General features: G+C 33.3%; 2 protein-coding genes across 2 annotated transcripts; one reads left to right on the plus strand and one right to left on the minus strand.

Moving 5' to 3' along the window:
* Positions 1–5,461: 5,461 nt before the first annotated feature.
* On the minus strand, positions 5,462–81,296 carry LOC145255697 (phosphatidylinositol N-acetylglucosaminyltransferase subunit A-like). Its single transcript, XM_080114273.1, has 12 exons — positions 81,064–81,296; positions 69,783–69,939; positions 68,006–68,128; positions 65,687–65,862; positions 56,759–56,874; positions 55,589–55,696; positions 52,878–52,984; positions 31,524–31,606; positions 25,843–25,928; positions 22,654–22,837; positions 17,168–17,267; positions 5,462–6,802 (listed from the first exon to the last, which is right to left on the minus strand). Exons 1-12 carry the CDS (start codon positions 81,102–81,104, stop codon positions 6,701–6,703), a joined length of 1,383 nt encoding a protein of 460 aa, XP_079970399.1. The 5' UTR covers positions 81,105–81,296; the 3' UTR covers positions 5,462–6,700.
* A 5,463-nt stretch (positions 81,297–86,759) lies between these two features.
* Positions 86,760–115,728, plus strand: LOC145255698 (ankyrin repeat domain-containing protein 49-like). The gene is made up of 5 exons (XM_080114274.1): positions 86,760–86,994; positions 100,870–101,017; positions 103,445–103,547; positions 105,206–105,366; positions 113,696–115,728. Exons 2-5 carry the CDS (start codon positions 100,949–100,951, stop codon positions 114,032–114,034), a joined length of 672 nt encoding a protein of 223 aa, XP_079970400.1. The 5' UTR covers positions 86,760–86,994; positions 100,870–100,948; the 3' UTR covers positions 114,035–115,728.
* The last annotated feature ends 28,451 nt before the right edge of the window (positions 115,729–144,179 follow it).

Genomic DNA, 144,179 nt, shown 5'->3' on the forward strand with positions numbered 1-144,179 from the left:
ATGGTGAAGAAAAAAGTGATTACACATGAATCCATTTATGCTTAAGAAGAATATGGCCGAACTACTGGGTGCCATAATATATAACATGCAAGCAGGAAAAAAAAAAGACTGCTTGGTGAATCGAAAAGTTATCCAACAAAATCAGAAAAAATAACTCAGTCGTGCTTGAATAATGACTTGCTGCCAAAATATACAAATATATAACACACACACATATAAAGTAACAATGTATATGTAGTATTCATTACATGCAGAAGGGATTTTCTTGACGTATTAACCATGGCTCCAATATGTTTAGCATAGCAAACAGAAATTTTGACATTTGATAAGCTTGAGTAAAGAAAAGTTCTGTGATTGTAAAGAGTAATGCTTAAGTAACCTTAGCATAAACAATTTGAGAATTGAGGTCTTAGAAATTTTTGTTTTTTTCTTGTTTACATTGTAAAAATGTACTGATGATCATTTTGTTTGGGGTCGTATGTTTATGGCAATCTCTGTCTACATAGTTACTCAGTGATTAATCAAATACTACTTTCATTTAGATTGTTCATGCACTACTATTCATACCTTAGTATTTTCACAACGTTTCAGCCGATGTAACCTCCAACCTTCTTCAGGTGCATCTTTTCAAACTTGAGAATATTTTGTATTATTCAGACTACTTTTCTCATCTTAACGGTTATTTTTACAACGTTTTGGTCGATGTAACCTCAGACCTTTTTCAGGTCTATCTTGTCAGACTCAGGAATCTTTTTGTCAACCTCGGGAATGTGAACAGAATTTCAAATGAAGCCCTTTATTTAATTCACATGGGTAACTTGCTCTCGTTCCATCAACCATGAGCAGGTAGAAAATCTCAAGTAATTCACAATTGTATTTTTAGTATCGTCCACAAACTTTCAACCTCTAGCAGTGTCACTTATGAAGATCATTCTAAAAAGAAGGCCTAACATTTTTTTAATAAAAAAACTAAAATGTTGAAGAGCTACAAAGATGGAAGTGCTACCCTCAGTCATAAAAGTCTGTAGAAGGCTTTGTCACTCACATCTCTGTTGTCACTATTAAATCGACAAACCCATTTCCTATCTGTGCTGATATCAACTATATCAGCTTCGTAAATGTTCAACAAGCACTGGTGAATGTTCATCGGATCCATTTTTTCTGCATGGAAGAATTCAATGAGACATTTCTGCACATCTATAACAGAACTTGCTTTCTTCAATATCTGCAACAGAGAGATGAAACTTTCACATCATGAATGATTAAATTCAGTCATCATAGCGATACAATTTGCAATCCTCTCTGTTCCATTCAGACGGAATAAAAAATAGGAGGTCTTACTTTTTGAACCTCCCTCATGCAAATGAATTTTACAAAATACTTTATCCATTACGCCATGGGTTCTTACAAACAATTCTAAAGTTCAACAAGGTAAACTTGAAGGTCAAAGGTTATATCAACTGAATCATAGTGAAAGTAACATTGAAGATGAGAATAGTAGTTTGAATAATCTGAATAATATGAATCATCAATCCTTATCTCAAAAGTTCGGATTTATGTATGTAGAATTCAAGAACCTATACAGAATTTCAAACTTTATTTAATCCAAGATTGTTCTTATTCTTGGTTGAAGAAGTGTTAATTATCATATTATTCTTAGGTTTTACCACTTGTAGTAAGGATTCAACCTTTCTGGATCAGCTGTTGTTTTTGGTGGGTGATATGTACAGATTTTCAATCCTTTCGTAATATTCATCATTCAACTATCAATCTAACCATCTTAACCCTTATCTTGAAGTGCACTTTCAGTCTTGATAAGTGGTAACTCATTATTAGGGCTATGACAACAGCATATTCTTTTCATTGTTTTGACTCTCGAGTATATATGAGACACAGTTAGACACAATCAATCAACCAAGAACCACATCACTCTACATAAAAACATATAAGATATCAATGGATATATATATCTGAGAATGAAAACAAGGAAAAGAATATGCTGTTGTCATAACCCTACTCATTAGTTAAAAAAAAAAAAAGTTACCTGTGAAATCAGTTGATGTGGTTCCCAATTGCGAAGCTGGTGGAGCATACTATCATCCATATTGAATTCTAAAAAAAAACCAAAAAAAAAAAAAACCTATGCCATACATTTTTGATCATATTTGTCTCTCTATCTCTTTTGTAGCACACTACCAAATTGTCCATGTAAAGTTGTCTGCTTCTGATTTTCTTTTATAGCAGCCGTTGTAATAGTTGTTCACAATCTCTTAATAACAACAGCACATATTTGTTTTAGGTTTAATACTGTTAATGAGATGAAGAGATTGACAGTTGAAAACAGCAATCCTTACTCCTTTGCCAGAAATATTTCTCATAAATAAATTATCAGCTGATATTTCAAGTGGGTGACATGCAGAAATTTTCAATCATATTCATCATAACTAAACTAGTAAAAAAATAAAACAAACAATTAAACAAAAAGAGTTACTTGTGAAATCAGTTGATGCGTTTGTCAGGTGGCTTGAGAAGTTATCGGTGATTTCCATACTGAATTCTAAATAAAACTCTATGTTAGACACTTGCTTAGTAGATCTACTTCTTGTAAGAATTATATTTTAGTAATAGATTACAGCAATAAATTTTTTGCCATAGGTTCTGCAGTCTCCTCATCTGTATTTGACATCCAGAAAAGGATATTGCTAAGGATAAGATTGCCAGTGATGTTCTTTTGTGGATGCAAAAACAGAGATGTGGTTCAGTGGGATGACCGCACAGAACATTTTCTGGGGGTAGTACGCCATGAGAGAGCAACTCTGTGGACATTTTCTTCCAATCTCGGCAAAGAGAGAAATTTGCTGGTCATTACTAGAAGGATAAGGATGAAATCGTCAGCGATATTCTTTTGTGAATGCCAAAATAGCAATGTGGTTTAGTGGGGAGACCGCACAGAACGTACCTTAAGCAGATAACAGTAGAATAACAATGCACCTATGAAGACGTACATGGTGTGAGTGAAATAGTGTGAGAATCAGGAAGAACCGTGACACGACCGTGGTCGTAATGACACTGACATACAGGTTATCGCCAGATCACTGAAGTTAAGCAACATTGAGCCTGGTCAGTACCAGATGGGTGACCATTTGCTGTATCTAGAAGGATGTTGACACCTCCCTGAAAGAGCTGCAAAAACCTAACATGGTCATCTTCTCTGACGGGGAATATACATGTGACTGGAGACCGCTTGCGAATTTCATACTCCCATGAAGCTTCCTCTTTTGGAGGAAGCTGGTTCCACCTACCTAGGGTTAGTACTGCTTTGGCATTGTATGGTACTTTCTGATCACCCTGTACATGTTTTAACATATGGAAGACGAGGGTTGTGAGTGACACATTAAAACAAAATTAGTTTTAAGCAACATTTTTGTTTCACATGGAAGATTAGCTAAAATTAATCTACAAAAATTAAAATAGAATTAGATACTTTTTTCGATGTTGGTGTGGTTTATCATCATCAATTATCAGTGAAAACTGAAAGCAGTTATTTTAAATCTCTTTAAAAATCTCTTAAAAATCCAAGGTATGTCTTTTATGACTTTGGGGTGCGTGTGTATACTGTCCAGAATCGACAGGTGTTATTTTGGTACAATTACCGCTAATGATAATCTGGTATGCGAAATGTGTTGGTTGTATAGAGAAAATAAATTCCAAATAGAAATTAAAAATTATATACAACAGTTTAGTATAAATTTTGTAACGAGTTCAAAAAAAAAAATGATGTAAGAGGAACAAGAAGTCAGAAATAAGATGTGAGAAATAAGAAAGCCTAAGTTAGTATCTTGATCTTGGGTATTGAACTGCAAGTAGGACAGGCATGTTTTGGAGATTTGTTCCCTCCACTTGATGGGGTTATGAACTGAAGAAGATGTAATACTGAACATTAGACTAATTCTAATATATAAAAGACATTTCATATGTGTATATGTGTGCGTACAAGTTTGTTCCTTATGGACTACGAAATGGTTGGGCCGATTTTTGTTTAAATTTCACACGAATATACTTTATGTGTTTGGAATGCCTTCAATAAGTAAATTGATAATCATAAAAAAATCCAATTAAAGAAGGAACAATCTGATTGTGATTTTGATCAAAGTTAAAACCCTTATACAACCTAACATCACAAGTGCATTTGAGAAGTTTTATCACCGCACAGGCAGAAGGACCCAACGTATAATATAATATCAACAGTAGGTTCTTGAATAAGACAGGAACGCGTCTGAAATAGAGCATAATTGAACCATGATACGTGACTTTTGCATTTTAAACTTTAGTTTAAGTCATTATATAAATTTTTTTTTTATAAAATCAACAGTAGGTTCTCTACAGCGCAATGTAGACTACAATGTATTGCGGACTAAGTAACTGTGGGGAGGCATTTGATACTTTCTTCTGGTGCACCGTGGTGAGACTCGACTAGAGCAGGCAATCAATCAATTTTATTGAAAAATGGGCAACTATAAATGTACGGAAGCTATCCCAGTCAGCCATAGAGTATCTTGGGGAGGCCTCATGTTTTGACAAGCTTCTGGACTTGACCTTTACTCCTGATCTGAAATGGAACACATACATCCAATCCGTTGCCAAGGCTGCTGGAAAAATGGTGGGATCCTTCTACCGATCCAATAAATATTTCACTTCTGATGCAATTCTCTATCTATATAAGAGCCAGGTACATCCAAGGAGTACTGTTACCACATCTGGGTAACAGCTGCTAGAAAGGATTTATCCTGCCTTGATAGAGTTCAAAACAGACTTTGTAGCCTCGTAGAAGATGTCTTTTTCTCTTCCCTGCAACCTCTTTCACACAGAAGAGATGTTGCGAGTTTGTCTCTGCTTTATCGTTATTTTCATGGCAAGTGCTTGACTGAGCTCCAATCTATGGTCCCCCTCGCCAAACTTTCACAAGAAATACCTGTCTAGCTGAAAACACTATTAATACTCTTTATCTGTGCCTAAACCTAGACGTAGATTCCATGAACAAAGCTTTTTTTCTTAGAACTGCACGCCTGTGAAACTGTCTTCCATTTTTTAGCTTTCCAGCTGACTACAATGTGGTTGTCTTCAAGTCCAACGTAAACAAGTTCTTGATGAGCCGTTCCACTAAAGTTAACAAATTTACCGAATTTCCATTACTAACGATTAATATATTGTCCAATTGACTACTGTACACTCTTTAATCCGTGGCCTCTTGGCCTTGATGAGCGGTGATGCCTATGTAAAAAAAAAAACCCAAAAAAACTTCAATTTTTGAGTAGGTAAATATTTTAATAATGAATATACAAGTACTTTTTTAATAATTAAAAATAAAATATTAATAATTACTTAAGTTATACACAATATTTGCGAGTAATCAAAACTGGGCCGTGGAGTCATTAGCTCCAAAGTTAAAGTGAGACTGGTGAAATTTTTAAATAGCTTTTTTATTTTAAAAAGAAACCTGTTTGTAAGTCCCTGGGAATTTTATGTTAAAAAAAAATTAAATTAATAAAATATGTAGAATTTCATTAAAAAAAAAGGAGCAGATGATGAAAAATGTCAAAAGCAAAAAATATGTATTGTTATTAGTCGTGGTCATTTTTTGTGCTTTTTTTTTTTTAAATTATGAATTACTTTTTGGTAAATGTGTTGTAAAAAGTGGGGACTAAATACACATCAAATGAATTTTCTTTTGCTTGATAAAAGTTACTTTTCTATCGACCTGCATATTTTTTCATTTTTGTAACTTTTGTAGATGTTTTTTTTTATTTCAGAATTTGTTTCATAGCCTTAAAGTCTTGTAGAAAAAAACTCAATGTGGCCACTTGATTTTTATCATCTTAGTATTTTTAACAATTCAAAAATTGAAAAAAAACAAACAAATTAATGACTATCACCAAAGGCATTAAAATCAAATTTTTGATCAATCTGTATATTTTTAACTCACTGAAACTGTTCAAAATGTTTCTTTATTTCAAAATAAGTTGCAGTATATTGAAGTTTTTGGCCTAACGCATTCATCTATTTTTATTTTCAAGCTTTTGAAGCTACAAAAATTCTGAAATAAAAACCACAAAATGTTTCAAAACAGAAAGACTATGCAGATATTTACTTCCTTCCCACTGCAAAAAGATGTGACACAAGGTGGGAAGAATCAAGCCAGCACCCCTAAAAGAGCAGCACCGACTTTTTTAAAAAATAATTGTCTGGATTGCCCTGTCTGGATTGCCCAGTAAGGATGTCTCAGGCAGTAAATAAACTTACTTAACCAAAAAACAGAAGGCAATGACCTGGGAGGGAAGACCTTCAGTCTGACAGGTCCATGGTCATTTCCTATTGAAAAATGGCCAAGACTGTTAGACAAGTTGAGGATGTACCCTCGACTGGCATGAATAGAACCTATTAAGCTGTGCCAGTCAATTATATACTTCCACTTTTTACACTGTTAAATAAATCTACACTTAAACCTTTTTTTTAAAGTTGGAGATGCAGTTAGCCAATTGTAACCGACTAATAAAGCAATACATGTTCGCCGACTCCAATTCCACAATCCAATTAATCTTTCTAGTGTCATGACCATTTAATTTTTCCATACATTTTTTTCATTTTGATTTGGCGTTCAAATGACTGACGTTAACAACTTGTTTGTCACCCTTGCAGTTCCTCAAGTGCTAAGCTTTAATGTTTGCACAGAAACAGCACCAGAGGAAACAGAACATCGATTTGGTAATGGTCTTGGAACAAATTCTGGTACTCGTTCGATTTTCTGGGAAAAAAAAAAAAAAATTATATAAGGTGGATAAAAAAGTTCTTGCAGAATTTATAATTTTAATTTCAAATGATGTATTTTCAAATAAATTTTCGTTATAATACCTTTACTTTATATATCAGTTTAAAGAGCGTTTTTTGTTTTATCCAATCGTTTAAATTACAATCATTTTAAAACAATTGTCTTCTTGACAGAACACTGGATACAAGATGAAAAAAGCAAATTTGCACAATTTTCTTATTTCAGTTCAAGCTAGGCTGAAAAACTGCTGAAACAGCTTGTGACATCAATGAAGCGTTTCCAGAAACCACTACTGAAGGCACAGCACAATGGTGGTTTAAGAAATTTTGTGGTGGTGACGAGAGTCTTGAAGATGATGAGCATGGTTGGCCATCAGATGTTAACGATCAATTAAGAGCCTTAGTCAAAGCCAAATCCATGCACAATTGTTCAAGAATTTGCTTCTGAATTAGATGTAAAGTATACAACAAAGAGATTTGAAAGACAAAAAGACTTGATAAATGAGTGCCTCATGAATTGGGTGTTGGTTGGTTGTTTTTGTTTTACGGCATATCAACCTTTTTCAGGTTATTTAATGCTGAATCTAGTTATTTTGAGGAACGATTTTTAATGGAATATATTCTTTTTTTAAGTCAGATTCTATTTAACCAATAGTTGGGACCCTAACAGGCACTACCACTCTGGGTCAGAGTGGACCTGGGAGCAATGGCAATTAAAGGGTTGCTCCACACTCCCCAAAGCCCGCAAGCTGGGGCCTCACCATCGGATATAGTTTTAGGTCATATCCAGGACAGTTGTATAAAGAGTTCTTTTTAAATTTTTTATAAAGGCCAATTTTTTTAAGATATGAGAGTTTGGTGTGGGGATTGTTTTTATCAAATAACTCTTTAATATTGCTTTCTTTGTAGAATCGATTTACTGTTACAAAATCAGTACATTCAATTAATATGTGTTTGATTGTGAGTGGTGTTTGACAAGGTATACAGATGGGTTGGTTTTCTTTTTTTAGGAGATATGAGTGGGTTAAGTGAGTATGGCCTATTTTTATTCTTGTTAGTTTGACTTCTTCTTTTCTGTTTAATTTCGTATTTTGTTCTTGTTTTTTTTATTTTTGGCATGATTTCGTGAAGTTTGTTGTTAGGGTGTTCATTCCAGTAGGTTTACCATTTCTCTATTGTATATGCATTGATACTTCTTTTTAGATCTATGTATGGAATTTTAAAATTTGCATCAATTGGGAGATTTAAGGCGTTTTTTGCTGCTGAGTCTGCTAATTCGTTACCTTTAATACTGGAATGGCTTGGTATCCAGCAGAAAATGATTTCTTTTTTTACTGTTTAGTTCAGTTAATTTTTGGAGTAATTTTGCGATTAGGGGGTTGTCCATCTTTTTATTTTTAATCGCCTTTAAAGTAGATTGGGAGCCTGAAAGGATTATAAATTTGTTTTTTTGTTATTGGAGGTGAGTTTGAGAGCTAGGATTAGAGCATGTATTTCAGCACTGAAGATTGAGGTTTCTTTTGTGAGGTTTGATTGGATTTTGATTGATTTATTGAATATTGCTGCACAGGCTGTTGCATTATTTTGTTTAGACCCATCCGTATAGATGTGTGCGTGGTCTGGATACTTTTCTTTGATTTTATCGAGATCATCATGATAAGTTATTGGATGAGTATGCTTCTTTTCGTATTTACTTAAACTTAGGTCGATGTTAGGAGATATGATTTTCTAGGGAGGGGTTTTGAGTAGGACAGTTTCGTGAATTTTAGTTATCGGTAGACTTGCTTCTTTGGAAATCGATTTTATTCTAAGTTTATGTTGATTATGTTTTCTTTTTGGTTGAAAAGGTGTTTACGGTTTGGATTTAAAGTGCTATTGTGTGCTGGGTTTGTGGGGTTGGCTGTACGTTTTGTGTAGTATTTTAGACCAAGGTTTTGATTTCTGAGCATTGGAGGAGTTTCATGTGCTTCTGCATACAGGCTTTCTACAGGGGTGGTTGGAAATGCTCCTAGTGCTAGTCTTAGTCTGGAGTGGCATATTGTGTTGAGGGTTTTTAGATATGACTTTTTGGTGAATTGATATATGAAGCTACCATAATCTATTTTTGATCTAATTAATGCTCTATATAGTTTGAGTAGTGTGTTCTTGTCAGCTCCCCAATCTGTATGGGCGATGACTCGTAGGAGTTGTAATGCTTTATTACATTTGGTTTTGATGTGATTGATGTGTGGAATGAAATTTAGTTTTTTGTCAAAAATGATTCCCAGGTGCTTGTGTTCATTTATGAATGGAATTTTTTCGCCTTCAATCTGTAAGGTTGGGTCAGGGTGGAGTTTGCGTTGGTTACAGAAATGGATGCATTTTGTTTTAGTTTTGGAGAATTTGAAACCATTTTTCGTTGCCCATTTATTAATTTTATTTATATTATGTTGTAGTTTTCTTTCAATAGTGTGAGTGTATTTAGATCTGTAGCTGATTGAGCAGTCATCTACATACAAGGAGCTATGTATATCAGGAGAGAGTTCTTTTATAATGTTATTGATTTTCATGTTAAAGATAGTTGTCGATAATATGCTTCCTTGGGCCATTCCTTCTTCTTGATTTTGTGGGTCTGATAAAGTTGAGTCTATGCGAACTTGGAAAGATCTGTCTGTTAGGAAGTTTTTTATGAATTCAGGTAATCTGCCTCTTAGTCCGATGTTGTGGAGATCTTTTATGATACCGTGTTTCCAGGTAGTTTCATATGCTTTCTCAAGATCGAAAAAACAGATGTTACGTGTTCCTTATTGATAAAAGCTTCTCTGATATAATTTTTGAGGTTAGTGATGTGGTCTATACATCCTCGATTTTTTTGGTATCCACACTGGACTTCAGAAATTATTTTGTTGTCATCTAGATACCATATAAGACAGTAGTTAATCATTCTTTCGAACGTTTTGCTTAGGCAGCTTGTGAGAGCTATTGGTCTGTAGTTTTTTGGGTTTGATGTATCTTTTCCCAGTTTGGGTATTGGTATTGTTGCATTTTTCTATGAAGTTGGGAAATCTTTTGTTTCCCATATTTTATTATAAATTTTAGGAAGGAGTTTTAATGATTCTGGTGAAATTTCTTTAAGGAAGCTGTAGTGCACTTCATCTGGTCCTACAGCTGAGTTATGGGATTTTTCTATGGCGGTTTCTACTTCATTGAGGGAGAAGATTTCATTGTAAGGCTCTTGGTTTTTGGAGTTAAAGTTTATTTTGTACTTTTCTTCATGTTTCTTAAGTATTTGGAATTGTCTCTTGTAGTGTTTTGATGATGAGTTTCTGGCAAAGGTTTTAACTAGTGTGTTAGCAATATCTTTTTTATCAGTTATTTTCTGTTTATTTGTAAGAAGGTGTTTGATTGGATTCGGATTATATTTTCCAGTTATTTTCCTAATTATTTCCCAGACGGTTTTGGGTTTAGTGGTGATGTTGATTTTGTTGACAAATTGTTTCTAGCAGGATCTTTTGCATTCTTTAATTGTTTTTCGAGTTTTAGCTCTTTGGTGCTTGTATTAAGTTGTTGATTGTGGGTTATTTTTTAAATTTTCTTAAGGCTGCCTTTCTCTGTCTAATGGCCATTTTACATTCTGGATTGAACCATGGTTTGTTTTTTTTTCCAGGAGGAGAATTTTTGGGTATGCATTTTTTGGCTATTGTTATGAGTACTTCCGTGAATTCTTCTATTGTTTGGATTTGATGTTCTATTAATTTTAGTGAACAAAGTTTTTTAAATTCGGCCCAGTTGGCTTTGTTTGTGTTCCACCTGGGTATGTGGTTTTGGATGGAGTTACTGTAATTGATTATAATAGGGAAGTGATCACTTCCACAGAGTTCTTCGTAAGTGCTCAATGTATAATCCAAGAAGCTTGATGGATCACACATGGTAAGATCAATGGCACTAGTTGATCCGTTTGTTGGATTTAAGTATGTGGGATTTTTTTGATTGAGAAGGCATAAGTTATTTTTGTTAATTAATTGTTCAATTTTGTTTCCTTTTGAGTTTGTGATTTTACATCCCCATAATGTACTGTGGCAATTAAAGTCCCCTAGAAGAATGAATGGTGAAGGTAGTTGTTTTATTAAATTTTCTAGTTCATTTTCATTTATTGGTTCATGAGGAGGGAGGTATATTGAGCAGATTGTGATTGTTTTGTGTAATGTGACTTGAGTTGTAATTGCTTGGAGATTTGTTTTGACCGAGAAATTGCTTTGAGGTATGTTATTCCTTACAAGAATTGAGGTGCCTCCATTAGCACGAAGGCCTGTGTTATGGAAATAGTTGTATTGTTCATAGTTTGGTGTTTTGAAATGGTTATTGTTTTTTAGGAAGGTTTCTTGTAAGTAAACAATGGCTGGGTTGAAGAGTGAGATAAGTATAAGAAGTTCATTATAGTTAGATCTTATTCCACGACAATTCCATTGGATAATTTGTTGTGTTTTATTTCTATCCATGAAGCTGTTTAGTTTTCCTCTATTTCCATCTCTTTAGAAGTAGAGGGTTTATCTTTTGTTGGAGTTTGTGTCTTTGGTGAAGTGTTTTGCTGGGTTTTTTCTTTTTTTTTGTTTGGATCTGGACGTCGATCTGGATCTTGCTTGAGATGTTGCCGTTTTGGCTTCTTGTTCATTTTTTTCCCTCTTGATTACTTGTGTTTGGTTTCTTTTTTTTTTCCAGGGTGTTTTCGGTTTCCATTTTTTCTAGAATTTGGAATCTATTTTGAGTGTCTATTGTTTGGTTTTCTTTTTTTCTGGAACGTTCTTTATTTGATGTTTTATCATTACTTATGTTTTTATTAATTTCTGGTGGTTGTTTTGTTGGTTTCTGTGATAATTTTTTTAATGGTTCTGTTGTGGATGGAATATTATTTTCTTTGTTTGGATTTGTTATTTCTATTTTGTTTCCCAGATTTGAGTATTTTTCTTTTAGGCTATTTTGAAATTCTGGCCATTCTATAATATTTAATGTAATCAGTTTGTTAATCAGTTCCCTATATTGATCACGTATTTCATTATGTTGGCATGGTTTAGTTGTCTTTTTTGTTGTCTCAGCATATGTGTTGTCTTTCATGTACGTCTCAACTATTTTTCTGGCTTCTGGAAAGGTTGTGTTTTTCTTGTACTTTACTTCTATAATTTCTCTTTCTTTTTTATATGTTTTGCATATTTTAGAAAAGACCGGGTGATCTTCTTTGCAGTTTGCGCATTTCACTTCATTTATGCATTTTTCTTCGGTGTGGTCAAACTCTTTGTTGCCACATTTTCCACATATTTTTATTCCTTTACAGGCTTCTTTATGATGTCCATATTTTTGGCAATGAAAACATCTTAATGGAGCTGGGATATATTGGTCTACTTTTACATTTAAGTAGCCAATTTTTATTTCCTTAGGTATTGTTGATTTGTTAAACGTTAGTATGTATGTGTTGGTGGTTATTATTTTATTGTTTCTTTTTATGTTTATGCGGATGTGGTTGATTACTCCTTGTTTTTCTAATTCGGTTTTTATTTCTTCTTTAGTTGCCAGTGATAGTTCATAACTTTGAATTACTCCTTTCGAAGTGTTTAGTGTTTTATGGGGAAAGACTTTGCACTTGTACTCATGGAAGTTCTTCATTTTGAGTAGAGATTGAGCATCTCTAAGATTAGTTCTCTCAACTAGTAGATTTCCATCTTTTGTTTTTTTGATCATTTTTGGTTTACTTTTTGTGGATAATGTTTTTTCTATTGGGAAAGGTGATAAATTTCCAATTTTTTTATTTTCGATTAATTCAATAACCAAGAATCGTGGGAAGTTTCCTTCGTCTATAGTTGGAACGGTTTTTCTAGTTTTGAATTTTTGTTCCTCATCTGAGCTTGAGAGGTCAGAGTCGGAGGAATGGTTTCTTTTAAGGGTTTTGAGGGGGACGCATTTGTTTTTATCAGCCATGGATTTTGGGATTTATTTTTCATCAACCACGCTCCCTACCCACCTCGGAGTCCAAAATTGGGGCATAGTAAGGGGGGAAACCCATTCGCCTTGATCATGTCGGGGCTATGTGGAGGATATACTCTTTTGGTAAGGAGTTCTCAAGCACTATATTTTCTGTTCAATATGTCCTCAAAAATACATTTGCTCAGATGGAGTGTTGAGTTCTGCTTTTTCCAATTGATTGATCCTTGCCACCACCTTCTAGCACTTATTTGGTTTGCCTAATTTTTGTAGAGGGGGAAGAAAAAAAAAAAAAAATTAAAAAAACAAGGTGGGAGTACTTTTAAGTTTCGTTCTTTGTCGTGGTAGTTGGTACTTTGGGTGTTAATGTTAGGGCTTGGCGTGACTGGCCGATTGGTTGGATCGGGCCTCTCCGACCTCCCGTCTAGCCGAAGTAAGGGCCGAAGTAATGTGTTGCAGTCCTAGACTTTTATGCACCCAGGTCTAGGTTAACTTAATCACCAAGATCACGTCCTAAGGCATTGCAGGTAGCAACCCACGGCTAACTGGTTGCCCCATTGAGGGATTTTTACCCTCTGCAGGGGGGCAGTCGGCTTATTCTAGTGCCCTACCAACAGGGCAAAAAAAAAGGGGTGGGGGCGACTGGGTTGGTAAGTAGGGAAGGAAAAGGAAAGGAGAGGGGAAGGGGGTTGTTGTTTTTGTTTTTGTTTTGCAAAACATAATTAAGTTTTACAAAAGAGAATAAAAACAAAAACAGAAAATTGATGTAGGTGCATTTCATCTCAGGAAGCCAATAGACAGCCTGATCTGGTAGCACCAGCCTCATGAATTGAAAAACAACCAAAAGAAATATCATCATCCTTTTTTTTACACAACAAGAACAACCCATTTCTCAACCGGGTTGTGACCTGCGATGAAAAATGGGTTCTTTACGACAACCAGCGATGCTCAGCTCAGAGGTTAGATGCCTACAAAGCTCCATACACTTTCTGAAACCAGAGTTGCACCAAAAGAAGGTCATGCTCACTGTTTGGTGGTCTGCAACTGGTCTTATCCATTACATTTTTTTTAATGCAGGCGAAACCATTATGGCAAATAAGTACTGCCAACAAATGGATGAAATACATCAGAAACTTCGACAACAACACCCAGCATTAGTCAACAGAAACAGCCCAATTCTCCTTCACGACAATATCCAACCGCACGACCCTGAATAAATTGAGCTACAAAACTCTGCTTCATCCGCCATACTCTCCAGATCTCTCACCTACCGACTATCACGTTTTCAAGCATCTCAACAAATTTCTGTGTGAGAAATGGTTAAAAAACCTTAGCCATCAGCACACAAGATTCTTACATTGCTGGCATGAATACACCTGTTTTGCGTTGGCAAAAGTGTGTTGATTCTGATGGTGCTTATTTCGACCAATACATTTTTGTTTGAGCCGAGATTTGTTCATTTGAATTTACAATTTCAAAAGAACTTTTTTGTCATTCCGATAGCATAAATGAAAGTGACAATTTTCAAAAGAACATTAAAAATATTTGTATTTCATATATAAGAGATGCTTATGTAAAACTTTATTAGGGGATTTCGGGGAGGACACTCTCCCTCTCCAGAAAAGTTTGACATAAAATAGAAGGCTGTGTGGAGTTCTGATATTTTCTTTACTCTTTTTAACTCCCAAATAAGACATATTGCCATTTGAATCTAAGGGGCTACTATTTGCGATCGTGTCTAACAGAGGACTGTGGGGAGTTGGGCAGCGAGATGTCTGCTTATATTACATTTAAACGTCTGCAGGTTAATACAGTCAAGAAAATGAAGGAAATTTCAGTCTAGCAGTCTGAAGGAAGAAACTATTAAATTCGTTTTGGAAACTAAAGACCTTAACAGTGAAGAGGTGGGACTCTGCTGCATGATATCTCAAAGACTATTTTATCAGGGAGGTCATTTATGAATATCAGGAATAATAAAGGTCCAAAGATCAACCTAGTACAGCACAACCATGTTGATACACCGATTCTCGCTAAATTGCCGAAGTTAAGCAACATTGAGCCTGGCCAGTACCAGATGGGTAACCATTTGGGAAGGCTAGGCGCTGTATGTAACTTCTGGGAAGGTTGGGTGTGGGGCCAGCATCCTCACCCCGAAAAAGAACCCCTAACTACAAAAGCATCTACAAAGTTGTAGATGACCTATGCTCCTCCAGGGGATTAAGACTATGAATGGAAGGGTCGACCTCTGAGGTACACCTGTATTTATATCATATTGTTTTGACATACAACCATTCAGAACAATTTGGATTCTTCTCTTATTTAAGACGGATTTGATTATGTTACGTATTCGTCCAGTAATCCCATTACAATATGATATAAATGCGGGTGTACCATAGGGGTCGATCCTTGGACCTTTATTACTCCTGATATTCATAAATGAGCTCCTTGATAAAATTATCTCTGAGATTGGTATATTTGCTGACGACTCCAGGCTTTATGTCAAACATGAAAGGAAAATGAATGAACACACATTAAAGGCAATGGCAGAAACTCTCGAGAAATAATTCTGGTCTGTAGTGAAATGGGGACAAAAATGGATGGTCACATTCAATGCTGCCAAGACTAAGCTCTTTTACTTTAATAACTACAAGAAACCTTCTCAACCACTAATAGCTATGGCTAATGATACATTACCTGAAAGTACTTCATTAAAACTTCTTGGCTTAACGTTCACGGGAAACATGAGTTGGAACAGATACATTGAGTGTATTGCCAAGACCACTGCAAAGAAGGTGGGCTCTCTTTACCATGCTAGAAAGCTATTTACACCTGAGAGTATCCTGTACCTTTACAAGTCCACCATTTGCCCATCTATGGAGTATTGTTGCCACATTTGGGCTGGTGCATCAGCTACTAGTCTCTCCCTTTTAAACAGGATTCAAAAAAGTCGCTAACCTAATAGGTTATCAGCTAGGCATCAACTGCTGTCCCATTGACGAAATATTGCATCCCTCTGCCTGTTTTACAAGTACTTTTATGGTAGATGCTCCGATGACCTACAAGCCCTAGTACCACCTCAACGTAAATAGCTTGACAAGCCCAACAAGCAGCAAAATTCCACCCCTACACAGTAGAAATCCCTAAATGTAAGAAAGCCTTCTACTCTAATAGGTTTTTCCTTAAGATTGCTAGACTTTGGAATTCCCTTCTGGGTTCCTGTTTCCCCATCTGTACTGACATGCAGAAGTTCAAGTGTAATGTAAACAGACATCTTGCTGTTTAGCTCCCAACATAGTATCCCTGCAACTTATGTCTCAGATAGTAGCCCCCTAGATTAAAGTGGCACTGTGCCTTGTTTGGAGTGAAAATGCAATAAAAATATATATATATATATTTAAAAATTTTCCGGGGGGGGGGGTACAGAATTTTATAACAGCTAAATACAGACCAAAAAGCATAATGAATTTAAAATAAAAAATGAAAATAAAGGTTAGCTAACCAGGTTTCGTTCCTCACTTATCAAAGCTAAATCGAGGAAAATACGATTTAAAACAAACAAAAAAAGAAAGTCATGAATATGGCGGGGTAGGAAAAAAACAAAAAAAAAAAAAAACAGAAATGGGGGAAAAATTACATAGAGACTAAATTAAGTCCAAGAAGATTTTCTTTTTGCTTGCAAAGAGAAGGTCTCAAAGACTTAATAAAAAGAGTCTCTAAAATTTTCAACCCCGCCATATTCATGACTTTATTTTTTTTAAATCGTATTTTCCTCGATTTAGCTTTGATAAGTGAGGAACGAAACCTGGCTAGCTAACCTTTTATTTTCATTTTTTAAATTCATTATGCTTTTTGGTCTGTATTTAGCTGTTTTATATATATATAAAGAGGTAGGGAGCACTGAAAATCTGTGAAGACTTGTCACTCAGACTCCAGGGAACACCATAAATTGTTCTCAAATAGAAATCTTTGATATTGACCTGTATGAAAACTCCTAGTGAATAATAATTACTTCCTTTTTCAAAAGGTCCCTTAAATTCTCATAACAGAGTGCAAATATTACAAAACATCATATTTTGCCCAAAGCAACGCTTAAAAAGAATATATCAGTTTTATGAGTGTGTCTTGCAATTTTTTATCTTGATAAGTAGTGACCTAATAATAGAAAAATAAAATATGCACACACTCCTGGGCTCCTACCTTTCCCCAATATGATATGCTTATAAGTGAACATACTAGATCTGAATGAATTTGAACTTAGTTAACTAATCTCATTGTTTTGTGATAGAAAATGATTTCAACATTTTTAAATGAAAGATAAAAATTATAAAAGATTATCCACTGAAAAGGTAAAAAAAGAAAAAAAAGAAAAAATGGTGCCGATTTTACTTACTTCCTTAGGCCAAACCCATTGGAGTAAAGCCAAGTACATGATATTGATCACAGCCACAATTATAAGCAATTTCCCAACAAGAGGGCCCGTTTGATAAAACCTGAGTGAAAGAAAAATAAACATGTAGCTTAATGGAGACATGTCAATAAAAATGGAGGAAGTAAATGATCCTAAAAACAATTGAAGTGAGTGAAAAAAATAAAAATCGGATGATGATGTGTCGAAGCACAACATTTTTGCATGGATGGAATCGCGCAATCATAAATTTGACATGGAATTTGCCTTTTGATAAATTTTGTTTTATTTATACTAACATTATATTGTACTAGCATGCTTCCTGGCATTGCCTGGTCATAAAATATATTTAAATATGATATTTTAATTTATGCAAATTTCATATTTATCATTACAGAGCCAATTTTCTGTTGATTATTATATTATACCTAATATATATATATAGTAATGATTTCAAAGTTAAAAAAAATAACATTATGTCATTAGCTAGAATCGAAACCAAAACATTTAGCACTCCAGCATTGTTTGTTACCATCTGAGCTAACAACAGATGGATATCAAAACTTAAAAAATTAACTGACTTTAATGCATACATGTATATTTGCACATGCATAAAGGACCACTAAAAGTTGATTTATGCTTGCCAAGTTCCAATTTTATCAATTTTTAACTCTTTAGTAGCTATTTTTACCAGCTAAAGACCAATTTGAATTTGTTCAACAGGTCTGAATTCCCTATATATTAAATTTCAAGTCCGTAGACCAAAAATTGACAGAGAAGTTTTGTAGCGATCGTTCCTCACAGACAAGGTCACCTAAACACTGCATCTCATTGTGTGTGTGTGTGTGTGTGTATATATATATATATATATATATATATATATATATATATATATATATATATATAATATATTTTTATATAAGACAATCCCAGCCAAAAAGGGAATAGCTCAATATAAAAAAAAAAAATATCTTTTTTAAATCTCTAAATTTCATTTGCTCTATCAAGTATATTGAGCTATTTCCTTTTTGGCTGGGATTGTCTTATATAAAAATATTACCTTCTAAAATATTTTGTAATCACAGGATTCAATGATCTGTGTTCCTATTTGCCTCAGGGTTCTTATATATATATGAGAGAGAGAGAGAGAGATAGTCATCCACATACAGTACTGTTTCGCTGTTTCACAGCTCATTAGTGTGGCTAGACAAGCAACTACCTCAAGCCAGAATCAAAACCCAATCGCCCAAATGACAGTCGGAGCTTCTAACTGTTGCACTATATGGCTACTGCTATGCAGGTAGTGAATTAACAATGTTTTGATATTGTGTAAACAAATTGAGCTTACGTGTTTGGACAAAAAGCATCGCTTCATATGCTAATGGTAATTTGTATATCACTTCCCAAATGCTCAACTTAAGATAGGAAGCATTATAGTCATCCACATACAGTACTGTTTCACAGCTCACAGTGCGGCTAGACAAGCAACTACCTCAAGCCAGGATTGAAACCCAATCGCCTAAACGACAGTCAGAGCTTCTAACCATTGCGCTATATGGCTGATACTATGCGGGCAGTGAATTAACAATGTTTTGAGATTGTTCAAATACCTAAGTTCAATTTGTTTAGACAAAGAGCATCACTTCATACGCTAATGGTAATTTGTATATCACTTCCCAAATGCTCAACCTAAGATAGGGAGCATTATAGCCATCCACATACAGTACTGTTTCACAGCTCATCAGTGCGGCTAGACCAGATATAGATAGATAGATATAGATTAAGCTGCCTTTTTGTTGATGCTATTGTTTGCCCGGGTAATATTGTTAAACAAGCAATTTATTTAGTCGGCAAAGTTGAATATAAACAAAGAATTACACAAAATGAAAAATAAAACTCGTACATTAAATAAATCGCTCATGTAAGGATATTAATCATACAAACAATAGAATCAACACAAAATTGCCAGAAATAGATTTCGGTTTATCTTTATAATCAGTGCCTCTACTTCACTTCTGCTTTACCCTCCCCATGTTAAGAATGGCTTTTCTAACAGTAACCCATTTTGATGGTAATATAAGAGTGATAATGAAAAATGTTTTTTATTTTTTTCGAATTTAAACACTTAAATTAATATAAAGTTAGGTATCTGTGTGTGTGTGTGTGTATATATATATATATATATATATATATGAAATAAAATGGAGGTGGAAGGACCTGGATACTCAACGTTTTGCCCAATTTATGCGGGCTTCTTCAAGAGGTATGGTCATTGTCTTGAAGAAGCCCGCATAAATCGGGCGAAACGTTGAGTATCCAGGTCCTTCCACCTCCATTTTATTTCATATCGTCGGATTTAATCCAGCTCAACAATCATATATATATATATATATATATATATATACTAGCAAAAGTACCTGTCGTTGACTGGGTTCAAAAACAGCCTACAGAAAATGGACTCTGATTTATGAAAGTATGATAGGTTATGAAAAGGAAGGGTTGTAAAGAGATAGCTTCGAATTTGGGAGTATCAAAACCAAAGCAAAATATGATGAAAGTAAAAATAAAATAGATAAATCCCATAATTTATTATACCATACCTGTTCACACTGAAACACTTATCACAATATTGTGTGGATCTATATTAAAAAACCTTGTTAAACTTTGTGACATATTTCCATTCTATGGAGGTCAGGTGTGAACGAACACCCCATAATTTTATTATACCATATTTCTTCAAACTGAAACATAATTATCAAAGTATACTTATGCAGATAGATATGAAAAGTCTTTATTAAAGTTTGTGCCTATTTCCATTCTATGGAGGCCAGTCGCGAACGCAGACCCCACAATTTTATTATACCATCCCTATTTAAGTTAAAACATACTTATCAAAGTATTCTTATGTACATCTATATCAAAAACACTTGTAAACGTTTTTTTTTAATTTTTTATTTCCATACTTTGTGGACGCAGACCCCACAATTTTAATGAACCACCGTTCTGCCAGATCAAACATACCCATTCCTGTGTCTCAATGCATCTTCTATCATTATATGTAATCAGTTTTTAAAAATAGTCAACTATATAGGAGCCTATTTGTGACCACACACATTCAGCTTTATATTATAGATATATATATGTGTGTGTATGTGTGGGCAGAGTAATTTCCTAAACTAATGAAGTGATCATTACGAATGGGCACATTATTATTTTTGTAAATTTTAACATCTAGAGAGTGTACCCACATAAACTTGTACCCTTCTCAAAAAATGTAAAGATACAAAAAAAAAAGAAAATTGGAATTCATGCAGAATATGGACAATGCTGAAATCATAACATTATTTAGAAAAACCATTCTTAACATGGAGACAGGGATGTTTCTTTTAACTATTCTATACTTTCACCTAACAATTTAATAGCTGCTAAAAGAAAAATTTAATTAAAAACAAAGGAGCAACTGGAAGTAGAGACACTAATCAAAAAGATAACTAAATTTCAAATGTAAAAAGCATAAAAATTGTTGCTAGCTTTTGAAGATAGTATTATGAAAACAGAACAAAGTCTATTAAGGCAGGTAAGAATGCTCTGAATGGCACATTACTGATTAAAGCCTATCCCCACTCCTAACAGTAAGTGTTGTAGCTTTGAAGGCCGGTAATAAGCAACACAAACACTGTTATAATTAACAAAAGTATTTTACAGAAAGTATGCGTCTGATTCTGTTTGATCAAGCTGAGACAATTGTAAATAATTCAATAAAATTTTTTCAAATTTGAGTTTATCTTAAGTAGGACAGGCTCTGGCGTGAATGAAGTATTGTGGTGACTGAGATATTTCTACTTAAGAGTAGGTTAGTTGGTTGTTTTTGTTTTACGGCATATCAACCCTTTTCGGGTTATTTAATGCCGAATCCAAAGATTTTGAAGAAAAATCTTTTTAATAGAATATATTTGTTGTTTTCACGTCTGTTTCTATTTAACCCATAGTTGGGACCCTAACAGGTACTACCACTCCGGGTCAGAGTGGACCTGGGAGCAATGGTAATTAAAGGGTGGCTCCACACTCCCCAAAGCCCACAAGCTGGGGCTTCACCACTGGATATAGTTTAAGGTCATATCCAGGACCCCCATTGAGGGACTTTTACCCTCTTCAGGGGGGCAGTCGGCGTATTCTAATGCCCACCGACAGGGCCACTTAAGAGTAGGATAGACAATTTTAAGTATTTGAGAGCAATGGTGACCAACAACACCCATTATTCCCACACTTTCGAATTGCCTAATTTGTGCATTATGTATTTTTATGTTTTGTGTAAATAAATATTTCAAAGTGAAGTAGCTTTTTTTTACTTCACTCATAGAAAGAGAAGGGCATATTATACTTGGGCTAGCTGGATCTTCTCCGTAAATCTAAAACTTCCTTGTGTATATGTTTAGCATTGACAGATTATCATCATCATATTTAGTTTAACGTCCACTTTATATGCTGACATGTCTTGGATGGCTTTAAGAAATTGACTTCCAGACTAACCTACTAGCTAGTTTTTTACTTCTTCCTCTTCCCCTTAACTTTAATTTTATCTTTTTCCCCCCATGTTTTCCTTTCCCTTCACATGTGAATTGAACTGATGAATGTTTCTAATATTTGAATGCACCACTGCTGGTACCAGAGGGCAAAAAGGACCTTCAAGAGATTACAAGACTCATCTGTGCCTACTTGTAGGCCACAATTTCTTTTGCTCTTCTCAGAAGCCATGATGGCACGATCACTACTCACATTGGCCACATTCTCCCACACAGAAGTTACAAATGTACCCTTCTTGTAGGTTATGAAAGTCCCGTCAATCTTCACAGTAGCCACATGTGGTGATCTTTCAATGCCTGGTTCTAACATATGGAAAAGTCTGTGCATACATAAATTTCTTTATTCTTTTTCTTATATAAACTGTCAGCAGTGCCTATTCGCTATATTTAACTCTTGATAGGTCTATTTTCTGAAGCCTATCCAGTTCAATGTTAATTTTTTCTTCTGACATGAATGGAACATTTTGCTTCTTCTGACGAGCATTTTGTTTCAACTTTAATTTTGCAATTAATTTATTGCAGCTATTAAGCTTACAAAAAAAAAATAAAAAAATTATTTATTACACTTACTAAAAAAACAAAAATTATCTATTAAGCCTACCAAAAAAAAAAAAAAAAAAAAAATTGTGAAAAATTGTCTTTTTAGTTTTTTCTTTAGTTTTTCTGCTGCATTTTTTTAGTTTTTATCTTTTGATAAAATTAATTCATTGGTAAATCCCGCTATTGGAACTACTTCATCCAATTTGCACTTAGTAAATTACTTCATCACGGATACTTTTAGATACCATCACACTTCACAGAGCCAAAGAACCTCATCTTAATACTGTGAAACTACAGTGACCTTTTCTCGACCCAGAGGCTACAAACACAAACAAGGTAGTTTCTTACTTTGTTAGTCGCTGGCCAATATCCCTGGGAGGAACATCCATGACATTATTGTACACCTTTTCTGTCCTTTCGGCAACTTTTCGCCAGTTGTACATCATTTTGATCCGTCTGTGAGTGTCAAATGCATCAAGGATCTCGCCAGTTTCGCAACAATGGATGGCGTTCTCCAAGCCTTGAAACAAAGCTGGAATAATAAAGACAAATGGTACCAAGAGAAACAAAAATTATGAAAAATAGACACATTGCATATTGCACAACGGTATTATGCAATTGATCCTGAAGAAAAAAAAGGAACATGCTAAATATGTGTTACTTTTGTCTGTTAGTCACTTATAAGCTCCAAAACCATCCAATAAAATTTCACTAAATTAGGCCTGAAGCATCATTGGCATGCAAAGTAGTAAGCCAGTAATCACAGCACTGAAAAAGGAATCAAGTTTGTTATTATAACCAGCTGTATATAACTAACAGATATAAAGATGTCGGAAACTTTTTTGTCCAGATTATTGATAAAAGATCATAATTTAATTTGGCAAAAAAAAAAAAAAATCTCAAGAAGACTTTTTCAACTTTAAATAATTATGTTCGACTGAAGGCTATTGTGGTTTTGATGAACTGCCAAAACATCTATTACTGGGATAAGAAATCACAAAAATATTTTTGGGAAATATAATTGTAATTAGAAACTGCAAGTGAATGTGTTGAGATTGATCCGAAATGGATGAGTGAATGCTGCTTTACGAAGATAACACATCACCGAACAATAAATGTGCAAAAAGAAACACATGACATCAAACAATCACCATTCGCATCAGCGTGCTTTATGCCTTCAACTACGTCCATGCATCGTATATAAATAAGAACGTTTGCAACAAGCAGCAGCAGCAGCAGCAGTGGGTTTGGCAGCATTAAGCAGTGTAGTTCGCAATGTCGTCAGTCGTCAACATTCTCAACTCAACAATCACACACAGCTAACTGGTTAATGGGAAGGTTGGTTGGTTGTTTTTGTTTTACGGCATATCAACCCTTTTCGGGTTATTTAATGCTGAATCCAAAGATTTTGAAGAAAAAATTTTAATAGAATATATTTGTTGTTTTCAAGTTGGTTTCTATTTAACCCATAGTTGGAACCCTAACAGGTACTACCACTCCAGCTCAGAGTGGACCTGGGAGCAATGGTAATTAAAGGGTGGCTCCACACTCTCCAAAGCCCGCAAGCTAGGGCCTCACCACTGGATATAGTTTAAGGTCATATCCAGGACCCCCATTGAGGGACTTTTACCCTCTGCAGGGGGGCAGTCGGTGTATTCTAATGCCCCACCGACAGGGCCGGTTAATGGGAAGGACTACTATCTTCTTGAAACTGACCAGCACTATCAATTCAACAGTCACTGGCAGGGCAAACAGGTTAAAGGGAAGGACTACTATCTTTTTTAAACTAACTAGCATTCTTGATTCAACAATCAGCAGCACAGCAAATTGGTTAATGGGAAGGACAACTAACCTTACTAAACCTATTGAGAGTAAAAGTTAAACTTTAAATTCCTTTGTCTGTTCTTTTTGCTACCATACACTCATTCGTACGATAACATCATCATATTTGATTTAATATCTGTTTTATAAGTTCGCATGTATTGGACGAGTTTTAGAAATTAACCTCCATACTAACCTTTAGCCAGGTCTTTATTTCTTTCTCTCCATCCTTATCACTTCCTCCCATATGACTGCTATCTCAAATGTTCTACATCTAACCTAAGAACTCTAATTTTTTCAACATCACCGACCATATCATTGAAATCTTCTGTTCTGCACACATCTCTCTTTCTCTGAACTCATCAAGGATAAATATAACTTTGAAAGTCATTACTTTGCAGAAAAGCAAACAGTATTTTATCTACGCTTATCTGACTTATTTGATACTCAATTATGCTATGGATCGCTTTCAAAATGTGATCCATCAACTTGAAGCCTCTGTAATTATTCCTAGTTAGTGCTTCTTTTTACTTTTGTAACAATTCACAGCTATATTAATGTCCTAGACTTTCAAGATAAGCTCTTTTATTGTCTGATTTGTTAAGTCTGTGATCATCTCGATACCTATTTCCTCTGCAGACCTCAACATTTTTCAACAATGTCTGAGAGTATAAGATTTCATTTTACTCAGTTTCCATATCAATTCTAAAAGCTGGACAAGATACTGCTTTTTGCAACTTCCATATTTTCTTGCTTCTATGAAAACTCAATATCCAGCAATCTCTCATAATAGCATTTCCCTCTTGTTCTATTAATTTGTTGCTAATATGCCATTGTCATTTGGAACAATGAAGTCAAATCACATCCGCACACTGCATATTATTTCAGATACAGACCATTCTGAACACATGACTACAACTCCATATAAAGAAAGTTTTAGAGTTCAACAAAATTCTGTAGTGCTCACATTCATTATTAGAACACCTTTAAAAACCTAGTTTCTTAATTTGTTTAATTTTTAAAAAATTTCTTTTGAAATTGAAAAGACTATGCATTTGTGATCAATTGTAATACAATGATAACCACTATTCACACTTAGGCTTATGCCACCAAAATTTAAAAATAATGTTTTTACAGGTGATAAACAGCTAACATACTTCCTAACTTCTGGCATAGCACTACCAGAAGCGATGAGAAAGCAAATTAGTTCCTTTACTGTTATTGATCTTCAGTATTTCTATTGTGAAATAGTTTATTGAAATAAAATATAAGAAAAGGACATTATTGAAAAGTTTAACAATAAGAATTAACAAAATTATTCAGATAAAATAACACAATTAGTCTTTATTAAATAGTTCATTACTCAAAAAAAAGTTTTTAAGCGTTTTCAATAATTCAAAAAAAAAAAAAATGCGCAAAAAATATTTTCAATAATTCTTAAAAAAAAAAAAAATTTCAATAATTCTTAATTAAAATAAGACTGAAAAAACTTTTCAATGATTATTAAATGAAAAAAGAAAAATCAGAAAAACGTAATAAAAAAGTACATGCAAAGAGGAGATATAGGCATGAGAGAAAAAAAACACGATTTGCTTTGTCACCACTTCCGGTAGTACTACACCAGAAGTTAAGAAAGTACATCAGCTGACTATAACCTTTTCACACATAAAACTTAAATATGAATTAAATATGAATCTATACTGTTTTGATTCTCACCTTGGACACTTGGTTCACACAAAATGAAGAGATCTTCCGGCAAAACTTCTGGGATGCCACCAACCTTCGTAGAAACCACTTGCAACCTGAAGTAAGAAAATATATTTTTAACTAAATATTAGATGGTATCATGTATTACTATGCTAAATTTGAGTTTATAAACATTTGTTTCCCTAAGGTTTTATATATATATATATATATATATATATATATATATATATATATATATATATGTGCACATAATAATTAGCCACCTAATATTATACTGTGCAAAGTACATTAAAAATGACAAGATTCGCCATCTTGTGTGTAATTGGTTCAGAAGTTAAATTTCACAGTATATAACTAAAAATACAGGTTTTGAGTCTGTGAAAATTACTTAGAAAAGTGATGCCATCTTATGGTAAATAAAAAATAATTATAATGGAAACAAATCCCACAACCCCTTGAAAAACTATGGCGGAGTTCAGTTGAAGCATAAACCCAAATCAATGCTTTGCACACCTCAAATCAAAAATAATCTTAATCATGTAAGTATCCTTTATACACTTTATTGGACCAATTTTGTTGAGGAGAGACAAGATGAAGCGGTAATCTCCATTTTTTTTTTTTTTTTACATTTGAAAGGAAATAAATATTACACAATAATCACACGGTTAACAGTAGGCCTTATATTATGGGGACGTTATGAAAAGACTATTTGATAAACAGTCATGGCAGGCTTGTGTCTAATGCAAAAGCAAAACCCACAGCTGTTCAGTTTTAAAGGAAATGGTTGAAAATGTGTCATTATGTGTTAATACGAGCAATGTTTTGATCTGCAAAAATCTTTTAATACCACACAACTGGTGTCATCTGTGCACGGTTAGTACATTTTTAATTAAATGAAGTATATAAATATTAGGACGATACTATCATTTATTATTATGCTTAAGATGAGTTTATCAACATTTGTTTCTTAAAGCCTTTTCTATGGTTGTAGGGTTTGAAACCTTATCCGTATTGCTCAATTAGCTACCAAATTTAAAGTTTATTGGAAATTAGAAAACTTGTGGTGCTAATGATGCAAAAAGTTAAATTTCACAGTCTATAACTAAAAATGCAGGTTTTGAGCAAGTGAAAATATCCTTACAAAATTGATGTCATCTTATGGTAAACAAAAATTAACTATAATAAAAGCAAAATTTCACAACTCTTCAAAAAAAAAAAATTTTTTTTAAAAAACATGAAAAATGAGATGAAATTTGACTATTCATATCCGATTCATTTCAACAACTTACACATCAACTCTTCTTAATATAATTATAGTACATTAGAAATCAAACTAAAAGTATCTTTTAACAGCTAAATAATAAAGGGCCCAGAACCATATAAAACAGATGGAAACACAATTTGATAATAGAGCAAAAATCTCATTTATATTTCATTCAATAAAGTTTTCAGATATTTTTCTGGAATACAACTTTAAATCCTATATTAATCCTTCTATATTGATGAGTGTTTGCTTTTATTTAATAAGATCATACACATCAAATGTGAAATATACCAATATTTTTTTCACATAAAATAAATCACCAGTCACATAAAAATAGTCCCTAACTTAAAGTAGTCTTGGAAAATAAAACTATTATTGACATAAGTAAAAGAATTGCTCATTTATAAAATGAGAAAAAATTAAATTTATCAAATCATCATGATCAGATTCAGCTTAACATCCATTTTACCTGCTGACATGCATTGGGTGGCTTTAAGAAATTGATTTCCAAACTAACCTATCGTTGGCTAGTTTATTTCTCTTTCTCTCAACGTCATTCTTATTGCTTCCTTTTATATTTCCCTCTGCCTCTGCCTATAAACTGGATCTGCTACCTCAACAGTTTTTCATGTAATAAACCAAGAACTCTCATCTATTACTTCAATGTGGACATATCTCTAAAGTCTCCTGGTCTATTGCGCCACCTTGTGCTTTAATCATATCACCAAGGTTACAAAATTTCTCAACAACCTCAATAGCGTCACTATCAAGACAGACTTTCTCTACATCTGATTTCTCATCCATTTCCATTATCTTACATTTCTTGCATGTAAACTGGCCTTCCTATTCCAACCTATCAATAATTCCACTGTATTTCTTCTGTACCCAATGCTTGCAAGTACCATAAAATATTGAGCTGAATCTGACTCCCTTTCCACAAATTGAGCAGGGTAACTTTCTTCTTTTTGAGAGTTTTCAAACATCACAACCATTGATCATTACATTGGTTTTGGTATTATTCACTCATAAACCTTTACTTTCCATAGCATTTCTCCAAGTCTTTAACAAGTAAGTGTTCCATTGATTCACAGGAAAGTACTAAATCATCAGCAAGCAGCATCTTTTCCAAACAATCTATACAAAACTCTTGTGACCCAACCACCTGTGATGTTTAAAAATTACATCAATAATGGGTGAATTAGGGCCGAATTAGATTTTTTATTGTGTGAGAGTGGCGGCATCCGGCGGCCTTGCTGGCTCAAATTGTTACTTGGAGATGCAAAATACAAGAGGAAAAAAATAACTTTGGGAATATTAATAATAATATGGTTTTGTGACGAGAACTGTTACATGATATCAACTAGTATTGTTTTGGTTTTGTCTTGGATATGGTCAAGGTTGTTAGGATTTTGCCGTGTGGAAAAGTTCAATTATGTTGGGAAAATCACTTGATATGCACAAGTGATTTGGCCACTCTAGCCAATTAGGGTGAATCCAAGTTTGACGTAACGAAGATAGATTGGCTGAATGAGAAACCCAGACTTCTCAGACACCACACTGCTATCTCACTATAAAGAGTGCACAGAGCTTTTTTATGCCAGTTGAGAAGCGAATTGAAAGCAGATAAACCCAGTTAAATTGAGAGTCAGGGCTGTCCACTCTATTACTCGCGCTAATCCTGTTCACTGTTAGAGAAAGAGAGAGAGAAGAGACAATCGGGTGTCGAAAACAAAGTCTTGTTTGAGTCATTGTCTATGCAGGCTGCTTGTTAAAAGAAAAAAACATTGCATATATATTTTTCCCCCTTTTCATAATTGTAAAATAATATTTTTCTTTGTATCCAAAATTTATTCAATAATCAATCTTTATAAACAAAAACCTAAGATTTACGTCTGGAGTCAATCATTTATTGCATACGGAATTCGTGACTAACTAACCAACAAATGATATTAATTCAAGGTAATTTCTTTCAGGAGGCAGCAAACAGGACAGATGGGCGGCAAACCCAGCACCTGCAAACACGGCCTGCGACATGTGTATTCCTGGAGACTTGAGTTGTGTACTTTGTTTCTTTTTTTTAATTCTTTATTTTTATTTTTTTGTAAAGTTTTTTTTTCTGAGAAATCACGCATCAACCCTGTCACCGTAGAACTGACAGAGACCACGCTATTGAGCTTCTGTGGGTGTTCCAAAATTGGAGCCACCTAGGACTATACTTATGTACCGGTGAACACTGCAGTCTTCACCATGTTATATTGGTTCTGTCTGATCAAGGAATGACCTTTGACTGGTGAGACCACAGTTTTCACCGTGTTATATTGTTTGGACAATGGTTGTAAAACATAAATGGGCTCGGTGCAGAACACAAAAGTGCTCCTACTTTGACATTAGAGCAGTCATTAAATGTGCTGTTAATTTTAACACGATTTTAAGTATTTTTGTACATTACTCAAACAACCTTCAACAATCGAGTTTGTCCCTAGTTTATGCAAAGCCAACTTGGCAATCTCTCTTGGCATTCTGTCAAAAGTTTTCTTTTTCTTCTTCTTCAAAAAAAGGTAATGCAGGTTCTTCTCCTTACCAAGATACTTCTCTTGTGTTTGTCTCAAGATAAATATTGCATAAGAGATAATTTGTCCAGGCATAAATCTAAACTGTATTTCATCTATGCTTATCTAACTTATTTGCTGCTCAATTATTCTCTGAATCACTTTAAGGATTTGAGCCACCAATTTTTAACCTTTGTAATTTCCTGTCTAATGCTTCCTCTTTATCTTTGCAACAATTCATAATTGTATTAAGTTCCCAGTCTTTTTTGCGTCAAGTCTATGATCATCTCAAGACCTATTCCACTCACAGTCCTCAACATTTCTGCGACAGCAATTATCAAAATAACCCAAAAATAAACAAGATATCACAAGTTAAAATTGAAGAGAACTCAATATATTTTTATCCGTTTTCACATTCTAATTTTTAAACTAAACTCGTTTCTGATATAAGAACGTTATTCAACATTAAACAAAGTACATCTGTAAGTCTATTTGGTACTTGTACAGTTTAGTCAAGACATTCAAAAATGAAATTATCGAAAAAAAAGGTTATATTGTACGTATCCGTTTTGGACTGAAGATCTCCGAAAATTTTTTATTTAATTTGATTGAGTAATTTTTTTTTACAGCAGAAAAACACGTTCTTATGAGAGTGTGTTGAAGTCAGCCATTTTGAAATTTTCATTTTCATTTTTTAATGCCTTGACTAAACTGTACAAGTATCATCTATTCAAGACAGCATCAACTAAGAAATTGTAGAAGTTCTTGCAGAAAAATATATGCCAATAATTGGTATTGACATATAGACAACACTTGATCCTTTAAAAAAAATTACAATGAATTATAAAAAGATCATAACATGTCAGTCAGAAGACTGCATACCTCTGCCTGACAACATAAGGATTGGTCAAAAAAACTTATCTGAACTATACTTCTTCATACTGTATGAAATATTCCCAAAGGTGTGCAATGGAAACATTGATAACTCAAAAACTATTTATCTGATCAGGCTAATATTTTTCACAGTGATCATTAAAGAGTATCAGATCCATACATTAAATTTGGTTTGGTTGATTTGTTTTACACCATATCAACACATTTTCGGGCTATTTAATGCTGAATCCAGTAATTTTGGAAAAATGATTTTATGCTTTAAATTCTTCATATCTTAAAATAGTTATTCATGATATTTGGTTTAGTTGTTTTGTAGAGAAAAATTGATGTTTTTGTTTTTGACTTTGTAGAATACGATTAAGTTTTGCAAAGGGAAAAGAAACAAAAAAGCAATGACGTCAATATTTGGTGCATTTTAGCTCCCAGGAAGCCAGTAGCTTCAAACAGCCTGATCTGGTAGCACCAGATATTACATTTGGAAAATAAATCAGAAGTTAAAATTATGTCAAAATTTAGACCATAACTAAGATTATATAAGATGAAGGACTTCATTGGTTATAATATGGATCAATTAGTGAGTCTCTACTATGAGCAAAACAAAAGTTATGACCAAACTGTAACCTTTTCTGTCATGGTGACCTTTGATATAGATATCTTAAAATTAAATAAGTTCTGATGGTATCAGTTTGAAAGAATGGATGAGAGTTCTTGCATTAGTAGATGTAGAACAGTTAAGGTAGCAGGGTAAGTTTACACGGAAAACATGAGAAGAGATAAAAATAGCCCAGAGGGAAGGAGAGATAAATAAAGACCTGGGCAGAGATAGGTTAGTTTAAAAGTCAAGTTCTTAAAGTCATCCAATGCATGACAGCATGTCTAGCGAATGATGATGAGGATATGAATTCTAAGTTGGACCATGACTAATATTTTGACCAAGTTTATATAATTTCTGTCTTGGCAGATGTAAAAACAAGAAATCTTACCCACAAGAAACAGCCTCCACCATAGCAATACAAAATGCTTCTGTCAATGAAGTGTTTAGTAAAATATCACCTTTCACCAAAACCTGTCAAAAATAAAGAGATAAAAAGAGACTAGAAACAATATAGAATTAAATAATGATATTCTCAAATCTACTTCTCAAATCCTGTTATCCTTAGTCACTTTCTAGTCTTCGTATATTCATCGAGTGGCTATGATATGTCCCACAAGAAAATGAATTATCATCAAGTTTCACATGCCTCCCCACAGTTACTTATTCCACAGTACATTGTAGTCAGTATTGCACTGTAGAGAACCTACTGTTGATTTTATAAAACTATTTATATAATGGCTTGAATTAAAGTTTAAAATGCAAAAGTCAAGTGTCATGTTTCAATTGTGCTCTAAACAGAAACATCCATTTTGAACATGCCTCTGTCTTATCAAAATACCTACTGTTGATTTTATATGCCGGGTCCTTCTGCTTGTGCGGTGATATAACTTTTGAAATGCACTTATAATGTTAAGCTGTATAAAGGTGTTAACTTTTGTCAAAATTGGACTCTTCCTTCTTTAATCGAATTTTTTTGATTATCGATACTTATTGGAGGCATTCCAATACAAAATCTATCTAAGCACATTTTCGAACACTTGTATGAAATTTCAAAAAAATCAGCCAAATCACTTTGGAGTCCAAGGGAACAGACACAGTGCCTTTTATATATAAGTAAGTCCATCATTTGCACCCCGCCAACGCATACAAAAGTCTCCAAGGCCTTAATAAATTTAATTTTGAGTTCAGCACCATGCAAAACTGCTAAATAGAAATACACAGAAAATTTTGGACAAATATAGTAAAATAGTCCCAATGAAGTGTTTTTATTAGCCCTAAAAGAGCCCCTGGGACACACCCAAGAGTTATCGCGAAGTATAGACAAACAAAATTATATAGAAAGCAGTTACTTACAACTTTTCAGAAAGTTTTATAAAAATCCAAGGCATCAATTTTTTTAATAAGCACAAAAGTGTCAATTTTAGCCATTTTAACCCGAAAGGCACCCCTAGGGAGTGACAACCAGAATTTTCCCGGAAAATCCGTTCCGTTACTTTTTTACTCATATCATGTTTAATGTTTGTGCGAAATTTTTTTAAATTCCAAGGCATAGTTATTGAGAAAAGTATGAACAGACGAGGGCGAATTCACAGGTCCACCTCCTTTTATCATGGGACCAATAAAAAAATATATATAAGAGATTTGAGCGTTCCATTAAAGTTCTCCTTTAACTTATAAACATTGAATTAGTAAAAACGTTAAAAACATTAATTTTACTTTCCCTAATTAACCAGTTAATTATGTCATAGTATATATTTTCTTGTGTTCTCTTTGGTTTACTGGATTCCAGGATTTCATTTAGTTTTGTAAAATATCCAGCTTAGTGATGTTATTAAAGGCAACATCAAATAGAGAAGGTGAACCATTCCATGTATAAACCTATATGAAGTAGTCATGTATGACTACTGTGAGAAGATCTTATTTAGGCTTTAAATACAATGTTATTGCAATCAGATGAGTACCAATTCCTCCCTGTACTCATAAGCACTGAAAAAAAAAAATTACAGAATTTTATAAATCTATCTATGTACTATTAAAAAGTAATGTTGTTTGTTTATACACAAATAGAAACATGTGATTGATTGACAAAAAAGGAATAGGTAGAGTATACATTACTAAAGCAGTAGTTTTATGATGTTAATATCCAAGTCTGAATCTCACCTAACTACTAATGTTTTTTTTTGTTTTTTTAACAAAATACATCTATAAATTTAAAAGCGAAAATGTATGTATGTATGTATGTATGTGTGTTCGCTTTTTCTGTGTGTCTACAAAAGGCTTTTTTCAGAGAAGCGGTTGCTCGCTTCACAACTTTTTAAAACTTTTTATATCACATATAAATCATAATATCTCACAGTTAACAACAAAGCTCGCCTGTCTATTTAATTTGCTCACTTTCAGGAAGATAAATATTCAACATTTGTCGCTCGCCGCATGTGGGTTAGTCTTTTTCCTATAACATCTTGGGGGGGGGGGAAAACGTTCAGCAGTAAATGAAATCCCGCAGTCAAACTTGACCTCATTAACTCATTAAAACGGGCACCTGCTAAATCCAAGTAATTAAATAAATTCAAATGTGTTTCTGTTAGCATCTCGCGGTGGGGTAATAGTTAACGTCGCACGTTTTTTTTTCCACACTTAAATTTACAACTTTGCCTCAACGGTTCGGGTTCGATCCTCATACTTACTTTTTTTTTTTTTTAACCCTCCCCACCCCCGGAGTTTCCACACACACCTCCAAACACCTGGGCAACGCCGGGTACCCCTCGCTAGTGTTTTATAAATTTCAAGAAATTAACATAACATAATATAAGATATTACATAATATATGTAAAAAAAAATTTACTATCTTTTTAAAAATTTTTTGACAATATGCAAAAATGTACATATATAAAGTATTCTGGATTTGAAGTTCATTATTTCTGCTTAAAAACAATTTTTATTGATAGTGTTATCAATTTACATTCATTGTGATGAAGCTAATGTCAATGAGTATGGTGTGATTAGTTTATTGTCTGAAATACAATATATTGATTTTGATATAAAAAACATAATCTATCCTTTTGATGTTTAGTTCAAAAAGCATTATTATAATAACATTATGACAACCTAGATCTTACGTAATGAAGGCTGTGTTTGAATGGAAAAGTTTGAGTGAAACATAAGGGTCAAAGGTGATCCCAGTATGGAAGTTGATGAAATTACGTGATTTTCAAGGTAATGATTTATCCGGGTGTTTGAATGGAAAAGTTAGAGTGACACTTAAAGGTTAGAGGTCACCTCAGAGGGACGTCATGAAACCACATTAATTCTAGGTGGAGATTTTCTGTTTCTTTGGCTGGTGAATCTTAAGAGAATCGTGGTATGACCATTTATAAATCAGGGAAGGCGGTCATTACAAAATCTTAGCAGAAAACGCTGTTTTATGATGTTAACATTTTTAGCACTTTATTTGCTTATTAAAACTCTTAAAATATATAATGTACATTATTATTAATTTATTTGAAAGTATATTCATTTTCAAACAAAACGGTGGTATTTGGAGGACTTGGGGTGCTTTGGTTTTTAAAATATGACAATTTTAGGAGAACCCCCTTGAAATCTGTAATTATCCAAAGCATTTTATTATCCCTGTGTATTGCTAATTTTCTGTTTCTTTGGCTGGTGAGATTTTAAGCAGGAAAACTATGTCCAAGCCACTTTCCACCAATGAAGGACAGTTCACAGTGTGGCTGAGTGTAGCAGGAAGAGCTATCTGTCTGTCTGTCGTCCTATTTCTCTCATGCGTACAAAAATAAACTGTCTCTCTGATGTTTTCTGTGACTTTTGTTCTCTTTGTAATAAGATTGTTTTATAAATATCAATGTCTGCATGGACTTATCAACAGATAAGCAAGAGATGCTGTTACACTGATGGAAAGTACATATTTTTTTTATTACTATAGGGTCACTGTTTATCTAGGCCAAAAGGCTACTCCTCTTTGTAATAAAACTTTATTAAATACTAAAAATTGGTGATTTTTGCATGCAGACAAGCAAGAACCTGTCTTCATAACTATAACCTGAGTAAGATGTATGTGGATTTATATACGCATCAATAAATAAAAATAAAACACAGAGCTGTGGAGTCAAAATCATTGCTGTGAGTCAGACAAATTTCATAGAATCTGATTAAAAGAAAAAAAGCGATACGTGATGATGATGTATTCCCCAAGCAAATTGTGACTAGCCCTCCCATGACCCTCAAGGTCATCATTTGTTAAATATATTATAAAAATAGAAAATAAAAATAGAAAAGTGAACTTTTAATATGAATAGATGTATATATATATATACATCTATTCATATTAAAGTTTTACTTTTCTATTTTAGTTGGTTGGTTGGTTTTTGTTTAATGGCATATCAACCCTTTTCAGGTTATTTAATGCCAAACCCAGAATTAAAGAAAAAAAAATTATATGTATTCAAAGTACTTTATGTCTTCAAGTATTTATCTATTCTGTATAGTTCAATAGTTTTGTTTGTTTTAATATCTAACGATCTTTTTTTTTTTTTGTTTTTAAAGTTTTTTACATCCTCAAATATTCATTCATAAGATTTAGTTGGGTTGATTCAGAGAATAATTTATATTTTTGTAAAGATCCTTGTTACTCTTAAAAAGGATAATATTTCATCCAAACAGTTGTTTTCGAAAAGTTTCTTCATGCTGTTGTGTTTGAGATATTGTTTTCTAGCATTATCTAGAGCTCTACATTCCACGAAAAGATGTTTAATGGTGCAAATTTTCTGGCAGAACGAGCATTGTGGTTGTTGTTCTTGTTTTAGAATGAAGGAGTGTGTGAGTTTTGTATGGCCAATATGGATTTTAGTTATAATGACTTGTTCTTTTCTGGATTTTGGGGGGGAGTTTGTCTCCATTTTTCCAGTATGTGTTTGATTTGGTATAATTTGTTATGTGGTTATTCCACTGTCGTTGTCATTTTGCGTGAATTAATTGATTAATTTTGGGTTTGAAGTCAGTATATGGTATGTTTATTGTATCTGGATTCAAGTTTAAAGCTGATTTGGCTGCTAAGTCCGCTCTTTCATTTCTTCTTACTTGGGATCCAACATATAAATATTTCTTTGTGTTCAGATAATTAATCAATTCTGTTTGTTAGTTTGATGATTAGAGGGTTTTCAAGTTTTTTGTCATTCAGAGATGTTAAAACGGAAAGTGAATCTGAAAAATTAGGAATTTCCTATGTTTATCTTTTTCTAGAATGCTCAGTGCGAGGTCGATGGCACATATTTCGGCAGTAAAAATAGAGCTTTCTGCTGGAAGAGCTTTTTTAAGAGTTTTTTCATTTGATACGGCAGCACATGCCACTCTATTATGGTCTTTAGAACCATCAGTGAAAATAGGTAGATGGTCTGGATATTTCAGGAGAATATCATAGACTTTTTCTTGGTAGATATTAGGGTGGGTTTTCGCTTTTGGGAGCTCATTTAAGTTTAGGATTACTTTCGGTTTTTTGAGTATCCAAGGTGGTGTTTTAGGTAGTATGTGTTCGTGGATATTTTCTACAGTCATTTCTGATTCCTGCAGTATTGCTTTCATTCTAAGACTAAAGGGCTTTATAGCCTTTCTTTTTGCTTCAAATGCCTCTTTATATCTCGGATTGAATGTAGCTTTGTACGCTGGATTATTTCGTTATGCTTTTAATTTAGTGTAATATTGTGCATCCAGTTTTTGATTCCTTATATTTAAAGATATTTTGTTAGCCTCTGCATGGAGGCTTTCAACTAGGGACATTCTAAAATCACCGAGAGCTAATCTCAGTCCTCCATGGCAAATTGGATCTAAAATCTTTAGGTAGGATTTTCTGGCTGATTTGTATATAAAACTACCATAGTCAAGTTTTAATCTAATCAAAGTCCTATATAATCTCAGGAATGTTTCTTGATCGGCTCCCCATTCTGTATGAGCTATTACACGTAGTAGTTGCAGTCTTTTGTTGCAACTATTTCTTAGATTCTTCAGATAGTGGGATGAATGACAGTTTTTTGTCAAATATTAAACCCAGAAATTTGTGTTCTTCTACGGTGGGGATTATTGTTCTTCCAAGCTTCAATGTAGGTCGTTATGAAGCTTTCTCTTGTGGCAGAAATGAACGCATTTGGTTTTGGATTGGGAAAATTTATCACCATTTTCCATTTGTCTAATTTATTTAAGCAGTGTTGGAGTTTGCGTTCAATGGTGCATATATACTTTGATCTGCAAAATACCAGTAAGTCATCTACATATAAAGATCCCTCAACACCAGGGTCCTTTTCTATTTTACAACTTCATTATATACTTAGTGGTGAATTTACTGGCGACTTCAAAAAGGATAACTAATTTGTATATTCCTTTAAAAACAAACTTTTATTAACTCACTTTTATTAATTTAAACAATTTTTCTGTTTTATTAATGGACTAGCAGGGGTGCCCGGCATTGCCTAGGTGTTTGGAGGTGTAAAAAAAAGTGTTAGTAGGCAGGCTTGAACCCGTGACGTGAAAGCAGAAAAGAAAGTGAAAGAAAAGCTGAGATCTTACTGACACGCGACAATGCAAGAGGAAGTGAAAAGGGTTCAAATTTATCGATGTCAATCAAAAAGTTGACTTGAAGTGAATAAGTTAAAAAATCATGCAGATGCAGAAATAAATGCTGGCTGAAGGCCAGTTAATCTTTCCGCCGTTTCATTTATTTGTTTTCCCTCAATGTTGGAGAAACCAAGCTCCCCCGAAAAGGAGGGAGCTCTCAAATGCATAGCAATTGTTTGATATCAAGGGTTTTCGCAACATTGATCAAAGCTAATTGCCTTTCTGGAAGTCCCGGCCAACAAGTTAGGTGGCCCACTTCACTCCAATTAGTCTTGCTTTTATATGAAAAAGACAAACAAACATGCGAAAGGACGGAATAGAGGGAATTTTATAAAAGTCAATCAAAATAAATGTAGGGATGAAGTCCGTTCGCAAATCATAGATTATTATAATCTAGGAAGTATAAGGAAAGTTCTAAATAAATGTAAATTTGTCGAGAACCCCCCCTCCTAAAAGCCTTTCTTAGACATACAAAAAACACGCAACCATTTTGCCTTTTATATATATATAGACTAGTGGGGGGGGGGTACCCGGCATTGCCCGAGTGTTTGGAGGTGTGTGTGGTTGTTAATGAAAACCTAAGAATAAGCGAAGTAAAAAAAGAAAACAGAAAAACGAACGTTAAAACTTATCTGAAAAATAAAACGGGGGGGGGGGGGGGATCAAAACAAAAAACACAAAAAAAACTAACGTAAGGCAAACGAATGATGTTAAATGTAAAAATCTGAAAAACAAAAACAAAAAAGAAACCATAAAAACGAACGTTAAAACTTCTGAAAAATAAAAAAAAAATAAAAAAAACACGTGAAAAATGGTTTAAATAAGCCTGTTTCGATATTAAAATTTTAAAAATCGGTGGGTACCCGGACGTTTTTGGGTGTGTGTTTGTACTGTCGGGGGTGGGGGGGTGGGGTGTTAACGAAAACCTAAGAATAAGTGTAGTAAAAAACAAACAGAAAAACGAACGTTACATGAAAAATGGCTTAAATAACCCTGCTTCAATATTAAAATTAAAAAAAATCGAAAAAAAAAAAGAAAGAAGACATCTCACACCACGATTCAAACCCAAAACATTTAGATAATGACCCAACGTTCTAACCAACTGAGCTAATACGACGTACATGAAATTTAGTCAGTTCTTCAACTATTTAAACTAAATCAGGTCATGACGTCATCTGACGCATGTGTAGAACCGATCTCGTCATGAGAGGATGGTTTTGTTGACCCCCCCCCTCCTGTAGAAAATTGTTGATTTCAGGGTGAAAAAATTAACGTTTTTGGCCAATTTTTCAATATTTTTCGGGCGAAGGATGGAGCTTCAATATGATACCAAGTTTGTTAATTTTTGTTCTGTCTGTCGAAAGTTTTTAGCGGACACACAAACACACATACATACATTTTCGCTTTTATATATATAGACTAGCGGGGCTACCCGGCGTTGCGCGGGACCGTATACACAATGAAAATATTGAATTTGGTTTTGTAATATATTTATTATTCTTATGAGAGAGGAATTTTGTATGTTTATGTATCATTTGCTATTTCGAGCAAAAGAATATTTTACCTACATAAGACGGGTATTACACATATGAAATAATTGTATATTACCTAGGGTAGGTAATTTACAGCATATACATGTAAGGACAGGTAATATGCAACATATTTATCTCATCAAATTCCAAGCGATGCCAGGTATGTTGCTAATATATATTCTAACCTATTTATTCAATCCCGGGCAACGCTGGGTGTTTTGCTGGTATATATATCAATCAATCTCATGAAATCCTGGGCGACGCAAGGTATTCTGTTAGTATATATTTCAATCAATCTAGTTCAATCCAAGGAAACGCCAAGTATTCTGCTAGTATATATTTGCATCTATCTCATTACATCCGAGGTGACCATGTATTCTGCTTGCATACATTTGCATGTATCTCATTGAATACAGGGTGACTCCTGGTAATCTGTAAGTATATATGTTAACGTATCTCGTTGAATCCCATAATTCTTGGATTGTTACACATTTCGACAATTTAACCCACATTATTGCTCACCTGTCTAAAATAATAACTTTAAGATATTGTAATGAAAAACCAGCCCAGACAAACACATCATCCAAATAACTCACATTTAATCATTTTTCATAATTTTTTGATATGTTACTAATTTCAACAAACATGTCACATGATTTAACTTACATTATTGCCTCCACTCTTACTAAAATAAAAACATTGATACATAGGCTATGGTATGTTACTAATTTCTGCTATCATTTTTCATGAGTAAATCCACATTATCGCCCCCCTTCTATCACTAAAATAATAACTTTTAGACATTGTATGGCTGGTTATTTCATTACAAACCTACCAACAAAATAACTCACATTATATCATTTTTCATAATTTTTGGATATGTTACTAATTTCGAGGATTATTTTTAATGAAGTAACCCAAATAATCGTCACCTCTTGCTAAAATATTAACTTTCATAAATTGTCTGGTATGTCTACTTCATTATGAATATACCAATCAAATAACTCACATTTCATCATTTTTCATAATTTTTGGATATGTTGCTAATTTCAAACGTCATTTTTTTCTGAGTTCAATCACATAATCCCTCTCCTCTTACTAAAGTAATACCTTTGAGACATTTCTCAGCTGTTTATTTCATTACAAACACATCAATAAAATACATCACACTTCATCATTTTTTCATAATTCTTGGATATGTTATGAATTTTAATGAGCACACACATATAATCGCCCAATTCTTATTAAAATCATAAATTTGCTACATTGACTGGGCCGTTTATTTCATTATAAACACATCAATCAAATAACTAAAACTTCATTTTTCATAATTCTTGGATGTGTTACTAATTTCGATAATAATTTTTCAAGAGTTAATCCACATTATCGCCACCTCCTATTACTAAAATAATAACTTTCAGATATTGTATGGCTGTTTTTTTTTTCATTACAAACACACCTATCAATTTACTCACATTTTACCATTTTTCATAATTCTTGGATATGTTACTAATTTCCAGAATTATTTTTAATAAAGTAACCCAAATAATCGCCCCCTCATTAACCGATATGATCCCGTTCCTCTTACAAAAATAACAACTTTGATACATCTTCTAGCCTGTCTATTTCATTACGAACACACCAATCAAATAACTCACATTTAATCATTTTTCATTATTCTATGATATGTTACTAATTTCGACAATCATTGTTGAAGATTTAACCCGCATAATCGACCCCCTCTTACTAAAATAAAAACTTTCAGACAATATCTGGGCTGTTTATTTCATTATATAAACTCACCAATCAAATAACTCATATTTTATCATTTTTCATAATTCTTAGATATGCTACAAATTTTGACAAACGTTTTATTTTATTTAACCCACATAATCCCCTCACCTCTTGCTAAACAATAACTTTGATATATTGTCTTGCTGGTTATTTCATTATAAACACATCAATCAAATAACTCACATTTTATAATTTTTCATAATTCTTGGATATGTTACTAATTTCAACAATCATTTTTAATTATGTAACCCACATAATCGACCCCCTCTTACTAAAATATTAACTTTAAGACTATATCTGGGCTATTCAGTTCATTATAAACACATCAATCCAATAACTTACATTTAATCACTTTTCATAATTCTTGGATATGTTACTAATTTCGACAATCGTTTTTTATAATTTAACCCACATAATATCATTTCCTTTTACTAAAATAATTACTTTATGAGATTGTCTGACTGGTTATTTCATTACAAACACATTAATCAAATACCTCACATTTTATCATATTTCATAAGCCTTGGATGTGTTACTAATTTTGACAATCATTTTTCATGATTTAACCCACATAATCCCTTTTCCTCTTACTAAAATTATAACTTACAGATATTATCTAGCTAGTTATTTTATTACAAACACACCAATTAAATAACTCACATATGATCATTTTTCATAATTCCTGGATATGTTACTAATTTCAACAGTCATTTTTCATGATTAACCCCACATAATTTACCCCGTCCTTCTAAAGAAATAACTCTGAGGCTTTTCCTCGGCTGTTTATTTCATTATAAAAACAGAAATGAAATAACTTACATTTCATAACTTTTCATAATTCTTGGATATGTTACTTATTTCGACAATCATGTTTCATGAGTTACCCAACATTATCGCCCACCTCTTACTAAAATAATACATGTGAGAAATTGTCTGGGCTGTCTATTTTATTACAAACATACTAATAAAATTACTCACATGTCATCAATTTTCATAATTCTTGGATATTTTACTAATTTCGATAATACTTTTTCTTGATTTAACACTAATTATAGCCCCGTTCTTACTAAAATTATAACTTTAATACATCATCTTGGCTTTCTATTTGATTAAGAACACACCAAACAAATAACACAAATTTACTCATTTTTAATAATTCTTGGATATGTTACTAATTTTTACGAACATTTTTTATCATGTAACCTACATAATTAACCCCCCTTACTAAAATAATAACTTTCAGACTATATATGGGCTGTTTATTTCATTATAAACACATATAGCTTACATTTAATCACTTTTCATATTTCTTGGATATGTTGCTAATTTCGACAATCATTTTTTCATGATTTAACCCACATAATCCCCTTCCTCTTACTAAAATAATAACTTTGAGACATTGTCTGGCTGGGGTTGTTTTTTTCATTACTTAAATACTAACTTTCAGACAATATCTGGGCTGCTTATTTCATTACAAACACACAAATCAAATAACTCACAGTTTATCATTTTTCATAATTCTTGGATATGTTACTTATTTGGACAATAATTTTTCATGATTTTGCAACTTAACCGCCCCATCATGAAGTTACATTCAGGGGAGCTCACCCGCATATTATAACAATGATTGTATATTTATGTAATGATATTCGACAATGAAGCTACATCCAAGGGAGGTCATTTGCATATTATAGTAATGATTGCATATTATTCTAATGGTAATCGATAACGAAGCAACATCCAAGCGAGATCACTTGCATATTATAACAATGATTGTATATTATTCTAATGGTATTCGACAATGAAGCTACACCCAAGGGAGGTCACTTATATAATATAACAATGATTTCATATTAATCTAATGGTATTCGACAATGAAGCTACACCCAAGGGAGGTCACTTACATATTATAACAACAATTGTATATTAATCTAATGGAATTCGACAATGAAGCTAAACCCAAGGGAGGTCACTCGCATATTATGACAATAATTGTATATTTTTCTAATCGTTTTTCATGATTTAACCCACATAATCCCCTCTCCTCTTGCTAAAATAAAAACTTTGAGACATTGATACTGGTTATTTCATGATAAACACACCAATCAAATAACTCACATTCTATCATTTTTCATAATTCTTGGATATGTTACTAATTTCGACAATCATTTTCGATGATTCAACACGCATAATCGCCCCTCTCTTACTAAAATAACAACCATGTGACATTGTCTAGGGTGTCTATTTCATTACCAATATGCACATCAAATAACTAACATTTCATAATTTTTCATAATTCTTGGATATGTTATTAATTTTGACAATCATGTTTCATGAGTTAACCCAGATAATCCCCTTCCTCTTACTAAATTAATACATTTGAGACATTATCTGTGCTGGTAATTTAATTACAAACACACCAATCACATAACTAACATTTCATCCTTTTTTCACTTTTCTTGGATATGTTACTAATTTCTACAATCATTTTTAATGATGTAACCCACATAATCGACCCCCTCTTACTAAAATATTAACTTTAAGACTCTACCTGGGCTGTTCATTTCATTATAAACACACCAATCCAATAACTTACATTTAATCACTTTTCATAATTCTTGGATATGTTACTAATTTCGACAATCGTTTTTCATAATTTAGCCCACATAATATCCTTTCCTTTGCTAAAATAATTATTTGTGACATTGTCTGGCGTGTTATTTCATTATAAACACACCAACAAATAACTCGCATTTCATCATTTTTCATAATTCTATGATATGTTACTAATCTGGACAATAATTTTTCATGATTTTACGACATAATCACACCATCTTCCTATATGGGGTATTCTGTTAGCACAAATATCCACCAATCTGATCCGATCCCAGGAATTCTCTTAGGAAACATCCCACCCATGTCATCCAATTCCAGGCAACATCGTGTATTTTACTAGTACATATATCCACCTTTCTGATACAATCCCCGGCAACGCTGGGTATTATGCTAGTACAAATATCCAGCTATGAAGCCATATCCTAGAGCGTTCACTGGCATAATATTACATTGATTGCATATTAATCTAATGGTATTCGACAATGAGGCTACATCCAAGGTAGGTCACTTGCATATTATAACAATGATTATATATCAATCTAATTGTATTCGAAAATGAAACTACAGCCAAGTGAAGCCACTTGCGAAATCTAATGGTAGTCGACAATAAAGTTACACCAAAGGGAGGTCACTCGCATGTTATAACAATGAGTGTATATTAATCTAATGGTATTAGACAACGAAGCTACACCCAAGGGAGGTCACTCGCATATCATAACAATGAGTGTATATTATTCTAAAGGTATTCAGCAATGAAGCTACATACAAGGGAGGTAACTTGCATACTATAACAATGATTGTATATTATTCTAATGGTATTCGACAACAAAGCTACATTCAAGGGAGGTCACTTGCATATTATAACAATGATTGTATATCAACCTAATGCTATTCGACAATAAACCTACATCCAAGGGAGGTCACTTACATATTATAACAATGATTGTATATTATTCTAATGGAATCTGACAGTGAAGCTACATCCAAGGGAGGTCACTTGCATATTGTAACAATGATTTTATATAAATGTAATGGCATTCGAAAATTAAGCTACATCCAAAGGAGATCACTTACAAATTATGACAATGAATGTATATTAATCTAATGATATTCGAGAATGAAGCTACATCTAAGGGAGGTCACTTGCATATTATGACAATAATTGTATATTAATATAATGGAATTCTAGAATGAAGCTACACTCAATGGAGGTCACTTACATAGTATGAAAACAATTGCATATTAATCTAATGGTATTCAACAATGAAGCTACACTCTATGGATGTCACTTGCATATTACAATAATGTTTTTATATTATTCTAATGGTATTCAACAAAGATGCTACATCCAAGGGAGGTCACTTACATATTATGGCAATGATTGTATATTATTCTAATGAAATTCGACAATGATTATACATCCAAGGGAGATCACTTGCATATTATAACAATGATTGTATATTAATCTAATGGAATTGTTATGTAATGGATGGCTGGAACCATCCGATACATAACTGAAAAAAAAAAAACTTCTTTAATAAAAGATTTAAAAGAGTGGGCATCGAATAATCGATTGTCCACCAGTCGAAAAGAGAAAGTGCTTACGTCGTAAACAGAGAAATCGGACGACGATTTTTTTGTTTACAAAACAGGGAAACGTGACATTCCTCGTAACTCTGGAATGTATAGATTTAGCATGAGTGATAAATTCACGTGTTGGTAAGCTGAAGATAAATCGCACGATGATTCTGGGTCAGGAAGTGGCAAAGAAATTGTCAAAACGTGACTAAAGAACGCGTGTTCTATTATCGATCAGTTGATTGACAGATCGCGTGGATTGGAAAAAACCAAGCGACAGAAATGCCAATATAAGCGGTGACGTTTGGAATCTAACCAGAAGAAGCAGAAGGAGGAGAGAAGAGAGAAGAAGAAGAAAAAAAAAGAGTTAGGAAGCGTGCGACTGTCGAGAGTAGAGCGTTTCCACACACACCCCTCCATCACTGAAATGAACAGTAAGCCACACTGTTAAAGTTGAACTATTGACGATCTTTGTGTAAAACGAAAGATATAATTTGAAAACAAAATATATTTTTATATGAAAAACCAGTGTGTCTTACGTCTTGATTTGTTGTGCTGAGTTACGTCTAACCTTAGTATGCATGTTAATTCTTTGTGCGTCGGGAACGCTGTTATGACAAGCAATGACAGCTACAGAGAGAAAATGCAAAGTCAAGGGGGAAATAACTCTGTCGTCTTAGCCGTTACTATAACAACCAGAAATTAAACAACTAGACGATAACTAAAAGACGGATACTGGGTTTTTTGTTGCAGCGGGGAAGGTACTAATTACGATCGTTCCCAGCCTAGGGGTCCTGGGCTATATAACAAAATTCGACAATGAATCTACACCCAAGGGAGATCACTTGCATATTATAATGATTGTATTATTCTAATAGAATTTGACAATGAAGCTATATCCATGGGAGGTAACTTACATATTATACCAATTATTTTATATTAATCTAATGGTATTCAACAATGAAGCTACACCCAAGGGAGGTCACTTACATTTTCTGACAATGATTGTATATCAATTTAATGGAATTCGACAATAAGGCTACACCCAAGGTAGTTCACTCGCATATTATAACAATGATTGTATATTAATCTAATGGAATTCGACAATGAATCCATTTAAAGGGAGGTCACTTGCATATTACCCCAATGATTGCATATTAATCTAATGGTATTCGATAATGATGCTTAATCCAAGGGAGGTGAGTTGAATATTATCACAATGATTGAATATTAATCTAATGGTATTTGACAATGAAGCTACATCCAAGGGAGGTCACTTGCATATAATAACAATGATTGTATATTATTCTAATGGTATTCGACAATGAAGCTACACTTAAGGGAGGTCACTTGCATATTGTAATAATGATTGTATATTAATCTAATGGAATTCGACAATGAAGCTACAACCAAGGGAGGTAACTTGCATATTATAACAATGATTGTATATTAATCTAATGGAATCTGATATTGAAGCTACATCCAAGGGAGGTCACTTGCATATTTTAACATATATACTGCGCAAGCACCATCTAAATTTTTCACATCGGACCTATAATGCACAAGCACCTTCTAAATTTTTTAAATTGGACCTATACTGCACAAGCACTTTATAAATTTTTCAACTTGGACCTAAACTGCACAAGCACCGTCTAAATTTTTTAAATCGGACCTATACTGGACAAGCACCTTCAAAATTGTCAAATGGGACCTATACTGCACAAGCACCTTAAAAATTGTCAAATCGGCCTATAATCCACAAGCACCTTCAAAATTGTCAAATCGGACCTATAATGCACAAGCACGATCAAATATTTTCAAATCGGACCTATACTGCACAAGCATCTTCAAAATTGTCGAATCGGACCTATACTTCACCTATATCATACAATCCCAGGCGACACTTGGTATTCTGCTAGTACACATCCACCTATGTCATACAATCCCGGGCGATGCCGGTTGTTCTTCTAGTGCATATACACATACTTTATCCAATCCTGGGCTATGCCAGGTATTTTGCTAGCACAGATATTAAGCTATACTCAATGGAGGTCACTTGCATATTATAACAATGATTGCATATTAATCTAATGGAATCCGATAATGAAGCTACATCCAAGGGAGGTCACTTGCATATTGTAACATATATACTGCGCAAGCACCTTCTAAATTTTTCACATCAGACATATACTGCACAAGCACCTTCTAAATTTTTCACATCGGCCATATACTACACAAGCACCTTCTAAATCTTTCAAATTAGAGCTATACTGCACAATCACCGTCTAAATTTTTCAAATCGGACCTATACTGCACAAGCACCTTCAAAATTGTCAAATGGGACCTATACTGCACAAGCACCTTAAAAATTGTCAAATCAGCCTATAATCCATAAACACCTTCAAAATTGTCAAATCGGACCTATAATGCACAAGCACCATCAAATATTTTCAAATCAGACCTATACTTCACAAGCACCTTCAAAATTGTCGTATCGGACTTATACTTCGCCTATATCATACAATCCCAGGCGACACTTGGTATTCTGCTAGTACACATCCACCTATGTCATACAATCCCGGGCGACGCCGAGATCACTTGCATATTATAGCAATGATTGTATATTAATCTAATGGAATTCGACTATGAATCTACACCCAAAGGAGATCACTTGCATATTATAATGATTGTATTATTCTAATAGAATTTGACAATGAAGCTACATCCATGGGAGGTAACTTACATATCATACCAATTATTTTATATTAATTTAGTTGTATTCGACAATGAAGCAACATCCAAAGGAGGTCACTTACATTAGCAATACACATGAAAAAATTGAAATAGCTTGAAATATTTCAATATTGGTATGCATAGAAAGAGCTGGATGAGCTAAGAAAGAATCTTTTTAAATTTTTAAAATCTGATTAAAATTAAGGAAGTTATGGCTATTTTTGTGCCTCACACGTTTGGATATTTTTCCCTCTTTTAAAGAGGGAAAAATATCCAAACGTGTGAGGCACAAAAATAGCCATAACTATGCGTTTCGTCACATTTTTTACACTACTTTTTCAGCAAAAATGTCATATCTTTGTTAAAACACAAGACTAAGAAATGAAATTTACCATATAAGTGTATTTTTGTACAAGGAATCAGAATATGCAACTGAAAATCTCCCAAAGTTTATGGTTTCCAAATAATCTGCAGTAAATGTGCATAAATATGCAGCAATTCCTTAAAAATGCCATGTATCCATAAACAGAAAAGAAGTTGGAGAACTCAAAGTTGAATTGTAATGTGCTTTATGTACAAAAAACTTAAATTTAAACATAAGACCATTTAAAAATGAATATATTGCAATATTTCTTTGGTATTATTGTAGATTAACACCTTCTGTTTAACCCCACTCAACTCCTTCTGACCATCCCTCCAAAATGTGATTCTACCTTTTTAGGAAATTATGTATAAAATGCCATGAAAAACTTTAATGAAAGATAAACAAATTATTTTAGAATTGAATGTAAAATAATTTCCTATTACAGGTCATTCTAGCATTTTAGGGCAGTTAACTGTTTTTTTTTTCTATGGGAAAATATGCATGCTTTTTTTTTTTTTTAAGATGATTATGTGTAGTTTTAAGAGGGTTTCTATGCAATGAGAATATGGGGAGGGTTGCCATTCGGACTTTGAATTAATTGTAGGGCTAAGGAAAATTATGTGTGAACATACTGAAAACTTGACAGAGACAAAGCTAACAAAAACAATATTAGAGGGGGGAGCGGTTAGTTTCACAAAAATTTAATGTAAAATAATTCATCATTTCCTGGCCATTCTAGCATTTTAGGACAGTTAACCAATTTATTTTTATGTGTATTTTTCTTTAAGGAAGGATCTATTTTTTGCTTGTTTGTTTTAGATGCTTGTATGTGGCTTACAGAGGTATTTTGTTGGGGGGGGGCTTGCCACTCGAACTTAGTGTTATTGTTAGGGTTAAAGAGTGTTTTAGGAGGAGACTTGCCACACATAATTTGTATTAGAGGTGAAGTTAAGAGAGCTTTTTTTCAAAGAGAGCGTTCAAAAATTTGTTGATTTCTATTTTCGAGGTTGAAGGTGTTAATTCCATAGGCCGTTTATACTACGCTGGAGCAGGTTGTAAAAATATCTTTCGCTTAATAAGTAGAAAAAAAAATAATGAAATAAAAAGCTTCCTAATTGTAGTTTGATGTGTTTTCTAACTGCTTTTAAAATTTCAAGAATATTGATATAGATTTTGAGGGTTTGTATTACTATACACATAGATTTGAAAAAGTTGTCAAAAAAACAAATATATAACAAATAAATGTTATCAAAAGCAAGTTACTTTTCTACCTAACTGGATAATTTTTTAGTGTTTTTATTTAATGTAACATGTTTATTCAGCTTGAAAACAGTGTTTACCGATGTTTTGGAAAATTTAAAATGGCGCCCGACTCTCTTGAAATGGTAAGTTTGGGGAAAAGAGTTAAAAATAAAAAAGTAGACAAAATACTGCTAGAAACGCTCAATATATGTTACCGTGACATATATTCGGTGAGTTTAACAGTATTTTGTATAGTTGTTTTTTATTTTTAACTCCTTTTCTCAAACTTACCGTGTCAAAGAGAGTCGGGCCGGGCGCCATTTTTAATTTTCCAATACATCGGTAAACACTGTATATTTTTCTAGCTTAATAAACATGTTACATTGAATAAAAACACAAAAAATATATCCAGTTTGGTAGAAAAGTAACTTATCTTGCCTTTGATAACATTTATTTGTTATATATTTGTTTTTTGACAACTTTTTCGAATCTATGTATAAACGAGATTTTGATACTTATTTTGATTTTGAAAAAAAACATTTGTGGCTGTTCGCAGTAAAACATTGTTTTAATTCGTTGTTCAAAACTAATTTAAAGAATAAAAGTGCATGCAAGCTATATATCTACAAAAGTTTATTTTGTTTTTTTAACCATGTTTTTAAATTTGACAAGCAATGTGAGAAATTGCAACAGATTCATAATGCCGAATTGGTTGGGATTGTTGTTATTATACATTCTGAAAACCGAATAGTTCTAAACTAATGTTATTCTGATAACAAAATAGCTCTCATTAAACATATAAGAACATTTATATTCATATTTTCATGTTTTTCTTAATTCGTTCTTGAATAAAAATTAAAGAATGCATGTTGTTTATACACTGTGCTATTGCTGATTCTACAGGCTGGAGCTGCTGCTGCTGCTGCTTCTAGTAATACTAACTTCATTTGACCAAATTCGAGAAATAGAAACATTTTTTTTTTCGGGTAGGTCCTTTTAAATTATCAATTACTGCGGTCCTACTCAACATAAAATAATACTTTTAATTGATAAAGATAGTAAAAAGATTGATTTACTTACTACTGGGTGTCCGAAGAATTTTTTTTTCAAAATGTTCAATACTCGTCATATTAAAGTCTTATTTTTAACACGACAAAAAAAGAAATGGTCAAAAATATTTCGGACACTTGACAGTATTAAGATTAACACCTCTTCTAATTGGTTCCCAAATTTCATGACGAAATTCTTCATACAATCACGGTACGGACCTTTAGAAAACAGGGAGGGGTCATTACAAAACCTTACCGAAAACGCCATTTTATGACGTTCACATTTTTATCACTTTATTTGCTTAAAACTCTTAAAATATATAATGTACATTCATATTTATTAATTCATTTGAAAGTATATTCATTTCCGAACAAAACAGTAGTAATTTGAAGACTTGAAGTGCTTTGGTTTAAAAAATATGGCTATTTTAGTAGAACTACCTTGAAATCTGTGATTATCCAAAGCGTTTTTTCGTCCGTGTGTATTACTACTTACATATTATGAGAATGATTATATATTAATCTAATGGTATTCAACAATGAAGTTACATCCAAGGGGGGGGTCAATTACATAATATGACAATGGAACATGTACATCAAATCTGTTGCCAAGGTTGCTGGAAAAATGGTAGGACCATTCTACTGCTCCAGTAGGTATCTCACTGTTGATGCAATTATCTATCTGTATAAGAGCCAAGTACATCAATTGACGGAGTACTGTTGCCACATCTGGACAGGAGCTGCTAGAAGCAGCTCTTTTCTCCAGAAGATATGTTGCGAGTTTGTCTCCATTTTATTCTATAGAAGAGACGTTGCAAGTCTGTCTCTGCTTTATCATTATTTTCATGGCAAGTGCTCATTTGAACTCCAATCTATGATCCCCCTTTGCCCAACTTTTACGAAAAACACTTGTCTATATCTGAAACCACTATCAATAATTTCCCCACTTTATCTGTGCCTAAATATAGATTCCATGAACCAAGCTCCTTTCTTAGAACTGCACATCTGTGGAACTCTTTCCTTCCCTGCTTTCCAGCTGACTACAATATGGTCGTCTTCAAGTACAATGTGAACAAGTTCTTGATGAGTTGTCCCCTTAAGTAAATTTCCACTACTAACGATTACTATGATATTGTTCCATCGACTACCGTACACTCATTAATCTTTATCCTCGTGTCTTCTGGGCCTTGATAAGTGGTGACTCATTTGTAAAGATAAAATATATTTATATATATAAATCATGTGCGTTATCAAAATTGATATGTTAACAGAATATTCAAATAAAGGTTAAATTTTTAAGGAAATCCAAAGACAACATTGAAATGGATATGGAATGGCGCTGATCGCTGACAAGCTCTATGAATCTCCATTAAGATACTACGGTCATATCCTGTGAGCCGATAACAGCCTTACCAAGGTGGCGTAAGAGCTGACTGTTGAGGAACAGTCCTTAGAGGACAACTCAAAACTTGAATAATCACTAGTGTCTACCCTGATCAGACACGCAACCAAAGGAGATGGAGCTACAGAATAACATCTGCAGACTGCGATATGATGTGGGCCTATGCAAAGAAGAAGGGTTGTGTATTGCTGCTGTGTATTCTATGAATGTTCAGAATCAATGCAGGCCACACAATATTATTGTATCAAACTGAAGCATACTTATCGATTTTCAGTCTGAAAGTGAATTTTACTTCGAGTTTCATGTTTAATACAGCAGCAACATCAGGGAGGTGACAGAGGCTAAGCAGTTAACAACATGGACTGGCAACCTGAGTGTACTAGATTCAAATCCAGTTCGTTCGATAGAAACACTTTCACTTCGGAATGTTGGTAACATTCACATGGTTCCATCCTGTTATATACAAAATGGCTTTCTAGAAAGAATTCTAACTAGAAAGATATCAGGGAAACGAATGCCAACAATAATCATCTGATTCACATGAAAATGAATACTGCTCAACAATAGCAAAAAAAAAAAAAGTTAATATTCCTTTTTTTTTTTTGCAATGCATTTTCAATCATTCCATTTTTTTTCCATACATATAAATATGAAATTGTTTTAGCATATTATTTATTTGAAATTGTTTCTCTATTAAATATCTCACTTATCAAAAGTGAATTTGCAAAAGGGAGATAATTCATGCATCCATTGTCAAGTTACCTGGGATAAAAAAAAAAAAAAAGGAAACAAGATGGCGGCTACTTACATCTCTCATTTCACTGTGTTTCAAAGACCCTAACATTTTCACTCGGTCATGTAGATGGTATGATTCCCTTACTTCTTCCAGAACGATACGTTTCGGACCGTCACCACCTGAAATAAATCACATACATGCTTTATGAACAGCAGCCTGGTGTTACTCAGGAGCAAAATAAATATAAAACTGAAAGTTTGGGGCAATTTTCTGTATCACAGATTTACAGTTAAAAAATTGAGGTGAGCATGGAGAGGGTACCTTATCCCATTTCATTTGGAGTTGGAAATTAATATTCAATGGTAAAAGATCAACTAAAAGTTAAATTTATATTTAATCTGTGCTTGTGCATAAAAAGGCACCTATAAAATATGACAGTTAAAAAGTAAAATGAGAGCAAAACTTTAGCAAATATTCAAGTTCAAGTGTAACGTGAACCGACATCTTGCTGCCCAAATCCCTACATAGTACCCCAGTAGTTGTTGCCTCTGATAGTAGACCCCTACACCAAAGTGGCAATTTGTCTTGTTTGGGGTGAAAATGTAATAAAAAAAAAAAAATTGGTATTGAAAAATATTACCGTACACTGAAAATTACAGAAAATGATTAAGTATTTTTATTTATCAAATTCAACTATGCATTGTAGTTCAGAGAAGTCTACCATTATCAGATTTTCATCTTCAACAACATAAAATTAAACTTATTTTTTTATAAAATTCTATTTCATCATTTTTCGGAATTTTTGCTGTACGATAATATTTTTTAATATCAAGTAAGTACTTCATAAAGTTTTGTTATGATTTTATTTTTAACTCGCATATTTTATGCACATGTACCCATTTGATATTACATGAACCCATTTGATATTACATGTACCCATTTGATATTACATGTACCCATTTGATATTACATGTACCCATTTGATATTACATGAACCCATTTGATATTACATGTACCCATTTGATATTACATGTACTCATTTGATATTACATGAACCCATTTGATATTACATGAACCCATTTGATATTACAAATCATATTCTGAAATCATTTATCAACATCTATGCACACAACTATTTATGGCAACATTGCAAAAAAGCATCAATGAAAAAAGTCTTCCTGATTCTCTTTTCCAAGTATGCGATGCAATGTGGGGGGTGGGTGTTATTTTTAAAACCTCTAAAATCAAATTCTCTCCATTCATCACCAAGGCTTGGGTCCTCATTTCTCATCACTTGAAATGAATGTTTTTCTCATCGAAGAAGCACATCTCCTTTGACAACTTCCTATGGTAAGCTCCAAATTTAAAATGGAAGATTTACATCAAATTTGTTGCTAAGGTTGTCAGGAAAATTCTACTATTCCAGAAAGTATCTCACTCTTGACACAGTCATCTTCCTGTACAAGAGCCAGATACACCCTAAGATGTTCTCATAGATGGGGAGGTGCACTATTTCTTATCTTGACAGAGTACAAAACCAACTTCACAATCTAGTAAGGGACGATTTCTTCTTTTCCCTACAAACTTTTTCATACAGAAGAGATGTTGCTTACCTTTCTCTATATCGTTTCATTATGTTCATGGTACGTGCTTGACGGCACTCCAAACCCTGCCCTCTCTTTAATAAAACCTTCACAACAAGAATCTTTATCAACCACAGCAAAGAACTTGCCTTTCTTTGTACCAAATGAAACTTCCATAAACAAAGTTTCTTGCATAGAACATCCCATTTGTGGAACAAAAATACCACTACAGTGGTTTCTAACCAACTACAATATGATCATTTTCAAATCTAATATAAACAAATATTTGATAAGCTGTTCTTTTGGTTAATCAGTTCCTCTTAAATAATCTGCCTATTAATCCCATTATTTCCAATCCTCTTTTGGCAGCATCCAACTGACAATCTATTTAGCCCTTAACCTTGAGTGACCTTGATAAGCAGTAACTTTTAGTGAAAACAAAAGGATTAAACAATAACAGAACTTATAGAAGGAGTTAAGATATACGAAAGCTAAAAAAAAAAAAAAAAAAAAATCAAGAGAAAGACTTGCATATAAATTGTAGTGCCTATTTATTTCCTCCTCATGAGGACAAAGTTGGACACAAGCTTGATTTCATTTTTAAAGTGAGGATAATTAATTCTCCAAAAAAAAAAAAAAAAAATAGTTACTCTGGATTAGATAATAATAAAAATAAATTTTTTATGTAGCAAAGATCTCTATCTCCTCTAACAAGGGGCACACTGAATAGAACAAAAAGTTGATCCAATCAAGAAGGATCTCTCTTCTTCTGACTAAGAACAGAACACATACTACACTTTTATTCTTGCCCAAAGGTTAATTGCAGTGACTGACGATTGTATATAAATGAAAGAGTTATTCCCCTTTAACTACAATATAAATAATAATCATTTTTTCTTCTTTTTTTAAACTTTTATTCACATGAAACAAAGTATATTGCTATTGATAAGCGAGAGGCTTAAGTTACTAATTTAAACTGAAGAAATTGATAAACCAATCTTATCTTTATTCAACCTAATGTTTTATCAACAACTAATTTTTCGAGTTATTATCAAAAGTAAATATTTTTTAAGGAAATATTTTTCAAAAAATACTAAAATAATTATCATTATCGGGATATAAATATTAGAACTGGAAAGAGTTATTTCATTCTGACTGAAGTTTTAAAAGTATTTCATATTTTTTTTAATTTAAACTCACCTATGAGAAAATTCACCTTTGGAAAGCGCTTGCATACCAGCGGAATAATGCCAGCTAAAAGATCCATACCTTTTCTGTAGACAAGCCGACTGACCACAACGACTGTAACTGACAAAAGAAAAAAATATATGATGTTTAGATAGTGGACTCAAAAGCATTTGGTGTTTGTTAACATTGTAATCACTCATGTGAGCTGGTCCAAATTTACACGTTTGTTTTCTTATATTACATATGAACCCTTTTGAATACTTTGCGTGAGCCAAATTTCTTTAAATACTTAATTATGATGTTAATTTCTGTGCAATTCTTTTCACATAGTCATTTACAGATATTAACTTTAATATATTATTAGAAATTTAAGAAAGCTATGAATTGAACAAATTTCTATTATTTCAATAAATGGCACTTCTACAGAATTGGGACAAAATTTTGTAGTCAATAAATGGAATTTTCTGATAAAAAACAATGAGTTTTTTTTGTCAATTCTAATAAATTACAATGGTAGCTTCCCAATTATGCAGTCGAAATTACCTGAATATTACTGAATTATTAAAAAAACTTTAATCGTGTTAGCAGGTGAAAAACTGCCGCCATCTTGTTTAAATTGAAACGGAAAGTTACCTCCTTTTTGACCTCTGTGTCTTATGATCGTTTTTATCAAATTCTATTTTTTTTTCTTTAATAAATAATTTTCTAACTAATTGATCTTCGTAATTTTTGGATATAATCATCTTAAAAATACGAGGAATGCATAGTTATGATTGTTTTCATGTGAAATTCAGTATTACCATTTCCGAAATGTCGTCCTAATAGTGTAGAAGCGCCCAATAAATTTCTATTACTGTACAGACTTCAAAAAACACATCTGAAGAAGGTGAAAACGTTGTGAGAATAACATTCAAGATAAGAACAGTAGTTTGAATGACTGCAGATTTTTTTGTGTTGAAAAATAAATCCATGTTTATACAACCAAATGCAATTTCATCTCATACTCAAAATATCGGAAAATTTGGAGATGTTAATATTTTCTTAAACTTTTCAAATGAAATAAAAATGAAGATAAGAAAAGGAAAAGAAAAAAAAAAGAGAAAAGAAATAAAAGACAAAAAAGGAAAAAAAAAAGGAAAGAAAATGGAAAAATAAAAGAAAAAAAAAAGAAAGATTGTTTACTTTTAGTAGGATCCCTCTTTGTTGGATCAGGAACAAAAATTGTTGTATCAACAGCATTTGGAATCACAGATACCATTTCTGGTTTAATGGAAGACCTCAGAACTGTATTCTCTTTACTAGGAAAATAAAAAGATGTTTTTTTTTAGTAAAATCTTACAATAAATAGAAATTAAAAGCAATAAATAAAATGAATCAATGTTTCATTCTGACCTCAGAATGAAATAATCCTTAATTGTAAAATTCAAATTATCGTTTAATTTATTTTTATATGCAGATACATATTAACAATTAAATGAAAATACTTTTTAAGAAAATAAAAATTCATTCCATTATATACATCTGAAATTTTTTCAAAGATATTTTTCGTTTTACTAATGAGTCACCACTTATGAAGACCAAAACCCACTTATCAAGGCTAATGGTTAACAAGATGATGTTTGTTTGTTTTGTTTTACGGCATATCAACCACTTTGGGGTCATTTAATGCCGAAACGTTAATTATGATGCGTTATATATTGGTTTGTTCTTCTTAATGGCTTTTTTTGGGGGGGGGGGATCTTTCCTTATATTTTAGTGTATATTTTAATCTCTTTCAGAAAATTAATAATTTTTGGGGATCGATCTTGTTTAATATTGTTTTTAGATTGTTTTCTTGGTAATACTTTGTTCGGGTTTGTTCAAGGTCAATGCAGTTTGTCAGTATATGGTGTATTGTGTAGGGTTCTTGACACGTTATACAGATAGGTGTCTCCTCCCCTTTTAGTAGATGTGAGTGGGTGATGTGAGTGTGACCTATTCGCAGTCTGGCCATTACTACCTCTTCTTTACTTGTTAACTTTTTTGTGTCTCTCGTTCCAATATTTGGTGTTATTTGGAATAGTTTATTTTCTATACATGAGCTCCAGTTTTCTTGCTATTTTCTCTTCAAATATGTGTTTATTTTAGTCTTTAGGTCTGTATGGGGGATTTTTCCACTTATGTGGTTTTGTTGCAGAGTTTCCTTTACTGCCTTATCTGCTTGTTCATTCATGTAGATGCCGATATGGCTTGGTATCCAGCAAAAGATAATGTTTTTTTTTTTTCATGGTTATGCCATCCATTTTGTTTAGCAATTTTGTAATAAGTGGGTTTGTCATTTTTTTATCTTTTAGAGATATGAGTATCGAAAGTGAGTCTGTAAGTACGAGATATTTTTGATGGTCGTCGTTGGTTATTATATTCAGTGCCAAATCTACGGCTGTTGCTTCTGCGCTGAAAATAGAAGATTTGTTTGGGAGTTTTTCCTTTAGTTTTATTTTTTTGTGGATGGCTGCGCATCCTACTTTGTCTCCATCTTTTGATCCGTCAGTGTAAATTTGTGTGTATTCTTTATATGTATTCTGGATGGTAAGCAGTTCTTCATGGAAGATTGATTTTGGGATATTTATTTAATTTTAATATTATGTGTGGTTGTTTGATCATCCAGGGTGGAGTTTTTGATTTGATATATTTATGTATTTTTGTTGTGTCTATTTGGGCTTCTGTGTTCTTTATACAGAGGCTATAGGGTTTGATGATATTTTCTTTCCTGTTGAAGAGTTGTGTGTATTGTGGATGGAGGATACATTGGCATGCAGGATTCGATGGACATGATGCAAGCTTTAAGTAATATTGTAGAGCTAACTTCTGTCGTCTTGGTATCAGTGGAGGCTCATGAACCTCTAGATAGAGGCTTTCTACTGGAGAAGTTCTAAATGCTCCCAAGGCCAATCTTAATCCTTGACAATGAATTGTATTTAGTTCTTTTATGTAGGACTTCCTTGCTGCTCCATATAAGCATCCGTAATCCATTTTAGATCTAATTAGAGTTTGGTATAGTTTCAATAATGTGACTTTGTCTGCACCCCAATCGGTGTGTGCTAGGACTTTGATCAATTGCATTGTCTTTTGGCATTTTGTTTTTAAATATTTTATATGTGGTATAAAAGTCAATTTTTTATCAAATATGATACCTAAATATTTATGTTGGTCGATGAGTGGGATGTTCTTGTCATCCAGTTTCAGGTTGGGGTTGTGGTGGAATTTTCGTAGTTTGCAGAAATGGATGCATTTAGTTTTTTCCTCTGAGAATGTAAATCCATTTTCTATAGCCCATTTGTTTATTTTATTTTATTCAGGCAGAGTTGTAGTTTGTGTTCGGCTGTTTGTATATATTTAGATTGGTAGTATATAAGTAGGTCGTCCACATATAGGGCGTTTTCAATTCCTGGATCTATGTTTTTTATGATATTGTTTATTTTAATGTTGAAGAGGGAGACAGATAGGATACTGCCTTGGGGGACACCCATTTCTTGATCTTTTTGGACTGAAAAAGTGTTGTCCATCCATACTTGGAAGATTCTATTTGTTAAGTTTCTGATAATTTCTGGCATTCTGCCCCTAAGTCCTAGTTCATACAGGTCTTTTTGGATTCCGTATTTCCAAGCAGTGTCATACGCCTTTTGCATGTTAAAAAAAATTGCTATTAGATGTTCCTTTTTTGCAAATGCTTCTCTTATGCGTGTTTCCAGTTTTATTAAGTGGTCGGTGAGGCTTCTATTTTTCCTGAAACCCGACTGACTTTCTGCAATCAGATTTTTGCTTTCCAAGTACCAATTTAATCTTTCATTAATCATTCTCTCAAATGTTTTGCACAAACAACTAGTGAGTGCAATGGGTCGGTAGTTTGTTGGGTTTGTATGATCTTTTTTTGTTTGGGTATTGGGATTACAATTGCCTGCTTCCAGTTTTTTGGAATGTTGTTAGTTATCCATATCTCAGTATCTTCCAGTTTTTTGGGATACTGTTCTTTATCCAGATTTCATTGTAAATTTGTAGTAAGTAGTCCAGTGATGGTTTTGGTAGTTTTTTGAGAAATTGATAATGGATCACATCAGGGCCGACTGCTGTATCATGAGATTTGCTTATTGCCTCCTCTAGTTCTGCGCTATTGAGTAATTGATTGTAATTTTCTTTATTTTTTGATTTGAAGTTTATTTTTATTTTTTCTTCATTTTTTTTTATAGCTTGAAATTTTTTATTTTGGTTTTTTGATGATGAGTTCATTGAGAATTGTTCTGCTAATTTATTTGCGATATTTTGTTTATCGGTAATCTTCATGTTGTTGCATATAAGGTGTTTAGTAGGATTCTTTGTATTTTTTTCTGCTATTTTTTTAACCATCTCCCATACTTTTTTTGGTTTTGTGTTTGGATTAATTTTTGTAACATAGTCTTTCCACGTGTTCTGTTTTGATTCTTTGATAGTTTTGCCTTGCTGTTTTTATATATGTCCAGATTTTCTTTCGTTGAACTGTTTTTGAATTTTCTTAAGTTTGCACGTCTTGTTCTTAGGCTTCTTTGCATTCTTTATTGAACCTGGGTTTGTTATATTTTGTAAAAGTGGAGCTTTTTGGTATGTTCTCCTCAGCTATTGTGAGTAAGGTATTGCTGAAATATGTGATGTGTTCTAAGTTAGGATTCGCTTCAGGTATTAATCTGTGTTGACATGTATTTTGGAATTTTTCCCAATTTGCCTTTTATACATTCCAGCAAGGTGTTTTGTCTTCTAGTTTGTGATTCTCGTTTTCTATTATGATTGGGAAGTGGTTACTTCCGCATGTATCATTATGTGTTCTCCAGCTATAATCCATGTATATGGTTGGATCACATAGTGTTATATCTATTGCTGATAGTGTTCCCATTGCTGAGTGCATGTATGTATTCTCTTTGTTATTAGTTTTATTTTTTTGTGGATGACTGCGCATTCTACTTTGTCTCCATCTTTTGATCCGTCAGTGTAGATTTGTGTGTATTCTTTATATGTATTCTGGATGTTAAGCAGTTCTTCATGGAAGATTGATGGGTGGGTTTTAGCTGATTTTGGTTAATTATTTTTTCAATGATTTGGCTTCTTTTGTTTTATGTTTTTTTACTGCCCTTCCATGCATTGTGACTATTGAAGTTTCCCAGCAGTAAAAAATGGTTTAGGTAGTCGTTTGATTATATTGTTTAATTATGTTTCATTTATTGCTTCATTTGGTGGTATGTAGAGTGAACACAAGGTTACTGTTTTGTGTAGTGTTGCAGTTATTGCAATAGCTTGCATATTTGTTTTTAAGTTCACTTTACTGTGTGGAATGTTTTCGTTTATCAGTATTGATGATCCACCGGTGGCTTTGTTGGATAATTTGTTTATGTGGTTGTATATTGAGTAATGTTTTATGTTAATTTTGTCATTTTCTTTTAAGTGTGTTTCCTGTATTGCAGGACATAGGGATTTGATGAGTATTTGTATTTCTTTGATATTAATTTTTAATCCTCTTATGTTCCATTGTAGGATTTTATTAGCTATGGTTTATATTTTTTTCTTTTGTTTTGGGTTGTTGGATTCCTCGATCTTCATGACTTTCAAGTCCTGGTGGCATAATGTTTCTTTGTGTGTCTTTATCTTTGGATCGTGAGATTTTATTTGTTTTTGTTCGTGATCGTGATGTTCTGTAGGAGGGTTTTAATTCTTGCTTTATTTCGTTCTCTTTTTTGTTAATTTTTTCTTGTATTGGTAATTCTTTCATTCTAGATGTGCTAGGGATTTGTGCAGATTCTATTTCTCTTTGATTTGGTGTAGCTTTTTTTAACTGTTTTTTCTTTTCTTTGTTTTGGTATGTGTTCACTTTTGTGGTATCTGTAATTATTGGTTTTATTTCAGTTATGAATTTTTGCCAGTCGTTTGGTCCAAGTTTTCTTAACTTTTCAACAAATATATTGTATTTATCTTTTTTTCCCTGTAATTTCCTTTTTGGTAATTTGTGCATAACTTTTCTCAGCCATATATCTGTCTACAATTTTCCTTGCTTTGGGGAATGATATATTTTGTTTTTGTTTCACTGTTACAATTTCTTTTTCTTTTTTCCATATGTCACAGCTCCTTACATAGGCTGGGTGGTCTTCTGCACATTTGCATCTGTTTGTACACTCGTTCGAATTGTGGTCTGGGTTTCTTTGGTTACATTTGCCACATACAGTTTGATTGTAGCATACATCCTCATGATGTCCGAATTTTTGGCATTTTTGATATCTAAAGGGGTTTGGTATAAATAGTTCAACTTTTACAATTGCAACCAATTTTTATTTCTGTTGGGACCTTTGGTGTCTTAAACGTTATGATATATGTTAGTTAAAATTGAGTTTCCATTTTTTTTAATGGATATTCTTTTTATGTCTGTTAGTCCTTGGGATTTTAGCTTGATTTTTATTTCATCAATTGGACAGTATGATAGTTCTTTGCTTCTTATAACACCTTTTGATGAATTCATTTTACCATGGGGATATGCTTTGATCTTTTTATTATGGAATTTTTCCATTTTTAAGAGGATATTGGCATCTTTTTTTTATTCATTTCTACTAGAATTGTTCCATTTCTTAAATTCTTAACTGCTTTGGGTAATATTCTTGCAGCGATTTCTTTCTGTATGAAGAATGGGGACAGTCTTGTCAGGGGGTTGTCATCTTCAGCTTCCAGGATAATAAATCTTGGAAAGTTTTGATTTTGCAGTTCTTCTTCCTCTAAGCTGGAAATATCCGATATTTCCGCGTGATATCTTTTGGGAGGCTTTTTCTTTTTTTCCATTTCTATTTTTAGTTATTTTTCACTTCTGCTGCTCCCCACCTGCCTCGGAGCCTTATTTGGGAAGTGTTGGGGGGGGGGCCCATTCGCCCCAACACAACAGGGATACAGCAAAAGTATACTCTTCTTACTGTTGGATTCCAGCACCTGTGTTTCGTTCATCCCCTCCAAGAGCTTTATTTTTGGAAGGGATGTTGGTTTTCCAGCCATGTTTCGTCCGTACTCAGCAAGTTGATTGACCCTTCAGCCACTGCTAACTAAATCAGTTTATTGTCTAATGTGGGGAGCGCAAGCATATTTTCTTGTTATGTTTGTCTGATTTAGGGCTAGTCGTGACCAGCCGATTGATCGGAGTGGGCCTCTCCGACCGCCCGTCTAGCCAAGGTAAGGGCCAAAGTGGTGTGTTGCGAAGGGAAGGAAATCATTTCTATCCTCCTCAACCCTCAACCACCAGGATTCTGTTCCAAGGTGTCATGGGTCGCCACCCATGGTAAACAGGTGGCCCCATTGAGGGATTTTTACTCTCTGCAGGGGGGCAGACGGTGTATTCTAAAGCCCGAAGTAAGGAAGTGAGGGAGAAGGGGAGGGAGAGGAAGGGGGTTGTTGTTTTTGTTTTTGCAGAATATATTTAAGTTTTACAAAAGAAAAAGAAAAACAGAAATTCAATGTAGGTGCATTTCATCTCAGGAAGCCAAAAGACAGCCTGATCTGGTAACACCAGGGTTAACAAGATGAAATGTATGGTCAATTGAAAGATGAAAAACATTATGAGAGGATTAAGAATAATTGATTAAATGAACAAAGTTCGAATATTTATGACAAGAATCTGTTTACATCAAATTTGAAGACGAACATGTTGTAATCTTTTTTTATTGCTTTTATTCATTTCAAACAAGGCACATTATCACTTAGACTTAAGGAGCTACTGTGATTTAGAAGTATCCTAAGTGGAGAGTTATGCAACAAGATATTTGTCCACATTACATTTAATTTTCTGCATATGTATACAGTTAGAGAAAAGAGGAGCAATTTATTTATTTATTTGTAGACTGTTATCCTCATCTTCATAGTTGTTGTTTCACGTTTCAGACGACTCATCCTCTGTCCTTCTACAAGTGGTTAACTGCAACGGGATATGAATGCTGAGTCTTTTAACAGCATCCTCAGTAATTACTGCCTTCCATAGTTGTTGTCGTCTCACCACGTTTTGGCCAACTAATCCTCTGGCCGGCTTTGGGTAGGACTGAAACCACTATCTCCAGACAATGCTTACTTGGAACTGCAGAGATTCTATCCACTGCATCACAGGCCCCTTCAGTAGTGAATAGGTGAGCATTGTCTGAAGATAGTGGTTTCAATCCTACTCAAAGCCGATCAGAGGATCAGTTGGCCAAAATGTGATGAGACGACAACAACTATGGAAGGCAGTAATTTCTGAGAATAGTTGGCCAAAACCTCATAAAACGATGAGGATGAGGATAACAGTCCATAAATAAAGATACAAATTACTCATATCAAAGGATTCCAATAATAAAATAAAAGAGGAGCAAGTATAGAATTCTAAAAGCTAGCAGGTCAAAGAAAATAAACTATTAGAGTAGAAAACCTTCCATCATCTGGGGACCTCTACAGTGGAGGGTTAGGGTTAGGGTTAGGGTTAGGGGACCTCTACAGTGGAGGGTGGGTGGGATTTAGCTGATTATCAGATTCGTCAAAGGTTTTCATGTTCAGTTAGCACTATCAGAGCACATCATGTTGAAATAGTTGTAAGACAAGTACAGGAATACAACATTTTGGTGATGGGACAGGGGCTGCAACTTGGTAGATAGTAGGGAGGGTTAGGGTTATTAAATTAGATACAGTCTAAGAGGGAGAGACTAGTGATTAGTGCACCAGCCCAGATATGGTGACAATATTCCATACATGGGAGGCTGGTATCTTCATAGAAATGTAAGATACTGGAAAATGTGAAAAGGTTTTAATACAGTAAAGGTAGTCTATTTTCCTTGCAGTAACTATGGCAGTATCTGTAGGGAAGCAGTCCTGTGATAATGTATTTTACTGATGGGAAAGCAGCTCTGTTTGTGGAATTTTCAACTGATGCTAGGTACATGGAAGAATAAAGGGAAGTTTATCTTTTATTGTGGTAGAAAAGCAAGTTCTTACTGTGAATTTCTTACAAGGATAAACCAGAGATTGGAGCTCAGTAAAGCACTTTTCATGGAAATAACAATAGAGTAGAGAGAGGCTAATAACAGTTCTTCAGTGAGAAAGCAGCTGCAAATGAACAGAAGTGATAATTTCCTCACTAGATTTTGAAGCCAATTTTTAACTAAGTAACAGAGTGCTCGGAGCAAAAATGTGTCAGAATAATTTAAAATATTTAATGGATATAAAAAAGTTCCACTCTAAGAAAGTTAGCAAGTTCTTTCGTTTGCACAAGCAAACACAGAGTTTTAACATTTACTGGGTATGTATCCGACATGCCAAATCTGTTGGAAAAGTGTTCCTGTAGTAACCCGGTCAAGTGACATGTTGAGAAGCCTCATATTACAATCAAGACTCTTCTGAAAAGGGGCACTGGCCTCTCAGGATTGGATCTTCTGACTGTAAGGCGTAAGAAAGAACCATGATGAATGATTTAAAACTTTTTATGTTAAAAACTTACATATTAAATGGATCGAACTTAAAAACAATGTATGAAATCCTTGCATACTGTTGAATCTTTATATATAAAAAGCCACAATTTAGTGTGCATGAAGTATCGTTGCCACATTTAAAATGGTGCATTAATCATCAGTTTCTACTTCATGGACCGGGTAAAAAAAAATTCCAACCTAATGTGTTTCACATTATCCGTCAAGCTCCAGTTCTTGTTACATCACTGCAGTATTGCATCGCCGTAAATGTTTTACAAGTACTTCTACAAAATGTGTTCTGATGAACTTACTATATATATATATATATATATATATATATATATACATACTCCCCCCCCACTCACACCTCAAAAAAATATCTGCACCTAGCAGCAAAATCCACAATAGTTGCTGGACGATTCACTTCATTAATAACTTCTTTTCTCAGACGATATCAACATGGAGAAATTTAAATGTAATGTGAACAAACATCATGTTGACCAACTTCCTATCCCTTACAAATCTTGCTGCTACAGCTGTAGCCCCTTACATTTGAGTAGCAATATGCATTGGTTGGGAGTGAACAAAAGTTTTTAAAAAATGTAAAGATTTGGAAATTCTTACAAAATTCCCTTAGTTTTCTTACCTCGTATGGGAAACACAAATCGTATGATTACAGTCGGCCAGAGAGACTGTGAGAACCTTGTTGGTTAAAATGGAACTGCCATCAGCAAAACCAAACAAGGAATGGTCAGTGAAAATAGACCTCAGACCCATTGTCCGTGCATGGAACATAGCTTCATGAGCCAGCGTGGAAAAGGCCTACAATTAGAAGAGAAAGAGGGAGAGGTGTAATACTGGAAATATATTTTTCTGCAAATCTATCATCTTGAGAAAGTTTTGGGATAAAGACAAAATATCAGAGAAGATGTCGACAATTTGTGTTTTTTTCCTTTTGTTATTACACTGGATTATAATTCCATAATTATCATCATATATACATGCAATATCTATATAGTTCAAATCTATATGAATAGGAATGAATGAATTTCCAAAAACAAAAACAAAGCTCCATATTTAAAATATCATGAGTGACGTTCAATAAATAATGTGTCTGACCCACTTCTCATAGCAGTAGAGCAATGAACTTTGGCACAGTCTTTCTCTACATAGAGTTAAGCATTCGCCCATCATTTAATGGAGCTCTGGAGACCATCTTTGTAGAATACCATAGATTGATCCTCCAACCATGAGATGACTTCCAAAATCAAGGTTGCATCTTCTGGCAAACTTTTTCAAAAATCAATTTCATGACTGTGAAGAGATGAAAGTCAGAAGATGCAAAGTCAAGAGAGTAAGGGGGATGGGTCAGGATTTAATATCTATACGCTTGTGTTTCTGATCAGGTGACGTGTGTTGTGGATTGGAAGATTGTCTTGTAAGTGTCAGCAACTTGGGAATCCATTTGATAGACACCTTATGCATATGCAAATGAATGATTGTTTCCAGAGACTCTGTACCATACATCATTACCATACATTGTGGTGCGTCTTTTCAAATACAAAAATAGGATAACTGCATAAGACCCAACTCAGTTCAAACATCTGTAAATCAGAAAACACAATTAGTTCAAAGTTGTAATTTGCCACATAACCCATCGAGATATAAATCATAGCACATGCAAAATTTCAGCAAGATCAGACAACTGGAAGTAGGTCAGGAAAATTATTTATCAAACACCTTTTGTAAAGTCAAGATTATATCATTCTATAGTTTAATAACAATTTTATAACAAAATAGCTTTTATACATTTTTAGAGGAGCTAGAAATAAACACAGGTAACCCATGCTGCTTACTCCATCTCTTCATGAGAAAGTTGAAAAAAAAAAGACACATGCAAAAGTGATCTAGAGAAGAAATAAGAAAAATGGCACATGGAAGCTCAGTGATTTTAAATCATTAGACATAAAAAGCTTTGAACATTATTTTTTATTCTTTTAACTGGATTAACTTTTTTTATTGTACTAGATATTTCCAGCATGTATTTGAATTTTATGTCAGTTTTTAAGGAATTATTCTTTTAATAAAGCTAATCACAATTTATGTTGTACTTAAAATGGTTCATTATTATAGAGTTCATAAGGTATTCAACAAAGTATTTAACAATATACCTTACTGCATTATATCACTTTTTGTATTTATTTGCTGCTGACTATTATTCTCATCTTTCTTAGTTGTTATTCCACAACGTTTCGGCCAACTATTCCTCTGGACTTTGTCAGGTGGTAACCGCGACGGGATAGGAACTCCGAATCTCCTAATGGCATTCTCAGCAATTACTGCCATCAGTAGTTGTCGTCTCACCACGTTTTTGCCAAGTAAGCCTCTGGCCGGCTTTGGGTAGGATTGAAACCGCTATCTTCAGACAATTCTCACCTGGAACTGTAGAGATTCAACGTGGTGCAGTTGATAGAGATGTTGAATCTCTACGGTTCCAGGTGAGAATTCTCTGAAGATAGCGGTTTCAATCCTACCCGAAGCCGATCAGAGGCTTACTTAGCCAAAACGTGGTGAGACGACAACAACTATGGAAGGCAGTAATTGCAGTGGATGCAGTCAGGAGATTCAGAGTTCCTATCACGTTGCGGTTAACACCTGACGAAGGCCAGAGGAATAGTTGGCCAAAACGTTGTGAAACACCAACTAAAAAAAGATGAGGATAATAGTCTGCAATAAATAAATTAATATAAATAATACTCATCTCAATAATGAATTCCAATTAAAATAATATATATCACTTTTCGTACTTTGTATAATATATACTGAGGTACCAAGATTTGAATAGTATATATAAAGACAAATGCTAAGCAACAAATAGTAGTACAATTATTAAAACATAATAAAATAATTAGTTTAAACGAGTTTCAATGACAGTATATAAAAAAAATAAATCATTATTACTTACAGAATGTCCATGAACAATGTCTATTTCTTCCCGAATGAAAATGTTTCTGAGTAAGGGCAGTGTTGCAAACATTGATGGCATGATGCACTGATTGTAAATCGGTGTGTATGGTATATAGTACGCCTTCAATAGGAAACAAAGTATTTTATGATTATGACATTTACCTTTACAGTCAGTTTAGGTTACTCCAATATAAAAGGGAAGGAATTTTTCTACAAATACAGAATTGTTTTTTTTTTATACAGTAATTAAGCATAAATTAGTCATTTGACTTGTATTTTACAATACTTTCACTTCTAGTATTACTAACCAGCAGAGCATTATCTCGATCAACTAAAGGAAGTATCTAACACAATGATTGATGATGTATGGAAATGAAACCTGGCAATACATGTGTGATAAGAAATTTAAAAGGTTTACTTCTGATAACTTAAGGGGAAGATTAAATTTGCACAGTATAGGCTGATGTGTGTAGAACAGGAGACTTTATTGGTTTGGTCACATTGAAATACAACTCCATTTTAGACCCAACAAACCACTTCCTCCCAAATTTCTCTTTGAGGAAAGAAGCCACAATCGATGATCTGAAAATCGTCCCTTTTTCATACTCATGATATCATAAAAAACCTAGACTCCTCAAAGGCTTGTCGGCTTGATTTCACCAATCAGAGCCGACTACATCCATCTCTCTTCTTAGCTCATCACCATCCGACTGCTCAAAAATTAATTATCAATGGGCATCATCTCAACTATGGAGTTCAATAGATTTGCTGGCCTCCTTATTTCCTGCCCACTTATTTCACTTTCTCATCATTTCTCTGCATAAGGAAAGGGAGGGGAGTGTATATTATCAAATTAGAAAGTATTGTCAGCAAAAATATGTGCGGGTTCCAAAAACATACATGCAAATATGGCCTTTGTTTCTGGGTGAATATTTGTGAACTGGGTACTTGTTTTTCCTGGCCTTACAGAGTAGGGATAGATGAGCGCACTACTGTGCTGCATTCTGTCTTGTTTCTGTCTCCGTTGGACAGCTTTCTTTTTGGTTGTCGATCTGCTGTTTCTATAAGAAATTGATATTTTACATATGATTACTAGGGCTGTGACAACAGCATATTCTTTTCATTATTTTGACTCTCGAGTATATATCTGACACAGACACAGTTAATCAACCAAGAACCACATCACTCTATATAAAAGCATATACGATATTAACAGATACACACTTGAGAGTCAAAACTAAAAAGAATATGCCTAGTCCTAGTTATCGCTCAGTTTATTGTTCCAAATGAGTGGGAATCATTTTTATCGGTTAAAAATCGTACAATTCACACCTTTATGTGAAATCATATCTTTTTAAAATTTTTGCTGGTGAAAGTGAATATAGTGCAAAGCTATTGATTTGATTGTTTACCATTTCAACACTTGATACAGGAAGAAAGAAATGAAAAAGAAAGAGTAAGCTCAAGAGAAAAAGAAAAAGAATAGCTTATACAAGCTAGTAACTTTTTATGTTCACTTGCACCTCTACCTCATCACAATGTCAATGTGTAACATTATTGTGTATACACTAATATGCATAAATGTATGTGTTGCATGTATAAAATGAAAACCTATGGTGTTGAATGTATATGTATGCAATAATATTCATAGTATATGTTAGACCATGTACATATCTCACTTCTTCATTGTTTGTCAGCACAAGGTTGAAAGTATCACATTCAAAAGTATTGTCAGCATACGTGTAATAAGTGTGTTTAGTGTACATAATATTTACCTTAAGACCATTGGTCAGATATCGGACACTTTCACGACCTTTGTAGTAGTGGGTCACTATAATGACCTTGTGACCTCGCTCAATCAAGCACTGAGATAGTTGGTATATGTGACTTTCCACTCCTCCCATGTTAGGGTAGAAGAAATCTGATACCATACTGCAAGAGAAGGAAAAGTAGAAAATATCTTTGTAAATATGAACACAATGTCATTTGCAAAAGAAGAAAAAAAAATCTATATTTGGAGAAAAACAAAAATACAAGCAGAAAATATCAAAAACGCAAAAGCATTTGGTGCTTTTTAAGATAAAAATCCTCAGCAACCGCAGTAAATATAATTCGAATTTTATTTTATACAAACTTGCTATTGACTCAATAAAAAAGAGTACTATTGCATATTTCAGTGAAAATGAATATATATCGTGGTTGTAAATGTTGTTTTGGTAAAATTTGATAAGATACTAAAATAACCCTTGGCCTTTTGTCTTGGAACAAATAATGCTTTGATGCTACACTTAGTCTATTCTGTCCTCAGCCGCAGCCAGTGAAGTCCTTTTAGACTCAGCATTCCAGAGTGCCCCCTTTTTAGAGAACTAGACGATCCTCACATTAAAGAGAGTTGCCCTTCTCCAACTTCAAAATGAGATAACAAATACCAAGTGACAATATATACAAAGAATGCATTTATTTTACGAACAATGACAAAAGAACAATGAAAGTGTGTGTGTGCGTAGGTGTACGTGTATAAGTTCTTGAAATGTTCATGGTGTGAATATGTATGAACAGGAAAAGTTTTGATAAGTTTATTGTGAATGCATGTGCATTGAGTGTTCATATAAGTTTGTCAATGTTGTTGTAGACATGTGTGGTCTTACCTTCAGATGAAGGTATCGCCTGCCAAGGCGAAAAATGTGTGTGATTACATTGGCAGTTCAAACAAAAGAGATAGATATATAGATAATGGAAGTGGAAAAAAGAAAGTAAAACAGGAAGTAGAAATGTCACCTGTTGGACGAATGTAAAACTAAGACAGGAGTGAATAACCATTGCGTAATTGATGAATGCATGTGTGCGCAACATACCTATCGCATATCAGTCTGAAAAACATATGCCCGACAAAATAAGAACAAAGAAAACGAAAGAAAACTGTTTTGTTTTACAAAAATATATTTTTGTAAATTGCTTTTATTTGTTGTAATTTTCAACCACCAATTACCAATGCTAATAGCACCCTAGCTGAGAGTATAACATTCACACTCCTCGGCTTAATATTCACAGGTAACATGAAGTAGAATAAACATGTAGAAGATACTGCTAAGTCTGCTGCAAAAAAGATAACTCCTTATTCCAAGCTAGAAAAATTCTCAAACTTACTAGAATCCTGTATTTCTTGAAAGATATCATTCGCTCATGCATGGAATATGGTTATCATAGCTGGGCTGGTGCACCAACCACTAATCTCTCCTCCTTGAATAGAGTATAAAAAAGAGTTTTTAACCTAAATAGGTCCCACACTCTCTACCAAAATTGAGCTCCTGTCCCATCAGCACCATGTTGCATTTTTATGCTTGTTTTACAAGTACTTCAACAGAACATGCTCTGATGAACTTGCTGCACTTTGTGCCCCTCAACATAAATATCTCTAATCAACTAAACTAGTAGCAAAATCACATCCCTTTACTGTAAATATACCAAGATGTTGATGGGGTCGTTCTACTATGCTAGAAAACTATTCATACTTGACAGCATTCAGAATCTCTATAAAGCCACCATTCATCCATGCACGGAGTATTGTTGGCACATCTGGGCAGATACATCTACCACTAGTCTCTCCCTCTTAGATAGGGTCCAATGAAGAGCCTCTAATAGGTCCTATGCTGTCTATTAAGATGCAACCCCTGGTTCATTGCCACCATGGAGCTTGTTTTACAAGTACTTCAACAGAATGTGCTCCAATGAACTTGCTTCACTTGTACTCTCGCAACATAAATATACCCGAGCAACCTGAAAACTATCAGAGGTCCCCAGACATCAGAAAGCACTCTACTCTAACAGCTTTTACTCCTAGAATAGTTTGCCTTTGGAATTCACTTCCTGCTCCCAATTTTTTTATTCTAGAAACCTGCAGAAATTTAAATGTAATATGAACAAAAATCTTGCTGCATAAGTCTTCACTTAGGATACCCCTATAGATAATATGGTCCCTAATTCTCAGTATTCCCTTATCCCATTACACCTTAGTGGCTATGTGTTGTATTTGAGGTGAAAAAACAATTGTTTTCTGGTGTCATTTTAAAACTTTTACTTTTAGTACTGTGGATATGCTATTTTAAATATCTACAATTTTTTTGGGGGAAAAAAAAAACTGGTGCAGGTTCTTTCTGACATAATGAGGAGATAAAGGGGCCTAGCAACAAGGGTCGAGAATTTGGTATGCTTCACATCTTTCCATTTGACTTGGGATGTGCGAGAAAAATAGACATAGCACCTTTGTTGAAGAACGGGTGCGGGTGCAAGAGTAGCTTGATTGGATGACAATGGTTACAAATTTAATGGGCTTTGCAGCTGGCCTATTTGCAAGTAATATTGGTGAGGTAATGTTAACAGTCTAGTTTGACATTGGAGCTATTATGATAATCCTATGTTAACACATATTTTTCATTTTTAACTGATCAATTTTTATTTTTTTTTACCTGTAACACAAGGTTGTAACATGTATGTTATAACTAACATATTTTATGTTCCCTGCCAATCCTAAGCCAGTGCAAAATATTCTTGAAAATGTAGCTGGCAGTACGCTTGAGGTCTATATTTTGGCAAAGGAAAAACTTTAAGAAAACTTAGGCCAAAGATAACTCCAACCGCTGATCTTCGTCATTCTACATCTGGTGGGAGAAAACTTAAAAGTGCAACTGATTATTGAAGCTGTTCCTAGTCATCATCTTTCTGTTTCAAGGTAGGCGTTACAGTGATGTTGCATGGTGGGGCAACTATGTTACATTATAAATTGCATTATCATAGTAACCCCCGTTATATGGATTACTATGATTATTTTTTATACATAAAAAAAAATATGTATAAAAAGCTGAAATATTTTTTATTCCACCTTTGTTTTTGAGAAGATCAAAACATAAATGTTAGGAAAAAAATCCCCAAATTTGATCATACGTAGCCCCAGTTGATGGTAGTTTTGCGTCATAAGGGAAGATTGTGGCAGTCCTTGCATTAGACTCAATATACAATGAGAGAAAATTATACACAAGGATGGTTTTCTCAACCAGGAAAATTTGCCAAATTAAAAAACAAAACAAAAAAACAACAACATCGTTATGCGTAATCAGTCCTGAAACAATTCCTTTCAATTCTTTGGTGATTGTGCAGTATAGTTAACATAAAAAAGGGGATCAAGAAAATAAACTTAAAACAAATAACTTTTACCAAATGCAAGAAAATTTCATTTTCTGCCGACTCGCATAGTTTTTTTTTTTTTTAAAGTATTTATTCTTTTAAATTTTCCATCACGTCTTCAAGGCTTTTTTTTTTTTTATTGCATTTTCACCCCAAACAAGGCACAGTGTCACTTTGATGTAGGGGGGGGGTACTATATGGGACATAAACTGCAGGGATACTATGTAGGGAGTTGAACAGCAAGATGTGTTTACACTTGAACTTCAGCATGTCAGTACAGTCAGAGAAGCAGGTACCTGGAAGGGAATTCCAAAGTCTAGCAATTCTGGGGTAGAAACTATTAGAGTAGAAGGCTTTCTGGCATCTGGGGTTCTCTACTGTGTAGGGGTGGGATTTTGCTGCTTGTCAGGTTTGTTGGGGATATTAACTATGCAGAGATACAAGGGCTTGTAGTTCGTTGGAGCATTCACCATTAAAATATTTGTAAAACAGGCAGAGAGATGTCACATTTCATTGATGGGACAGAGGCTGGAACCTAGTTCAAGACCTATTAGGTTGGTGACTCTCTTTTGAACCCTGTTCAGGAGTGAGACTAATAGCAAATGTCCCAGGTGAAATGTGACAGCAATACTATATACATGGGCGAATGGTGGCCTTGTAGAGGTATAGGATATTTTCAGGTGTAAGTAACTTTCTAGCATGGTAGAGAGAGCCCACTTTCCTCGCAGCAGCTGCGGCAATGCCTTTGATATTATCTGTTCTAACTCATGTTCCCTCTGAACGTTAAGCTGAGGAAATTACTACTTTCAAGTAATGTATCATTAGCCATAGCTATTGGTGGTTGAGAAGCTTTCTTGTAATTATTAAAGGAAAGAAGCTTAGTCTTGGCAGCATTTAATGTTACTATCTATTTTTGTCCCCATTCCACTACAGATTAGAGGTCTTCCTCTAGGGTTTCTGCCATTGCCTTGGATATGTGTTCATTCATTTTCCTCTCATGCCTGTTATAGAGAATGGTGTTATCAGCAAATATATCCATTTCAGAGACAATTTTATCAGGGAGGTTATTTATGAATATCAGGAATAATAAAGGTCCAAGGATCAACTCCTGAGGCACACCTGCATTTATATCATATTGTTTTGACGTATGACCAAGGACAACCTGGATTCTTCTCTTACTTAAGAAGAATTTAATTATGTTAAGTATTCATCTCGTAATACCATATGATTTGATTTTCATGAGAAGGTTATCAAAAGCCTTAGATATATCTAGGGCTACTGCCCTACTTTATCCAGTGCATGGTACATACACTCAGAGATTACAGTTAGAATATCTGCAGAAGAACAGGCATTCCTATATCCATACTGTTGGTCAGACAGAAGTTTAGAAACTGTAAGGTGGTGGACTAGAGTTTGATTAATTATAAATTCAAATATTTTGGTGAAAAGAGGAAGGAGACTAATGGGGTGATAATTTACTGGGTCAGTTCTTTCACCGGAATTCTTGTAAACTGGTACCCACAGAAGCAGTTTTCCAGCAGTCAGGAAAGCAAGATTCATTAAGACATTTGTTGAAAAGTTTGGAAAGAACTGGAGCAACCTCAGCGGAGAATTTTTGTAATAGTACAGCCAGGATGAGATCAGTGTCTAGGTTTTTTATATCATGTACTTGAGAAAGGATAATCATCTAGTATGGTTTCTGCCCACAAAGGAAAATCAGAGAAGGAGTAGTTTGTTGGGTCAAACGTAGAGTTTGAGGCAAACCGACGGGCAAGCATGTTAGTCTTCTCAGTTGCCATACAAACAATCTCATGATTGTTGGATAGTGAGGGAATTGTTGATTGCTCATTATTTACTACACAGTTGTAGATTTTCCAGAAATCATGAGTTCCTTATTTCTGCACTTCAATGCGTTTTCTGGTGGTTTCGGTATATTCTCTCTTAGCTGTGACTATTTCTTTCTTACAATTACTTCTAGCTTCTATAAACTTTTGTCTGTTTGTACTGGATTTATGTTGGATAAATCTGCGGTATGCATGCTGCCTTTGAGCAATGGCAGCTGCGCAAGTAGAAGTAAACCATTGGGGAAAGTGGGGTTTGCTATAGAACTTCAATGTGAGAACATGTGCTTCAACTGCCACTTTGAGCCATTCAATGGTCTCATTTGTGCACTGTTCAACAAGAAGATAAAAGATATTTCCCCATGGAGCATCTCTGATGAGATCCCTAATAGCTTCCCAATCAGCCTTCTTATACTACCTTGTCATTTTCAGCAATGGCACTTCAACTTTGGGTTGAGAGTTTAGGGTGATTTCTACCATTATCACAACGTGATCAGCATTCCCAAATGAGCTATGGGCATTTGTTACACAATCATTGGGAACTGTGGTCAGAAATAGATCTAGAAGTGAGGCTTGTTGGTTTTGTCGATCTGGGAGACATGTCTGAAACATAACTGTCTGTGATAGGGAATGAGATATAGAGAAACTGTGTTATGCTACCAGCTGCATCTGTGTAAGTAGAAAAACCAAGTCAATTACTGTGGTGGACATTAAAGTCACCAAATACATGTGCTAGTATTAAGGGAGAGTGCTGTATCTATGCTCTCAGAGATTTGGTTGATTAGGGTATAGTTCTGGGTCGACGGAGAGCAATAAAGAAAATATAAGTAGCTAATATTATGTTGCAGGTTAAGTCTAAAGCACATGACGGCCTGGTCATCTGATTCTAGTTTTGATTTTCTAGTCAAGGGGAGGGTGTTTCGAATATAGACCATGCATATGTCTGCCGAGTCCTTACGGCTTGTAAAAAAAAAAAAACTTAAATGGCTGACTAATGCAAAAATTAGATGTTGTATATTTAACAAATCAAAAATTAAATAAAAATATCAGTCAAGTATATTAATGTACTAAGCTATTGCTTGTTGTCTATGCTATAACACCTCATAAGAAATAGTCAGTGTTAGTTATATTAGCAACCTCCCCCAATTATGGTCCTCAATTTTTTTATTTTACACAATTGTTTTTACAAAAAGTACTGCTTTTAGATATAAATATTTGTAAACTATTTTCTTCAAATAAATATGTTTTTGTAGATATATATTTTTTTATTATTTATTCATTATTTTTGCAAAAATAAGCATTTAAAAATATGTAAATAAATATATTTGAAAAAAATATGTGAAAAATTCAGAAAAGTAAATAAATCAGTTTACAAATATTATTATTTATTAAATTTAAAGATAATATTAAAATGAAACAAAAAATTGTGGAACGATATTGAGCAAGGGTTGTCAACTTGATTAACACTGTCAATTTCCTACAACAGGCAATGGCTCAAGTAAGTTAATATGCATGATTACCAAAAAATACATTTAATAACTGTCACCAATCTATCAAATAGTTTTAAACAAACCTGTATATTTTTTTAACTTACTGAAACTGTTTTTGAGTTATTTCAAAATATTTTGCACTATACTGAACCATTCGATTTCATATGACTGACACTTTCTTTTTCAAAATCTTCTAAGCTGTAATACAAAATCTGATTAAACAAATATTTTAAAAAGTTCCAAAACTGAAAAGCTATGCAGAGCAATTAAATTTTCTTGCGTTTCATAAAAGTTACTTTGTTGGAAAAATGGTTGGATCACTCTACCGCTCCAGTATCTCACTGCCAATGTAATCCTCTATCTGTATAAAAGCCAGGTATGCCCTAAAATGGAGTACTGTTGCCACATTTGGGAAGGAGCTGCTCGGCACGCCCTATCCAGCCTTGATAGAATTCAAAACCAGCTTCAAAACCTAATAGGTGATGCTCTTTTTTTTTCCCCTGCAACCTCTTTCTTACAGAAAAGACATTGCAAGACTGTCTCTGCTTTATTCTTATTTTACTGGCAAGTGCTTGATTGATCTCCAATCTATCATTTCCCCTTTGCAAAAATTTCACAAAAAACACTTGACTAGCTACAACTACTATAAACGATTTCCCCCACTCTCTAACTTTGCCTAAATCTAAACACAGATTTCATGAACAAAGCTTCTTTCCTAGACCTGCTCGCCTGTGGAACTCTGTTCCATTGGCCTGTTTCCTGGTTGAATACAACATGGTAGCCTTCAAATCCAATGTAAACAAGTTCTTGGTGACCCGTTCCCCATAAATAATCAAATGTTACCCAATTTACATCATTAACAATTACGTCACTACCGCCTTACATTCATTAACCATTATCCTTGAGTGGCCTTGATAAGTGGTGACTCTAAGTAGAAAAAAAAATTGGTTTTGTTGCCCCCTTTTTTTTCCTGTTAACTATACTGCACAATCATAAGCTCTTTGAATTAATAAATATGTCAAGATGATAAAAATATGCTCTTTCATACCTCTGGATAAAACCATTTTCACATAGTTAAGAGTAATAGGTGAGTGAGAAGAAAACAACCCAATTTGACCTGCTTCGTTGCGTAAAACAAAATATGAAATAAACAAGAAATAATTTTCAGACTATAGTTTCATTCTATGTGGTTGCCTTGTGACTCTTGGAATAGCAATACCACACCATTTTTTATCTTTTATATTGAACTAGCGAGGGGTACCCGGCGTTGCCCGGGTGTTTGTAGGGGTGTGTGGTGTTAAATAAAAAAGAAACTGGGGGAGTAGGATCGAAGCCGAACCCCTGAGGCGAAGTTTGAAAATAAAATCGGCCAGCCAGAAGTGAAAGATGTTTGAAAATCGTCGAGCATTACGACGATGACGATGTAAGCATTGTTATAAGTGAAGTAAGAAAAGAAAACAACGTTTTAATTAAGCGGGGGTGGGGGTGGGGTAAAACACAAATTAAAACAGAAAAACGAACGAACGTTACGTGAAAAATGGCTTAAATAATACAGGGTTCAATATTTAAATGTAAAAAATCAAAAAAAAAAAGAAAAGACATCTCACACCACGATTCGAACCCAAAACGTTTAGATAATGAAATAACCCTTAACTACCTACGCTAAAGCGGCGTATATAAAGTTTGTTCGGTTTATCAACTATTTAAAGTAAATCAGGTCACGATGTCATCTGACACATGCGTTGTTGACCCTCCCCCCTGTCGAATCTGTCTAGACATCTCTCTCTCTCTCACTTTGTCTGCTTTACTCTAAAGACTGAAAAATGGCGTCTGGCTGTTTTTATTTTTTAAAACTTGTTCGTTAATATTTTTTGTAAGCGTATTTTTTTTTTTTACTTCACATGTTTGGCTTATTATTTTTCGTTTAACTATCGAGTCTAACTATTTTGAATGTGGTAATAACTTTGGTAACGTTGCCATAGCGTAGAAGTTCATAGTTTAGCTTTAATTTTTTTTTACCGATAACAACATTTTTAAATTGTAAATTAAGACGGCCATTAGAGGCTGCTGACGTCAAGATCACGTGACATGACTCAGCGGGTTTTAAATACAAGTTGACCCAAAATAAACGTATATGTATACTTTATGTAAAAGAGTTAGCGGCCGTATTTTTTTGGGCAGTTATAAATCAATTTAAAAATATGTAATGTTTAACATTAAAATGTCACTTTTTTTTTTGGGCCCCCCCCCCCCCTGCAGAAAATCGATCAGTTGACGCACTTCTGATGGTCACTTTGGGCCAATTTTTCGATATTTGTCGTCCAGAACGTGGGGCTTTAATATGAGACCAAGTTTGTGAATTTTCATCGTGTCTGTCGAAAGTTTTTAGCAGACACACAAACATACATACATTTTCGCTTTTATATATATAGATAAAATCAAATCAAGCATTATTGAAAAGAGCATAAAAAAACAAAGAAATATCTTTAGTTTTGTAAAATCGGCCCATTAGAACTGGAGTTATGACCATTCAAAGTATCAAAAAACGTGTGGTTCACTGGACATTTTGCCTGTGACAGAAAATGGTAGGAAATTTGCACAATTTACAGACTAACACATCTTTAAAAAAACTGTATCTTGAGATCTTTTTTAGATATTATGAAATTTTGAACATATCATAATACTATGAAGGTTCAGTTGGCATTATTTATGACCATCTCACTTTGTAACTTGCATACTAATTAGCATATTTCAGTTTCATTTTTAACTTTTTCTTGCATTTTGGCATTCATACATGCTTAAAAGAACAGAAAACTATGTAAGTCAATAGAAAGGCAAATTTATTGCATTTGGTAACAATTATTTGTTAACATGATTTATTTTTCTTATTTACATATTAATGATTAACATTTATTAAGGTCAAAATCCACTCGAGAATAAAGGTTAATGAGATTCAATTGGATGCAAAGTGAATAATACAATGAGAGGATTAAAAATTTTTTGATTACTCAAAAGTATGGCTTGTAGTAGCATTTGTTGACTTTGGACTTGAAGGCGACAATGTTGTAGTCTGCAAAGAAGCAGTCTTGAGACATGTCCCACAGATGGGATTTTCTTGAAAAATTTTGTTCATAGAAAATCCTTTTGGTTTTAAATACAGAAAAAGAATAAGATTTTTTTTGCAATTGCGGTATCTAGACGAGTTCTTTCTGTGAATGTCTTATGGGGGATACAGAGATTGGAGCTCAGTCGAGCACTAAGCATGGGAATGATGATAGAGTAGAAAAAGATTAGCAATATCTCTACGATTATTTAGAAAGTCATTCTTAACATTAACTATTCTGTACTTCCATGCGAAAAATTGATAACGATACCATTTGCCAATTGTAGATTACTGAGCTTTTATTAGATAAGCGGGATAACCTTTACGGAGACGGTCCCAACGTCCGCCTTGTTCTGAGCTCGGGGAGAGGCCGTCTGACGTAGGCGGTGTCGAGGCAGAAAATTACCCCTTCAATAAAGTGCCCAGTTGTTAACTTAAGAAGAAAAAAAACCCGTTCCAATAATTAGAATTTTTATTTTTTTTTATTTTAAACAGTTCAAATAATTAGAATTTAAAAAAATAAACAGTTCAAATAATTAGAATCTTACAAAATAAAAACTTCAAATAATTAGAATTTTACAAAATAAACAGTTCCAATTTTTGATAATTCAACAGTTCAAATAATCGGAATTTTACAAAATAAACAGTTCAAATAATTAGAATTAAAAAAAAACAAAAAAACAGTCCGCATGATTGGAATAGTTCCACGAGGTTAGTTAACCCTGTAAAATTCTGCGATTTGTTTCACAATATTTGTAAAAGCATCTGTCTGGGACATATCGCATATTTTAGGGTTAGGGTAATTTTCTGCCTCGACACCGCTTACGTCAGGCGGCCTCTCCCCGAACCCAGAACGAGGCCGACGTTGGGACCATCTCCGTAAAGGATAACCGATAAGCGTTCAGGCAGTTTATGTGCCTGGAATGAGCTGACGATAATGTGGTCCTTATTCTGCATAAGTACCTCCCCCACGTATAGCTATCTAAATAATATTAAGCACAGTCTGTAACCTACACAAGTACCTTTTTTGTCATTCATTCATACGATAACTGTTTTCATGATAACGTAACGGTGACTACATGAATTTAGTAAGTTCCTTTTGTGCGATAAAGGGTTCGAGATTATTTTTCCACCTAAACTCCAGTCTTGCCAACTTGAAATATCACCGCTTTTTCCTTGGTTTGCTCGATTTCTGTAAGGGGGGGGGGAAAAAAAAAAAAAAAAAAAAAAAAACAGGGCGGAGTTTTTGTTCGGTACTTTTCGGCGGTTTATGTAATCTGGCCGGAATATGCAGACGATAACCCTTCCCTATTCTGCATAAGTACCTGTTAATCGAAGAAAGAGTGTTTTAAGCGGCACCAGTACTCAATTTTAGATTACATTGTGGACTCTGATGTGTACGTACCAAAGAAACATTGAAACAATTAGTTCGAATACTTACCAAATATTGAAATGCTTTTTACGTGGATCAGTAACATACATCTTTATTATGTTTATGTTGACAATTGCCAAAAATATTATGATTTTAAATTGAAAACCGAATGAAACCAGAAACCATAATGGAATTAACCAAAATTTTTAAGACGAACTCTACTTAAGAAGAACATTGTTTTCAAAATGTAAAGCGGAAGCGGTGTTAAGCAATCTCAGTCACGTGATGAATACATTTACGGTGATGAGGCAAATATAGTCCCGCATTTCCTATTTACAATGCCTCCCCTCGGGACAGAGTTAGACACCAGGGTCGTTTTTTAATGTGGAGAAAAGGAACAAAAATAAAAATTGTCTCAGTCGTGAAGGATTTCTCCTCCACTGACAGAGAACAAGAAATTGAAGTGCAGCATCTGAAGAACAGATGGTATTTATTTGCTCCCCCACTGAGCAAATTAGGCACAAGGCCGTTTTTAATGTGAGGTAAAAACCAGCTCCCCTAAAAGTAGGCAAAAAGGGGGCACTCTGGTTACCAAAAATAATAATTGTCCCAGTATAGAGGGTTTCCCCTCCATTGACTGGTACAAATTATCTTAAGTGCAGCATCTGCCGGAACAGATGGTATTTATTTGCTCCCCCACCGAGCAAATTAGGCACAAGGCCGATTTTTAATGTGAGGAGTGAAGGGGAAATGGGGACCAGCTCCCCGGGGAGTAGGGGAGCTGGATAGTGACAATTGGTATGAAGGGTTGCCCCTACATTGACCAAGGTCTTAAATGTGAGGTTGCCCACACATATGGTCTTTGCTTGCAGTATCTGCCGGAACAGATACTACACTTTGATCTTGTCCCGTAGGCCAAGTAATCAGAGTCCCGCATTTTAATGTGATCAGATGTTTGTTTTTTTATTTTACTTTTTTAATTTATATTTTGTTACTGATTAAGACTAAATTAGTAGTTTTAAATTAAACAATAACAGTTAATGGGCGTAATATAAATTGTACGCGACTTCCGTTTACTTTCGTCAGTTTTAAAGTATTATTTTGCATATTTTTCGGGTTCGTACGGAAAAGTGGTCGAAAATGAAAAAATCTGCTTTGTTATCAAAAGCAAGACAAGTTACTCATCTACCTATCTAGAAAGGTTTTTTGCTTTTACTCACTTTAAAACGTTTAATCGGTTCGAAAATAATACAGTGTTTACTGTTTATCGATATATGTAAAAAAGATAAATGGTGGCGAGCTGAAAGTTAAATACTTGAAGTTTAGAAAAATGAGTTAAAACTAAAAAATTATACAAAATACTATTATATTATATGTCACGGTAAAATATATTAAGTGGGTTTCTAACAGCATTTTGTTTCATTTTGATTTTTTGAGCGATTATCGAAGCTCAACTATGGCTCTATTAGGACCAACATTTTGTTTTTTGTTCTAACTTTCTTTTGTTGAAACTATTATCATTAATTCCAATGAAGATCACTTCGACGTATAAAACATCACTAATAAAAAGACAAAGAAACACAACAAAAAAAATGAGAAGAAAAAAGACTTGTTGATAGAAACAAACACTTTTATTATGAAAAGAACAAAAAAAAAAAAAAATGGAACTAGAGCTCCCCTCCCAAAAGTTCATGAGCTGTCTGCTGCTAAGATTTTGCTCTCAGCTACAAAGAAAGTCCTTTACAAAAATAGAAAGAAAGATGAATGGATTGAGAAGGCCTTTCTATTTTTTTTTTTAATTATGCTGTGATATGAGATTTCAACTAATGTAGTTTTTTTTATTAGAAAGGTTGAAATACTTTAGCAAAGCTGAAAAGAGTTTGTTCCCTTTGTTTGCAATTTAAGCCTACATTTTGTAATGTCTTTTTTAAAAATAAAAGTCCTCTCCTGTAGATTAGTTGAAATATCTGCTGACAAAGATCTTAACACCTTGTAGCGATTCGCTGCAGACATTAGAGTGGCTGGACAAGGAGCATTCTAGTTGCGCATACATCTGTTATCTACACCCATGCAAATATTACACGATAAATAGCAAAACTTGGTAATTGTCACGGACGGAGTTGAAAGCACCCCACATGACAAAAGTGACTTTTCATCCAATCAGCATTCAAAGAAAGCGAATTTCAAAAATATTTTTCTGACGCCTTTCTCTGGAGCCATTTTGAAACCTATAAAAAAGGCACTGTGCACAAAACTCAACCAGTCGAGTTAAATTTCCCGTGCAGTGCAGACCAGTACCACAACCGTCGGCTCTGTCTCGTGACTTTAAACCATTAATATGATTTTGCGTGCCTCGCATGTGAAACTTATAAATCTCCCTGCATTACCAAAGAAAAAAATAAATAACTTGTGTTGCATCAGATATATTCATGGAACTGTTTAAAACAATGAACTTTATTTTGCTTTTTGTAAAAAAAAAAAAAGCAAGAAACATTTTTCTACAAAAATGACATTCTGCCTCAGTCAGAGAAAAATTTTGTCTTTCTTTACACATTTTAATTCAAATCCAATCAGATTATTTTAAAAATATATAAAGTCCTAGCGATTATACATACAGTTACAAACATTGCTTTATGCCAGAACATTTATTTCCTGGACATTTTTATATTTTTTACAAACTTTAGCCGATTTATTCATTTATTACTTTCTTGACTCGTGTGTTGCATCGGCACACACATAAAAATACGTCAACAATAAAAGCATGATTCATTATTCCTTGCTACGTTAAATAAAAACCATATAAATAATTTTATATTCGACGTTTTCTTGATGCTGATTTTGACAACCTTTTTAATATTTTGTTTACATCGAGGGATTAGAAAAACGTAATCTCATTAACGTAACACCGGTGACACCCGCCGTTTTAAAATATTCACTGTCGTAGCACTAGCAGTGATGACACTCTCCATTGATCTGGTCCCTCGTCATAACAAAAAAATAAAATGACGTCTTTTATAGGTTTTTCGAGTATGCTAAAAACGAATAAAACATTTAAATTTCGCGCTGACAAGTAGTTTTCCAGATATTAAGACTTTTATTATACAATCACAGGTGACCATTTTGTATGTGCAAGCGTGTATGCAATTTTGGTGCGCATGCATGTAAACGAAACTACAAGAAACAAATCAAATAATATAGTAATCAATTTTCTGAACAACTACTACAAATATAATAAATAAGAATATCCCTAAACTGTTTTTTTTTTTAAATATAAATATTAGTGATTGGACGATTCCAATATTTTTCCCGATTCTGCACTAAATTCCTGATTCTGATACAATTACTGATTCTGATTCTTCATAAATCTCTAAATATTTAATTATAAAGTTGCAATTTTCCGCCATTACTGTAAAAACATGTGTTAAATGTGAGCATATTTTCTCAAACATAAAAATACAATGGGGGGGGATCTATTGATTTTATCATTACTAGTAGTTTAAAATCAATAAATATTTATTATTTTAGTATTACTACCAGCAGTAAAAGGTTTTGTTTTAAATAGAATTAAATATAAAAGGATAATTAAAAGAATCGTTTTGGCATCAGAAAATATGTACTAATTTTTCCGATTCCAATACTGATTCCAATACCCCCAAAAGTTCCATTTTTTCCATTTCCCGATTCTGATTAATCGTCCCAACACTAATAAATATGTTTATTTAGTTTTATAAATGCATTGCATATAATCACCCCCTCCCACCCCAAATAAACATGTTTATTTAGATATTTTAAAAGATATATTTATTTATAAACACATTTTCACTGACTGGAGTCATGAACATCATAAATGCCTTGCTTTTTCTTTTCCTTTTTTTTTTTGTTTTCTTTTTCATAAGTATATCATCATGTGTCTGTAAATAAATATATTTTTCAAAAAGTATCTTAATAAACAGATTTATTTGAAAAAAAAAAATGCGACACATTCATAAAAGTAAATAACCATATTTATTTATAAAAAAGTTTACGGATATTTTTATGTATTATATCAACGACAATCTATATCTATCTATCTATCTATCTATCTATCTATCTAGCTAGCTAGCTAGCTAGCTATCTATCTATAAAAGTGAACGTGTGTGTGTGTGTGTGTGTCTGTGTACATTTCCCTACACAATAACTCTGTCAATTTTTAGTCTACAGACTCGAAATTTGATATACAGGGTACTGAGATTTGGAAAAATCGATGTGATCAGGTTTCGGCCAGAAATTTCGCTGTTAAGGGGTTAAAGTTCAACGATTTGACCTTTAAGAACTCTACCAAACTCCTCCGACAATTTGGGGTCTAAACACTTGAAATTTTAGATATAGGTTCCTTGGACATGGATCTAACTTAATAACTTGATTTGAGCCCAAACAATAAATTTTAAGGGATCATAATAGGGGTCAAATTTAAAAAAATTGACCGTTTTTTTTTTGTTTTGTTTTGCTCAGCATACACCTCTAAACACCCGGGCAACCATGCTATTATATCTATAAAAGTGAAAGTGTCTGTCTGTGTGTCTGTGTGTCTGTCTGTGTACATTTCCCTACACAATAGCTCTGTCAATTTTCAGTTTACAGACTAGAAATTTGATATACAGGGTACTGAGATTTGGGAAAATCTTCGTAATCTGTTTTCGGCCAGAAATTTGGCTGTTAAAGGGTTAAAGTTCAACGATTTGACCTTTGAGAACTCTACCAAACTCCTCCGTCAATTTGGGGTATAAACAATTGAAATTTTAGATATAGATTCCTTGGACATGGATCTAACTTAATAACTTGATTTGAGCCCAAAACAATAAATGTTAAGGGGTCATAATAGGGTTCAAATTTAAAAAAATTGACCGCTGCGGTCTCTACCAAATTACTCTGACAATTTCTGGTCTAAACATTTGAAATTTTACATAAAGGGTATTCAGAGATAGGGCAAGCGTTTAAATCAGTATGGGTAGAAAATTGGAGGTACTAATATATAAATGTATGTATGTATGTTTGCATGATTGCCTAAAACTTTCGGCAGAGGCGACGGATTTTCACAAGATCAGTATCGTTTTGACAAATAGACAGACGACAGTATCAGTATCGTTTTGACAAATTGACAGACGACAAATATTAAAAAAAAAATGGCTAAAAACATTAATTTCATCACCCTCAACTGGGTACTTTTCTACAGGGATGAGTCTCTTTTTTCGCCGATATTTTAGAAAGTCATCTCCTCTTTTCGATTGTTTAGCCTTAATTTAAACCTACGTTACTTCAGGTTTAGTGGTGGTCATAACAGCAAAGACGTCACGTTTTTTTCCAGTTCTTTTCCTCCTTCGCGGTACAGGTTCGAGCCTGCCTTCCCACTACCACCTTTTTTTTTCTGCTCAACACACGCCTCCAAACACCCGGGCAACGCTGGGCTGAAATTCTAGTACTGTGCTGTAATAAAACAAACAAAAGCTTGTGGAACTTTTTTCATCAGGAATGTAAAATTGGCTGCCACCGTCTACTCCTTAATCTTTTAGTGAATATGCATCATTGTCAAAATAATTATATTATTACATTAAATTTTTTTATAAAAGTAACTCTAGTATTACATTAAATTTGTAAGTAAATGTGTTTTAAATTTTTATTTTTTTTAAACATATTAATAGCAAACTATTTTTGAACGTTCGTTTCGGTTTTGCTTTCCTGTCATTCTGACATTTATAAATGCTCTTCAAAGTCCAATAACTCTGATCGACAAAATCTGCTCACGTTTCACAATAATAAATATTTCACATGCGTTGATTTCAGATTTTTTAAACTTTTCAAATTTCATTTTCTGTCTCAATAAATTTTAATACTTGGACTTTATTCATTTATCTCTCCCACCCTCAATACAAAGTCGGCAGATTTTTCCCTCTTAAAATACAGTTTTCGTGAATTTAAATTTTCCTGAAACAAAACCAAAACAAAACAAATCCATTTCAAAAGGTAAGTAGAAAATTATTTTGTATTTTTTCTCTACCAGCTAAAAGATACATATCGATAACACATGTCACCAAGCGTCCAAAAATATAACGTTTAACCAGTATTTGTTTATTTTTTACGTTTTATTTGATTTTGGAACAATTATAAAGGGTCCTCGCGCAAGGATTATAGTGCCACTGGGACTGGGCAGCCATGCCTTTTATTGTAACAACAGAATGGACTCTAGGTTTGTTTTGGATACCGACAAAAAAAAAAAAAAAAACATTTTAAAATAAGTTAAAACATAAAAAACACTGGCGGATCTGTACGAGAGCGCGCCCTAAAAATACGTTTTTGGATGACGTACACGAGTGAAGAGGCCCCCATAGCGAAATAACCATCGGCTCTGATGTTGTACGCAGGCAGCGCGTTTCAGGGAGCTTTCATTAATCTGAAAAGAAAGGAAAGAGTTTTTAGCATGTGTGACCTTGTTTTTTTTATTTTGGCCTGAACTTTGCGCTTTTTTGCGATTATTTTGTTATGTTTCTTTTGGCAAATGTGTAATTTAGCGGCATAAATTATTTGACACACAAAATTTTATAAAATCTACATTTTATACAAAACACATTATTAGAGTGTGTAAGAAATTTCGGTACTCTTGCATAATTTGACCGGAATTCTCGTGAATTTCCGTCAGGCATGGATCGGGCGAGACCGGCAATTATTGGTGTCAGCCGAGCGTCGTAACAGGCGCAGACTAATGAAAAAAAAAAAAAAAAAAAAAAAACCGGAAAAAATACAAATGCAAATCCAAAATAACAAAAAAAACAAAAAAAACTACCTTGAAAAATGGAAATATGTTTATTTCATTTCAGTATTTAATTTTTTTTTGCAAAATATTTAGCAACAGAAAGCTTGTTTCTTTTCTCTAAGAAAAGATTTTTTAACCGTATAATTGTTAGGTGAAAGTACAACTATTTTTGTTTGTTTTCTTTTTCTGTATTGTAACCGTATGATTTTTTTTCTTGTTTTTTTTTTTTTTTTAATTTATTTTCAAGACTTGTTGTTCAGTCAATTTTTTTTTTTTTTTTTTGAGTGGTACTGTCCATTTGTACATCTCCAGGAGAAACCATCCTTTACACACGATCTTTTTTTAAGTAAACATTTCTGTTTACAATTGTTGCACCTCATTTTGTGGGGACAGCAATTTCTTCTCCTGGCAATATAAGATTGTCTGTATGGATGTTTTCATTTCTTTTTCTAACATGTATAGATTTATTTTCTTGCCTGTCATTTTTCTGTTTGGCGAGTTTGAAAATATATTTGTTTGTCAGCTTTTTTTTTATTATTATTGGTTTTGTCGCTTTCTTCCAATTCGAATGTCGTTTGCTTCCATTTAGATAGCGCTTTTTCATTGGCTAATCAAACTCCCAAAAATTCAATTAAAAAAATAATAATAAATAAGTAACTAATTAGAAAACAAAATGTTACGCCCCCCCCACCCGCTTAATATCACTAATTACTAAAAACATAAGAGAAAAAAAAATTAAATAAATAAAATAAGAAGTTAGCATTTCAACATTTGAACAATGCTTGGCTGACACCGATGATTGCTGGTCTCGCCCAATCCATGCTTGACGGGAATTCACGAGAATTCAGGTAAAATTATGCAAGAGTACCAAAATTTCTTTCCTACCCATTCAATTTTCCTACCTGCAGAAGCAAATGAATTCAACAAACAAAGCCATATCTTTAAACTCAAATTTTATTTACAATGTAACAGCAATGAAAGTTCTTTGGTTCTGGTAAGTCCTTTGCAAAAACGGTGGCCGAATTTGCTTCCATATGCATGGAGCCTTTAGTTAGAATTTCTTTGTTGGAATGTTAGTTTATTGTTTCTTTGGAAGGATCCATGTTGTACATGGAGAACACGGCGGGAATGATGGCGCCTATATTCAGGCATAAGGTGAGTCCCATAGGGCTCCTGAAGAAATAAGTTCCAATAATTGGATAACATGCCGAACGGTAGTAGAATGTCCTCGTTGGTTTGAATAGGTTCAGCAAATAGGTTGTCTCTGTTTGTAGAGTTGAATCCTTTGTTCACCGACTATTTTGAATGAAGGAATTATCTTGGCTCCCTCCCCAGGTGCCGCTGGGTTGAGTCTATCCCATCCTGTGTTATTTTTTTAGACTGAAAAATAAGCATGAATACAAAAAGGGCGCCAAGTCAAAATCACCTGACACATTCAAATTTAAACCAATCACAGACTGGCTAGCCGTGTAGGCGGTCTAAAAGAAACGTGGCGGTTGAATATGGAATTTCTCACAACCCAAAGACTGAAATAAAATCAGAAAAAAATTGTATTTTTATTATTTTTTCATCATTTTTTATTAGACTAAATGTATGACAATCAAGCTGTATTGTTTTTAGAATTTGGCCTTTCTAAGGTTTGACAGTGGCCTTTTTAAGGCCAAATTTTGCCCTTTTTTACGCTTTTCATCACAAAAAAATATGATGGCCAAAAACATAGTTCATGAAAGAGCATAAAAAAGGACAAATTTAGCCTTAAAAAGGCCATTCTATCAAACCTTTGAACGAGCAAATTTTAAAAGCAATACAGCGGCTTCAAATGTCGTACATTAGTCTAATTAAAAATGAAAATCTTTTTTTTGGTTTATTTTAGCCTTTGGGTCTAATAATGGGTTTTATATAAAAATAAATAGTTTTTATAACTTTTGTTTGTCAAATAATTTATGTCACTAAACTACACATTTACCCATTTTTTTTTTTGCTGGAGATTATAGTTATTTTTATTTCTTATTTTTGAATAAAAAAATTATTAAAATAAAAACAGTTGTGTTCTCGTCAAGTAGTTTTTTTTTATTCAAGAAAATAAAAGGTACTCATGCACTTATTGATCCGTGTTGAAATGTTAACGTTATTTAGAAAGCCATTCTTAATATGGGGGTGGGAGGGTGTTGTGTACCTATTCTGTATTTTCACCTAACAATTTTATGAAAACAGATATCGGCCAATTTTCCTGTTAATAATTACCTATGATTATAATCTCTGGCCCCCCCCTCCTCAAAAACAAAACAAAATAATCTGAAAAGTGCAAAGTTCAAGCCAAAATAAAAAAAAACACGGCCACACATGCCAAAATTCTTTCTGTTCCAGATTACTGTATGCTCCCTAGAATGTGCTGCGTACGACATCGGAGCCGATTCGTATTTCGCTATGGGGGCCTCACTTGTGTATGTCCTCCGCGTTTTTTTTTCCACTAAAAAACAAAATAAAAACTTTTTTCTGGTGATTATCATAGCTTACAGACTTTACTATTATAGCAGCAGAAAAAAATTTTCATAGAAAATAAGGTTATTGTACAAAGATGGGGTCTGAAAATTCAGCCTCGTTCTGAGTTTGGGGAAAGGTGGGTACATGGTACTCTGTCACCGGAGTCGAAGGAGAACCTAGTCCCTTTGAATAAAGTGCCAAGTTGTTAACTTCGAACAACATGTGAAAAAATAAAAAAGAAGATTGCTTACGTGGTGGCGCCGGCCTCAGGGGCGGAATTCCAATCTGTGTGTTTAAAAGGACAAGTCTTATATAGACTTGGAGGAGTAGTGGGAGGCACAAATCTTTTCTTATAAAAGGAACGTACCTCTGACTAGTGGCCAGTTGTGTTTATGAAATACTGGAAAATGGTTGTTGCTCTCTGTGTTAGCTTACTTTGTTACTCGACCCCTGTGAGGGGGTCGCATAGGGCATCGTTTGCAACCCCTCGAAGCTTACACAACCACCTGGTAATCACCTTTACCCTCAGAATAAGTTCTGTTTCCCACATCTTGCAGAGGTTTTGCTACTTCACTCTTTCGTTGATTAATTGCTATCATGAGCGTCATGAAAGAGCAGCTCCTATACAGGAAGGAGTCATCGACTCAGAAGATACAGGGACTGCTGAAGATGTGTCGTGATGGAGTGAGGCCCTTGGTGTACCCATTCCTACGGACAGAAATTCAACAATCATTGTTGAGTTAGAGACTTGTATTACACAGCTGGAGTTAGGCCCCTTTGACGAGATAACACCTGCCGAGATTGAGGGTGGTTGGCTGCCTCAATTGAAGGATTATTATGAGGACCTGGGTGATTTGGATCAAGCCTACCAACAGCCAGAGACTGGCCCTTACTCAGAATCTGCCTTTGAGTTCTTGGAGGCTTCTGCAACCACAGGGAGAGTTCCTTCCTCCTTAAACCCCCATGAATACAAATCACGGAGCCTACATTTAGTGGACAGGAAATGGAGTCCGACCGCATGAGTTTCAAGAACTTTTTAACTAGGTTTGAGAACTGTGTGATCGGCATGGCCAATGATGCAGAAAGGTTGAGTTGCACCGACACCAATTACCAGCACACCATGTCTATATTAAAGAGGGAGTATTTGGATCTGGATGAAATCATTGACCAAATATTCCAGGATAATCTAGACTGTTCTGAAGAAGGGTGTATCCCTTTTTGAACTGGGGAACTTCATTTTCAGGATGGCATCGCTGTTGGAGGAATTGGGAAACTCCTTCTCCTGTGACTTTTCTGCGAACAATTCTGGTGGAGCCAGACTGATGGCTAAGATTCTCTTTAGGAAATTTCCCCAAGAGTTGAAAGGGGAGATAATAGCGCTAATGGATAGGTGGGTACCACCATTGTCTTCCATATTAAGACTCACTGAAGAAGCAATAAAGAGAGTACAGATTAAGGGCAGTGCCTCTACCGCATTTACGTCAACCATAAGACAGAATACGTCTCAAAAGTTTGTTAGGGAGAAATGCAGTTACTCCTTCTTTTCATGTGGATGTGAACAAACTGCAACTTCAACCGGGTATTCATGCACTTTGCCTCCGATTTTATCAGTAACCTTCTCTTGTGGAACAAGGACAGTGTCTGTGAATTGCCTACTGGACACAGGTAGCGAGCGGACATATTTGGCGGCAGATGTACTGAGAAGTTTGTGTCTGATTGAGACCCATGGTGTCAATTGTCAGCTGAGACTGTCTACCTTTCTAGGTGAGTGTCAGCGTGGGTTCAGAGAGGTAGTCCTGAGAATTGACTTGGGTTCTGGAAAGACTGTGACATCTCCTGTCTTGGTGGCTGATGGTATGGATTTGTCGGTTCGATTGGACAACTTGGAATCTCTATTGGATGTCTTTAAGGATGCAAAAAATTAGAATTTTTTGGCAATCCGGCATATTCCTTGAGACAAGATTGGCAAAATATTCTGTAACCTTATATCACATAAAAGGAACAAAATTTTCTTAATCACCGGTATGTTACTATGTAAGCAATTTTAAATAAGAACAACATGCGCAATATAAACAGAATTGTTTTCTTTTTTTTTTTGTTGTTGTTGTTGGTTTTTGTTAAATAATAAATGCTTTTTATTTATTTTCAACAATGTACAGAACCTTTTCTTCTTTTTTAATTTTAAACAATATAATCACATATTTAATAATTACTAATAATTTAATTGTAATACCTACAGGAATTTCTCTGGCGTCGAAGAATTAAATGTACTTTTTTCGGCAATAACAGGACAATTCATAAAATAGTTGTTTTTTAAAATCTGTAAATTTTTACAACGTGCCCCAGCGTATTATAAACACCCCAACCTCTCCATGTTAAGAACAGTTTCGGAATAAACACTCCCAACCTCGAAAGCCGTTCTTAATATGGGGAGGTTGGGGGAGGGTTTATTCTGAAAGCCAAGGCCGCTGGAAAAATGGTCGGATCCTTCTATCGATCCAGTAGATATCTCACTTCTGATGTAATTCTCTATCTATATAAGAGCCAGATACGTTCAAGTATGGAATACTGTTGCCACACATGGGCAGGAGCTGCTAGAAAAGACTTGTCCTGCCTTGATAGGATTCAAAATAGACTTTGTGGCCTGGTGGGAGATGTCCTTTTCTCTTCGTAGCAATCTCTATCTCACAGTTTTTTATTGTTATTTTGATGGAAAGTGTTCGACTGAGCTTCAATCTATGGTCCCCCCTCGCCAAACTTTCACAAGAAACACTCGTCTAGCTGAAAATACTACCAATAATTCCCCCACTCTTTATCTGTGCCTAAACCTAAACATAGATTCCATGATCAAAGCTTCTTTCTTAGAACTGCATGCCTGTGGAATTGTCTTCCGTTTTCCTGTTTTCCAGCTGTCTCTAATATGGTTGTCTTCAAGTCCAACGTGAACAAGTTTCTGATGAGCCGTTCCACTTAAGTTAACAAATTTACCGAACTTCCATTACTATCGATTACTATATTGTCCTTTTGACTGCTGTACACTCTTTAACCTTTATCCTTGAGTGGCCTATCGGCCTTGATAAGTGGTGACGCCTACATAAAAAAAAAAAGCCATTCTTAAAATGGGATGGTTGGGAGTGTTTCTATTACACTGAGGCAAGTCGTAAAAAAATACCATGGTTTCATTCTTTAAATAATTAAATAAATTACAATTAAGTTATAATTAATTAATAAATATGATTATATTGTTTTAAATTAAAAAAAAGTCTTATATATTGTTTAAAATAAATAAAAAGCGTTGTAAGAAGGGGCTTGTTTGACATTCACCAATGCTGTATTACAGTTGTGATGTGAGCATAGGTAAATATTTCCCAACCCCTAACAAAAAAATAAAAAGGTTGTAAGAGACAGCATTAAGGCAAAGATGACTTCAAAAGTTCAATATATGACTTTTATTTAACCATAAAAAGAAATAATGTTTGTAACTTCTTGTATGATCGCTAGGACTCTCTCTCTCTCTCTCTCTCTCTCTCTCTATATATATATATATATATATATATATATATATATATATATATATATATCTTTAATGAAAAGCAGGAGAGAAATCTTTCTCTGACTGAAGCAAAATGTTTTTTTAGATATAAAATATTTCTTCTTTGTCTTTTTAAAACGGTATTAAAACCGTTATATTAGTTCACTATTGTTAATCCAGTGTGATTCGGACGTTAATATGAAACAAAATGAAACAAGAAGGGTAAATTCTTGCTGATTTGGTACTTCCATGTGGAGAATTTAGATGTTTGATGCATGCGAAATGATGTTGGCTGTTTTACGTCAGATCCGACGAAGTCTTTCTGGTTGTTATGGCATACTGGCTGGGTTTTACTGTGACTGATTGATTTTGGCACGCGTACCTATTTTTATAGGTTTCAAACCGGCTCCAACGAAAGCTGCTGAAAAAAATATGTTTGAAATTTACTTCGTAATCCGATTGGATGAAAAAAAAACATCTTTGTGACATGAAATGCTTTGAAATATGTCTGCGTGAAGAGGCAGATTTTTAGTTTTTATGATCACGAAAATTGCCTGAGTGTAGACAGCAGCTGTACACACAACTGAAACGTTCCTTGTACAACCACTTTTAATATTTGTGGCAAGTTGCTACAACGTATATTATTAAAAAAAAAAAAAAGTTCTGTTTATATTGCGTATGTTCCTCATTTAAAATTGTTTATATAGTAACATACAGGTGATTAGGGAAATTTGGTTGCGTTTTATGTGATATGGGTTAGAGATTATTTTGCCAATCTTGTCTCGAGGAATATGCCCGATTGCCTCTTTTTTTTTTTTTTTGGTGCTTATGCACTTTTGTTACCGCACTATTTTTTGAATGGTATTTTCAAGTTAAATTAAAGTTTTACAATATCTTTTTTATTAAATTAAGTGAAAGTAAAAAAATAGGAAACAGCTACCTCTGTTATTTGTCTTTGACAAAACCTATGGGTCTTTGTGTTCTTAAGATATTATTCTCCCTTAAGAACGTTTTTGCTTCGTTATAGCAACCCCCAAACTTCCTCATATGGTTTATATCCATGTTGAAAAAGTTAATGTTTTGCCACATTTATTCTAAGGGGTTAGGTTCTCCCTTGACATTGGTAACAGACCCACCTTTCCCCAAACTCAGAACGAGGCTGGATTTTCGGACCCCCATTTTTGTACCTTAACCAAAAATAAATTTAATGACTTTTAAGAAGGCGGTTCGCTTTCTCATTATAACGTTCTACTTACTTGCTCCCTGATTTACTGTACATCTCTTTACCAAGGTGTCACGTAATTAGCCATGGTGAGATTTCCTTAAATTCCCTTACAAAAAAAAAAAAAAAAAATGTCCCCTACTAATCTCAAAATATATTTTAAGCGTTTTTTAATATGTGGCCAGTAGGTCATCTCCTTTTTTTTAATTTTTATTAATTATCAAAGTTACATAGACGTGAGAACTACGAACACACAATCTCGCTGGTCACGTGACACGTCCGTAAAGAGATGTACAGTAAGTCAAGGAGCAAGTAAGAAGATGTAGAACATTATAACAAGAAAGTGAAGCACCTTTTTAAAAGTCATTAAATTTATTTTTATCCAAATTTTTTCTGTTTATATGGGACTAGCCTACGTGCCCGGCGTTTCCTGGGTGTTTGGAGGAGTAAACAAAGTGGTAGTAGGTCACCTTTTTCATGACAAGCGGTAGGCAGGCTCAAACCCGCGACGCAGAGGCAGAAAAGAAAGTGAAAGAAAATTTAACATCTTACTCCTACTCCACGATGCAACCGGAAGTGTAAAGAGTTCAAATTAAATGTCATGAACTTGTACTGTGGCACATCATGAACTTGTTTATATTGGACTTGAAGATGATGATGGGAAGCAGGCCAGTGAAATGGCTCCACGGGCAGACTGTTCTAGGAAAGAAGCTTTGTGTATGAATTTGCATTAAATTTAGGCACAGATAGAGAGCAGGGAAAATTGTTCATAGTGATTGTAGCTAGATGAGTGTTTTTGTGAAAGTTTGGCAAGGAGGAACCTAAGATTGAAGCTCAGACGAGCGCTTGTCATGAAAATGATAGAGCAAAGAGAGGCTCACAATGTCTCTTCTATGGAAATGAGGTTGCAGGGAGGAGAAAAGGGCATCACTTACTAGGTGTTGAAGCCAGTTTTAAACTCTATCAAGGCAGGACAGGTGGTCTGAGCAGCTCCTACCCAGATGTGGCAACATTACTCCATTTTAGGGTGTATTTGGCCTTTATACAGGTAGATGATTGCACTGGCAGTGAGATACCTTCTAGAGTGGTAAAATGACCCTATCATTTTTCTAGCAACCTTAGCAACAGATTTGATGTAAGTCTTCCATTTCAGGTCAGGGGTGAAGGTCAGTCTCAGAAGCTTATTGAAGCAGAGTGCTTCTTTGAGGTGGGAGCTATTTATATCAATCATGACTAAGTAGGAATCAGAGCATTGATGGTAAAACTATAGAAACTTGGTTTTGGATGCTTTAAAATTAACCCGCCTCCATTTGCTCCATTGCATTAATTGCTCAAGGTCAGAAGAGAGAGAGAGAGATCTTGGGCATTATTGGTTTTTTGAAATGTTACCATAGATGGTAGTGTCGTCTGCCTATATATTGACGAATGAACTCTGAATGCGATTTGGGAGATCATTGATGAAGATAAGGAAGAAAGTTGGGTCTACAATGCATTCTTGGGGGACACTAGCATTGATACTTTGAGTTTTGGACTTCTGTCAATCAACGACTATTTATACAGGGTGGAATGATAAAATTGTTGCCTTAGAAAAGATAACATGATTCCATTTCCATTTGATGAAAACCGGTTTTCTTTTTTTTTGTTGCAGACCATCTACTAATTGGCCAGTTGTATACAAATCTGAAGAGCAATAGGAGCCTCCTATCATGTCTGAAAGTGACACAATGTTCAATAATCGAGATCAGAGATGCACTGCTGTACAACTCATGCTCTCTACTGATCCAAGTTATGACAACAGGACCATTGCCAGCGCCCTCAAAATTCAAATCTCGATGGTTCAACAGTTGAGGGCACAGCTCCATGCATTGAACAATCCTTTGTAGGTGGTGGAGCGGAAGCCAAAGGCCAAGGACACCGCCAGGAAGACCCAGTCCCAGAGGTTCATTGAAAAGGTCCAGGCAATCATTGATGAAACCCTGGCAGCCTATTCGGCAGATTGCCAGAGATTTAGGCGTCTCACACACAAACTGTGAATGCATGTGCGAAGGAGGACTTGAAGTGTAGATCCTACAGGCACCAGACAAGCCAGCTCTTGACCGAGAAGACAAAGACCCTCAAGCTAATCAAGCCTTGTCAGGTTGCTCAACAAACTGAAGTATCCCAAAACGCCAAATATGCTCTGGTTCTTTTCATGCAAAAAGAACTCTGCCAGGACCAGGTGCGCAATAGTCAGACCCATTGCTGAATTGTCACGAATAATAGAAACATGCCCAGGGTGATGAAAACAAGTTTCTGGCCACGGTTATGGTCTTTAGTGTGATTTCAAGTGAGGACTATATCATACCCCCTCACATCTTCAAAATCGGCTTGAAAATCAACACCAAAATATACTTGGATGTGCTGAAGAGTCGTGATCCCCTGGTGCAATCAGGTGGCTGCTGGCAAACCCTGGGTGTGGCAGCAGGACCTGGCGCCGGCGCACAAGTCCAAAAAGACCCAGGTTTGGCTTCAGAAGGAGTACTATGACTTTGTATCCTTCTATCACCACATAATTGGACGACTTTGTTTGGTTATAAGTCTAGAACATCACCAACATGACCTCCCACAACACTAAAGCCAGTCTGTCGCCGACATTTGCCAAGTATTTGCCAAGCTCCTGCCGGTGCTTGTGAAAAATGCATGCTCCTAGTTCCAGACTCGTATTGAAGCAGTGATTGAGGCTGAAGGGGGCTACATTAAATAGATGTCAGCTTTACTACATAATCAAGTTATCTGAATTGATTTTTTCAATAAAAGTTATAAAAATAAAGCAGTAGTGTTGTTTTCTGTTATTGTTCCACCATGTATAACTCTATCAGAGAGAAAATATTTGTAGAAGAGGAATGACAAAGTCCATTCTAACATTTACTAACAACTTTATTGATAATCTTTGTTAGTATGACTTGTAGAGAAAAAGGGTTAGTATTGGAATGAGTTCTGTGTATGAACATTGAAAAATATTGTAGACGGTCCTGTAGGAAAAGAAGTGTTCATGAGTGTACCATTTTGAAGTCTGTGTATGGTGGTAGCCATGCTGGATTATTTCTATTCACATCTTAGTTTACCCCCAAAGCCCAAAGGCCTGGGTGAGTTCTGTTCAGTCATTGGAGAGAAGGTAGAGGCAGGCCAAGCTAAATGGCGTTACCAGTCTGAAAACCAAGAAGAAAAAGAAGGAATTGACATTGGTTTAATCCTTTATAAAACCAGTCACATAATCAGTTAGCCTGAGAGCTGGCTTCTGACTGGACAAGCCAGAAAGGAAGTTGGCTGCTACAATAAACCAGCAATGGTGTTATAAACCAAACGCTTTTAAAATCTCAAACCTGACGCTGATGCTGTTGTTACAGATTTGATGATTGAGAAGACATTTTCAGATATTCCATAGTTAGATATCTTGTGAAGAAGACTTTTATGCCAAACCCTATCAAATGCCTTTGATATGCCTGAAGTTATTGCTCTAGAGAAGAAGACCCTCATTGATAGATTCATGTGCAATTACAGTTAGCTATAAATTTTGCAAGATGAAAACCATATTGCTTGTCACTTAGTAGGTTGTTTTTACTGAGCTGGTTGACAATTTCTCTATTACCATGGATACAAGCAACTTATGACACACAGAAGACTAATTATTCTGTCATGTGATGCAGAAGACTGATCTCCAGTATTTTTAAATTCTGGGCAAACTAATGAGGTTTATCATGGTGTTGAGAAACATTTCTCCTTTAAGCATGGATCGCTTTTGAATTTTGAGATGAGGATTGATGGTTAGCGTTATTTGGATTCATGGCAAAACAGATAAAATACTTGGTAAAATTTAGTTCTACATGACACTTTTCTGGAGGTTGAAGGTTCAATCTTCAGTGTATGCGATACTAAGAATGCAGTTGCAAATTATTTGAGACTTTTACCCGGTCATGGCTGATGGCACAAAAACATGCTACTTCCATGGATTAAATAAAGGGTTCACTTCGAAATTTCGTGTAGATTTTCAAATTCGACAGAAAAATGACCAAATTCAAAAAGAGAAGGTTGCAGTTACATCAACCAAAATGTTATGTAAATTGCACTCAAGATGAGAACAATAGTCTGAATGATACAAAAGCAACATTTCGTTCAACAAGAGATTCATCCAATAATGCTTCTGAGTTCAGGCATGGTTTCAGGAGCAGAGAGCGATTACCACAAGCTTGAAGCACTCCAGCATTGCATTGAATTGTTCTCACTCTATATGATTGTCATGTCTATGTTTATGTGGTTAAAATCTTATTTTGGGTCTTTTTTTTGTGTGTGTTTTTCCCCTTGTCTGATGAAGAAAATTCAAGATTAGTCAAGAATGCAACGGTTGAGTTGGCAATGAAGTTTTATCATCTGACCTGAATATGAAATCCATTAATTATTCAGCTATTTCCGACACCTTGTTCACGTAGATCTTCATATCTGGTGATTCTCGCTTATTTACCACCATCTTCGCCACCACTTTACCCTTTTTTATAGACGAATGGTTTTTTGTTTTTTATTTGTGTACAATTATCGGTAAAGGATGAATTAAAAAAGTAAATATAATATGATAATAAAATTGGGCATAGGTGATAAAAATAATTTTATGTTGTAGCAGCAGTATTACAGGTGCAGTGATGTGGAGATGATGGTGGCTCAGTGGTTAATGACACGACTGACAACCTGGGTGTGCCAAATTTGAATCCTTTCACTTAGGATGTTGACAATCTTCAAATAGTACCTCCCCTAAGTACACAATGGCTTTCTAGAAAGAGATCTAATTCTAATTAAGCCACCGGGGAAACGAATGCCAACAACAATCAACTCAAAGAATAATGGTCAACAGCAGCAGCAGCTCACGAGTTAAGATTTTGAATCTATGTTTAATTTCTAAGCTTGGCATTGATTGGTGTAAATATTTAACTTCGTTTCTGACTCAGCATTCCCATTCTGTCACAGTTAATCACCTGAAGAAGGCCAGAGGATGTGTTGGTTGAAATGTGGTGAAACAACAAAAACTATGAATATGAAAATAACAGTCCTGCAAAAGAACGAATGTATGAACAGTATTACTGCATGATTTTTTTTTTGTATACACAAGCATTATTGGCTACATATGTGCATACATATTTCATCTTTTGAAATCCAATATCAGGCCACTGGTTTCAAATGCCAAATAAAGAAAATTATATATATATATACATATATATATAGATATGTTTTCAGATGTTTATTTATTCTTTCTTCACTACCTCTTCTTCGTTGTCAGTAAGCTCTCTAAGCTTTACGAAATGAGAGGTCTTCAAACTGTCCAGTAGATTTTCAACACATTAGATAGTTGCTGATCTTGCAGTCATAGTGGATGCTTGTGGTGATGTGCCATTTGAATCATGTTGCATTGATGTGTGCAGCAAATTCACTGAGAATGTTCCCATCATCACTACTAAGCATCATGCATTTGTAGAAAATCCTGTCTGCCTTCTTGAAAATATCAGTAAAACTAATTATTAAATGTTTTAAGCCTTCCTTTTATTTTATTATTGTTTTATGAATGAAAGGAAATCTAGTTTTAAAAATCAGTTTCACCTTTTTTAAGTTCAAATATATTTTAGTTATTTTATGGACCTAATCTATAATTGCCCTTAATGACTCCAGATGGAAACAGGAAAATTTCGACATGATCTTTAGATTATGATAAATCTAACCATATTTGAACTTGAGTTAATGTTCTGTTAACATATTGATTTCTATATTGCACAAAGTTTAAGTTTTTTTTTTTTTTTTTTTTTTTTTTTTGTTTTTTGTTTTTTTCAGATGTTTATTTAATACCAAAATATCCACTTGCGAAAACCAACTAACTACAGCCATTTTCTTTTCAAGAGAAAATTTCATTATGTCTGATGAGGACAGTGAGTCACTGAATTCTTTCTCGAATTTTGACAATGAGGATCTTATGGAACAGGTGAGTTGTGAACCATTTCTTTAATTAAGGATATGAGTTCTCTGCTTTTTAACATAATTCCACTTTTTATTAATCTGGAAAAGGTGCCTTCAGTCAGTTTCCAGACTTTTTTTGTATGGACACTTTTATTGATAGTACACATATAAAACTCTAGTCCTTTTAAAGTAATCTCCTCCGGCTGCAATGCACTTGTTGTATCATTCCAACAACTTCTGGAAGGCCTCATAGAAGTCCTCTTGTATAAGCAAGTCAATGACCCTTGTCACAGTCTCTTTCATCTCAATTGTCTCATAGCGACAGCCTCTGATATTTTCCTTGAACTTAGGGAATAACCAAAAGTCACAAGGAGCAAGGTCTGGATTATAGAGAGGGTGAGAAACTGATGTCCATCTCTTAGTCAAATAATCTGTGACAAGGATGGAGTTCTGGACTAGTGCATTCGTGCAAACCTTCCATATTTTCGGTTCTTCACAACTGTGTGTAGTGTACTGAAGATGATGATGTACCTGTGGTTCCATGAGATGATGACCATAAAGAATTTAAGGAAAAGCCTCCCCGTCTCCAAAATGACAATTTAAAAAAAATCCCCCAAATTGTTAAAACAATATGGTTGCACATTATGCATTAGATTCTCTTAAATATCTGCTCGGGTTCAATCAGAAGCTGACGTAAACCACCAGAATATACCGAGTGTTGATCAAGTTAATCGCCAATCAAATCAAAACGTGATAACAAACGTGATCAGCTAATAAAAAGCAAATGAACAACTTTTGTTAAATTGGAAGAATAAAAATTAAGTTTTTACTTTTAATCCATCATAAGAATGGAGCACATGACAATGAATTTAACCAGCCTAGATAAAATATTACAGACACTCGAGCAAGTCCTAAAATATTGTCAAGCAAACGAATTGATACCATCTGAATTGAGGTGCAGGACATGTAACAGGAAGTTCAGCATAAAAAAACAAGCTTCTGTTAGCGATGGTTTTGCTTGGAAGTGTACTAATCCTAATTATACTATAGTGGTTTACATCAGATTCTAGTCAAGCCTGAGCAGATATTTATGAGAATCGTAATGTGCAAGAGGTAATATTGCCGTTAAAACACCTTAACTTTTCTTGAAAAAAAAAATTGTTCATAACAGTTGCTTTCCCTATGATTTGCTTGTATAAAAAAAATTTATTTGCATTTTTTTGTGGAAACAAAAACAAACTTTTTACATACTTTCCTTGAAAAAAAATTATATATAATTAGACTAAAGATAACTATTTTCTTGTTTTGGTTTCAGTGTTTTTTATCCTGTTTGATTACAACATTGTGTTTTGAATTTAGCGTCTGCCAGTTTTTGTTTTGGCTTTTTTCAAGCTGCTTCCATAACTGGCCATTCTGAAAGATGCTAGTGTAAACTTAACAGAAATTGGGTTGTATTCTGGACTAGCGAGGGGTACCCGGCGTTGCCCGGGTGTTTGGAAGTGTGTGTGGAAACTCCGGGAAGGGGGGGGGGGGGGGTAAAAAAAAAAAAAGTAAGTATGAGGATCGAACCCGAACCCTTGAGGCAAAGTTGTAAATTAAAGTGTGAAAAAAAAAAAAAACGTGAGATGTTAACCATTGCCCCACCACGAGATGCTAACGGAAACACGTTTGAATTTATTTAATTACTTGGATTTGGCAGGTGCCCGTTTTAATTAGTTAATGAGGTCAAGTTTGACTGCGGGATAGTATTCATTTACTGCGGAACGCTTTTTTTTATTTTTATTTTCACAAGATGTTATAGGAAAAGGACTAACCCACATGCGGCGAGCGGCAAATGTTGAATATTTATCTTCCCGAAAACGAGCAAATTAAATAGACAGGCGAACTTCGTTGTTAACTCTGAGATATTACGATTTATATGTGATATAAAAGTTTTAAAAAGTTGTGAAGCGACTGACCACTTCTCTGAAAAAAGCCTTTTGTAGACATACAGAAAAAGCGAACACACATACAAACATACATACATTTTCGCTTTTTTTTATTTATAGATAATATATTAGCGTTTTTTTTTCTGACCCAAAAATGTAACTTGTAGAAAAAAAACCCAAAAAAGAACACTGGCTAAAAGTCTGTGAAATCCAAAGGAATCATGGGAAGACAATGAAGTCAGTGTAGTTCACCAAATTATGTTTTATATTTTAATTGTTTTATCAATTCTTGATTGAATTTATTTTCTAGTGTCAAATAAGTTATAGAGGATAGAACAAGATGGTGTGTGAAAGTCAGGAAGAATAGATGATGAGGATATCTTCTCTCTTGTGTCAAGTTGGATAAAAAGGGGAAGGGACAACAGCTACGTGGAAGTTGAAATATACCCCCCCCCCGTCTTATACCCAACTTGTCTTTACACATTCTTTTGTACCTATACAATCTTTACTTGTATTCTTCACAGATCCTCAAAGAAAAAACAGGTGAGCCCAACAAATTCCTCAGCTATTGGGAAGATGATGAGCGAGACATGGAAAGTATCAGCGTTACCAGTAGTGAAATGGAAGGTATGAATTTATATTCAATATCCATGAATGATCATTAACTTCTATAAGAATAAGAAGACAGCAAATATTTTCTAATAGTTTTAGTTAATAATTATCTAATTTCAAGTCATCCTTAACCTTTGCGAACTTTGTTTCAACGCTGACAGAAGTTGAGGACAATTAACATTTTTCTTTTTTCTGCTTAATAAAAAATTAGATGTATATATATGTTTATAGTGTTCCATTTTATCAACTAAAACACTGCTGTAAAATATTTTATTTCATTTTGAATGTTGCATCTAGTCACACTGAGTATTGAAAGGATGAAATAGATATCAATTAATTTTTTATTTGTTGTAATATTTTTTTTTTTTTAAATCAGTAAATGAATCTACTTTATTTCATTTATTTTTCTAGGAAGCTTTTTTTTTTTTTTTACAAAGGCATCACCACTTATCAAGGCCAAGAGCCCACTCAAGGATAAGGGTTAAGGAGTGTACAGTAGACAATTGGACAATAAAGTAATCGTTAGTAGTTGGTTTTCATACATAAATTAAATTTCAGTGTATAAGGATTATTTGATACTGAAGACATTCATAATCAAACCCTATTTCCAAAAGAGGTTAGATATAACATAAGAAATATTTGGAATCACATCTCCCCTTTCTGTTATTTCAGATCATTTGAAACCATAGCAGCAAGTTTTAGTCTCCCCTCCATCAAGGTTAGAGGTTTTGGGAAAATATATATATGGATGGATGGTTTGTTTGACTTGAAGCTGCAAGTCAAGGTTTCATCTTTGTGAACATTTCACAGCCATTAGAAAATTGATTGAGGATGTAGAAACCTATTAGGCATAACATTTTCTAGTATTATATCTTGATGCTAAAAGTATAACACTACGGTCCGATCAATGGCATGACCAACTCACGTGTTACGTAAATGTCTTGGAAACGGTATCAGACTGAGACACGATAGCCCGGTCAATACGATTAAGGATATGAGGATCAGTCGCTTAGACATCTTTAGGCAGAGTTGAAAAGTAAAGGCATACCTTAGGATACTGTGTGTGGCTGGCTCCTTCCTTCACTCAGGATGACGTCTCTGGCTGGAATATTCTTCAGGTTGCTGGCACCGTCTCGACATTAAAGGCAGACAGAACAGTGCACAACATATGTTGCAATATATATGTGAAGAATCTTATCTATTTATTTTTTACAAAAATATTACAATATAATATGGCAAATCATCACAATTTTTTAAAACTATCTAGCTACTCCTTAATTAAAATGATGAGGACCCCCCACCCCCCACCCCACCCCAGTGTTTTACAGAGAGTCAAAATGATATTCCCTACCCATGTCTGGAAAGAGAGAGAGGAAAGGAAGGGAATCACAAAATTGCATTCTAGTTGTTTATTTCGGTGTATCCCTCTGCTTACGGCAAAATCGCTTGCTGGCTAGGGGGTGGGGGACCACGACAGCCAGTGGTACTAGAAATAGTGCCACAAGAGTACATAAAAGTGCTGCAAAACTGTTTCAGCAAATTTTACTCAACCTCAGACAAATTTGGTATAATAATATCTAATGACATGATATATAAAAGACGTATGAAAAAGAATTTCTTGTTTTGACAGTTTAATTTTTAAATTAAATTTTATTCTTTTGTCCTTTTTGCAGATAATCCAAAAAAACAGATGCTGTATGCTGCTGAAAAGGGTCGGTGTGATACAGTGTCAGCTTTGCTGGAAGACCAAGACTATTTGGTAAATATTAAAGATGCTGATGGTTACACACCTCTTCATAGGGCTTCATACGGAGGACATCTTGAAATGGTTCAGGTAAATAATTTCTTTAAAGACTTTTGATGTCCCATCACTATTTACAAAAATTAATATTTGTTTTATCTTCTTGCATTGTTATCATATTTGTTTTAATGTCTCTTTTACAAACTGGCTTGTATTTAATGGCATTTCGGAATTAACTCTCAAATTAACCTATCTCTGACTATGTCTTTAATTATTCCTCTTTCTTTCAAATCTATTCTAATCACTTTCTCATGTTTCCCTAGGCTTCTTTCCCAGAACTGCTCATCTGTGGAACACTGTTCCACTGGCCTGCTTTCTGGTTAAATACATCGTAGCCTTCAAATCCAATGTAAACAAGTTCTTGTTAAGCCATCCCCATAAATAATCAAATTCTACCCAATTTACACCATTAATAATTACTACACCACTACCTTACATTCATTAACCCTTATCCTCAAGTGGCTTTCGGGCCTTGATAAGTGGTGACTCCCAAGTAAAAAAAAAACAAAAAAAATTTATCTGCCAACTAACCATGCTAATCCAACTGATGTACTAACCCAAACACACTCGTCTATTCTTTCAAGGTAACCAAACCAACAAAGTCTCCTGTGCTGCATCCTATACTATCCAGATTTAATCTTCCTCTGAGATCATCAAATTTAAGGCCCATCTTTAAGACCCAAACAGCACATACCTGATAGACATTTCCAAATATCAGCAGTAGTAATGCTTTGCTGGCAGGAGTTCCCTAAATTTATTCCATCCACTCCTATTTGTTCAATCACATGGGCACCTATTCCTCCCTGTGCTCCAATTGTATCGTTAAGGTAACAAAATTTCTGTACAACCTCAATAGCCTCATCATTTAAATATACTTCCTGCACATCTCTGTTCTCATCAGTATCCATTTCTTGTACACAAACTCGCTATCATATCTACCAGTACTTCCACTGCTCTTCAGTGAAGTTTTCAATTTTTGTCTGATCGCATCAGATCGAAGCCCATTTTTTAAAATTCACTTAAATGTACATCTTATCATTCTCATATCATTTCTCTCAATGCAACGCATGTCTTTGATTCTTATTGGCCAGGCTTCATGTCTATACATCATCATACTGCTTACACATGCCTGGTAGACTCTTTCCTTAGTTGACAGTAGCAACGTTCTGCTGATTAGTAATGGCAGAAGGTCCCTGAATTTACTTCATCTGTTCCTAAATCTTGCAGTCACACTAGCGCCTGTTTTTCTCTGTGCTTCACTGATATCACCAAAGTAACAAGATTTCTGGACAACCTTAATAACGTTACCATTTCAATCTCTATTGTCTTACAATTCTTGCACCCAAACTGGTCTCAACAAAAGTCTTACCCTATCAGTACTTGCATTTCATTTTAGGGAAGTGTTCACTCTTCCTCTGTGTTCAACAGATATAAGCTCATCTTTACAACTTGCATTACATGTCTGTCATATCATTCTACATATCGTCAACTCTTACTGCTTCCATTTTCATACATCATCACACTGCATATACATGCCTGGTACAATTTTCCCTTGGCCAATAATAGTAATATTCTTCTAGTTGTAATACACATGAAAAAATTGAAATTGCTTAAAATATTAATGGCATACATAGAAAGAGCTTGATGATCTAAGAATCTTTTTAAATTTAAAAAATCTGACTAAAAATATTTTCATACCTTGTATGGTTGGATATTTTTCCCTCTTTAAAAGCATATACATTTTGTCACGTTTTTTACACCACTTTTTAAGTGAAAATGTTATGTCTGTTTAAACGCAGAATTAAGCAATGAAATTTGCCATATAAGTATTTTTGTGCAAGGATGTCATTTAAAATCCATAGAAATTAATAGTTTCTAAGTAATCTGCAACAAATGCACATAAATATGCTGCAATACCTTAAAAATACCATGTATTCATTTAAAAAAAAAAGAAGTTCAAAAACTCAGTGGAATTGTAATGCATTTTATGTACAAGAAACTGAAATAAAATTCTAGGACTGTTTAAAAATGTATATTTTGCAAGATTTCTGTAGTATTGTAGATTCACACCTTCCACTTAATTGGTTCTCCATACCCCACCTCCCCTAAAAATGCAGCTTTTTTTAAATCTGACTATTTTCGTAGAACTACCTTGGAATCTGATTATCCAAAGTGTTTTATGGTTGATGGGTGTTGCTACTACTAGTTAATGGTTTAAAAGAAAAACATTCCTGCAAAATGTTTTGACTTAAACTCATCCCCTCTAAACTTGATAACATAAGATTAAATCTCACAAACTAACCTATAGATTTGTGCGCAAAAATGATTGAGTAGTTAAGTTCCTTTCAATTTTAACTTGTAACTAGTTTATTTTGGAGTTTATTTTTATAAAATTTGTATGTGAATGAAATTTAATTTTTTCTCTTGATAAATGTACGATCTTTTTTTATTTTGTGTGTGTTATAAAATTTTTTGTTTGTTTTGCGATTACTTTAGATTAGGTTACTATTTTCAGTGATAGACAATTTATTTTTCAATGTTGCTGTTGGCAACTTAATGTATACAATATTGTGTGTTTCTATGTATAAAATCAATTTTAAAGAAAAGAAGTTACACATCAATATATGGTTTTAAAGTGTCTTTCATTAACAAATTAAAGTTGAAAAGTTTAATAAATAAAATATTTGCTATGACTTCATATTTTATATGAAAAATCTGAGGGTTTTTTTCTATTATTGACTAGCAAGTCGCCGGGGTTGCCCAGTCATAAGATACATTTAAATATGATATTTTAATTCATGAAAATTACATATTTATTATTATAGAGGCAATTATCTATCAATGATTGTATTGAACCTAATATATAGTAGTGAGATAAAAATTTTAAAAAGTATATGACTTGAATGCTATTAGCTGGAATCAAAACCAAAATATACAACTCTCCAGCCTTATTCCTTAGCCTCGGAGCCATGCTCATGCACATAAATAATAAAAAAATAACGTTGTTTAACCTATGAATGTAGATTTGTGCATGTAAACAGATTTAGTCGACTACTCTCACCAAGGTCAACTTTTTTGTTTTAAATTTTGACCCCTTAGGAATAATTTTTGCCAAATCGAAAGTGGGCTACAGGTCCAAATACCCTATATATCAAATTTTAACTCTGTAGACAAAATATTCAGATAGGAGTTTAGTAGAGATTTTTCTTCACATACAAACTGACAGTCACTTTTATATATATATATATATATATATATATATATATATATATATATATATATATATATATATATTCCCCCCAAAACTGTGACCTTGGTGTAGAGGAGACTAAAACTTGCAGCTGTGGTTTCAAATAATCTAAAATAACAGCAAGGGGAGACTTGATTCCAAACATTTCTCCTATGTTATATCTCCTCCCTTTTGCAAATAGGGTACGATTATGAATATCTCCAGTATCAAATAATCCTTATACACTGTAGATTTACTTTATGTATGAAAACCAAAGGGGGGAGATATAACAAATGAGAAATATTTGGAATCAAGTCTCCCCTTGCTGCTATTTCAGATCATTTGAAACCATAGAAAGTTTTAGTCACCCCTTCATCAAGGCCAAAGGTTTAGGGAAATATCAGATATTTTATAATTCATATGCAAAACTAGGAAAACAAATGATAATAATTGAAACATTCTATGACTGTAAAAAATTGCCAAAAATAGACTGGATAAAGGATGATCCCCTTAATGTGCGACCTTTACGGCAAATGTCACATTGCCCACTACACAATTCAGGCCATTACCTTTCCAACAAGCCTTCATTTGTTAAATTCTGATCAATAGTCGCTGTGATTTGGAACTTATAAAATTGCCAAAAAGGTGGTATATCTATATTCCTATAAATTTGAGTTTTTTGTGTATTGATATTCATATTATAAACCCTTTTTTCTATTTATTTAAAAAGAAAATACAACTTTATTATATATGGTTCATCTATGCATTCATCTGCAAAAGATCTGGCTGATTCGCATATTCTTTTAAACATTAATTTTAATTGGTTCTATCTTAGTTTTTTTGTTTTTTTATAGAATGATCATCTTTATTAACTACTAGCTGTACCCGGCTATGCATTGCTGTGGCTCAGTTTGTTAAAATAGAACACATTCCTCAAGAAAAATTGCATTTTGTATTGTTTATTTACTTTTAATATTTTCTGCAATTGTTTTTTTCCTCAAAAAAAGATTCCTTTTTTTACCATAAATTGTTAGGGGAAAGTTTGTTTTTTTTCAGGAAAACTTGCACTTTTTTTTTTTTTTTTAAAGAAAATTGGCAGTAATCGTTTCTTTTTGCAAACAGAATTTTTGTTATAAAAAGAAAAGATGAATGCTTTACATGAACACTGTAAATAGTTAGGTGAAAGTAGAGAAAAGTTTGTTTTTTTTCAAGAGAATGTACAAATTAATTTTTTGTCAGCAGATGTAAATAAAATAAACAGAAAAAATACTCCATTAATTAATTATGCAAAAAAAAAAATAAGATGTTGATTTAGTGTTTCAACATTTAAACAACGCTCGGTTGAATCCAGTGGAATGAACTGGAATCGGGGGGTGGGGTCAAATTCTGCATGAGTACCATTCTTTTTAATTTCGTCTTGTGTTCAGTTTTTGAAGTGGGCTATCACCGATTGCAAACTAACAAATGTAACCAAAATGCAAAAATTCCACAATAAAATAATTTTAATAAGTGCTCAGCTTCTAATAAAAACCTAAATCCCCCTTATTTGTTCGGTTGTTGTAAAAATGGAAGGGAAACTTAAATTTCGCTCTGTTTTATTTTATTTATTTTTTTTTTAATTGTGCCCCCCCCACCCCAACGAATATAATTAAAAAAGTAACGGTGCTTCTACACTTTATTGCCGAAATTGGAGATGCCATTTTATTTCACACACCTGTGCAAATCCTGGTTAGACTATGGCCGAAGCATGAAATCCAAAATTTAAACTGTAGAACGATTGCCGGTAAAACAAAAAAAATAAAGAAAGAAAGAAAGCAACCCACTTCCCCGTTAAAAATGGAAAAAACAATCATTTAAATTAATTTGTTGTTGACCTTTCAGAGTTGCTTTAATTCAAAATAACGTTTCCAAATATTTATTAGTTCGAAGAAAAAAAAAAGAAAACTAAACTCCTGTCACACTAAGTAATTTAGGTGACTGAAATAGGAAGTGAAAGATGAAGGACAAAACTGAATTTCCCCAAAGGAAAAAAGTGTTTGTACACGTGAAAAAAAAAAAAAAGAAAGTTATGGTCGAAGTCTGAAATAAATAACAAAAAATAATAAGTGGAGAACGATTGCAGTTAAAACAAAAAATAAATAAATAAAAAAACAATCCACTTCCCTGTTATAAAAAGAAAGAAACAATCATCTGATTTTATTTGTTGTTGACCTTTCAAAGTTGCTTTAATTCCAAAAAAACGTTTCCAAAGATTAATTTGTAGGGGAAAAAAAAACAAAAAAAAACAAACTATTTTATAAAAATCCGATGTTGCTTTCATTACGAAATTGTTTTATTAAAATTCAAATTTTTTTATGCAAATTTTTCACTAAATGTTTGTCCGATTATATTCTGATAAATTATTATACAATAAATGTAAAAACATTATCTTTCATCTAGCAATTAATGATATAGATATAAAATTTTCAATGATTTTTTTAAAAAAAGTTCAACAGAATGTACATTACATAAAATAAATCCGAGGTAATTTTTTGATTCAATTTAAATTAAATTTTTATACCTTACTTTGTAAAATTTATAAAAGTGCCTTTTGAAGATAAGTAAATTTCAAATTGAATCTTGAACCTTTATTTTTAAAGCCTATAGTAAAAACATTTTGTTTAACAATTTTCATGCCTTGGATGAAATGCTTTTCTAACTTGTATAATAATAAATACAAAATATATTTAAATGTATTTTGTGATCTGGCAATGCCAGGCGGCCTGCTAATAAATATATATATATATTAGTATTATATAGTGCTGCCAAAAAGAAAGTCCGCACTTGTCATTTTTTTTAAAAAACTGCAAATTGACGCTAAACTGATTGTAACCATTTAAACAACCTATACCTCATTTTATTCGCTTTTTATTCCTTTATAATTTTATTTATTTTATAAAAGTAAATGGTAGTTTGCTTGAACCAGTGTTGGTAAAGAAATATGTGAACATTAATAAAAGCTGAGAGCAATGCAGAAAAACAAAAGGAAAGAAAGGAAAAATAAACAAACAAATAGACGGGTATGTTCGGGTAGCAGAAACTAGAAGAGAAGTGTCTAATTAATTTATTCAATTCTTCACTCCTTCTTTCACTATATAAACATCAACAAACCAAGTTGCTGATAAGTCGAGGATATATAAAGTCCGTTAGCAATATAGAATTTTTATTAATTTCTGGAGAGAACGGGAAAAGTGAAATGAAACCAATCATTTAATAAAAATAAATCAGTAATTAATTAGTGCTCATTTTTTAAAGGAATATACAATTTAGTTAACCTTCACATAGTCACTCACACATTCATGACTGAGTATATTAAGAAGTTTGTTTTTAAAAATTTTTAAATAGAAAATGTAGGCTTTTAATGATAAGTGCAGACTTTCTTTTTGAATGTCAGAGTGAGAAACTCAAATTTATAGGTTAAGATAGGTTAATTTATAGATTAAGATCCCTAGTTACTTGCCTCCCCACAAGAACATAGTTAAACACAAAAAATGTTATAACAAAAGCTTTATGAATCATACTAAGAAGATTCAGTGTGTTAGCTGTTTAACTGTTAATATGGAATTCATTTTAAGTTGCAATATGAGCTCATTCAAGTATTGACTCTTTTTCGATTTGACATTTGATTGACACTATTCTGCTGATGATGAAGATAATGTTGCAAAAAGCGTATTAATAATGTAATTTGTGTTACCATATTTGACAATTTGTTGTGAAATGGCGACATTTAAAAGTTCTTTTTTGTGTATTCTTGTCTGAGAGTAATCAATTTGTTGACTGATTAATTATTGATGATGAGGCATTTTGTTATCATTGTTAAGTGCGTCCATTTTCTAATGGAATCATCCCTAATCAAATCGGATGAAGATGTGCCCTTTAGATGAGATTCACGCTTCCAGGTTCTAAGCAGGAATTCATTTCATTTCAATCTAATCAGAAAGATTTTTTTTTAAATGATTTTATTAATTTTATATAAGAATTTGTATTTCACTTTCTCTTTCTTTCTGTCTCTCTCGGTTTCCTTCTTTCTTTCTGTCTCTCTCGGTTTCCTTCTTTCTTTCTGTCTCTCTCGGTTTCCTTCTTTCTTTCTGTCTCTCTCGGTTTCCTTCTTTCTTTCTGTCTCTCTCGGTTTCCTTCTTTCTTTCTGTCTCTCTCGGTTTCCTTCTTTCTTTCTGTCTCTCTCGGTTTCCTTCTTTCTTTCTGTCTCTCTCGGTTTCCTTCTTTCTTTCTGTCTCTCTCGGTTTCCTTCTTTCTTTCTGTCTCTTACGTTTTACCGCTTTGTCTCTTACGTTTTACCTCTTTGTCTCTTACGTTTTACCTCTTTGTCTCTTCCGTTTTACCTCTTTGTCTCTTCCGTTTTACCTCTTTGTCTCTTCCGTTTTACCTCTTTGTCTCTTCCGTTTTACCTCTTTGTCTCTTCCGTTTTACCTCTTTGTCTCTTCCGTTTTACCTCTTTGTCTCTTCCGTTTTACCTCTTTGTCTCTTCCGTTTTACCTCTTTGTCTCTTCCGTTTTACCTCTTTGTCTCTTACGTTTTCTCTCTTCTTGTCTCTTACGTTTTCCCTCTTCTTGTCTCTTACGTTTTCCCTCTTTTTGTCTCTTAGATTTATGTGGCAATGGCTATAAATTCACATAAAAATGATTTTCTTTATAAAAGCAAAACTACTTGACCAATTTTTCTGATATGATGTTTTCCTTTCATCATGGGTATGTACGTAATACAGATTTTTTGTTTCTTAATAAAGGGGGAATTCTAGACAAGAACCTAACATTTTGTAACTAAAGCTCCTCTTTTTTTAAATAAAGGAAAATCTGAAGGCAAATTTACAAATATACATATGCTGTTTGGTCATATTTCAACTGAACGTAAAAAAAAAGCGTTAAGACAATATGTTCTTTTGGTTTTTGCTCATTCTGGGGTGCCTCAACTACCTTTGATTCTAAAGATTTTAAATATGATGAAAATAAAGTTTGGAAATTTGGATACTGAAAGAATGTCATAATTACTCTGGCTTTCTGTTGATAGTTTTTTTTACGAATCAAAATCAATGTCTTTCCGATCATTTGAATAATTTGATTTTCTTTTTGTTTTTAGTTACTTTTATCAAAGGGAGCTCAGATTGATGCGACCACCATAGATGGATGGCAGGCTTTACACAGTGCTTGCCGCTGGAACAATGCAGAGGTGGCCTTTCTTCTAATTCAGAATGGAGCAGACATCAATGCCCAGACCAACGGGGGTCAGACGCCCCTCCACTTGGCATCAGCTGAATCCAGCCATCGTGACACTGTAGAGATGCTGCTCATGAACCGTTACATTCGACCGCATCTCAAAAACTCTGTGCAGGAAACAGCTGCTGATATTTGTAGACGGTCAAGTAAACTTTATCACATATTTGAGATGACTGATGACTGTGTTAACCTGCTGACTTAACCTCGCGAAGATGTTGATATTTTTAAGTCCACATGTATAGACGTACAGATTTAGTCAAAGATGATGAATAATGATTGAGGCAAATGTTATCATATGTGTGTGTGTGCTTCATATTTTTGAACATGCAAGGCTTTTATTGGATACATGCTTATTCAAAATATAATTCATTTTTATAATGATGTGTGCAATGATCCTTGTCCATTATCTTTAAGCATATGTGCATAAAGGAAGACTTGCTACTCAAATATACACTATATATATATAGTACAAAACTTTGTTGAAATTCAAAGACTTAGATTTTTTCTTTTTTGTAACTTGTTTATTTCATCTTAGATCTCTTCATTACAGCCGTTTCGTTAATGGAATGGCAATTTTATTAAATTATTATTTTGTACTATATATGCTCTACACCTATAAAGTAGATACATTGAGCTTTATTCGAAATTAACAGTGATTCAGTTTTTATCATAACAGTCTCCACCAGTTAAATGAAAACGGTGTACATTGAAATTAACAATATTTCAAAAATAAACATTTATAACATGTGTGTGTATGTGCAGTGATGCTTGTATGAAAATATACCTATAACAAGTAAGCTTCATTACCACAAGCTAAATGCATGGATCTATTGTTAATAATTACTTTTATATCTACGTAGTGTTTACTCTCACAAAACAATTGGATTTGTTAGTGTTATTACTCCCTCTCAGGCTACTATTTTCATTGGCCAATGGCTGAGCTCCTCTCTAAAAGCGAAAATTTAAAATTCTAATACATAAGAAAATAATCCTTTTATTTATGTTTTCTCCTACATAAATAACCGTATAAATGTGAATTATGCTCTCCACCCCTCTGACACGGAAGATATCATATGACCAGAATTCAAGAGTGTATGTTTCAAAGAGTGGTTGACTCTAAGAAACTACTCTCAATGTTCCATGATAGTATATCCTTGTTGACAGTTGTATGTACAACTAAGAAATGTATTTCTCTGATCCTTTCCACAAAATTAAATTGTTCAATTACAAAGAAAATTGTAGATCGGTTGAATATCATGTTGACATAGCTGTTCTCGTTGGATCACCGAAGTTAAGTAACATAGAGCTTGGTCAATACCAGATGGGTGATCATTTGTGAAAATCAGGCCTTTGTATGTAGGAGGATGCTGACATCTCCCTACAAGAATTGCAAAATATCATCTCCCCGACTGAGATATACATGCAACTGGAGTGTGCTTGTGTATTTCATATTTCCTAAACACTTCCTCCTTCAGAGGACAGCTTAGGGTTAATGCTGCTGGTTAGCTGGGTGGACAGGTTAGATCGAATGTTCTTATACAGAGTATCCAAAAAGTCACTGAAGGGTTTTGAACTTAAATAGATTCTTGATTTTTGAGTGATGTTTTTCGACACCCTTAGCTTGAAATGGTGTGAAAAGGGAACCCCTGATAAAAAAAGATGGTGAAAAGGAACCCCTGATGGGTTTCCTGTGTGCATTGCAAAATGTGAGCTTTTTATTTAAAAAAATTGATTTATGTCCTTGGGACAGAGGGGTAACATTTTTCTGCTTCATTCTGGAATTGTATGCATCTTTGACACGGTATGCGTAGCTATCAGCATCTCTGTATATATACCAAATTTAGTTGTTTGTGGTAAAATAGTAAAACTTGTAAATAGTATATATTCAATCCAAAAGTTCTCACTACTATTAATAATAGATCAGCTATAATATTATTGATACTATAAAATTTTCAATCCAATAATCTCTTCTGGAAAATCCATAAGGTAGAAACTTCACTGTCAGCCAAAGCTAAGTGGATTTTATTGCTTTTCCCCTCTCTCTCTCTCTCGATATATATATATATATATATATATATATATACTTATGGCAAGTAATCTACACAGAGACGTTGATTTAATTCGAAAATAGAACACAAATGTTTTTGTGTAGTTTATTTATCGTAAGTATATTTTTTAGCTAATAAACTCTACCCATGTATTCAACACTGAAGTAAATAGTGAAAAATATATGTAAAAAAAAGTATTTATATATATATATATATATATATATATATATATATATATATGTATGTATAGAGATAAAATAGTAAATTAATTTAGATATATATATATATATATATAGTAAAGTATGGAAATAAATGGCAATTAAGTTACACAGAAATGTATGCATATATATATATATATATATATTCTGCGGTCTTGGTTTTGAATCTCACTAAGTTCAGCCACACTATGATTTGTGTAATAACGAAGCACATGCATGGGTATAAAATGCAAGATTTTTGTTGAAAACATTTTATTGTATTTCTGAGACAGCTTTTTTGTCCATATTACATCTCACTTTTGCTCTTGTTCATAAGAAAGATGTTTAATCAGCCTCATTATCCATATTTATTGGCTATGATATATATTGTTATAAACTTGCTACTGAACTTTCAACCCAATTTCTGTGTAATCTTTAATATATAGCATATATATAGATATAAATTGGGTACTTGTGCATGCTAAAATAACAATATTATTATTTAGAAAGCCATTCTTAACATTGGAAGGTAAGAGGCTTTGTTAACTATTCTGTACTTTCACCAAACAATTTAATAAACGAACTACCGTAAAAATTTAATCCAGCTTCAAAATCCTATATAAAGAGCAGAATGGTTCATAAACTGCACAAGTATTATAAATTGAAACAATTTCTGATGAAAAAAAATTTGTATCAAGCCAAATAAGTTTTAATAAAATAACAGCTGTTTTTCTTTTTTTTTTTTTTTCATGGCTATACAATCAGAGCGCTGATAATTATACAGCCTGGATTTTATAGGCATAATGAATATTCATATATACAAAGATAAAAATTTATTATTGTATATTTTCATCAAAACGTCTGTATCTTTTTCTATCCACATGCACTACAATCCACCATCTTTGCTTTTTTAAAGAGTCAACGTTCTTTCAGATTGAAACATATCATATGGATATTTATTTATTTGCGGACTGTTATCCTCATCTTTATAGTTGTAATTTCATAACGTTTCGACCAACTATTCCTCTGGCCTTCGTCAGGTGGTTAACCGCAGCGGGATTGGAATGCTGAGTCTCTTAATTGTATCCTCAGTAATTTCTGTCTTCCATAGTTGTTGTCATCTTACCACATTTTCAGCCTCTGGCTGGCTTTGGGTATGATTGAAACTGCTATTTTCACACAATGCTTACCTGGAACCATAGAAATTTAACCCCGCTATCCACTGCGGCAGGCTGGAGTTGTGGAAAAAAAATGCAATTTTGATCTAAGGGAGATAAATCACTAGTGTTTATACAAGGATGCACGTCCTGATTATCTCCCCCTCAAACATATCTTTTCAAACAAGTCACAAAATTTCACAAAATTAGTTTTATTCCCAATATATATTCACACACACACACACACACACACACACACACACACACACATATATATATATATATATATATATATATATATATATATATATATATATATATAATTGTTCTGGAATTATTAATATCCATTAAACTTAAAATGTTTAAACTAAACAACCAATATATATATATATACATATACTATAGGGTGATATAATATATTGTGCAGCATGTATATTTTCAGTATTTACTTTAAGAGTGCTCAATGTTTGAGCAAGGCTTTGTAATAGTATGCAAATATACTTATGGCAAGTAAGCTACACAGAGGCTTCCATGTTTCATCCCTGTAGGAAATCATTTAGCTTGAAGATTTCTTACAAAAATTAAAAACAGACGACTCTGTGTAGCTTACTTGTCATAGGTATATTTTCATATTACCGTTAGATATATAAAGACAAAACCTTGATTAATATAAAAATTATTTTTTCACTAGCTGAAATACCTGGAGTTGCCAGGTTGTATTTGATATATGTGAATATCCCATCCTCATATACAATTATCTTATTGATTAAATGAAACATTAATTCATAATAGCTTCTTTTTCCATATCCCCTATGTGATAGGAGCAGTTGGTGCGTTTTATTTTATAGAGGTTTCGTCAGTTGCACTAATTATCTTTTCTAGTTTAATCTTTTATTTTTTAATCCTTATTCTTTCAAAATATGATGCAAGAATCTATATATTAATATGATAGCGCTTTTGATTCCGTTTGCCGTAAAATAGGTTTAAATATATTTAAAATCATGCAGATATTCACATTTATTAATACAAAAATATGATGGCAAAAGTTAGAAAAAAAAAACAAACAAAAAAACAAAATAAAAACTTAATGCAACCAGCTAGAATCAAAACCAAAACATTTCGCGTCCCAGCCGCATTCTCTACTGATGTTGGTATCAAGACAAAGATAATAAAGTCTAAATATCAAAATACTTGAAATAATTAATTTTATGTGAGCATGTGCAGAAAGAAATAAAACATGTTGGTCAGTTGAAAAGAACATTTTGCATTTCTTCATATCGATATGGCTGTACATGTTATTCATCCATCCAAACCAAGATTTTATTTCCTTATAAACCATCCTTGGTGTATGATTAGTATTTTCTGTTATTTTCAGTGTTATGTGACCAGTAGTTTAAGAGTCTACCTGTTAAATATTTACACATACACGTATATTTACTGTTTTATTTATATAGATTTTTCTAGCATGTTGGAATATTATTTTCATAATTTTCATCACACACCCAATATATATAATTTCATGTATCTACATAAAATATTATCTATTTTCAGTATTTACTTCAATGGTGCTCAATACTTAGGTAGAGCTAGGTAATATATATATATATATATATATATATATATATATATATATATATATAATTAAGTTTCTACCGTTCATCCTTATGAGTATTTCTCAGGCTATTGCCTGTGTAGTGTAATTGTCATGTATATTTTCATAACTTACTATATATATATATATATAAGGAAAATTATTATTTGATTATATATATATATATATATATATATATATATACGAGCAAACAGTTAATAAAACATGTTACAAAACACTTTGAAAAAGAATTAAAAACATTTAATTTGAAAAGGAAACACTTGATATATATATATATATATATATATATATATATATATAAATGAGATTTCGGTTTAAATTGCTTATATATATTTTTTAGGTTTTGCTTATTTATTTTATCTATTTTAAGAAATAAATTGAAATTTTGCTGTTTAAAATTTTCTTTGAATTGTCTTAACTGATTAAAATAGAAAGAAACTTAGCGGATAGATATTCATTCATAAGAATCAGTATTTTTTAAGTATGGAAGGCCCTAATAACCAATAATTTCTCTTGATGTCCTGAGTATGGTCCAAAATTGCATCTGCTGATTAGGTCCAAATTTGAGAGAGTTGGAAAGTATAGTGTCCTTCTTTAGTTTTTATTATTCTCAGGTTCACTCTAGCATGAAGTAGTAATATCCGTAAGCGTTGCACTTAGGGGTTAAATAACATTTTTTGCCTTACGCATGCAACACTATTGTGCCCATGCATAGTCTTCGACGATGGAATGATCATTATTTTTCTACTCTGATAGTTTCTTTCCTGGGAGGAGCTTGTAATTGAAATTCTATTTCTGCTCCCTGTTTCTACAACCAAATAAACATGCATAAATTTTTAAAGCAATGTAAACAAACATCTTGCTGCCAAGATTGCACCATAAAAACTCTTGAACCCTACTTCTTTTCACTTCAGTGGCTAGGTGCCTTGTTTGTGGGTGAAAAAAAATGTTAGGAATCCAGATTGTACTTTCTCAGGAGGAAGCTGACTCAACCCGAGCAGGATGATATCAATTACAAGTACAAATAAGTAGGGAGTTAATATTTGCTTGTTTTTAAAATGTGTGCTCGTTATGTTAACAAATAAACTATGCTAAATGTGCCTTCGAAAAATTTTAAATATTATGAGAAAAATGTATTTGGTCTCTCTTCTGCAAAACATAGCTACATTCACAGTAGACGTGATTAATAAATTATCAATTTTGTAAAAGGATAGATGGAATGTCGATTTAGTCCCTTGCGTCTTCACTGGGCTGATTTTTAATAGGGGAAAACCCAGCTTCCCAAAAAGTGGTACTCTGGATTGGAACAAAAATAAAAATTGCCTTAGTCTAGAAGGATATCTCATTCACTAACTGAGGATAGAAGAAACATTGTAGCATCAGAACAGATGCTACACTTTTATCCTAGCCAAAAGCCCAATCTAATCAGTATTAGAACGTTTTAAAAAAATTACTTTCTCAAGGGCGCTAGTTATTCATGGTTATTTCCCCTTGTTTAAGAGAAAAATATATTTAATCTTTCTTCTGTAAAACATAGCTATATTTATTCAACAACAACAAATAATAGTTAATAAAAAAATGATTTTTTAAAAAAAAATTTTCTAAACCAATATGCAAGTATCAGGAAGTTTCAGTGGACGTCCTGCTGGTTTTTCAGGCTGAGAGCAGGCTCAAGCATTTCTCCAAATAGTGGGGATAATAAGGCCCTTGTAAAACCAAGACTATTTACGATGGTCCCCAGTCTCCTGTCTTAGGCTATTTAGGATGTTCCGCATGGCAAAGCTTTCTTCTATACTTGTATCCATGGCAATCAGTTGGACCACAAATTTGTTAAGAGGACCCATGTATTTTAATTGCTTGCGGACTTTGCTGACACTGGTATATGTCCAAGCTTTATCGCCGATTTTGTTACTAATATGTTATTATGATGTTGCTAATATGTTATTCTCGCCCCGATCTACTTTCGCCTGGCTTTGATTCCAATCTCTCCGATCTTCAAGCCACTAAATCTCCCAGACTGTTCTCAACTGTGGCAAACTCAAGACTCTGTAAACTGTCCCAAGACTCATTACTACTTGTAAAACTGCCTGTAAACTAACTAAATATATCGACGTCTATTGTCCAGTCCTTTTGTCCCAATTACTGTCACAACTTAATTAACACTCCTATTATCAGCTGCCTTTGTGTGACTTTGTGAACAACTTTCTACACCTTTGTTCTACTGATACCTGTGAACCTGAATGTTCAGTCAAATCCTTAATGGTTGCTATGTAAGTCCTTAGCTGTTCACTGATATGCTTGTGTCATGCAGGTGGAGAGGTAAAGAGAATTGTTGTAAATTAATTCTCTGGATGGCAAGATGCATGCCTGACCCCATCAAAGACTTTGCTACAACAAGATGGACAGTAGAGACTTTAGATAGAGGTGTTTGCAGAGAACAACCATCACATCTATTGTGGCCGTTTGTATTCTAATACTGCTGAGAAATATATTAACGTGCTATTTTCCCCTCCAACATATGGATAAAATAGCAACTTGTGTTTAGTTAATCATATACGATGATCCGTTTACATTAAATAGAGATTTCATTCTCCACTTTTTTTAAAATTCACAAAAAGCAGATTTCCACTTAAATCGAGCCTCTCATAGACATGAGTTCTAAATTCTTCGATTGGAATCTGCTTTTTTTATTATTATTAAATAAGAAAAAACGATTTTCTCTTTTATAACAGTTCTCTCTGTAAACTGAAAATGTTAATTTTGTTGTGAAGACTAAGACTTTAAAGGATTCATGATGAGGGTAGGGGTGTTGAATAACCTTTTTTTTTCATCAAAGAATTTCTTGTTTCTTACTTTCACATATGCACTCAGCGGTTTTCTCTTTGAAATTTGAAATTAGAATTGATTGGAATTGTTTAGAAGAAAAGTTGCTGCTTTTTGTGCTGCCCTCTCCACACACACACACATGCACGCGCAAACACATGCATGCACATGCACACACACACGTGGGGTTTTGGCTCCAAAACTTTTTTCTTTTACTCTTTGTTCATTTTCATCCCAAACAAGGCATATTGTCATTTGGGTGTGAGAGGCAACTAATTGGGATCATGTCTACAGCGGACAATGCAGGGAGTTGAGCCACAAGATGCTTGTTCATATTATATTAAAACTTCTGCATATTAGTACAGTCAGGGGAAGCAAGAAACACAGGGAATTCCAAAGTTTAATCATCTATGGGAAGAAACCATTAGAGAAGAAGGCTTTCTGCTATGTAGAGAAGAGGTAGGATTTTGCTGCTTGTTGCGTTAGTCAGCAGTATGTACTTTGAACAGGCACAATTGCTATGAGTTGGGAAGTTCATTTCGATAAGAGCATTTTTTTATTATTAACTGCTCATATCACTAGTTGCAGGCGTTGATCGTCCAAAATCTTTAAATATTGCTAAGTCTTTTCTTTGCAGCTATTTTCTGTACTGTTCAGAATTGCCTCCCTTGAATCAAGGTTTTTTTTACATTGTTTTTATTGGTTGTGAATTTTGGCAGCTTTTTTTTATTTTTATTATATTTATTTTGCATTCATTTTGTAGATATTTTTCATCCATTTCAATCATTTCTTTTGTTCAAAAGCAAATTAATAAATTTTTTTTAAATAATGAGGCACTGACTTGGTTTTCATTTTATCATTTTTTTTCAGGATTATGGAAATCCATCATAGAATGAGTTGGTAAAAATTGGTCAATCTTCACTAAAAAAAAAAAAAAAAAAAAAAAAAAAGAATCCACCATAGATGACTATATACTTTTTATTTCTAAGTTTGATATTTAAACATTTATTCTATACTAGCCTGGATGCCCGGCATTGCTCGGGTGTTTGGAGGTGTGTGTTAAACAAAAAAAAAAGTGGTAGTAGGCTGGCAGGCTCAAACCAGTACCGCAAAGGTGGAAAAGAATGTGAAAAAAAAAACCCTGACGTTTTTACCGTTGCGTCCATCGCCAAACCGGAAGCGGCGAAGGTGCAAATTAAGGCTAGTCAATGGAAAAGAGGGGATGACTTTAAAAAATATCGGCAAAAAAGCCACCCCTCCTTGTAGAAAAATGTTCAGTTGAGGGTGAAGGCATTAATGTTTTTGGCCAATTTTTCGATATTTGTTGTCAAAAGGGTTGAGCTTCAAAACAATTCCGATCTCATGAAAATCCGTCGAAAGTTTTAGGCATACATACATTTAAACAGACTGGTGAGATTTATATTATAGACTAGCGGCTGCACCGCATTGGCACACACAACGTCGAGTCAAACACAAAATTGAGTACACTCAACATCGTCTTACCATCAATGCTTACCTTGTGAACTCGGAGTATGGGAAATCCCCAAATGCACAAAACAAAATCACTGAAAAAACAAAAATACTCTAACTAAACGTAAGGATAATGAGTAAACGTTGGATAAAATGATGGTTAAAATTATTACGAATTGCCAGGATTCGAACCTGGAATCTTCTGATCCCTAGCCGAACGCGTTATGCATTGTGTCACAAGCCCTGTCCGTATGCCGAAAAATGTTACTGCGACTGTATACAGACAGTGCTAAATTTAGCATTACAAGTTGATTTTTTCCTTTAGATAATTATTTTATCAACTTGCATGGAAAGAGCTATGTAAAAGATGCTTAAACCTGTTTGAATTATGCAAATACTATCAATAGTTCAAAAGTTATGAGAATAAATTTAGGTTTTTCTGTGGACATTTTTCTTTAGAAAAAGTAGGCTAAATTACGGACCTCAACATTTCAAGAAATTTGGTAATTTCGCCACCATTTATTTATTTTTCAAACTATTCTCATGAAACTTGGCACTCTTATGTAAAATTGTGTGCTCTTTCTAATTATGCAGTCAAATCTGATGTATCTCTTTACCATAAGCCATGAATTATAAATTAAGATGTACAAATTTCAATTTTTTTAAAACTGCCACATGGTATCATACAGTGGATGTCTATTCATGAACAAAACTAAATATTATAGTGGTATTTAAATATAGCCTTATTGCGAGCAGGCATTTTCCTGCCTCCTCACCAAAGGAGAGCGTAATCTTGGGTGTAGCCATTGAATGCCTAAAGAGCATTCATGGCCGGTATTTACTAGTCCCCTCAAAGAAAAAAAAATTGAGTAGATATGATTTAATCTCAGAAATAAATCAAAGAAAATTTTTCATATAGATTTGGGATTTCTGTAAAAGATGGAAATTCCCATAATTGACGAGAACTTATGCATTTTGGGACCGGTACAATTTTCAATTTTGCAAATCCTCTTTATCTGGCCCAAAATATACCCCTATTTTCTGAAATACAACCATAAATCGTACTCTAAATGAATCCTTGATGTAACTTTCACAGTGCCAAGATACCATGAATTCTGATAAACAATAATTATATATTCACTAGTTGATTGTAATTTTTGTCATTTCTAATCTGTTGTTTTACTGAAAATTCAATTATGTAAACAAAGAAATAAAACTAATTTTTTACCTTGTTTCCACCTTAACATTTAAAATGATTACTTCTATAGCTTTTAGGGTATGCTGAAAACGAATATCGCATTTAAATTTTCTGCAAATAAGTAGTTTTCCGGATATTAAGCAATGTCATTTCTTATGTTATCACTGGTGGCCATCTTGGTATGCAGAAATGCAACCCGAGAAACTATGCACAAAAGCGGATACCAAGATGGCCACCAACAATAACATAAGAAATGACATTGCTTAATATCTGGAAAGCTACTTATTGGTGGAAAATTTAAATGCGATATACATTTTCAGCATACCCGAAAACCTTTAAAGGTAGCCATTTTAAAGAAAAATGTTAAGGTGGAAACGAAGTAAAAATTTACAAAATGCATCACAATGAAATTCTTTATCGAACCACCTAATTATTATTATTTAGATATCCTCAATTAAAAAAAAAACAGGTTTGTTTTACAGATTCGAAAAAATGGTCTTGACAATGAGTTAAAAATAAATTCAAGTTTCATGATATCTTTTTTATTTAATTGTTAGGTGAAAGTACAGAATAATTAACAAAAAAACACCCTTTCACCATGTTAAGAATGGATTTATAAATAATAACGTTATCATTTCAGCATGGTAGCATAAGTGCACAAGTTCCTTTTATTTGTTTTTTTTTTGTTTTTTGATCACTAAAAAACACAATTCTATGTTAAGTACAAATAAGAAGTTAAACGCATGTACTTAGTACATTTTGTTGTTTTTTAACGCTTTTAGTGCACGTGTACTAAAAGCGTTAAAAACAACAAAATAGTATTGTTTGGAAATCAAATTTGAAAAACTTGAAAATAATTTTTTTAAATTGACGAACTCAGAATAAAAAATGACTAGTAAGACAGTTTTCTATTTTTAAGAGAATAATTTAGTCAGCTCAGCGCATGACACGCTTAGCAATCATTTTTCTGTAAGCGGATTTGATTTCTATAAAAGAAAATATTTTAAAGAAAATTCTGCACAATTAATAATTATCAACATATTATACATGAAAATAATTCTGAAACTATTATCGATATGAAAATGGATGATTATATGCCGATTTATCTTATCAATTTTGAAATATTCTTCATCAACTTTGCTCGGTCGTAACTTTGCTTCCTGTGGTCATAAAAAAAATCAAACACCAGTAGAGATGGACTTCTTTGTTTATATAGCCTGTAAAATTTCAGCCATATCCAATCAAATTTAACCCCGCGCATATGTATCCAAACGTACTGTATAAAATGTAAACATTGAAAAAACTGTTTCCCTTTTTGCTGTCGTCATTTTTTACCGATTTTTCATTTTTAACTTGGAGCATAAAAACATTGAACGCATAAAAGAAAAATAAATTAACATCATTGGAATGCTTATTTTATTTTCTTTCCATCAATATAATTCTTTTAAAAATTGACCAACAAATAAAAAATATATGACTTGTTGAAGCACATTAGGTATGTAATATTGCCGATGTCCACAAAAATACAGCATACGCTTGTAATGCTACTTAATTCCATTGACATGGGCAGGTAACTTTTTCGACAATTGCACGAAACGGCTCATAAACCCTTACTTTGGGCTTTTTGTGTGACTCGGCATTGTTTGTTACGAACCATATACAGATAAGAACAATCTAGAGACTCACATCTTTTGGGGAAAAAAATAATTTTTCAATTTGGTGCATCCGTTCGAAAGTTTTATAAGGCAGAGAAGTGAGAAACAATTAAAAAGTTAAGTGAATGAGTTCACACAGGTGCATAAATTTAATGAGGTCAAACATCACACCATACGGGAATGAAATCCCGCACTTTTTTTGGTTTTGTTTCCCCAAGATGTTAGGTGAAAACCAGCTCCCCATGAAAAGGGAGTGTCCAAATGAATAGCAATTGTCTGATATGACGGGTTTCATCACATTGATCAAAGCTCATCGCTTTCTGGACGTCCCTGGCACGAAAGATAAGGAAATGCCTTTGCTTTGATTAGTTTCACTTTATACAAAAAACACTAACAAACACATGACAGAACAGAATAGCGCAAATTTTATAAAAATCAATCTAAATAAATCTCGGCATGACGTCCCTTCACAAATCGTAGATATTATGATCTAGGAGGTATATAAAAAGTTCTAAGACATCTTGGTTTCGATTCTCGGTGGTGGTGCATGAGTCATTTTTAAAAAAATTTTTTTAAGTCATTACTATATATTGGAACCAATATATTATAATAATAAATACGAAATCTGCATTAATCAAAATATCATATTTAAGCATATTTTACAACCGGGCAATGCCAGGCGGCCTCCCTAGTGTGTATGTATATATATATAATTATTCTGCCTAAATGAATCAGAGGGGATTCAAATTGCATTGTTATATCTGAACTAATGCATTTATGACCTGAAAGTTTCTTCTCTCTGTTTCAAATATTGACGGTGTGAGACTATAAGAAAGCAACCCCTGTCATAGTTGTGCATCGGAAGCAGAGATGCATTATTTAATTCCGCCATGGAAAAAAATTGAACTGATTAACATTTGCCAGTGCCTGTTGAGCATTTACAAAGCCGATGCAGTTAATATCAGCACAGGAAATGAGTTTGTCGACTTCAGAGTCGCACTAGAGATGTGAGTGACAAATTTGACTTGGTCTTTTACGACTAAGGCTTCAAAAGAAGCTGGCAAAAGTGCATTAAGAATGTTGGTGGCTATATCAAAAAATAAATTCAAGAGCACAAAAGGTCACTCAGTTTAATGGTATCACTCCTGTCTTCATAGCTCTTCAACAGTTTAGTCTTTTAGTTAAAAAATAGGACCCCTTACTTTTAGAACAACCTTCATATATATAAATAGGTATATTATATAAGTAATTGAACAATTTAATTCAAAATCACAAGGAAAGACTTGCGTTCTCTATGCAAATTAATCCAAATCTGCAAATAAATGTAAGCTCAATAATTTTCAGTTCCATAAGATAGAGCTATCAACGTAATTAAAACATATTCAAATCAAGTTCCTGGGAGAATGATTTGTACAAGATTTCTTACATGTGTTTCGCAATATTTATTCAGAAATGTAGCCATGCTGCTAGAAACTATCAGTTTATAAAGAGTCAAAAATTAATAAATACTTTCGTTGGTAATTGATGAGGCAAAGACACAGAAGTGAAAAAGGTTTTTTTTTAGCATTGCATGAGAAAGTCAACTAAATATTCAAATTTTAAAACCGTTTAAAATAATTAATATCTTAATATAATATATTTTTTTTTTACATGGTAGACACCACTTATAAAGGCCCGGAGGCTACTCGGAGATAAGGGTTATTGCGTGTAATCTATGGGATAATATCGTAGTAATCATTAGTAATGGAGATTTGATAAAGTGTCTTACTTAAGGAGGTGGATTATCACGAATTTGTTTATGTTGGACTTGAAGACATCCAAGTTGTAGTCAGGTGGGAAACAGGCAAACTGAAGAGAGTTCCACAGTCGTGCACTTCTAAGAAAGAAGCTTTGTTCATGGGCATAGACAAAGAGTGGGGAGAATTATTGTCAGTGGTTTCAGACGAGTGTTTTTCATGAAAGATTGGTGAGGTGGGACCAGAGATTTGAGCTCAGACGAGCACTTGCCATGAAAACGATAAAAAAAAAGACAGGCTCGCAATGTCTCTTCTGTGGGAGAGAGGTTGCAGGGAAGAGAAAAGGGCATCCCCCACTAAGCTACGAAGTCTATTTTGTACTCTGTCAAGGCAGGATAGGCTGTTTTTAGCAGCTCCTGCCCAGATGTGACAGCAGTACTCCATCCTTGGACGTACTTGGCTTTTATATAGATAGAGAATTGCATCAGCAGTGAGATATCTACTGGATCGGTAGAAAGATCCCACTATTTTTCCAGCGTTCTTGGCAACAGATTAGATGTACATGTTCCATTTAAGGTCAGGGGTAAAGGTCAATCCCAGAAGCTTGTCAAAACATGCAGCCTCCCCAAGACGAGACCCATCCATTTCAATTGTTGCCAGATGTAGATTAGAGCGTTGATGATGTAAAGATAGAAGATTGGTTTTAGATGCATTAAAAGTAACCAACCACCTTTTCCCCCATTGTACCACGCACTGAAGATCAGAGGAGAGAGAGAATCAGAGAACTTTGTCATTTACAGCCTTTGATGTGTTGTCATAGATGGTCGTATCATCAGCATAGATGTCAACGAATGATTTAAGTATGTGTTTTGGGAGATCATTGATGTAGATCAAGAAGAGAGTTTGGCACAGGATGGACTCCTGAGGGACACCAGCATTAATACTGTGAGCTTCTGATTTCTGCCCATCAACCACTACTCTTATGAGCCTATCAGAGATAAATGATTTAATAATTGAGAAAACATTTCCAGTTATACCTTAGCTGGAAATCGTGTGAAGTAGGCCTTTATGTCATACCTTATCGAAGGCCTTTGATATGTCAAGAGCAATTGCCCTAGAAAGGAAGACATTGTCGAGAGATTCACTAATCCTATGAGATATAACCGTTAGCACATCTGCTGTAGATCTAGCAGAACGGAAACCATATTTCATCTCTCTAAGAAGGTTATTTCTGCTGAGGTGGTTGACTACTTTTTTATTTAATATTGATTCCAGCAACTTACTCATGACACACAGGAGACTTATTGGTCTGTACTGAGAGGGAGATGGCCTATCAGCTGAATTCTTAAATACAGGGCATACTGATGAGGTTTTCCAGGGTGTTGGGAAGCAATTCTCCTTAAGACAATGCTTAAACAGTTTTGTAAGTATGGGGGCAAGTTCTGGTTGAAGCTTTTTCAACACTATAATTGGAATGCCGTCAGGGTCAGTTGCTTTATTGAAATCAAGGTTCTTGATTAGCTTGACGACATCACACAGATATTTGTATGTTGCATAGCGTGTTGTCTGTTATAGGACGAAATATGGAGAATTGATGGCCTTTGTCGCATAGGGTAGAATTAGCTACAAAGTTCTTGGCAAGTAGTTTGGCTTTGTCTGATGCTGACGAGATGTTCAGGATCCTGTTTGCTATTTGCCAAAACTGGTGGGAACCAAGCCATAGCTCAGCTACTTTGGATTTAATGAACTGAGCATATAGCTCTCTTGCATTTTTTATTACTCTTTTACAAAGCAGCTTTAGTCTCAGTACATCTATTACATTGATAGCTATGGAAAAAGTGATTTCTGTGCGTGCAGCAGCACATTCTGGGGAGAACCATGGCTGGCTGTTCGGTTTTTATTGGAATTTTTGTTGGATAGTATGAATCGGTCTATACCTACAATTAACCATTCGGTCAGGTCTGATACTATAGAGGACACATCCTTTTTAAACATGGAATGCAGAGGTAGATCAGATATAAATGTACAGAAGCTATCCCAGTCAGCCGTAGAGTATCGAAATACTGTACATTTTTATCTTTACTGATACAACCGAATGGTCGGAGGATCCCAGAGGAGATAGAACGGAACATGAACATAGCTCAGGGGAAGTTGTGAGAAAATGGTCTAAAAGGCTTGCATACTGACTGGTAGTATCGGGCACACATGTGGGTTCATGAATAATCTGAGTGAGGTCATAGGCAATGGAGAAATCATAACAGAACCTCCCCTCATCATCTGTCTTGTTTGAGTGGGTCAGCCATTCCACATTGTGGACATTGAAGTCACTGCAGATGTAAATGTTTGCAGAGGGATGAGCAGATAGGATGTGGTCAATTTTCTCAGATATACTCTTAAGATAGTAACTCTGCTGTTGTGGGGGGTGGGGGCAATATAAATGCAGTGGTGTAAGCAAGTGCAACCCGGAAGCACATATGAAGTAAATTAGGGTCTTCTATGGAGATATCCCTATCACACGGAAGGCCATCTTTAATGTAGGCACACATTCCATGCCCATGGTAAACTTGGGGGTCAGATTTAGACGTTGTTAGAGTATCCTTTAATTATGAACTCATCTAGGGAAGTGGTCGGCCCTATGCCAGTTTCACTTAGGAACAATATGTCCGGTTTTGTCTCCTGCTATTGGGTTTCAACCTCTGGAAAATTGGAATGTAGACCCCTGATGTTGGAGAAGGAGACATGTTAGTAGGGGTCTACATTGGAGGATGGGGTTCTAGGTTTATTTGTGAATTTTTTCTGGAGATATTTTATGTTGAGGTTTTGAGATTTGTGGAACAGGTCGAGAGACTTGATTAGAGAGGGAAAGTGAGAGAGAAAAAGACAGGAAATTTTTTTTTTTGTAGCTCATGATAAGGCAAAGCCGTAACAATTACCCACTAGTATGGCATCGAGAGGCCCCACCAGAAACTACTGCATGGTCCAGAATCCATTCACCAAATGGTAATACAGCAGCCCCAGTACTTTGCACCTGCTGATAGAACAGCCTCCTTAGTGGTTAATCCCAGGTTTGGGTCCCTGACTATTAGGCGGGCAACGTTAGCCCATATGAAACGTTTACCTCCAGCAGCCTTACTATTGAAATGGCCACAAGGATAGACATAGAAACAGCATTAAGAATTGATTATATAATGTTATAAATTGAATTTAAAAAAATTCTTAATGCTGTAATATTTTAAGTTATGAATTTTATATTTTTTACTAGAATATCTTGTTCTTTTCTTTTCCAGTTTTAACAACTAGTCCTTTACTTTTCCATGTTTAAGCTCAACTATATTAATTTTCATGCTCACATTTTTCTATTGTAATATATGACAAAAGAAAATAAAACGAAAATTATTTATATGTTCAGCGATGTTTTGCCTTTATTTCAAGACTTTCTGAAGATTTGAAGAAAAATATAAAGTTGTTTCGTCCAGTTGTCTATTTATATTAGTTCTTTTTTTTTATATATAAATTTCCTGTAGGCTTGTTAATTCCATATTTCAAAATGGCAGAAATCATTTCCACTGGTTGAAAAATATTAACACGTTCATGTCAAAAAAAAAGGTTTTGTATTTAGCAACCGCCCCACTGAGTCGAGTATTTAGTTTGAAGCAGCTGACTTTATTAGAGATTTCCAGAAGAAAGAAAGTGAAAAATGAAGAGGATGGAATAAAGCAAACAGAGAAGAAGAGGTAGCTTATACACACTGTTAACTTTTTCCTTAGTTACATTCGCCTCGCATATTAATTTCAAATTTACTACAGTGTTCTTACATATAGGGTATGAATTGAATTATCACATGAAAGTCGACCAGAAACATTTATTGGTCCTGGATATGACCTTAAACTATATCCGATGGTGAGGGGCCCCAGCTTGCAGGCCTTAGGGAGTGTGGAACCACCCTTTAATTGCCATTGCTCCCAGGTCCACTCTGACCCGGAGTGGTAGCACCTGTTAGGGTCCCAACTATGGGTTAAATAGAATATGACTTAAAAAAACAAATATACTATATTAAAAAATCGTTCTTCAAAATCACCAGATTCGGCATTAAATAACCTGAAAAGGATTGATATGCCGTAAAACAACCAACCAACCAACCAAACATTTATTTTCGAGGTAAAATCTGGGTACAGTCCTCAAGAACATCTCTCCTGAAACTGTATTGCTTGAGTTCAGTGGTAACGAGAATTCCAGGATGACTGAAAACAATGGCGACACATACAGCTTCTGGTATTTCTAAATGGTTACCCATTTAGTACCAAGCAGATTCAATATTGCTTAACTTTGGTGATCTAGTGGTGTTATGTTATAATGTAAAAGTTATCATCATTCTTCAATGTAATGCCATTTTTTTTATTTTCAATGAATTTTTTTCCGTTTCTATAAAACAACATTCAGTTCACAAATAAAGTATTTCTAAAAAGAATTTCTTTTTTAATAACATTTGATGAACACTCTTTTTTTTTCTTTTTTGTATTTTTAAACCCAATTAAGAATTTTAATCAAGCCTTTTATCAATTAATTAGTACCTCTCTTTTGAGCCGCGTATAATTTATAGCCAATGTTAATTAGCGTGTTGAATATTATGTCAGACACGTTGGCAAGACAACAAGTAGGTTCTTCAAGCCAATCTCAATTTTTGAATTCATCACTTAGTATTTATGAGAATTGAAAATAAACATCGTCTTTATAAACCATATTGTTTTCGAATAATACAGAAAAAATCAATTACATCGCATTTTTTTTCAAAATCAAGAAAAAAAAATTATGATTTTGTAATAAATACACTTAAACTAATTTAATTTTTTAAACCTAGCAAGATCACCCGACATCACTCGGTGGATTAATAAATTTTTTTTATCAATAATAATTAATTTCCAGCTGTTATTACTGGTGTTACTAGGTCGGGTTGTTTGAAGATATCGACTTCCTGACTTAAATATTGATGTTTTTTTTAACATTAAATATTGCTATTGTTTTTTTAACATTAAATATTGATGTTATTGTTTTTTTAACATTAAATATTGATGTCATTGTTTATTTAACATTAAATATTGATGTTATTGTTTTTTTAACATTAAATATTTATGTTATTGGTTTTTAACATTAAATATTGATATAATTGTTTTTTTAACATTAAATATTGATGTTATTGTTTTTTTAGCATTAAATATTGATGTTATTGTTTTTTACATTAAAATATTGATATTATATTTTTTAACATTAAATATTGATGTCATTGTTTTTTTAACATTAAATATTGATGTTATTGTTTTTTAACATTAAATATTGATGTTATTGTTTTTTTAACATTAAATATTGATATTATATTTTTTAACATTAAATATTGATGTCATTGTTTTTTAACATTAAATATTGATGTTATTGTTTTTTTAACATTAAATATTGATGTTATTGTTTTTTAACATTAAAATATTGATATTATTGTATTTTTAACATTAAATATTGATGTTATTGTTTTTTAAATTAAATATTGATGTTATTGTTTTTTTGACATTAAATATTGATATTATTGTTTTTTTTAAACATTAAATATTGATGTTATTGTTTTTTTAGAATTAAATATTGATGCTATTGTTTATTTAACATTAAATATTGATGTTATTGTTTTTTTTTAACATTAAATATTGATATTATTGTTTTTTAACATTAAATATTGATGTCATTGTTTATTTAACATTAAATATTGATGTTATTGTTTTTTTAACATTAAATATTGATGTTATTCTTTTTTTAACATTAAATATTGATGTTATTGTTTTTTAACAATAAATATTGATATATTTGTTTTTTTAACATTAAATATTGATGTTATTGTTTTTTAACATTAAATATTGATGTTATTGTTTTTTTAACATTAAATATTCATGTTATTGTTTTTTACATTAAAATATTGATATTATATTTTTTTAACATTAAATATTGATGTCATTGTTTTTTTTACATTAAATATTGATGTTATTGTTTTTTAACATTAAAATATTGATATTATTGTATTTTTAACATTAAATATTGATGTTATTGCTTTTTTAAAATTAAATATTGATGTTATTTTTTTTTTGACATTAAATATTGATATTATTGTTTTTTTTTTAAACATTAAATATTGATGTTATTGTTTTTTTAGAATTAAATATTGATGCTATTGTTTATTTAACATTAAATATTGATGTTATTGTTTTTTTAACATTAAACATTGATATTATTGTTTTTTAACATTAAATATTGATGTTATTGTTTTTTTAACATTAAATAATGATAATATATTTTTTTAACATTAAATATTGATATTATTGTTTTTTTAACATTAAATATTGCTATTATTGTTTTTTTAACATTAAATATTGATTTTATTGTTTTTTTTACATTAAGTATTGATGTTATTGTTTTCATAACATTAAATATTGATGTTATTGTTTTTTAACATTAAATATTGATATTATTGTTTTTTAACATTAAATATTGATTTTATTGTTTTTTTTTACATTAAGTATTGATGTTATTGTTTTCATAACATTAAATATTGATGTTATTGTTTTTTAACATTAAATATTGATATTATTGTTTTTTAACATTGAATATTGATATTATTGTTTTTTTAGCATTAAATATTGATGTCATTGTTTATTAAACATTAAATATTGATATTATTGTATTTTTAACATTAAATATTTATGTTATTGTTTTTTAACATTAAATATTGATGTTATTGTTTATTTAACATTAAAAATTGATATTATTGTTTTTTAACATTAAATATTGATATTATTGTTTTTTTAACATTGAATTTTGATGTTATTGTTTTTTTAACATAAAATATTGATGTCATTGTATATTTAACATAACATATTGATGTTATTGTTTTTTTAAACATTAAATATTGATGTTATTGTTTTTTAACCTTAAATATTGATGCTATTGTTTTTTTAACATTACATATTGATATTATTGTTTTTTCTAACTTTTAAATAATGACGTCATTGTTTATTTAACATTAAATATTGATATTATTGTTTTTTAACATTAAATATTGATATCATTGTTTATTTAACACTAAATATTGATATTATTGTATTTTTAACATTAAATATTTATGTTATTGGTTTTTAACATTAAATATTGATATTATTGTTTTTTTAACATTAAATATTGATGTCATTGTTTATTAAACATTAAATATTGATATTATTGTATTTTTAACATTAAATATTTATGTTATTGGTTTTTAACACTAAATATTGATATTGTTTTTTTAACATTAAATATTGATGTTATTATTTATTTAACATTAAAGATTGATATTATTTTTTTTAACATTAAATATTGATGTTATTGTTTATTAAACATTAAATATTGATATTATTGTATTTTTAACATTAAATATTGATATTATTGTTTATTTATCATTAAATATTGATATTATTGTTTTTTTAACATTAAATATTTATGTTATTGTTTTTTTAAAATTAAATATTGATGTTATTGTTTTTTAACATTACATATTGATATTATTGTTTTTTTACATTTAATATTGATGTTATTGTTTATTTAACATTAAAAATTGATATTATTGTTTTTTTAGCATTAAATATTGATATTATTGTTTTTTTAACATTAAATATTGATGCTATTGTTTTTTAACATTAAATATTGATGTTATTGTTTTTTTAACATTGAATATTGATATTATTGTTTTTTCTTAACTTTTAAATAATGATGTCATTGTTTATTTAACATTAAATATTGATATTTTTGTTTTTTTTAACATTTAATGTTATTGTTTTTTAACATTAAATATTGATTTTATTGTTTATTTTAACATTAAATATTGATATTATTGTTTTTTTACATTAAATATTGATGTTATTATTTTTAACATTAAATATTGATGTTATTGTTTTTTTTAACATTAAATATTGATGTTATTTTTTTTAAAATTAAATATTGATTTTATTGTTTTTTTAACATTAAATATTGATGTTATTGTTTTTTTAACATTAAATATTGATGTCATTGTTTTGTACATAAAATATTGATGTCATTTTTTTTTAACATTAAATATTGGTGTTATTGTTTTTAACATTAAATATTGAATTTATTGTTTTTTAACATTAAATATTGATGTTATTGTTTTTTAAACATTAAATATTGATGTTATTGTTTTTTTTTTACATTAAATATTGATATTATTGTTTTTTTAACATTAAATATTGATGTTATTGTTTTTTATTCCCTTTCTCTTTGCAAAACTCAATCATATTTTGCAAAGCTGAAAACCTTATTTCTCTATAAAGCGACGAAACCAAACACCATGAATAAATATTTGAAGATATAAAGAACGTGAAATATAAAAGCTTTAACCAAAATAACTGAACTCAAAAAGAGTTATTTCTGGCTATGAACTTAAACTATATCCTGTGGTGAGGCCCTAGCTTGCGAGCTTTGGGGAGTGTGGAGCCACCCTTTAATTACCATTACTCCCAGGTCCACTCTGACCCGGAGTGGTAGTACCTGTTAGGATTTCTACTATGGGTTAAATAGAAACCGACTTGAAAACAACAAATATATTCTATTAAAAAAGTTTTCTTCAAAATATTTGGATTCGGCATTAAATAACCTGGAAAGGGTTGATATGCCATAAAACAAAAACAACCAGCCAATCAAAAAGAGTTGATATGGCGTAAAACAAAACAACCAAGTCAAACAGCATAAATTAATATTTGAAGTAATAAAGCATAAAACTTTGTTCCAAAATTAATGGATTTGGGATTAAATAACCCGAAAAGGGTTGATATGCCATAAAACAAAACAACCAAATAATATAATTTTCTCTTACTTTCAAGGAGAAATTCACAACCTACAACTAAAATGCTTACTGCTTACTGATCATCAGTTTCAAATTCCAACTAAGCCACATCACCACGTCTAGTCACACTAAATATCTGAAATGAAGCGACATCGCAACTGTCTCTAGACAATTATATATATATATAATATTATATATATATATATATATATATATATATAATATATATATATATATATAATATATATATATATATATATATATATATATATATATATATATATATATATATATATATATATATATATATATATATATATATATATTATAAGCTCTATTTCCTTTTCGGTTTTATTGAGCTTTTACATCTGGTTGAGATTACTTTACTTGTAAATATTAACTCTTTAATAATTATAATATATTTTAAGTTTACCATTTTGATTACCTTGGTAAACTTATTGTGATTTATATATATATATATATATATATATATATATATATATATATATATATATATATATATATATAATTCGGGTTCATGATTACTGCATCCCTTTGATTAACACTCCTGGATACTTTTAAAAACATGAATGGATTGAATAGTAGAGTGCATCTAGTTTAAGAGGAGAAAACTTTGAAATAGCATCAATCTTTTTCTGAATTGACGATATTGTTTCTAAACATCCTGGGCTTTACTTTGCTACTAGACTCAAGCAATGTCGGCTCTGGAAATGTGTGGTTAGTAAGTACGCAAACCTTGCTTCATTATAAACTCTTCACAGGGGTGCTTACCGAGTGACTAAATGTAATTGTTTGAACTGGTGACAGTCTTTAAGTCATTGTTGACACTTCTGTTAATTGACTTCTACAAAAAATGTTATTATCTTGGCTTGACTAGCTTTGATATTATTTGTGACCCTTCGTTGTGTTTCGTGAGATGATTAACAATGGATACACACCTCCTGAACACCTAGGGAAATAATTTTAATGATACACCTCTCAGTATGACCTGCCATTTTAAACAAACAACTAAACCACCTGTTGTCACATGTGAGCTACTATAAAAACCGAAACAATGGATAAGGTAAAGCTTATAAAAAACAACAAATACACAAGTTAAATTTTACTTAAAGAACAAATAGGCAAATAAAGTTTTCTTTTTTAAATATGTAGAATATATAATAGTAAAATTTTACTTATAAAAAAATAAACAAATCTGCATCTGTGTTTCTCCTGAATCTATAAATAAGAGTCTGTGTAGATTAATTCTTAATTTTGTCTAAAAAATATAAAAAAAAAAACAGGAAATACTTTGTAACTATTAAAAGTGAATAAAATTCTCTCCTTTATTTTTTACTAGCGGGGGTACCCGGCGTTGCCCGAGTGTTTGTTTCCGGGACGGGGGGGGGGGAGTTTTAAAAAATGTTATGGTAGGTAAGTAGGAAGGATCAAACCCGGAGTCATGAGTAAAAGTAGGAAAATAAAGTGTGAAAAAAAAACAAAAAAAAAACATCTGCAACGTTAACAGTTCGGACACCAAGAAAAGTCCATTCCAGTTGTTTAGGAAAAAAAAAAAAAAAAACGACTACGGTAGGTCGGCGCGAACGTGAAAATATAATGTGAATTGTCCAGCACGCTAACCACTACGCCACAGAGCACTGCAGCTTAGTTTAGTGATTTTAAATAACTTCACATGAAAGAACTACGAAGCTAAACCGGTATTCTCTTCTCAACTGTTCCTTGTTAACGATCCCCAAACGGTGTTAAGTGGTGGCAGGGGGAGGAGGAATTTATTAGAGAGAAAATATTTTACCACTTCCATTGATCTTAACCGATTTTGGCCGTGACTTCTCAGCAGAAAAAGTATAGAAATCTAAGATTATCGAGGAATTTGAGAAATAATAAGCCTATAACACACCTCAGATATTGTTCTGCCGTTTGTGCATATTATATTTGCATGAAATATCTTGATTTTTAATCCTATTAATGTCAAAATCAGACGGGAAAAAATGAGTTCATTTTATTTATAGAGAGACTAGCAGGCCGCCCGGTCATAAAATATGCATAAACATTATTTAATTCATGCAGATTTCTTATTTATTATCATAGAGTCAATTCTCTAATGATTATTATCCAATATATAGTAATGATTTCAAAAGTTATCAAAAAGTATGACTTGGGTACCATCTGCTATACTAATTGAGACCAGAACGTTTAGTTCCCCAGCCTTAGTCGTTATTTATCTCTTCGACATCGTTAACATCTGAGCTACGAACAGATGGATAAGAAAGGTTCAACATTAAGTGATTTCGAGCTATGAATGTTTAATTTTGAGCATGTTCAAAAGAAACAGCAGGAGTAATGTTTTATTCGACTTAGTCTATCAAGGTCAACCATTTTGATTTCTAATTTTGACCCATTAGTAGCAATCTTTGCTTGGTAAAAACCATATTGAAAGTGTGCTACAGGTTCAAATACCCTATATACCAAATTTCAACCCTGTAGACCAAATATTCAGAGAGGAGTTTGCTAGAAAGCTTTCGCACACACACCGACAAGGTCACTTTTGTGTGTGTATATATATATATATACATATATATATATATATATATATTTTGTGTACAGAAAGTTGTTAGTTGAGACAGGTCATTGGTACCGTCGGTTTCAAGCCCGATAATAAGGCCCGTTTAAGGTATCCTTATCGAGCTCTCTTCAGCCAATCCTGACCTGTCTCAACTAACAACTTTCTGTACACAAAATATAAGTACGCTCTTAAAATTTGGATTTTCCTTTTAATTGAGCACTCTGCTGGAATTCTTTTTCCAAAAAAACTAATCATATATATATATATATATATATATATATATATATATATATATGTGTGTGTGTGTGTGCTAGAATGTTATCATCTTAAATTCTGCAGAATGTAAAAACTAAGCATATATATCTATATATATATATATAGATAGATATAGATATATAGATATATATATATATTTGTGTGCTAAAATGTTATCATCTTAAATTCTGCAGAATGTAAAAACTAAGCATGAATAGAATTCAGTTTAGTGGTGAAATAGAACCAATTATTTAATAAGAAACCATAAAAATTAATAATTAATTAATTAACACTCGCATTTTAAAAGAATATGCAAATTAGTTAACTTTCATGTAGTCGCTCGCATATCTATAGCTGAGTATACTAAGAAGTTCGTTTCAGTAATTTCTAAATAGAAAAAGTAGGCTTTTAATATCAATGTCAGAGCGAAACAAAAACTCAACTTTATAGTTATATAGATAGATTATTTTTGAGATTAAGCCTCCACTGCTTTGCTCATAAAAATTAACTTTGCATACATGATTATTACTTACTTTATTATCAGTTAAGATGAAGATATATACAGCATAATCACATTGACACACCGGTTCCCGTCAGATCACTGAAGTTAAGCAATATTGACCCTGGTCTATACTAAAATGGGTGACCATTTGGGAATTCCAAGTGCTATACGTGCTCTCTGCTTATCTTGGCATTATTTCCAGTCAGTCTTGGGCCTCCCATTGCTACTGAACCCAAGCAGTGCCGACTCAGGAGAGATTTGGTTGGGGAATCGCACAACCCTTGCCTCACAATTACATGTGGATCTACTTTTTATGGAGGTATCTGCTGTCTTATTGAGACGGAACGGAGGCATCGACTAGAATGAAAATTAGTCCCTTTTTCTCTGCTCATAAAAATAAATTTGTATATCTGATGATTAAAGTGAGCGGGACACACATAAATGGATTAAAATGATTGTAATCTAAGATTAAGAATGGGTCACTTTTTAGCAAGTGCTAAATTCACCAAAAGGGCGTTTTGAATGAAAGAGATACAAACATGGCCAATGAACAAGATATTTGAAAACTATGCATACGATGCAAATATCTTTTTTTATTAAAAGTTATTCTCTTTCTCTTCTTGATTTTTACCTTAAACTTTTCAAATAACATATCCATCATCAGAGATTGAGAGTGTTTCACTAGAAATGTACCTTTACGTTTTTATAATTAATAAAGACAAATGCTTCAATAAAATCAAGAAGAAATAACCCTATAAAAGTAATAACTTCATGTTACTCACCGTGTCTCCTAGAATATATATTCCATAATCCATAATAATTTATTTATAAGTTCAGAAGATTACCCTGTACATAGAAATATATGAACATATACACATACCTAACTTTATATATAAAGAGAAATAATGCTATACATATTGGATAGCATTTCTTTGTCAAGTCATATTTAGTCAAACGTTCTAGACAAATTTAGTCTAAATATTTTATTCAACATTTTCTAGTAACTTTCCTTGCTTCTGTTCTAAATTGACGAATTATGATTGTTTTTCTTTCATTGTGTCTTGGAAGTGTTGTCCAGGGAGTTTCCTATGAGTTGGCTGGAAGAAATGCTTTATGCAGCTTATTTAATGCTTATCTGTGCAATAATGGTAAAATTGTTATGGACTCTGAGGAATGCTATGGAAAGTAAAGGTTTGAGAGTGAATGTTACCGAGACCAAAGAGATAGAAAGTTACCATCCTCGGTTTGTGCAATGGGAGTCGGGTGACACTCAATTGTTTATGGGACTTGCCAACATTGCGTACACAAAGTGAAATGCAGAATTACTGGTAGGTTGAGAGCGGATGACCAGTTTCTGTGCAAAATTGAGACGGATGAGAACACAGACGTAGAAAAAGTATATTTTCATAGCGAGGTTGTTTAGAAGTTTTGTTACCTTGGTAGTATCATTGGAGCACAGGGAGGAGCTGGTTCTGGTGTGATTGCAAGAGTTAGGAATGGATGAAGTAAGTTCAGGAAACTTTTCCTATAAATAACCGGCAGAGCTTTTCCACTATTGATCAAAGGAAGTTTCTATCAGGCATGTGTATGCAGCGTGATAATATACAGAAAGTAAAACCTAGACATTGAGGGTTGAGGATATACTTTACATGGAGAGAAATGATATAAGAATCATGCAATGGATGTGTAATTCACGTCTAAAAAACTGGCTTAGTTCTGATGAGTTCAAAAGAAGATTAAATCTGGACTGTATAAGGAAATGTGTGCACGAAACTCTGTTGGTTTTGTCACATTGAAAGAATAGACAAAGTTTTTTGGGTTGCTAGATGTAGAACAGTTGAAGTAGCAGATGAAATCAACAGAAACATGGAAAGAAGTAAGGATGGATTCAAGAGAATGGAGATAAATAAGGATTTAGACAAAGATAGGTTAGTTTGGGGATCAATTTATATAAGCTGTCCAGCACATGCTAGTATGTAAACCAGACGTTAATATGGATATCATAGTGAAAATTACCATAATATAAACTTTAGATATGGAAGTTTATTGTGAATATACTGAATAAGCAGTGCAAAATAAAACTCAAGTTTCCCTTTAGTAAGACATCCGTTCTACCTCACTTAATGATGTAGACAGTGGTAGCAGGTTGTTGGATATAAATATCAGGTGCAAAAGTTTTTTGTCGGTTTGTAGAAGGGACATTTTAAATTGTAATTTATTTTCAGCATATTGTTATTACTTAAAAATTAATTTATAACTTCTTGCTTTTAGATTATTAAAGTATCACTCACACTTTTCTGCAAGATATTCTCACCCATGTTGACCCAAAACCATCTTCTTTAATCAACAGAAAGTGGGTCATCTTCCATAATGATAATGCTTGTTCTAACACAGTACTACTGACCAAAGATCTAGAAGAATTTGGTTGGTAAATCTTGCTCCTGCATATTCTTGTGACCTACTTCTCTAGGATTATCACTTATTTTGAGCATTGCAAAACCATTTAGATGGTTTTAAGAGGAAATTCAACATGAATTAGATTCATATTTAACATTTTGAAAAAATTAAACCCAAAACTCCAATTTTCAACATAGATTCCCACTTCCAGGTTTCTTTCTCTAACAACAGGAGTCTATATTCCAACTTTTCAGAGGCTGAAATCCAATTATGGGAGACCAAACCTGATCTGTAATTCTTGTGTGAAACTGGTATTGGCTCAACTATTACCTTAAACAATTTCTCGATTAAAGGTTATTCTAACTTAATCTCCAAACCTGACTATCAGGATAACCATTGGTATGAAATATTAGGGATGGCTTCCCTTGTGACAGAGACAGCCCCAAAGAAGATTCTAAACGACACTACATGTGCTTCTGAGTGGCACATATAGCTCAGTTTTTCATATTTGCTCTATATAGTCACTGTCTTTGAATGTATTGCAGAGAAAATTGACCATATCCTGTGTGCTCATCCCTCTGCCACGTTTGTTGAGATTTCAATGTTCACAATGTTGAATGGCTAATCCATTCAAACAAGATACATGATGTAGGGAGGCTTTATCATCATTTGTCCCTTGCCTATGATTTAACCCAGATTGTTGATTAACCCATTCATGTTCCTGATGCTGATGGACAATTTGAAAGCCTTCTAGATCTATTTCTGACAACTTGCCCTGAACTGTGCTCATTCTCTGTTTTTTCTCTGCTGGGATCCTTCAATCACTTGGTTGTCTCAATTAAGATTAAAAAAAAGTGTAACAAAACCTTAGATGTCCCTCTCCATCACACTGTATATTGCTACTCGATTGGTGACTAGGATAGTTTGCGAATGTTCATATCAGAATGCTCTATGCTCAAAAAGGATGTGTCCTCCACAGCATCCAACTTAACAGATTAGATGTCAGTGTAAACAGTTATATATTCTCAAAAAATTCTAACTGAAACTAAATAATCAACTGTGGTACATCCTTGAATCTGCCGCTGTAATTGCATACAGAAATTACTATTTTAATTGCTTTAAACGAAACAGATGTGCAAAAACAAAAACCATCTCTGCAAAAGGGTTAAAAAAAAAGCAAGAGAGTCTTTTTCCCTAACTGTCAAGCCTAAAATAATTGAGCAGAGGCAAGGTTTCAACAAGTTTTGGTACATAAAAAGCAGGGTTCTGAATAGATCTCAACCAAGATCAACAGATCAACAAAGCCAACAAAGCCAAACTCTTTGCTAAGAACTTCACATCAAACTTCATCCTATATAATCAGGGTCACTTACCTCTTGAATTTTCTCTCAGGACTGAAAATGCGCTGAGTGACATCTATACATCTGTCTGAAATGTTTTCAGATTTATCAAGAATCTTGCAACTAGCCCTGACAACATTTCAATCATTGTACTCCAAAAGCTGCAACCGGAACTAGCTCCTATATGAAAAAGTTGTTTAAATGCTGCCTTTAGAAGAGATACTTCACAACATCCTGAAAATCCTCGACAGTTTGCCCAGTATCTAAAAATACAGGGGATCAGTCTTCTGCATGTAGAGACCAATCATCCTCATGTTCATCATCAGTTAGTTGCCTGAGTCTGTGATAAATAATACAGTTGGAAATCACCTCATCAAAAACAATCTATTCAGTAACAAATAATATGGTTGGCTTCTATTCTAAAAGATCTACAGCTGATGTGTTGATCATGATATCACACAGGGATCAGTGAATTTATTGACAATGGCCTCATTTCTAGAGCAA

Source organism: Euprymna scolopes, chromosome 31 (genome assembly GCF_053919585.1).
Source record: "Euprymna scolopes isolate OS-2025 chromosome 31, ASM5391958v1, whole genome shotgun sequence".
Taxonomy (NCBI): Eukaryota; Metazoa; Mollusca; class Cephalopoda; order Sepiida; family Sepiolidae; genus Euprymna; species Euprymna scolopes.

Bases quoted from the DNA above. Each gene is read 5' to 3' on its own strand.
- LOC145255697 (XM_080114273.1), bottom strand. From the start codon at position 81,104: ATGTATGTTACTGATCCACGTAAAAAGCATTTCAATATTTG. The intron at 56,875-65,686 runs GTAAGAAAACTA...TTATTTTCCTAG, and splicing joins ATTTGTGTTTCCCATACGAG to TAAAGAGAATACAGTTCTGA. The intron at 6,803-17,167 runs GTAAGTAAAATC...TTTTTTTCCCAG, and splicing joins AATGGGTTTGGCCTAAGGAA to AAAATCGAACGAGTACCAGA.
- LOC145255698 (XM_080114274.1), top strand. From the start codon at position 100,949: ATGTCTGATGAGGACAGTGAGTCACTGAATTCTTTCTCGAATTTTGAC. The intron at 101,018-103,444 runs GTGAGTTGTGAA...TATTCTTCACAG, and splicing joins ATGAGGATCTTATGGAACAG to ATCCTCAAAGAAAAAACAGG. The intron at 105,367-113,695 runs GTAAATAATTTC...TTTTGTTTTTAG, and splicing joins GACATCTTGAAATGGTTCAG to TTACTTTTATCAAAGGGAGC.